At 37.4% G+C, this 144,179-nt stretch overlaps 2 protein-coding genes and 1 long non-coding RNA gene across 10 annotated transcripts in view; 1 reads left to right on the forward strand and 2 right to left on the reverse strand.

The window, feature by feature from the left end:
* The first annotated feature begins 30,504 nt into the window (after positions 1 to 30,504).
* Positions 30,505 to 71,749, forward strand: LOC111569309 (BTB/POZ domain-containing protein 10-like). Of its 6 annotated transcripts, none has more exons than XM_055009043.1 (11): positions 34,745 to 34,988; positions 44,730 to 45,016; positions 46,742 to 47,063; positions 49,004 to 49,106; positions 55,629 to 55,749; positions 61,468 to 61,665; positions 63,441 to 63,551; positions 64,350 to 66,740; positions 67,643 to 67,743; positions 69,497 to 71,468; positions 71,532 to 71,749. In XM_055009043.1, the coding sequence occupies exons 1-8, from the start codon at positions 34,849 to 34,851 to the stop codon at positions 64,793 to 64,795; spliced, it is 1,728 nt and encodes a 575-aa protein (XP_054865018.1). In that variant the 5' UTR covers positions 34,745 to 34,848; the 3' UTR covers positions 64,796 to 66,740; positions 67,643 to 67,743; positions 69,497 to 71,468; positions 71,532 to 71,749. The 6 variants fall into 6 exon arrangements, with proteins under 6 accessions (XP_023127117.1, XP_054865018.1, XP_054865019.1 ...); XM_055009044.1 differs by having other exon boundaries at positions 71,573 to 71,749; XM_055009042.1 differs by having other exon boundaries at positions 69,497 to 69,597; positions 71,345 to 71,749.
* Positions 71,750 to 79,002: 7,253 nt separating this feature from the next.
* On the reverse strand, positions 79,003 to 91,530 carry LOC129348563 (uncharacterized). 2 transcript variants are annotated; one of them, XR_008601157.1, is made up of 3 exons: positions 91,296 to 91,530; positions 85,099 to 85,247; positions 79,003 to 79,141 (listed from the first exon to the last, which is right to left on the reverse strand). It is a non-coding gene; the product is annotated as an uncharacterized LOC129348563 (long non-coding RNA). The 2 variants fall into 2 exon arrangements; XR_008601156.1 differs by lacking the exon at positions 91,296 to 91,530 and adding an exon at positions 86,393 to 86,669.
* A 2,359-nt stretch (positions 91,531 to 93,889) lies between these two features.
* bmal1a (basic helix-loop-helix ARNT like 1a) overlaps positions 93,890 to 144,179 on the reverse strand; it is a 52,236-nt gene continuing 1,946 nt past the window's right edge. The window contains exons 2-20 of one of the 2 annotated variants that reach the window (XM_055009200.1): positions 126,786 to 126,934; positions 123,290 to 123,353; positions 118,329 to 118,455; positions 118,035 to 118,055; positions 117,848 to 117,880; positions 116,058 to 116,087; positions 114,290 to 114,447; positions 111,243 to 111,322; positions 110,972 to 111,064; positions 109,781 to 109,898; positions 107,903 to 108,052; positions 104,763 to 105,009; positions 103,157 to 103,263; positions 102,790 to 102,940; positions 102,169 to 102,248; positions 101,951 to 102,059; positions 100,457 to 100,550; positions 100,172 to 100,265; positions 93,890 to 98,091 (exon numbers count right to left, since the gene is read on the reverse strand). In XM_055009200.1, coding sequence (XP_054865175.1) covers positions 97,934 to 98,091; positions 100,172 to 100,265; positions 100,457 to 100,550; positions 101,951 to 102,059; positions 102,169 to 102,248; positions 102,790 to 102,940; positions 103,157 to 103,263; positions 104,763 to 105,009; positions 107,903 to 108,052; positions 109,781 to 109,898; positions 110,972 to 111,064; positions 111,243 to 111,322; positions 114,290 to 114,447; positions 116,058 to 116,087; positions 117,848 to 117,880; positions 118,035 to 118,055; positions 118,329 to 118,455; positions 123,290 to 123,335 — 1,896 coding nt within the window. In that variant the 5' untranslated portion in view covers positions 123,336 to 123,353; positions 126,786 to 126,934 and the 3' untranslated portion in view covers positions 93,890 to 97,933. The remainder of the gene's footprint in view (positions 98,092 to 100,171; positions 100,266 to 100,456; positions 100,551 to 101,950; positions 102,060 to 102,168; positions 102,249 to 102,789; positions 102,941 to 103,156; positions 103,264 to 104,762; positions 105,010 to 107,902; positions 108,053 to 109,780; positions 109,899 to 110,971; positions 111,065 to 111,242; positions 111,323 to 114,289; positions 114,448 to 116,057; positions 116,088 to 117,847; positions 117,881 to 118,034; positions 118,056 to 118,328; positions 118,456 to 123,289; positions 123,354 to 126,785; positions 126,935 to 144,179) is intronic. The other variant, XM_055009201.1, reaches the window with a different exon arrangement.

The following is a 144,179-nucleotide window of genomic DNA, read 5'->3' on the forward strand; positions in this document are numbered from 1 at the left end:
GTAGATGTTTCAGAGAGCTATTGGGACAACCTGATAATAAGGAATTACAGTAGTCAAGCCTAGAAGTAACAAATGCATGGACTGGTTTTTCTGCATCACTCTGAGACAGGATGTTCCTGATTTTCACAATATTTCTCAGGTGGAAAAAGGAAGTCCTACAGATTTGTTTTATGTGCGAGTTAAAGGACATGTCCTGGTCAAAGATAACACCGAGGTTCCTCACAGTAGTACTGGAGGCCAATGTAATGCCATCCAGAGTAACTATATGCTTTGAAAGCAATTCTCTAAGATGTTTGGGGCCAAATACAATGACTTCAGTCTTGTCTGAATTTAGTAGTAAGAAATTATAGGTCATCCAGGTCTTTATGTCCTTAAGACAATCTTGCAGTCTAGCTAGCTGATTAGTTTCATTTGGCTTCATAGATAAATACAATTGAGTGTCGTCAGCATAACAATGGAAATTAATACAGTGCTTCCTAATAATGTTGCCTAAGGGAAGCATGTATAATGTGAACAGTATTAGTCCTAAGACAGAACCCTGAGGAACTCCATGATTAACCCTAGTATGCTCAGAAGAGGTCATTGTTGACATGCACAAACTGGAACCTGTCTGATAAGTAGGATTTAAACCAGTCCAGTGCTGTCCCTTTAATGCCAATAGAATGTTCTAGTCGCTGTAATAAAAGTTTGTGGTCGATTGTATCGAATGCTGCACTAAGGTCCAATAAAATAAGTGTAGAGACCAGTCCATTATCTGACGCTATGAGAAAGGTCATTTAGTAACTTTCACCAGAGCTGTTTCTGTGCTATGATGCACTCTGAAGCCTGACTGAAACTCTTCAAACAGGCTATTCCTTTGTAAATGTTCATATAATTGATTTGCAACTGTTCTTTCCAGAATTTTAGAGAGAAATGGGAGGTTGGAAATTGGTCTATAGTTGGCTAAAACATCTGGATCTAGAGTGGGCTTTTAAGTAAAGGTTTGATTACAGCAACCCTTAAAAGCCTGTGGTACATAACCTGTTACTAGAGAGAGATTAATCAGATCTAACATTGAGGAATTAATTAAAGGTAAAGCCTCCTTGAACAGTCTAGTTGGGATAGGATCTAAAAGACATGTTGATGGTTTGGATGTAGAAACTATTGAAATGAGTTCAGAGAGATGTATGGGGGTGAAAAATTCTAAATATCCATCTGGTCTTACAGCCAATTCTAAAGTATCTGTACTCGATGATACATCTGTGACATTTGCAGGAAGGGCCAGATTAATTTTTTCTCTAATCGTAATAATTTTATTTGTAAAGAAGCTCATGAAGTTGTTACTGCTCAAAGCTAAAGGAATACAAGTTTCAACAGAGCTCTGACTCTTTGTCAGCCTGGCTACAGTGCTGAAGAGAAACCTGGGGTTGTTCTTGTTTTCCTCTATTAAAGATGAATTAATATGTTGTCCCCTGGCATTACCAAGGAGCTTTATTATAAATTACTAGGACTATTATACCAAGGCTACCATAAACTTCTTCTAAATTAGTGGGAGTACCACTTCCCTTTCCAGCATTCGGGACGCCTGCTTTAAAGGTCTGCAGCTGGGAATTCCTACCAAGGAGGCAGGGTCCTCTCTCAGCAATAGAACTTTCTTTTTTACAGGTTGCAACACCTACTCAAGTTTGTACGCAGTGAGGGCTTGGCCAGCATTATTAACAATATAATCCACTTCTGTGGGGGTAAAATTATAATATTTCCCTTCCATTATATCAGTAAGTGGTGCTGGACTAAATAGAGAGGGTATTATTTCCTTAAATTTAGTCACCGAATTGTCAGACAGACATCTACTGTAATGATATTTATTCTTAACTCCTATACAATCTATTGTTGTAAATTGAAATGTTATCATAAAATGGTCAGAAAGAAGAGGGTTCCGGGGAAATACTGTTAACTGTTTGATTTCTATGCCATAAGTCAGAACGAGGTCAAGGGTATGATTAAAACTATGAGTTGGTTTATTTACATGTTGAGAAAACCCAATTGAGTCTAATATTGAATTAAAAGCAGTCGTAAGGCTGTCACTGTCCACGTCAACATGAATGTTGAAGTCACCCACAATAATGACTTTATCTGAGCTGAGCACTAAATCAGATAAAAAGTCTGAGAATTGAGATAAAAACTCAGAGTAAGGAGCAGGAGGACGATATACAACAACAAATGTATGAGATGTTGGAAATGATCCAAGAACTTGAAGCTGCACATCCTTCAGTCAACGGTGAACCAGAAAGTTCCATCCTCATTAGAAAATTTTACATTTTCAAGGGCTGATAATTCTTCAATAATGATATTTTGAACAATTTTGAGTAGTTTTGGACAATTTAAAGTCACCTTTGTCATGATTTTGAACATTTCTGAGTAATTTTTGGACTAATTTTGAGTCATTTTAGACATTTTCTGTTGCCACAGCACCACCTTTGATTAAACATTTCCCGCCTTTTTCCATTTTAAAGGGCAAAAATGTTGTCATTATTGTCATTTTGGACATATTTGAATTACTGTAGACCATCTTTATCTCATTTTGAACAAATTTTCAGCGATTCTGAAAAAGTTTCAAATAATTTCAAGCAAGATTGAAGTCATCTCTGGAGAAATGTGGACCAAAGACTGTATTTTAGTAGAACTATGGAGCCATCCATAGATATACACTTACAGGAACTTTATGGAGACACTAGACCAGCCTGGGTTGGAGATTTAGCAGTTTTTTTTTGTTTTTTTTTTTTTAACCATTTTCAAGGATCAGTATTTATTTATTATTGTCAATTTTGACAATTTTGAGTCATTCTGGTCAAAGTTTGAGGAATTTTGAAAAATTCTGGACAATTGTGTCACTTTTTGACTAATTTAGGAGAATTTTGGTCTTTTGCTGATTATTGTGAGTCATTTTGAACAATGACTAAATATTTTGGAATCACTGGAACCAAATTTGGAGTGTTTTAGGGCAATTTTGAGTCATTTTATACAACAGTAAGTTTTAAGTTAAAAATTGGACGAATTTTTTTTTAGTCATTTTAGGCAAATATGAGACGTTTTAGGACCTAGAACTGGAACCTTGTCTGGTCAAACTTTAACCCATCAGATTCTACTGATGGTAGAGCCTCAACAGTTGGAGAAATTGTATTTTAAGTAGGAAATCCTGTGTGACTGAACTATTTTCTATGACTCTTTTAAGTAATACTGATGGAGCGATGTGAAAGCAGCATTTTACTGCCAGAGCCGGTTTTAGAACATTAGAAGCGCTGACAGGTGAAGTGAATAACGCTGATTATCTCTACAGGTTCCTGTCAGCAGGTGAAATCCATCATCCAGCAGGAAACAAATCCACTTTCAGGTTTTCTTTCTCTTGTTTTTGATTTTTGCTGAGATGTTGGATCATTTTATTGAAATGCGGAAATTCAGATGGAAGAATCTCTGCCGATAAGGTTGGAAATCTCTGGTATCTGTTTCTGTTGTATTTTAAAGGTTTTTATGTTACTGAGTGGAGGAAAATCTGCTTCTTACTAAAGTTGTCAGGTGAATGTAGGGGAGTAGAAATCTTTACTTGTATTTAGACCTGAAAAATGTTCTATTTTCAACCCTCAAAAACACTGAGAAGCCATTTTAAAGGTTCAGACTCTCCAGAAATAAAACTCCAACGGCCATGAAATGTGGTGAGAACAGACAGAATAATTAAATCAGATCAGAATGATTGAATGGATCCAGCAGAGGACAAAAGTTTAATTATTGGACCTTTAAAACCAGATTTCAACATTGTCCAAAATGACGATTGTGAATAATTATTGGTCCTTGAAAATGGAAAATAAGTCAAAATTAAACAATTGTGGTCTAGTGTCTCCATAGAGTTCCTGTCAGTGTTTATCTATGGATGGATCCATGTTTCTACAAAAATCCAGTCTTTGATCCACATTTCTCCAACTGTTGAGGCTCTATTCATCAGTAGAATCTGATGTGTTAAAGTTGGACCAGACAGGGTTCCAGTTCCAGATCCTAAAATGTCTCATAATTGCCTAAAGTGACTAAAAAAATTCCAAAATTTGACCAATTTTAACTTAAAACTTAAAGTTGCCCAAAATGTCTCATAATTGTCCTCAATGACATGAAACATTCCTTGAATTGATTAAAATGAGTCCACAAATGGCACAAAATTGTCCCAAACAACCCCAAATTCTTCAAAATTACTCCAAATGTGTTCAAAATAACGATAAAAAAGAGTCTTGGCCACTAAATACAGAAAAAAGAACAAAACTTTCAATCCAGGCTGGTATAGTGTCTCCATAAAGTTCCTGTAGAGTCTAATTGACATTTCAAAAACAAGGTTCTTGTTCCAGGTCCCAGAACATCTTGTAATTGTCCTAAATGTCTCCAGAAATGACAAGAAAATTAGTCCAAAAATCATCCAAACACACATAATTGCTTAAAATTCCTGATAATTTCCCCAAAATTACTCAAATTTTGTCTGAAATTACTCAAAATTGGTGTTCATGGAAGTCTAGATGTTCATGGAAGTCTAGATGTTCATAGAGGTCTAGATGTTCATGGAAGTCTAGATGTTCATGGAAGTCTAGATTTTCATGGAAGTCTAGATGTTCATAGAGGTCTAGATGTTCATGGAAGTCTAGATCTTCATGGAGGTCTAGATGTTCATGGAAGTCTAGATCTTCATGGAGGTCTAGATGTTCATAGAGGTCTAGATGTTGGTGTTAGATGCTTCGTGTTGTCTTCATGTGGACATTTAACAGTGTCTGAAGTTCCATTGACCTTTAAATAAAGCTGGATGAGTGGTTCTGGTGGTGTCACCTGGTTTAGGTCCAGTTTGCGTCCTGGTGGTTCGCTGTCTTCGCTGGACGACGTCGTATCGATGGATCTAAACTGCAGTCTGGAGGCTGTCTGACTTCGACCTGAACACTTCTTCTTCAGTCCTACGTCTTTCTGTTGTGATGAACCGGGCAGAAGAACATCTCGGTCACCTTCTCCAGGTGTTTTCTGCTCTTCTTCTTCTTCTTTGATCTCAACCACCGACAAACAGCTGTCCAGGTGTTTCCTCTTGGGGAGGCTCAGGTCCAGAGGCTTCAGGTCAGTTGCTGGAACGTTCTGGCAGAATCTGAGGTAAGAAGAGAGTTCGGTGGTGAAGAAGTTTTCCGTCTGAGTCGAGGTGTTTGTTGTGGATGGAAGCTTTGAAGAGCAGAAGTTCTCCTTTGATTGCTCCACCACTAGAACCGGATCGTCCAGGAACGGGTTCACCGCCTTCAGCTTCACTGGTTTCTTCTCAGTAAGGTTTGATTTTAGTTCATTTACCTCCGTCTTTAGTTTCCAGATGTCCTGCTGAAGATCTCGAGAACTTGACGAGATGTGTTGCTGTTTCAGATCTGCAGGAGACAAAGTTTCTCTGCTGCAGGTTTCCTCAGGCGACGTTCTGAAGGTCTTCTGGGTGATGAACAGATCCTGACTGTTGATGTCGTCGCTGTTGCTCTGAGACTCGTCCTGAAGACTCTCTCTGGTGTCTCTGGGCGTCGAGGAGACGAGTTTGGGGCATGAGGCTCGGATGTATTTTGGTGATAAATCAAACAGAACTTTCTTCTTTCTTTTGGTTTTCTTCTCAGAGTTTTGATCTGACGCTTCAGGTTTCTCATCGACCTCCAAACGGAATTTCTTCTTCTTCTTCTTCTTTTTCTCTTTCTTATTTTCTTTCCCATCCTCCAGAGAATCTTTGGATTTTTTCTTTTTCTTCTGGACGCTCGCATTGTTTTTTATTGTTCTGTTTTTTTGTTTTTTCTCCCTTTTGGGGTCTTTTTTTCTTTTTCTTTTCTCCTCTGAAATCCACGACTCCAAAAAGAAGTCCAAGTCCTCGAAGTCACTCATGAGTCTGAAAAAGAGAAGAAAGTTCATTATTAGTCCAATATTTTACTATTAAAAAAAACATTTCTCCATCCACTAACTACAGCTGCAATAATTCATCGATTAGTTATCGATTAAATTAATCAGCAACTATTTAGACGAGCAGTTAATTGGTTTCAGTATTTTTATTGTTGCAAAGAAAGTGTCACCAACCTGGATATTAATGCACAAATGTACTAAAATCCAATATATCAACATATAAAAGTATCAAAAACATGGATGATATTGTAGAAAGATGTTAGAAACCTGGATAATAATCAGCAAATGCATTAAAAGCCTAAATATTGATGTGTAAAAGTGTCCAAAAAATTTGTGTTATGACACAAAAGTGTCAAAAACCTGGTTATTAATGCACAAATGTACTAAAATCCGACATATCAATGTATACAAGTATCAAAAACATGGATGTTGTTGTAGAAAAGTGTTACAAACCTGGACAATAACACACAAAAGTGCCCAAAAAAAATCAAAAACCTGGATATAAACATCCACGAGTATCAAAACCATGCATTTTAAAGTAGAACAGTGTCATAAACCTGGATATTAATGCACAAGAGTGTGAAAAACCTCAATACCAAAATCTGACATTAATGTATAAAAGCATCAAAAACATGGATATTATTGCAGATAATTGTCAAAAACCTTGATAATAACGTACAAAAGTGTCCAAAAAGTGTCATAAACCTGGATATTAATGCAGAAGAATGTTACCAAACTGGATATAAACACCCACAAGTATCAAAAAAAAGGATATTAAAGTAGGAAAGTATCACAAACTTGGATATTAAGGAACAAAAGTGTGGACAAACTCAATAATAATGCACAAATGTAGTTAAACCCTAAATATTGATAGATAAAAGTGCCCAAACAATGAATATTATTACATTATTAAAGTGTAAGTAACATGGATATTAATACACAAATGAAAACTAATCCGACATATTTATGTATGAAAGTGTCAAAAACATGAATATTAAAGTAGAATGGTGTCACAAGCTTGGATATTAATCCACAAATGTATTGAAATCCTAAATATTGATGGATAAAAATATCAAAAACATGGATACTGATGTACAAAAGTGTCAGAAACATGGAAATTAAGACTATCAGCAGCTTCGTACAACTTTCCTGTATTTCCATGTAATCTGGTTCTTCCTGCTCAGAACGAGATTCATCTGCTAGCAGTAAAGACATTAAGTCTGATTTAACAGAAATCTGCTTTTTTCTGTTATTTTCTCACCATCCGATGAGCAAAACCGTCAATTCAATGAAATCTCAGTTAGAAAGCTGGTCATAAAGACACTTTTAAAGACTCTAAACTCATTTTAACACATAAACAGCTCCATGCTTCATCAGGATTTAAGACATTTAATGCTCTTCAAGTTTAATTCACTGAGTTCTTTATGGATTTTAGCTTTAATGTTAAAGATTAATAACCAAACAGAGACTTGTTAGGTTGAAGACATTACTTCTGACTTCAAATCTTTAACAAACCACAGCAGGAAACACAGTTTTACAAACTGATATTTTCAGGATGTTAAATTGAACAGGAAGCAGAGTAACTACCGTATGACTGAATAACGAGAATTTAAACTTATTTATGCTGTTCAAAGGTGGATTTTTACACGTTTTTCATCGTTTTTAACAGTTTTTCCGTCATTTTTCATCGTTTTTAACAGTTTTTTTCCACAGTTTTTTCAGTATAAAAACCGACCTGAAGGTTCGTTTCTGAGCTTTTCGCTGATTTTCTCTCCGGTTAAACTTTTCCTCAGACGGTTCGTTTCTCTGATATTAAGTCTGGAAGTTAAATTCAGTTTAAATATTCACTATTTCTGGACATTTGTTCATATTTTTACCTCAGAACCGAACAACCGAACTTCAAACAGACCGCTGCCGCCGCCCGGACCCACGGTGCGTTCAGGGACCGAAGAGTAAAGTAGGAAATCTGACACTATCTGAACTCACGGAAAATCAGAAAGATAAATATATATAATAAACAATTAAAAATAATAAAAAATATTTTTAATCATTTATAATTAATTAATTTATCTAATTATTATATTCATATTTGCGTCATTATAATATTTCATGATATAAATATAATAAAAATTAAAAAAATTATAAATAATAATTATTTATTTATGATCAATTAATATATATTAATTGATATAAAGATAAATGTATGTGATAAATTACTGTTATTATTATGATTATGATGATAATATAATAATAATAATAATAATAATAATAATAATAATAATAATAATAATAATAATAATAATAATAATAATAATAATAATAATAAATAAAGAGAAGCAAACAGTTTAGACAGAATAAGCTTTTCACAACAGATGCTAAGAAGTTTTACAGAGAACTTGGGAAAAGCCAAGTCCAAGTGAAAGAACCACCAACACTCGATAAGATGGAAGAGTTCTGGAGCAAAATCTGGGGAGATGAAAAGCACCACAATGAAACAGCTGAATGGATAAAAAAAGAGGAGGAAAGATGGAAAGACCAACAACAGCAAGAGTGGGGAGAGGTCGAGGAATCAGATGTAGCTTTGGCATTGAAAAAGGCAAGCAACTGGAAGTCACCTGGAGTGGATAGAGTACCAAACTTTTGGATTAAACATCTTGGGGTCATGCATGAAGATATTGCCAGAGAATATACAGAGATCATCAAAACGCCAGAGAAAAATCCTCAGTGGTTGACACAAGGCCTTACATACCTGATTCCGAAGAACAATGACACCAAGAATCCCAAGAATTACAGACCAATCACTTGTCTTCCAACAACGTATAAGATCCTTACCAGTATTATAACAGAAAGAATTTACACATTCCTTGAGGAAAACAACATGCTACCACCAGAACAAAAAGGATGTAAAAGAGGCAGTTATGGATGCAAAGATCAACTACTCATTAACAAAATGGTACTGGAAGACAGCAAGAAGAAGAAAAAGAACCTCAGCACAGCGTGGGTTGATTACAGGAAAGCGTTTGACAGTGTGCCTCACTCATGGATCCTCAAGGCTATGGAAATATACAGAATATCACCAATTGTGATCAGATTCATGCAGACAAGTGTGGGATTCTGGCAGACTACTATGAAGCTCACATACGAAGAAGGCTCAATCGACACCAGGCCAATTAATGTTAGAAGTGGTATCTTCCAAGGAGATTCGCTATCCCCACTACTGTTTTGCTTGTGTTTAGCACCACTCAGTACCACGCTGAACAGTACTGGGCATGGATACGAAATTCAGGGAAAGAAAATCACCTACCTCTTCTACATGGATGACCTCAAGACATTTGCCAAAAATGATAGCCAGCAAGAAGCTTTGCTACAAACTGTGAAAACATTTAGTGATGACATCCGGATGCAGTTTGAACTGGACAAATGTGCCAAGGCTACCTTCAAAGCAGGAAAATTGACCGCAACATCTGATTTACAGCTTGACAAAAATACCATCATAAAGGAACTCGACCAAGAAAATGCATACAAGTATCTTGGTGTCAATGAGGGAGATGAAATCCAGCATGCAAAGATGAAAGAGAAGATTAGAAAAGAGTACTACCGAAGAGTTAGACTCGTCATCAAGAGTGAACTAAATGCAGCAAACAAGATCAAAGCCATCAACACTTTAGCTGTTCCAGTAGTAACATACAGTTTCAACATCATTAACTGGAAGCTCACAGAAGTAAAGAGATTAGATACAAAGACAAGAAAGCTGCTTACAATGGAACGAATGCACCATCCGAAAGCTGATGTTGAGAGATTGTACCTACAAAGAAAGATTGGCGGAAGAGGACTTACTCAGCTTGAAATGTCATACAAAGTAACAACTATTGGACTGAATTCTTATCTGGAGAAAATTGAGGATGCATTATTAAAGCTGGTTTACCAACATGAAAGAAGTAAGAAACTCTACTCCATCACAAAAGAAGCTAGAAAGTTTGTGCAGGAGCTTGCACTACCAGAGGTTATAAAGAAAGATTGTGAATCAGTCACTAAGTTTGCGAAGAGAACCAAGCAAGAAGGAAAGAACCAGGCCTTGAAGAAGATGACAGAGAAATGGGAAGAAAAACCGATGCATGGTCAATACCCAAACAGAGTCAAGAAGCCAGATGTAGAACAAGACCAAACCCATCAATGGCTCAGAAGCTCGGGACTTAAGGCTGAAACAGAAGGAATGCTGATATCTGCACAAGACCAAAGTTTGGCTACAAGATCGTACCACCACAGAATCATTAAAGATGGAACAGATCCCAAATGTAGAATATGCAATGAGTATGAGGAAACCATTGACCATATTGTGTCAGGCTGCCCATTGCTAGCGAAGAAGGAATACATCCAAAGGCATGACAAGGCAGCAAGCTACATACACTGGAAGATTTGTAAGCACTACCACCTACAAGCAGCAGACAAATGGTATGAGCATGAACCACAAACAGTTACTGAAAACAACAATGTCACAGTGCTTTGGGACATGCCGGTACACACAGACAGGGAGATAACGGCCAACAGACCTGATATTATTGTTAAGAACAAAGATCAGAAGACATGCCTGATGATTGACATGACAGTCCCATCTGAAAGGAATATTAGCATCAAAGAAGTTGAGAAATTGTCAAAGTACAAAGATCTAGAAATTGAAGTTACAAGGATGTGGGGAATGAAGGGGACAACAATACCAGTCGTAATTGGAGCATTGGGCCTTATCAAGAAAGGACTGGAGAAGCGACTCCTGAAAATACCAGGAAAACCAACTACTGCAGAACTCCAGAAGATTGTTCTACTTGGAAGTGCCCATATAATTAGAAAAACGCTGTCCATTTCTTGAGCCCTGAAATCTCCCTAGGGTCATGGTTTGACTCCGGAATTTCAGTGAGAAACTACAAAGCTAAAAGAAGCAGATAACGATAATAATAATAATAATAATAATAATAATAATAATAATAATAATAATAATAATAATAATAATAATAATAATAATAATAATAATTAATTAATATGATTATATTTATAATATGATTATAATAAACTATTAAAATAATAACAGTAATAATAACTACTATTATTATTGTTATTATCATAGTTTTTGTTTATGATTAATTAATACAATTATATTGATATTTATAATAATAATAATACTTTATCATCCTTTACCTTGATATTTAAGAAATTTAGATAAATTTACATTGTAATATTTACATATAAATAAAAAATAAGTTAATTTAATTTTTAAAAATTATTTAAAAAGTATTAGCAAATTTATATAATCACTAATATTGTAGATTCTTAATCTTAATATTTAAATTTCTTTGTTCTTTATTTCTTTATTTTAATTTATGTCTGTTTATGTATGTAAATATCTGGTAAATGTACCTAAATGATTTTATGGGATCTTAATAATTAAATTAATCAGACATAGCATAAATAAGGGTGCGGTCATAACCTTAATATTTAAGTCAGATTTTTCTTTTATATTATAGAGTGTTTATATTTAAACTTGCTTGGTAAGTTAATCTTATTTCTCTACTGAACAGAACTTTTAATTGTTCTTTTTATTTGTCACCGTTGAGTTCATTCATAGTAACTTACAGATTTTAATTTGAATAATTCTTCTATTTTTGCATTTTAACGTTTGTCTCTAACTTTAATCAGCTTAATTTCTATGAAAACAAAACTTTAAATCTGTGTTGTTGTGTCTTTTTTTTTAATCTGAGGCCAATTTAAAGAGATTGAAGTCATTAATTTGTCCTGTCATTATAAAGTAAATCTACATTTTTAACCTCATGTTCAGATGAAGTCTGGTTTCCCTCACTGGATGCAGCTCAGAGGCTCAGTAATTCCTCCACTAGGTGTCGCTGTCGCTGCTAAAATTTCAGCTTCACTGTGATCATAAGGAGACAGAAATATAGATTTTATTTATTTGTATACATATATATGTATATATATATATATATGTGTGTGTGTGTATGTATTTTGTTATCAGTGACCCGTTTGCACCTGAATTCACCAAAATAAAGTAAAATTTCTGCCATTTTATGTTTATTCTAATAGTAAAATGAAAACACAGGAAAATGAGAAGAATAAAAACATTTTAAAAAACTAATTTATAGCCTTGTTCAAACGTAATAAGATCACATGAGAAGGAAATCTAGTCCATTTTGACACCAGAAATATTGATCTGTTTAATAAATTTGAATCAATATTAAATGTCAACATTTTTAGAATAATTTTTCCAAACAAACTTGATGTTTTTAGATTTATTATAAAGACTCGTTTTTATTCTGTCGTCACATTAATTTGACAAGAGTCCATCTGATTATTGATCTCCAGTAACTTTATCAATGATCAGAGTTCTACCTTCAGACTGGGAGTATTTCCAGGCTTCCATAGATGTGGGTCCAGACTTGTCACTTTTTAATGGACTTTGTTCATCACTTCTGAGTTCAAAAAAGCTTTTTAATAAGCTTAGATATTTAATAAAATACATGATGTATAATTTTAAATAAAAGAGTGTAGCGTAGCGTAGCGTAGCATAGCATAGTATAGTATAGTATAGTATAGTACTATATAATATAATATAGTGTAGTATAGTGCAATGTAGTACAATAAAGCATAGTATAACATAGTATAGTGTAGTATAGCAAAGTGTAATGTAGCATAGTACAGTGTTGTATAGTATACTATAGTATAGTATAAAATAGTGTAGTATAGTGTAGTGTAGTATAGTATAGCATAATGTAGTGTAGTATAGCATAGCGTAGTGTAGTGTATTATGATAAAATATTGTATATTATAGCATAGCATAGCATAGTATAACAGTATAGTATAGTGTAGTATAGTATAGTATAGTATAGTATAGTATAGTATAGTATAGTATAGTATAGTATAGTATAGTATAGTATAGTATAGTATAGTATAGTATAGTATAGTATAGTATAGTATAGTAGTTTATGTAGCTTGGAAAAAAAGTCTAGTAATTTATAAAAAAGCTCTTCGTAATGCCAGGACAACATATTATTCATCTTTAATAGAGGAAAACAAGAACAACCCCAGGTTTCTCTTCAGCACTGTAGCCAGGCTGACAAAGAGTCAGAGCTCTGTTGAAACTTGTATTCCTTTAGCTTTGAGCAGTAACAACTTCATGAGCTTCTTTACAAATAAAATTATTACGATTAGAGAAAAAATTAATCTGGCCCTTCCTGCAAATGTCACAGATGTATCATCGAGTACAGATACTTTAGAATTGGCTGTAAGACCAGATGGATATTTAGAATTTTTCACCCCCATACATCTCTCTGAACTCATTTCAATAGTTTCTACATCCAAACCATCAACATGTCTTTTAGATCCTATCCCAACTAGACTGTTCAAGGAGGCTTTACCTTTAATTAATTCCTCAATGTTAGATCTGATTAATCTCTCTCTAGTAACAGGTTATGTACCACAGGCTTTTAAGGTTGCTGTAATCAAACCTTTACTTAAAAAGCCCACTCTAGATCCAGATGTTTTAGCCAACTATAGACCAATTTCCAACCTCCCATTTCTCTCTAAAATTCTGGAAAGAACAGTTGCAAATCAATTATATGAACATTTACAAAGGAATAGCCTGTTTGAAGAGTTTCAGTCAGGCTTCAGAGTGCATCATAGCACAGAAACAGCTCTGGTGAAAGTTACTAATGACCTTCTCATAGCGTCAGATAATGGACTGGTCTCTATACTTATTTTATTGGACCTTAGTGCAGCATTCGATACAATCGACCACAAACTTTTATTACAGCGACTAGAACATTCTATTGGCATTAAAGGGACAGCACTGGACTGGTTTAAATCCTACTTATCAGACAGGTTCCAGTTTGTGCATGTCAACAATGACTCTTCTGAGCATACTAGGGTTAATCATGGAGTTCCTCAGGGTTCTGTCTTAGGACCAATACTGTTCACATTATACATGCTTCCCTTAGGCAACATTATTAGGAAGCACTGTATTAATTTCCATTGTTATGCTGACGACACTCAATTGTATTTATCTATGAAGCCAAATGAAACTAATCAGCTAGCTAGACTGCAAGATTGTCTTAAGGACATAAAGACCTGGATGACCTATAATTTCTTACTACTAAATTCAGACAAGACTGAAGTCATTGTATTTGGCCCCAAACATCTTAGAGAATTGCTTTCAAAGCATATAGTTACTCTGGATGGCATTACATTGGCCTCCAGTACTACTGTGAGGAACCTCGGTGTTATCTTTGACCAGGACATGTCCTTTAACTCGCACATAAAACAAATCTGTAGGACTTCCTTTTTCCACCTGAGAAATATTGTGAAAATCAGGAACATCCTGTCTCAGAGTGATGCAGAAAAACCAGTCCATGCATTTGTTACTTCTAGGCTTGACTACTGTAATTCCTTATTATCAGGTTGTCCCAATAGCTCTCTGAAACATCTACAGCTGATCCAAAACGCTGCAGCCAGAGTACTGACGGGAGTTAGCAAGAGAGATCATATTTCTCCTATATTGGTTTCTCTTCATTGGCTCCCTGTTAAATCTAGAATAGAATTCAAAATCCTTCTTCTGACATATAAAGCTCTTAACAACCAATCTCCATCATATCTTAAAGACCTGATAGTACCATATTACCCTAGCAGAACTCTTCGCTCTCAGACTGCAGGCTTACTTGTTGTTCCTAGAATCTCTAAAAGTAGAATGGGAGGCAGAGCCTTCAGTTATCAGGCACCTCTCCTGTGGAACCAGCTCCCAGTTTGGGTTCGGGAGGCGGACACCCTCTCTATTTTTAAGACCAGGCTTAAAACCTTCCTTTTCGACAAAGCTTATAGTTAGGGCTGACTGGGTGACCCTGACGGGGTGAGCTGGTGTTTTCATTTGCACAACTGACTTCCCCTCTTGACGTCCCTTTAGTTTGCCCCTAGTTATGCTGCTATAGGCCTAGGCTGCTGGGGAACCTCTCTGGATGCACTGAGCCCTTCTCTAACTACCTATGTATTTACTATATATACCATTATTGCATTACATTCACTCTGTTTCTTTCTGTGTCCTTTCTCCGAGTGTCCCTGGTCCCAGAGCTGGATGCTGGATGCTTCAGATGTGTGGCTGTGTTTTATGGTCCTTGTGTCCCACCCCCCCACCTCTCTATCTCTACCCCTCTATCTGTATCCCTCTATCTCTACCTCTACCCCTCTATCTCTACCTCTCTACTTCTTCTGTCCCTCTCAACCCGCCCGGCCAGCAGGCAGATTGTCCCCCCACATTAGAGCCGGGTTCTGCTCGAGGTTTTTTTCCCTGTTAAAAGGGTGTTTTCCTTGCCACTGTCGCCTTTTGGCTTGCTCTGGGGGTTCAGGCATATGGGTTCTGTAAAGCGTCTCGAGACAATTTGACTGTAATTGGCGCTATATAAATAAAATTGAATTGAAAAAAATTGAATTATAGTATAGTATAGTATAGTATAGTATAGTATAGTATAGTATAGTATAGTATAGTATAGTATAGTATAGTATAGTATAGTATAGTATAGTATAGTATAGTATAGTATAGTATAGTATGAAACAGTACAGTATAGTGTAGTATAGTGTAGTATAGTACAGTACAGCATAGTATAGTATAGTGTAGTACAGTATAGTGTAGTATAGCATACAATGTGGTAGAATTACTTACTGTTAAAATTAGTTATTTGAATACTTCATCTACTGCTGCTGTTCCCACAGAAATTAATTTTTTTCTGCATAACTTTGTTCTTTTACAAACATAAAGTGTTAAAAAGACAGATCTGGGTCTAAACTAATATTTTTTCATCCGTGTAAATACAACATTCTACTACATTCTACCCTTTTAGGAATCTGTTTCTAGAAGCAACATGTTGGTCTGTTCAGCCTCATGATTCAGTTTTTATTGTGTTCTGATGTTTCCTGCAGGATTAAAGGTCTTTTTCCAGCTCAGACGTACTGAAGGGAAGCAATCGATCAGTCAGTCTGAAAGTATAATATACAATGAATGGATATTAGTCTGAATATTACAGTCTGAATGTATTATACACGATAAATGGATATTACAGTCTGAGTCCACAAATATCACTGAGGTGTTGAATTATCAGACAGTTTCCATCCTCAGGTCTTCTTTATTCATTCCAGATGTTATATTCCTCCTGTCTGCTGACATTTATCTGTGAAATCTTATTGAAAACCCAAAAAATAAATAGTTCTGTAAAGTTTTCAGGCGTGTGAATCCATTTAAATGTTCAGTGCATCCAAAAATAAAAGCGATGAAATGTGTTGTGGACAGAGTTTGATCAGATCAGAATGATGAAGAACATCTCAGGGTTCTACTGAATGAATGTGTTCGATCTGCTTTAATAATCACCCAACAGGAGCATCAGTTCTGTTCTCTCTGTTTAAAAACTGTTCCTTTAAACTGACTGATAATTGGGTTTTAACGCCAGACTTAACATTTCTTTATTGGGATAATAACGATGTTGCTAATCTTCCAGTAGCTCTGAGATCATTTTCCAGGTCTGAGGAAATTAATAGAAATAGTTCAAAGATATGTTGATGTATTCTGACAGAAGAAAATAATCAATTCTGTTTTTGTTTGTTTTTTGCTAACAAGCTAACTCTGTTAAATTAATAATGTTATGCTATATTAGCTTGTTGTAGCACTAGATTTTATGTTAAACTAATAGTTTTATGTTATATTAGCTTACTGCATCACTGACTACCTAGCTAACTAGCTGATTTTGGGTTAAACTAATAACATTATGCTATATTAGCTTTCTGTAACACTAGCTACATCACTAACTAGTTGATGTTAAACTAGTAGTTTATGTTACATTAGCTTACTGCATCACTAACTAACTGACTTTAAGTTAAACTAATAATGTTATGCTATTTTAGCTGCTGTAGCACTAGCTAGCTAGCTGACTTTAGGACAAACTAATAATGTTATGCTATGCTAGCTGCTGTAGCACTAGCTAGCTAGATGACTTTAGGTTAAACTAATAATGATATGCTATACTAGCTGCAGTAGCACTAGCTACCTAGCTGACTTTAAGTAAAACTAGTAATGTTGTGCTATTTTAGCTTGCTGTAGCATTAGCAACATAGCTAACAAGCTCTAGCTAACTAGCAGACTTTAAGTTAAACTAACAATGTTATGCTATGCTAGCTTTCTGTAGCACTAGCTATCTAGCAGACTTTAGGTAAACTAATCCCATTATGCTGTCTTAGCTTGCTGTAGTACTAGCTACATGGCTAACTAGCTGATTTTATGTTAAATAGTTTTATGTTACATTAGCTTGCTGCATCACTAACTACCTAGCTAACCGGCTGGCTTTAAGCTAAACTAATAACAATATGCTATGTTAGCTTGCTGTGGCACTAGCTACATACCTAACTAGCTGACTTTATGTTAAAGTAACATTACGCTACTTTCGACTGCTGTTGCTATTGCTTCATAGCTAACTATTTGATGTCATGTTACACTAATAACATGGCATATTAGCTTGTTGTAGCACCAGCTGTTTTTATATTACATGATAGTTTTATGTTTTATTAGCTTACTGTATCTCTAACCACTGTGCTAACTAGCAGACTTTAGTTTAAACTAATAACATTATGCTATATTAGCTTGCTGAGGCACTAGCTACATAGCAAACTAGCTGACTTTATGTTAAAGTAACATTATGCTACTTTCGATTGCTGTTGTTCTTGCTTCATAGCTAATTAGCTGATGTCATGTTACACTAATAACATTATGGCATATTAGCTTGTTGTAGCACTAGCTGGTTAATTTTGTGCTATATTAGCTGCTGTAGCATTAGCTAGCTAGCTGACTCAGTGGTAAACTAACAATATAATGCTATATTAGCTTTCTGTAGCGCTAACTTGTCACTGATGTTAAACTAATAACATAATGCTCTATTAGACTTACATACCATTAGCCACCTAGCTAACCAGTTGACTCTAAGTTCAGCCAGTATGTTACATTAGCTTGCTGTAGCACTAGCTAGTTAGCTTGACTTCCTTACTAGTGTCAGCTAATCATCCATGCTAATTCAGGATTCAGTAAGATCACTTATATTAATGTTAAGTTCTAACTTCTGTCCCAGCAAGGGTAAATAAATTGGCAATAAACTTGTTTTTTAATATAAAAGTAATTACTGCATGTGTAAGCTAACATTTATGTTGCTAATTAAAGTCAGAACAACATCAGATTTTAGGAATAAAGTCAATATTGTACTAAATAAAACCATTGTCTGATTTAAAGGATGTCTGAGGTCAGATTACTTCAATGTTTAAGGGTTTTAAATTTAGTTTTATAAAAACAAAGCTGCACTCTGTCATGATTTAATCAGCCTGTGAACACTCACTTAAACCTTAGTATTTAAATATATTTATATATAAATGCATGAAAGAAATGATCAGTTTGACCGCTTGTGATGAGTTTTCTCTGTTAAAGCTCCATTACAGGAACCCTGTCGGTTTTAATGTTCTGGGAAAGTCGGGTCAGCGAAGGTCGGTCGGTGTCATAGAATGTATACAGTCTATGGTCGTGTTAACGGTCAACCTGCTGCTGAAGTCGTAAATCTGAAGCCCACAATGAACCAGGAGCAGCTTCAGAGGCGTTTCCACGGCGATCTGAATCCAGAAAGGTAAAAATACAACTTAAACTTTCAGATACTCTTTGATTCTTCAGCATTTCTGACGTAAAGCTGCATTAAATATTCAATTAAACTCTGTTAAACCTCAGATGAACTCTACTGATTATTAGATTCCAGCTGAAACTGCAGAGATGAAGGGAAGTGAAATAAGGAGCAACACAGGAAGCAGATAAAGGATGTTTTTCTTTAAATCTTGGGGGGAAAAAAAACACACTTTTAGATGCATCAAGTGAACAAACTCCACCAATATGCTTCTGATATCTGGATAAATTCACATTAAATCACGGGAGTCAAACTTGTTTTAGTCCAGGTTCCACATCCGGTCCAGTCTGATCGCCAGTGGACCGGACCTGTAAAACCACAGCAGAAGAACCTATGAATAACCACAACTCCTAATGGTTCCTTTGTTTTAGTGCAAAAAAAAAAGACAATTATCTTTTGACAAAATATCATGAACAACCTGAACCATAGAGGATTTACTGGAAGATCACAACCACAAAAGTCAGACAAAAAAAGGCAAAAAACTAGACAGAATATTACAAAAATGAGACAAACGACAAGAAATAAAACAAAATGATCCAAAAAAATTGACAAAAAAGTTACAAAAGGACCAAAAAATGGACACAAATGAGACAAAAAATGACAAAAGCGAGAAACAAAATGACCAAAAAACAGACAAACACAAGCGAGAAAACACTGCACAAAACAACAAATAAAGCAAAACACAAAATAACAAAAATAAGACACAAAACACAAGCGAGACAAAAAGGAAACACAAAACAACAAAAATGAGAAACAAAACGACAAAAACAAGACAAAATTTTACAAAAATAAGATAAAAAATGAGACAAACAGCATGAGACAAGACAAAAAAAGACACAAAAAATTAGACAAAACGTTACAAAATGATTTTAAAAAATGACAAACGACAAGTCAGACAAAAATAGACAGAAAACAACAAAAACAAGACAAAATGTTACAAAAATGAGACACAAAATGACAAAAGAACAATCTGGTATTTTACTTTCTGATCCAAACAACTTGTCATGGTCTAGAAATGATTTTAAATTTACAGTTTTATTAATTTACAATCTGCAGTTAATGTCTTCTCTGGAATTTTTACACTTTGAGGGCCGGATTAGACCCTCTGGAGGACCACTTCTGGCCCGCGGGCCTCATGTTGGACACTCCTGGTAATACACAAAGCAGTAAAAACCAACTAAAACATGTTCAGTTTTTACGTGTTGATGGTTGAAAGTTAAATAAAGCTCTCACATATTTACCGGAGTTTAGATCTGTTTCACTTTCAGGATCACTTTTCTACTCAATGATCACTAAAATACGACTTCCTGTCCGAGTATTTATGGTTTTAAGGGTTCATTCTACCCAAATATTACAGCTACTCAAATACTTAAAGTTTTAAGGTGTATTTCAACAAAAATAAAGTATTTTCTAAAGAACAAGTTTGAAAGTTTATATTCACTACCGTCTGTGTTTTATAAAACTAGCTCCTGTTTGGGGAGAATAAAACTGTCGCTTTGTTATCTTAACAAAAAAATAATAGTAAAGTAAAAATCTTTAGTTTCTCCATAAGGACCTCAAGCTGCAGTGTGTCCAGCAGCCAGCAGGGGGCGACGCTCTGGTTCTATAGAGTCTCAGAAAACGAGTCGACTTCTTTCTTTCTGTGTTACGTCACTGAACATTTTTCTGATTCGTTTTTGGTCTCATTCTCTAGTTTAAAGCCTCCGTCGGCTCAGTGAGGCATTTATTTAGTGAACTTTGGTCCCTTTGACAGGAAAATAGACGATAAAGTGTCAGAGCTTCTTCTAGAAACACACTGTGGTGAGAATTCATCCAGTCTTCTGTTCTGACTCAGCGTCCAGATATCTGGATAAATACACCCTAAATAAACAAAATCCCCTAAAAACACTGAAAAAGCACCAGAAAGATATATTAAATTTTTAAAAGTGGCTAACAGTAACCTCGAAAAGCTGTAAAAAATGTTAAAATAACGACAAATATCTGTAAAATGATCATGTCTATTAGATGTAAATACAGGAAAACTGTATTTGAAGGTATGATATGAAGGAACAAATGACTATTTAGTAAAAAACAACTCGATTTGGACATTATTTGTGTTTTTATTACAGTCAGTGTGTAAAATAATCAATTTTTTAATTATCTGTAATTTACCAAAACAAAAGAAAATAATTTCCCATTTTTCAGTCCTTAATGTAGATAATTTTACTGTCAGATATCAGCAAACATCTGTCAAATAATGATATTTTTTGCATTTAAATACCCAGAAAACAATGTAACTTTACAGTCAAATGTCGTATATGACCAAATGACCTTATCTGTAAAATTAATTAATAAAAAAACTTAAAACAGATATTTGATGTAGACATTATTTACTGCTTTTTAACAGTAAATTTGTAAAATATGTTATTTGACAATTCCTAGTAAAATGTGATTTATAAAGAATAAAAATCTTTAGTTTCTCTATAAGGACTTAAAGCTGCAGTGTGTCCAGCAGCCAGCAGGGGGCGACTCTGGTTCTATGGAATCAATGAGAAAACGAGTCGACTTCTTTCTTTCTGTGTTACGTCACTGAACATTTTTCTGATCAGTTTTTGGTCTCATTCTGTAGTTTAAAGCCTCCGTTGGCTCAGTGAGGCGTTTATTTAGTGAACTTTGGTCCCTTTGACAGGAAAATAGAACTTCTTCTAGAAACACACTGTGATGAGAATTCAGTCGATGGCCAAAGCTGAGGCTATTGTTCATATTTTCATGGATGATTGAGTTTTTCATCACACACCTTCTCCTGCATGGACTCGTGTGTTTTTTCTGTTCCGACTCGTCCTTGTTTTCTCCGGACTCGATGTTCTCGATCTTCTCTGAACATGTCGTCAGCTTCTAGAAAGGTCTAACCAGAAATAGAAGCTTCTTCTTTCCTTGTCTACAAACGTTCCTGATGTCCTGATTTCTGGACGTCGACACCAAATGCTGGTTTCTGTGTTTGCATGAATGAGTTCAGATGATTCCTTGGTGGTTTATTTCTAATTCTGTGTATTTATTTGCCGTCGTGCCTCCTTTAACCCAACATCTGTGTATTTCTTTGCCTCCTTTAACCTCCTCTAGCGTCTCCTCGCCCTCCTGCGACCTCGTCATGCCGGCAGCGTGAGCGAACAGGAGGTCGGAGGTCCGTCTGTAATAGAAGCAGGTCAGAGTCTCTGCAGGTCCGACGATCGCCGTAAATCATCCGGAGCTGGAATGGAAGCAGCTGATCGGTGGATGTGAACCGAAAAGACCAGAGGAGCTGCAAAAAATTAAAAACCTGCAGCAGAAAGAGGGAAGATGTGTAAAAAGAAGCTCAGAAACCAAAAACAGCAACCAGAAAAACTGTAAAGATGTTAAATAGAATAAAACAGAAGCATTTTATGGGGGACACTGTAATAATAACAATAATAATAATAAGAAGAATAATAATAATTTGATGTGGATGTTATTTACAGTTGTCCTTTTTTGTTGTAAATTAATAATAAATTTTAATTCATGTAATTTATTGTAATTTAACAAAACGGGGAAAATCTGTAAAATAAGTCAAAAATATTTTTTATTATTATTTATGTGTTTATATAAGTTTTCTTATAAAAATACAGCAAATATTTATAAAAACAAATATATACTACATGCAGATTTTTGCAGTGAACCTAATTTACGGTTTGGGCAAATGGTTTTGCTATTGACGTGTAAATTTTTTTGTAATTTAACAAAACAGAGATTTTTAAAAAATATTTTAACCTTTACCAAACCTTAATATGCCGATTTTTTTCTTTCAAATAATGACAAATATTTATAAAATAAGTCTATTATACAGTGGATTTAAATACAGTAAATTGTATACTTTAAAAGAATGAATAACTTCAGAAAAATGGAGATTTTTATGGTGGACATAATTTACGGTTTGGGTAAAAGTTTTTGCTATTAACAAGTAAATTAATAATACATTTTACTTTATTTAATATATTGTAATTTAACAAAATGGCAAAAATACACAAAATAAAAGCTATATATATATATATATATATATATATATATATATATATATATATATATATATAAATAACTATTGTTTATGTGTTTACATCATTTTCCTTTTAAATAAAAGAAAATATCTTTGATTTGTTTTGCCAATTTAAATACAGTAAAAAAATAAAATAATAATAATTTTCTGTGATTTTACTGATTATTATCAGGAGTTTAACAAAACGAGGGAAATTTCTAAAATAAAAAACTTTTCTTTATATATATAAATTACCTTTTCCAAAAGTTGAAATTCACAGTTTTTATTTCAAATAATGACAAACATTTATTTTTAAAAAATTACATAAAAAAACTGATTTTTATTGTGGATATAATTTACGGTTTGGGCTTTTTTTGCTATTAACATGTAAATTCAGTTTTCTAGGATTTTACTAAACAATATCTGTAATTTTAAAATATTTTATTGTTATTTATGCGTTATTTTTTTATTTACAGTTATTTTAAATTTTACATATTAGTGTCAGTATTTAAAGTTATACCTTTTTTCTGAATTTTTTTTTAAATTTACTAAAACATAGAAAATCTGTGAAATAACAATCAAATGTTCAAATACAGATTTTTTTTTGTCTAATAATTGCAAATATGTGTAAAACTGTAATTTTATTTATTTTTTATTGTCTAAGAACCAAACCCTGTCTTTACCCAGACTGAATGAATTACTGATTTATTTACAGTTTTAACCTGTTTGTTGTTATTTTTTTAATGAATAATTGCTATTTGAGCTGCCAGCTGCTGGTTCTGTGACACGAGCAGCTAAAACCTTCTGCTCTGCTGGATTTACGAGCGTTTCCCGTCTTTCCCTCTGGAGGTCTGAGCTGTTTGACATAACATCGTTCTCCTGTGATGCCGTCATGACTTTTATTTATTGTGGCTGAACGGCAGGAGGAGGAACCGCCGTCAATAAAACTGTCACATAAAGAGACACGAGCTCAGATCTTCACCTCCGGACACTTTTAGATGCCTCCTGGTTACCTAACGGGAGCTGAATGTGACCAGAACGAGACCTCCTCAGCAGGAGATGTTCGCTTTGACCCACATGTCTGGAGGATTATTCATCTGCTGGAAGAAAATGAAAACCTTCATCACAGCTACGAGTTCAGGGGAGCCACAGAATGCTCAAGAAAAACTTTAGGCTGCTTCTAAAAGGAGCAAAACTTCACAGCTGTAAGAAAACTACGATATATCCAATAATACCCACGCTCAGAGCTGAGAAATGGTGCTAAAAATGTTCAAAATGACTCCAAAAATGTTCAAAATGACTTAAAAAATGCTCAAAATGACTCAAATTTTTTTCAAAATAACTCAATTTTTTTTCAAAATGACAAAAAAATGTTCAAAATGACTCAAAAAAATGTTCAGAATGACCCAAAATTGTTCAAAATGGCTCAGAAATGTTCAAAATTACTCAAAGAATGTTCACAATGTTTACAAAATGTGCAAAAATGACAAAATCCAGTTCACAACAAGCAAAAATGGTACAGAAATTTGTCCAAAATTTGTTCATAGCCGACAAAAACCTGCACAAAATTATTCAAAAATGATCCAAAATGACAAGAAGAAAGTTCAAAATGACTTCAAACTGTCTAATATCCAGTCAGTGGTCCACCAGTCGCTGGGCAGGACATCAGGGTTGGGGTTCTGTCCACCAGGCAGAAGGCAGGAACGTCTAGAAGCTCCGCCCCCTGGTGGCCTAGACCAGCTCTGGAGGAACATCACTTCACTGGAGGAACCTGATGGAGGTGGAGCGATACTGGCAAGTTATAGTTGGACTCACCTCCATGAACAGCAAGAGATCTGGAACCAGAATCCTGGAGAGGGGTTGGACTCTCTCCAGGGTGTGGAGAAACTCAGGAACCCCCGGCTGAGCACCGCTTTGTTGGAGTTCTCCCTGGAGAACCAGAGGGTCGCCTCTCTGAAGGAAAACTCTGCTGTCTGTTCTTATGCACCAACAGCAGTTCAGAGTATTCTGCCTCTGGGAATCTCTGGGAGGTTCCTGGAAGTGGGACCGCCTGGAGACTCCATAGTTCTCCTGGAGGACTTCAACACTAATGTGGGCAATGATGGAGAAACCTGGAGGAGGTGATTGGGAGGAACGGCCTGATCTGAACCCGAGTGGTGTTTTTTTATTGGACTTCTGTTCTAGTCACAGACTGGTTAAAACAAACACCATGTTGGAGCATCAGGTTCTCATAAGTGTTTCTGGTACCAGAGCATCTTAGGCCAAAGGTCGATGATGGACTTCATGGTCGTATCATCAGACCTGCAGCTGAATGTCTTGGACACTCGGGTGAAGAGAGGATAGAGCTGTCAGCTGATCACCACCTGGTGGTGAGTTGGATCTGATGGCGGGGAAGGCTGCTGGACAGACCTGGTAAACCCAAATGTGTAGTGAGGGTGAACTGGGAACATCTGGTGGAGGATCCTGTCCATGGGGTTTTCAACTCCCACCTGCAGAAGAGTTTCTCCTGCATCCCGGGGAGGTTGGGGACGTGGAGTCTGAGTGGTCCATGTTCAAAGCCTCCATTGCAGAAGCAGATGTTAGGAGCTGTGGCCTGAAGGTCACTGGTGCCCGTCACGGCGGCAACACAAGAACCTGCTGGTGGACACCAGTGGTGAGGGAAGCCGTCAGGCTGAAGAAGGAGGCTTTTAGGACCTGGCTGGCTCGGGGGTCTCCTGAAGCAGCTGACAGGTACCGGTCGGCCAAAAGGGCTGCAGCTGCAGCAGTTGTAGAAGCTAAAACTCGGGTGTGGGAGGAGTTTAGGGAGGCTATGGAGAAGGACTTTTGGTTGGCCTCGAGGAAGTTCTGACAAACCGTTGGACGCCACAGGAAGGAGAGGCAGAGCTTTGCTCAGGCTGTGTACAGTCGGGGTGGAGAACTGTTGACCTGTGCTGGGGACATTGTTGGGCGGTGGAAAGAGTACTTCGAGGAACTCCTGAGCCTGGTAAACACGTCCTCTGTGGAGGAGGCAGAGCCTGAAGACTCGGGGAATCTTCATCCATCCATCCATCCATCCATCCATCCATCCATCCATCCATCCATCCATCCATCCATCCATCCATCATCCTCATCAGGGTAATGGGGCTGGAGTCTATCCCAGCTGACTCAGGGTGAAGACAGAGAACACCTGGACAGGTAACAGTCTATCACAGAGCTACACATAGAGACAAACAATCACACCTACGGATGATTTAGAATCATCAGTTAACCTCAGCATGTTTCTGGACTGTGGGAGGAAGCTGGAGAACCTGGAGAACCTGGAGAATCTGGAGACCTCTGACCAGCTGCTGAGATGATAAATATATATATTAATGTAGATGTTTTGGTTCAGTTGGGTTTAGGTGAGATGATAAACATCCTGGAGATGTGAGCAGAGTGACGACAGCAGCGACGTTTCCTCTGACGTCAGCTCCTCTCCCAGCTCTTCTTCTGGACATCCACCATTAAAACCAGTTCAATTCTTCAGGACAGCGTCTGCGTAACCGTGGCAACGGCCCGATGGTCAACCAGAGCCGTAAATCTGTCCCCATGTTGCCACCATTGTTGAGGAGCTAAAAACAGAAAGGTCACATCAGAAGTGGACGAATAGACGTGGAAATGAGAGAAAGGAGATGAAGGGAGGCGTGAAGGAGAGAAAATGTGGAGAAAAGCTTTGATCTGAAAACAAAAAACGCTTGGAAATGTGTGAAAGTACCTTCTAGCAACTGAAATACAACATTATCCACCTCATTTATTCTATATATATTTACATATATATAAAAAAATACATTTTTCTGTCATCTTTACCTTTGTTGATGTATTTGTATTCTTTGTTAATTTTATTACAGCTGTTATTATTTGCATTATTTTCTTTTATTATCATCATTTGTCTATTTTTATATATCTGTATATTTTTAAAACATTTTTCATCATTTTTAAAATTTATTTATAATCTTGATTGCTCGGGTTCGAATTAGAAATAATTTTTTTTAAAAATTAAAATAAAATCTAATTAAATCAAATTAAATTAAAATTAAATAGGATAAAATGAAATAAAATATAATGAAATAAGATACAATGAAATGAAGTGACATAAAATGCAATAAAATTAAATTAAATAAAATTAGAAGAAATAGACCAAAATGAACTAAAATAAAATAAGATCAAATAAAATAAAATAAACTGAAATAAAATATTATAAAAATGAAATGAAATAAAATAAGATAAAAATATGAGAAATATAATATAGAAAAACACAACAGAATATGAAAGAGTGACAGAATGTTTAAATACCATCAGAAGGTTCAGATAAGTTTCAGATGTAATGAATGACAATTAAAATGTGAAGTAATAAAATGAGAATAATAATAATATTATAATAATAAATAGTAATAAAGTGATGAATAAACACAGGATCCTCTTCATGTTGCTGGAGAGCAATATGTGCCTCCAGAGACGTTCGTCCTCAGTGACAGCGTGGCGTCCTTCTGTCCTTCTGTCCTTCTGTCCTTCTGTCCTTCTGTCCTTCTGTCCTTCTGTCCGGCCCATCAGTGGACGGAGCTTCTGGCTATAAAAGGAGGCTGGAGGGTCCTCACACATCAGAGCTGACCAGCAGCAGGACCAGCAGAACCAGGAGAACTAGAACCAGGAGAACCAGCAGGACCAGAACCAGCAGAACCAGAACTAGAAGAACCAGCAGAACTAGAACCAGAACCAGCAGAACCAGAACTAGAAGAACCAGCAGAACCAGAACCAGAACCAGGACCAGAACCAGCAGAACCAGAACTAGAAGAACCAGCAGAACCAGAACCAGAACCAGGACCAGGACCAGAGCGGCTTTCATGAAGCTACACTTTGATCAGTCGAAAGAGAAAACTTCCGCCCAGGTGAGTCGACATTCAGGTGGAAACCCGGTTAGAGTCAAAACAACTCCAATGAAATTAAGTTCAACCAACAAAATATATTAAGTTACAGGAATTAATTTTTCCTCAGCAGATAAAATTACTTTATTTATTTTTAACTTTTCCTCTTCAGATAAAATTCTTTTATTCATTTATGACATGACGCAAGTTTTTAAAGTTGTTCTGACTAATATTTCTGCGTTAAAAGTATTTTAGAAGTCTTAACTGTGGGCACAAGTTTTTAAGTTGAAATGAATTTAAAAAATGAAGTTGCTTCAGTGAGATTTTCCTGTGTGGTAATTGTCTTTTTTTATGCTTTAAAAACTTAATGATTGAAGAACAAACTTTTGTCAGATTAACTTTAAAAAAGTTTCATCTGTAGTTTTATCTGAGTTTAAATTAGACATAATATTTAGTTGACTTGTTTCTACTCTCAGATGCTTTGGATGAAAGCATTTCATAAATTAAACCGTAGAACTGGAACAGATGTAATTACATTTTAATCAGTAGCTTTCTGACTTTCTTACGTTCATGTTTTAAGAATTTACAAACAGCTGCGGCTCATAATTTTAATAGAAAAAGATTTTTTTGTTGTCTAATTCAAGCAATTTTTGAGTCTTTTTTAAAGCCTAAAAACTTGTGTTTGTGATTAATGTGCTAATGAGGCAAATAAATTAAATGAATACAAGTAAAACTAGTTGAAACAACTTCATTTCTATCAGTAACCAGTTTAACAACTTGTATTTATTCTAGAAAAACACTTGGAACAGTGCAAAAATACTTTCTGGCAACTTAAATATACAACATTATCCACCTGATTTATTCTTTTTTATGTATATATATATATATATATATATATATATATATATATATATATATATATATATATATATATATATATATATATATATATATATATATATATATATATATATATATACTTTTTTAAATTGTATTTTTCTACTTATTTATTTGTATTCTTTGTTCATTTTATTCCAGCTCTTAATGTTTTTTTGTTTTATTATGATCATTTATCTATTTTTACAAATTTACACATTTTTTAAAAAACATTTTTCATCATTTTTATTTTTAGTTATTTATTTGTCGTCTTTATGGCTAGTGTTAGAAATAAAATGAAATAAAATACAATGAAATAAAATGAAATAAAAATTAAATAAGATAAGATGAGATGAAATAAAATAAGATAAAATAAAATGATTTGAAATAAAATTAAATAAGATACAATGAAATACAATGTAATAAAATGAAATAAAATAAAATAAGAAAATCATTAAATATTTAATTAAACTCAGTGAGGTTTGTTGGTTCAACATAATTTCATCAGAAGTTGTCTGAACTCTTTCTAATCATTCAATTGTAGATGATGTTTGTAAAATGTTAAATGGAAGAAAATTGGACTCTTAAGATGTTTATTTTCATTTTTCCAGGTCAGCATGCGACCCGTGGACTATAAAATCCTGCTAGTGTCGCTGTGCGTCCTGAACCTCTCTGTTCCCGCTGGAGGCCGACCTCTGAGGTGAAGCTTCAGCTCCTTCTTCAGCTCCAGCAGCAGATCTGTAGGTCAGGAGGTCAGAGGGCTAACGCTGCTGTTGTTTATCTGCCCACAGGAAGAGAACCGTGAGCGAAGTCCAGCTGATGCACGACCTGGGAGAACACCAGCAGGTCCAGGAGCGCCGGGAGTGGCTCCAGATGAGCCTCCGAGGGATCCACACGGCGGCGGCGCTTCAGGACGGCAGCGGCGAGGCGGCGGGTCGGAGGAGGAGGAGGCTCCGTCCTGAAGATCTGCCCGAGCTGAGTGACCTGACGTCAGAGGAGATCCAACAAGCCGTGAACTTCCTGGAGAAGCTCCTGAAGGTCAAGCAGTCGTGATCCAGCTCCACAGCAGCAACATTTCCAAGAGCAGAGTTTATTTTGTACTGAATTTTAGGCAACTTTCTATTTTTCTACCTGTAGATTTCTGTTTCATCTTTTATTAGTGTATTTTTATTTTATTTTATTTTATTTTATTTATGAAGTTGATATTTATGAAAAATATGAGGCAGAGCTTCCCTCCACTGCACTTTTTTTAACAGGTGGTGTCAGAAACCACTTCCTGAGCTACTTACCTCCAACCTGAAGGAGATGAAAAATGGACCAACTATTTTTTTTGTTGTTGTTGTTGTTCTATTTTTATTTGACAAAGCCCTTATAATGGGCTACAATTTAAAACTAGTTTAGATGTATTTGCCTAATTTATTGTTGATATTATGGGTATTTTAACTGGATTTTTTATTGTAAAATGCCTGAATGAACGTCTAAATTTAATAATATTGTCTGCACAACGTAGAGATAAATTATAGAATATATATATATATATATATATATATATATATATATATATATATATATATATATATATATATATATATATATATATATATAACCTCTTAAGATCAATAAACCAATAAACAAACCAATAAACAAAACAATTGGATAAAATCTAATGTGTGACTGTTATGTTTGTTGAATTTTTTATATTATATGTATATTGTATTTATGTTGGCATAATTATTATTGTTGTTATTGTTCAAATTTTTTTTGCATTATTATTATTTTTGTTGTTGCCATTATTATGAACAATAAGCTCTTTTTGAAAAAATAAATGAGATCCTGGGAGGGAAAGTAGAACTATAGCCTATAAAATATGGGCTAAATGTGCAAATATGCCTAAAATGAATGAAATAAAGTAATATTCTTTTGACAATGATGTTTTTATGGGTTATTGTGCATTTAGAGGCATCCAGCAGCTCTTTAAACGCGTGTTGTTGAGTGGAACACGTGGTTTTCCACTCACAAACACGTTTAAAGTGCTGCTGGACTAATATCTCGTGTTCTCTCGCGATATTTCCCCGCGAGAACTCCCCGTACCAAAACATTAGCTTCCTCACGCGGCTAGTTCGGCTAAAAAACGTGGATTTTCTACAGAAACTCTTCGTCTGTCGCTCGTCCGCTTCCCGGGATGACGGCACAGCGGACAGATTCACCGCCACAAGTCGGAATGTAACGCGAGGAGGTAAAGAAAAGTTGTTTTAAAGTGTTGTTTGTGGCGCTAGCCGGCGAGCTAACGATAGCATCACTGAGAACTGCCGTTGAGGCGTTAGCTTAGCGGTTAGCGGCTAATTTAACGGGCTGAACCAAAAAGTCTAAAATCCTCTTAGCTTCTTTGAAGTCTTAGTAAAACATCCAACGACTTGTGGCTTCTTAAATACGTGCTGCGTTCACGTACGATCCCAGTTCAGTACAAACTCCAGTTTGGTTAAACAGGAAACTGACAGCTGCAGAATTATTGGGATTTGATGTGAGTCGAAGCTGAATCAGAGAGTTTTACTGTTTAACTGACAAGAAAATACTCAGAGCTGTGAGACTAACTCCAACCTAAACACCTCCACACGTTGTGGCTGTACTTTGTTTAGCATACAGTGAATATTCTGAACTTGTAACTGTTCAATCTTATTTTTTTGTACATAAACTAGAACATATGCTACATAGGTGTTTTTATATTTACATAAAATCTGTGCAGTATAAATACTTCTGTCAACATTTCCACTCCTTAAAGAATCTGTGCAGCACCCCTGACATGTGCAGTGTTATTCCTGTCATTACTACTCATGTATATCTCGGTTTATTTAGGTTGTTTTGCACTAATTTTCTAAATGTTTGCTCCATCTCTGCTGCTGAAGCTGTAAATGTCCCGCTGTGGGATTCATGAAGGACCGTCTTATCATTAATTCACCTTCTGTTTATTTTTCTTGGTATTTAGTTCAGAGTTTACATTCGATTTTGTCTTTTAGACTCTATTCCATGGCATCCACTTAGACTCTTTGGATTTTGTACTTTCTAATCTTTTTTTTAACTATTATTTCTATTTAATCACTAATCTCTCTGTAGTGTGTTTATTTCACTAACCTTTATTTATTGAACAGTTTCCTCTGGGATGAATAAAGTTGATCTGATCTTAAGAAGAAGGTTTTAAAAAGTGTTAAATTTATTCTCTTTGCTCCATTTTTCCAGTTCTGTGGCTCAGTTTAAGTAAAAACTTCTAATGAGGAGCTCAGGCTAAGATGAACCAGATTTAGATTTAGATTTTAGTTTAACAGGAAATGTTTCGTAGTCGTGGAAAAAACACGGAGAGGCTTCAGTTTGTATTTTTATTTATTTTTAGCCTGTGATTGGGCTCAGTGATCTGCAGTAATAAGATGTTATTAAAATTGTAGGAAATTAGAAATCAGTAATAATAGAAAATAAATAGAAAAAAGAAATAATTTCATAAAAGTGTATATATATTGTATGTATATAATTCATATTTTTTAAAATCAGATTTATTTCTCGTTTTTTACAGTGAACATCAGTTGAACTGACTGAGGAATATTTTATTTATTATTTTGCATTACAGAACTCAATTTTCTCTGAACTCAAAAAGATTCATGCAAACTGTTGTTTGGTCTTTTTGTTTTTTGAGCTCAACATTATTATTATTTTTTAGCATAAATTTAACTTTAATTTGCACGGAGAGAGATTTATCTTGTTCTAAATCTGATTTTTATTTTATTTTATAAATCCACTAATTTATAGTCAGAAATAACTGATTTTATGCATGTGTGTTTATATTTTTGAAATAGGTCATAATTAAAAACACTTTTAATTGTAGGTTGAAAAAATTAATAAAAGCATAATTTAATTAAAAGTTTTCTTAACTGAAAAGTTTTTTTTAAAGCCCAATTTTTATTTTTGTGGGTGACTTTACACAGCATTAATGTTATCTAATTGTATTCTAAATATTTTTATTATTTTGGAAAAATTTATACACACACACACACACACACACACACACACACACACACACACACACACACACACACACACACACACACACATTTTAATCAAAGGTATTTCTAATTACTATATATATTAGTAATTATATTAGTAATTATATTACTAATATATATATACACACACACACACACACACACACATATATATAAAAACAAGTTGTAATTAAAAATACCTTTGATTGAAAATCATTGAAAACTGTTTTGTTGATTATTTTTTAGCATAAATTTAACTTTAATTTGCAGAGTGAGTTTTAGATTGTCATGTTCTAAATAGTGACTTAGGAATTTTTTTATTTTAATTTTTTGTAGTGTAGTTCAGTCATTTTATGCATGAGTGTAAATATATTTGAACTAAGTTGTAATATAAAAATACCTTTAATAGAAACCAAACATTATTTTTCTGGGTGACTTTGTACAACTTTCATTTTATCTAATTTTAATCTAAATATTTTTGTCCTTTAGAAAAAATCTACCACCCTAATTTTTGTATATTGTGTTGATTTATTTTTTCTTCTTCTTTTGCATTTGTTGAGGCTAAATTGACTTTAATTTTATGTAATTTTATTCTCAATATATATTTATTTTTAAATCTCCTACAGTAATTTTTGCATATTGTGTTGATTTATTTTTTCTCGTTTGTCTCTTTTATTTGCTTTTGCACATTTGCACCACTTTAATTTGTCAGAGTCCTCTCTAACCTTGTTCTAAACCTTATTTTAATCATATTTTATTATTTTTATTGTGTTTAGTCCTCTCTAGCGTCGTTCTAAATCTTATCTTAATCCTATTTTATTCTTTTCTGGCTGTATATTCGGTAGAGAGGTAGTTTTCCAGTGCAAGAGGATCTTCTTACCTCGGCTCTTCCTCTCTCCAGCTGCATTCATTGATAATAAACCTCAGAGGCCTCCTTTCCAAGTTGTCCCTGAACGCACCACCGTTCTCGTTCAGTGATTTAGTGTCTTTTTATTGTTAACTTTGCCTCTTTTAGCGGTGATTTTGTGTCTTTTGTGTGTTTTTGTGTTGATTTTGTGTCTTTCTTTCGGTGATTTTGTGTTTTTGTGTTGATTTTGTGTCTTTCTTTGGTGATTTTGCGTCTTTTAGTGGTGATTTTGTGTCTTTTAGTGTCGATTTTGTGTCTTTCTTTGGTGATTTTGTGTCTTTTGTGTGTTTTTGTGTTGATTTTGTGTCTTTCTTTCGGTGATTTTGTGTGTTTTTGTGTTGATTTTGTGTCTTTGGTGATTTTGCGTCTTTTAGTGGTGATTTTGTGTCTTTTAGTGTCGATTTTGTGTCTTTTAGTGTCGATTTTGTGTCTTTCTTTGGTGATACTGTGTTTGTTTTTGTGTTGATTTTGTGTCTTTCTGTGGTGATTTTACGGCTTTTAGTGGTGATTTTATGTCTTTTGTGGTAATTTTAGGTCTTTTTGTAGTGATTTTAGGTCTTTTTTGGTGTGTTTTTTGTCTCGTTGTGGTGATTTTGTGTCTTTTAGTGGTGATTTTATGTCTTTTGTGTCTTTTTGTGGCGATTTTGTATCTTTCAGTGTCAATTTTGTGTCTTTTTGTGGTGATTTTGTGTGATTTTGTGTTGATTTAGTGTCTGTTGATTTTGTGTCTTTTTGTGATGATTTTGCATCTTTTAGTGGTGATTTTGTGTCTTTTTGTGGTGATTTTGTGTCTTTTGTGTGTGTTTGTGTTGATTTTGTGTCTTTCTTATGTGATTTTTTTGTCTTTTTGTGGTGATTTTGCGTCTTTTAGTGGTGATTTTATGTCTTTTGTGGTAATTATAGGTCTTTTTGTAGTGATTTTATGTCTTTTTGGTGATTTTTTTTGTGGTGATTTTGTCTCTTTTTGTAGTGATTTTCTGTCTTTTGTGGTAATTTCATGTCTTTTTGTGGTGATTTTGTGTCTTTCTTTGGTGATTTTGTGTCTTTTTGTGGTGATTTTGCGTCTTTTAGTGGTGATTTTATGTCTTTTGTGGTAATTATAGGTCTTTTTGTAGTGATTTTATGTCTTTGGTGTTTTTTTTCTTTTTGTTGTGATTTTGTCTCTTTTTGTAGTGATTTTCTGTCTGTTGTGGTAAATTCATGTCTTTTTGTAGTGATTTTGTGTCTTTTGTGTCTTTTTGTGTTGATTTAATGTCTTTCTTTGGTGATTTTGTGTGTTTTTGTGTTGATTTTGTTTGTTGATTCATTGATAATAAACCTCAGAGACCTACTTTCCGAGCCGTTCCTGAACGCAGCACCGCTATTCGGTGCAGCACGCGGCCGGTCGCAGTTTACGGTCCGTCCGGTGCGCGCGGAGCCCGTTTACCGGAGGTTTACCGGCGGTTTACCGGCAGGATGCAGCTCCGGAGGGATGCCGGGAGATGCTGAAGCAGCGCCGGGCTTCTGCTCCGCCGTCCTCCCGAACCTCCTCCCGAACCTCCTCCCGAACCTCCGGGACCTCCACAGCCTCCCCTGCTGCTTTGTCTTCCCGTGGCCCGCAGACAGCGACGGGTAGGTGACCGGAGAGGCTCCCGGTGCTCCGGTAGAGATGATAGAAAGATGGACACCGAGCAGAGTCTGGAAATCTACCGGAGTCTGAGGAAATGTGATGAAGAATGAGAAGAAAAACCTTCATAGTTTAATTATTTCTGAAAGAAAAGCATATTATTATTATTATTATTATTAAAGGACTAATCCTGTGCTTTATTTGAGCTACTGTGGGGAAATTCCTTCATATTTTTATTATTTCTGCTGGAAAACCACAATATTACTATTATTAAAGGGTTGATCTGGTGTTTAATGTGTAATAATAGAGGCTCTGAGGGAATATTTCCTTCATACTCTTATTATTGCTGAAAGAAAAGCATATTATTATTATTATTAAAGGACTAATCTGGTGTTTAGTGTGTAATTATAGAGGCTCTGAAGGAATATTTCCTTCATATTTTTATTATTTCTGCAGAGAAAATGTGAAATTCAAGTTATAAAAGGACTAATCCTGTGTTTTATTTGAGCTACTGTGGGAAAATTCCATCATATTTTTAGTATTTCTGCAGAAAATCAGGAAATATTATTGTAATAAAGGGCTAATCAGGTGTTTTATTATTTTTATGGTCATTTTTGTTTTTTGTGTAATGATTTTTCATATTTTTGTGATTTAGCTTCTTTTTATGATGATTTTGCATCTTGTAGTTATTTAGTGTCTTTTTATTGTTAATTTACCTGTTTTTGTAGTAATTTACCTCATTATAATTTTTCATCTTTTAGTGGTGATTTATTGTGTTTTTTTGGTCATTTACCTCATTTTATTATATTTTTCATCTTTTAGTGGTGATTTATTGTGTTTTTGTGGTAATATTTGTGACTCTGTGACACTTAAGTCCAAAATCTAACACAAATATCCCCAAATATGATGAATAATGTGGTGAAATTCCTTCATATTTTTATTATTTCTGCGGAGAACAGAGGATCTTATTAAAGGGTTAATTCAGTGTTTTATTATTTCTACATAGGGTTACTTTTTATTTTCTGAGTGATGATTTTGCATATTTTTGATGAGTTAGCTTCTTTTTATGATGATTATGTATCTTTTAGTGGTGATTGATTATGTTTTTGTGGTAATTTTCCTCATGTTGTTATAATTTTTCATCTTTTAGTGGTGATTTGGTGTGGTTTTTTTTACTAATATGCCATATTTTAGGATGATTTTGCGTCATTTTCTGGCGATATTTGAGACTGTGACTGAGTGAATATTTTCATCTCATTTTTTAATTATTTCTGCAGAAAAAATATGAAATTCAGATTATTAAAGGGCTAGTTTTGTATTTTATGCGATACAGACCTGATCAAAATCTTAAGACCAGTTGAAAAATAGCTAGAATTTACCTTTTGCACATTTGGATCTTAATGAGGTTTTAAGTAGAGCTACAATATGCAAAAGCAAGAAGGGGGAGTGAGACAAAAAGCACTTTGAAAAAGTAATTTATTGAAAACAACAAGTAAACTGAAATAGGCTGTTTATCAGCTGATCAAAAGTTTAAGACCACAGGCTATAAAAGCCCAAATCTGCTCACAATTCTCATCTTCTGTCAGGCATTCACACGGTCATGCCCTCCTGATGGCTAAAGCTAAGAAGCTTTCTCTTCTTGAACGTGGTCGGATCGTAGAGCTGCATAAGCAAGGCCTCTCACAGCGTGTCGTTGCTGCTGAGGTTGGACGCAGTAAGACAGTCATTCTAAATTTTTTGAAAGATCCTGAGCATTAAGGCTGCACAGTGGTGTAGTGGTTAGCACTTTCGCCTTGCAGCTAGAAGATCCCTGGTTCGCGTCCCGGCTTTCCCGGGATCTTTCTGCATGTTTCCATGTTCTCCCTGTGCATGCGTGGGTTTTCTCCGGGTACTCCGGCTTCCTCCCACAGTCCAAAAATATGCTGAGGTTAATTGATCATTCTAAATTGAACGTAGGTGTGAATGTGTGAGTGATTGTTTGTCTCTGTATGTAGCCCTGTGACAGACTGGTGACCTGTCTAGGGTGTCCCCTGCCTTCACCTGAGTCAGCTGGGATAGACTCCAGCCCCCCATGACCCTAGTGAGGATTAAGCGGTGTATAGATAATGGATGGATGGATCCTGAGCATTATGGAACAAAAAAGTCAAGTGGTAGACCCAAAAAAATTACACCTGCGCTGAGCCGGAGGATCCGATTGGCTGTCCGTCAAGACACAGGGCGGTCCTCGACCCAAATTAAGGCCCTTACTGGTGCCGACTGCAGCGCAATAACCATCAGACGGCATCTGCAGGAGAAGGGTTTCAAAAACAAAAAAGGAATTCAAAGACCTCGTCTCCTACAACGCCACAAAACTGCCCTTTAGACTTTGCCAGGGAGCATCAAACATGGGACATTGAAAGGTGGAAAAAACTTTTATTCTCTGATGAGAAAAAATATAACCTTGACGGTCCAGATGGCTTCCAACGTTACTGGCATGACAAGGAGATCCCACCTGAGATGTTTTCATGATCTGTGTGCTTTTTCATTCAGTGGAACACTGGAGCTTCAGGTGGTGCAGGTCGTCAAACGGCGGCTGGTTACATGCAGATGTTGCATGCATTACCTCATTAAGATCCGAATGTGCAAAAGGTAAATTCTAGCTATTTTTCAGCTGGTCTTAAGATTTTGATCAGGTCTGTATATCTGGGACCCTGTGATGCTTAAAATCCTAAATCTAACACAAATATCCCCAAATATGTTGACTAATGTGGTGAAATTCCTTCATATTTTGATTATTTCTGCAGAGAAATCAGGATATTATTATTAAAGCATTAATTTGGTGTTTTATTATTTCTACCTAGGTTTACTTTTCACTTTCTGAGTGATGATTTTGCATATTTTGGCAAATTTGCCTCTTTTTATGATGGTTTTACATCCTTCAGAGGCGTTTGTGTATTTTTGTGGCATCGTTGCCTCTTTTTGTGGTCATTTGCTTCGTTTTGTGATGATTTTCATCTTTTAGTGGGGATTTAGTGTGTTTTTGGTGATTTTGCGTCATTTTGGAGTGATTTATTGTCTTTTTATTGTTAACTTTGCCTCTTTTTGTACTATTCTGCCTAATTTTTTTTTACAATTTTGCATCTTTCAGTGGTGGAATTTGAGACTCTGTGACTCTGAGTGAATATTTCCATCATATTTTTATTATTTCTGCAAAGAAAACTTTTTAATGATGATTTAGCATCTTTTAGTGGTGATTTTGTGCACTTTTTTCCCAGAACTTTGCCTCTTTTTGGTGATTTTTTCCTCCATATGTGAGCATCTTTTTTCAGTGAATTTGCATCTTTTTATGTTGATTTTGTATCTTTTAGCGGTGGTTTATTGTATTTTTGTGGTGACATTGCCTCTTTTAGTGCTAATTTTCCTCTTTTTGTTACAATGTTGCATCTTCTCAGTGATTTTATGTGTTTTTGTTGTAACTTTGCTTCTTTTTGTGATGACTTTGCATCCTTCAGAGGTGGTTTTGTGTATTTTTGTGGCAACATTGCGTGTTTTTGTGATAATTTGCCCCGTTTTGTAATGATTTTTTGTGTTTTTGCAGTGATATTTGAGACTCTGTGACTCTGAGTGAGAATTTCCATCATATTTTTATTATCTCTGCAGAGACAGCGTGACGTTCCTGTGCATTTTTGGTGATTTTGCTTCTTTTTGTGTTGAATTTTCACCTTATAGTGATGACTTTGTATATTTTTGCAGTAACCTTGCCTCTTTGTCATGATTTTGTGATCTTATGCTGTTTTATGGTGATTTTGTGTCTTTTTGTGGTCATTTTGTGTCTTTTTGTGGTGGTTTTGTATATTTTTGTAGTAACCTTGCCACTTTGTTATGATTTTATGGTGATCTTGTGTCTTTTTGTGGTGATTTTGCATCTTTTAGTGGTGATTGGGTGCGATTTTGTGGTGATTTTGTGTATTTTTCTGGTGATCTTTGGGACTGTGTGACTGTTATTTCTCACACAGAGAGCTCGGTATTGTCATTTTAAAGGACTAATCCTGTGTTTTTGTGGTGATATTGTGTGTTTTTGTGATGATTTAGTGTCTTTGTGAGGTGATTTTGTGTCTTTTTGTGATGATCTTGTGTGTTTTTGTGGAGATTTTGTGTATGTTTGCAGTAACCTTGATTCTTCGTCATGATTTTCTTGTGATTTAGTGTCTTTGTGAGGTGATTTAGCATCTTTTTCTTGTGATTTCATGTGATTTTCTGGTGTTTTTGTGGTGATCTTTGGGACTGCTGTTATTTCCACACAGGGAGCTGCGTCTTCTCATATTAAAGGGCTAATCCTGTGTTTCCAGCACTGTATTTGTGGTTCTGGTTGCTGTATTTCTGCTGCTCTGAGTCTTTCCAGTGTCAGCAGCAGCTAAATAATAGATGGACGCTCTCACCTCGTGCTTTTAATAGACTGCCGGCGCCTCGCTGCTGCTTCACACAACTTCTTCTGCAGAAAACAGAAGCAGCTGAGAGACGTCAGAATGTGAAACCTGTGTGTGTTTTTAGATGAGGCTGAATTTCTGCCTCCTCGGGTTCCTGCCGGCCCGTTGCTTTTAATTTCCTGATCCGTCTCCGCCCAGCGCTGACGTGGTGTTTGTGCTTCGTCAGGCCGGTTTTGATAATCAGCGTCTAGGAGAACGACTCTTTGTCTGCTTTGTTCTGAGCTTCACCTGAATGAGCAGCAGCAGGGTGTGTGTGTGTGTGTGTGTGTGTGTGTGTGTGTGTGTGTGTGTGTGTGTGTGTGTGTGTGTGTGTGTGTGTGTGTGTGTGTGTGTGTGTGTGTGTGTGTGTGTGTGTGTGTGTGTGTGTGTGTGTGTGTGTGTGTGTGTGTGTGTGTGTGTGTGTGTGTGTGTGTGTGTGTGTGTGTGTGTGCGCGAGCACGGTGACCCTCATGTTCAAGGACAGAGTCTGCAGCTGGAAACGCCGGCTTTCTCTCTCGCAGGTCCAGATTAAACATGAAAATGACAATAAAAAGATGTCAAAGAAATAAAATTACAACAAAATATTTTCATGGAGGTTTTGGGACGATTTAGCCGATGCTTGTGGTTTTAATGCATGTTTTTATTGTAATATAATGTGCAAAATTACCAGTAAAAGATGCAAAATCATCACAAAAACACACAAAAGACACAAAATCATCACAAAAAGACACAAAATCATCACAAAAACACAGAAAATCATCTTTAAAAAAACACAAATTGATGCTAAACCATCATAAGCAGAAGCAGAATCCGTGAAAAGATGCAAAAATCTGCACAACAAAAGGCATGGTTCACACTAAAAGATGCAAAATGACTGTGATTTTGCATCTTTTAGTGTTGACTTTGTCTCTTTTTGTGGTAACTTGACCTCTTTTGTGATGATTTTGTGTGTTTTTGTGGTGTTTTGTCTATGTTGTGGTAACTTTCCCTCTTTAATGATGGTTTTGCGTCTTTTTGTGGGGCTTTTCTATCTTTTTGTGATAATTTGTGTATTTTCCTGATTATTTTTGCAGCTGTGTGTTGTTTTGGTTTATTTGTGATGATTTTGTGTTTCCATGGTAATTTTCTTCTTTTTAGGTTAATTTTTGTCTTTCAGTGGTAGTTTTGTGTGTTTTTGAAGAACCTTTTGTTCTTTGTGTGATGACTTTGCGTGTCTGTAGACGATCCTGGTGGTATTTCATCGTCTGACTGGCTTCATTCTTGAGTCGTGGACGTTATTGATCAGATCTTCAGCTCCGGTGTCGCTGCTGCTGAAAGGGATTAATAATAATAAAGATCTGTTTCTCTGCTAGAGTTTGTGTGAGACGTCCTGCTTCGTTACAGTGTATTATTAAAATGTGATAAGTTGTGTTTAGCTGATTTTTTTCATGAATATTTTGTCTCTTTGAGGCAAATTTGTGTCTTTATGTGGTGATTTTGAACTTTTTTTGGGTGTTTTACATCCTTTTAATGCTCATTTCGCACCTTTCTGTGGTAATTTAGCCCGTATTTGTGGTTATTTTGCCTCTTTTTATGGTGATTTTGCATCTTATTGTGGTGATTTAAGCTATTTTTGCTGCTGTTTTGGATCTTTTAATGGTGGTTTAGAATTTGTTTTGGTGATTTTGCATCTTTTCATGGTGACTGAATCTCTTTATGGTGATTTTGTGTCTTTTTATGATTATTTCCCATCTTTAAATAGTGATTTCCTGTCTTTTAATAGTGATTTAGTCTCTTTTTGTAGTAACTTTGCCTCTTTTTACAATGATTATGTGTCTTTTAATGATGATTTCCTGTCATTTTATAGTGATTTTGTGTCTGAAAAGCTGCAGAGCTTTCAGTCTAAATCTGGCATTTCTGTTTTCTTTCTGTTTCTGGTAAATGGAAGCCAGAACTGTTGTCGTGGTTGTGCAGCGTTAATGCATCAGATTGTGTGTTTAATACTAGAACAGGGCTGAGGGTTCAGGCTGCAGCGGTTTGTTGTCCATCAGTCAGGAAATGGAGAATGGTCTGACGGTTCCAGCCTCTAATGGACGCTGCTCCTCGTTTCAGAGACTCTTCTTCTTCTTCTGCACGCTAACAAGCCTCCGTCCTCCGTCCCTGATGCCTTCCTGAGCTCCCAGGACGCTTCCAGCGTTTCCCTCCGTTACATAATTCAGTCTGAGAGCTTTTAGATTATCCACTCGTCTGCTTTTTTGTTTTTTGTTGCCTTGGTGAAGTTTGGACTTAAGATAAGTCCTTTATTTCTCCCCACGCCAAGGAAAATTCACATTGTTACAGCAGCTTATGTAGCAATAAACATAGTAATAGTAATAAAATAGTAGTAATAATATTTACAATATGACACACTGTAAGACCATGCAATATAAAGTGGCTTGAAAAAATAAGTTTAAAAAGTGCAAAGATGTAGCAGTGCAATAATGTCAGTGCATATTTTATGGTTTGGGATGATGTGATATGAGTCCAGTTTATGTTAACATCAGCCAGTGATGCTGATGTTGTTCAGTCTTACAGCAGATGGAATGAAGGACCTGCGATAGCGTTCCTTCTTGCAGGGTGGATGTCTCAGTCTGCTGCTGAAGGAGCTGCTTAAAGACCCCACAGTGTCATGCAGTGGGTGAGAGGGATTGTCCATGATGGATGTGAGCTTTGACAACATCCTCCTCTCACCCACCTCCTCTATGGAGTCCAGGGAACAGTCCAGGACAGAACCAGCCCTCCTGACCAGTCTGTTTAGTCTCTTTCTGTCCCTTTCAGTGCTCCCTGCTCCCCAGCAGACCACTGCATAGAAGATAGCAGACGCTACCACAGAGTCATAAAATGTCCTGAGCAGAGTCCTGCACACTCCAAAGGACCTCAGTCTCCTCAGCAGGTGGAGACGACTTTGGTCCTTCTTGTACAGAACCTCTGTATTGTGTGTCCAGTCCAGTTTATTGTTGAGGTGAACACCCAGGTATTTGTATGTGTCCACCATATCAACGTCCAAACCCTGGATGTTCACCGGTGCAGTCTGAGGTGTCCTCCTCCTGCGGAAGTCCACGATCATCTCCTTCGTCTTACTGGCGTTGAGCTGCAGATGGTTTCGCTCACACCAGTCCACAAAGTCAGAGATGACCATCCTGTACTTCCTCTTGTCCCCCTCAGATACCTGACAATGGCTGTATCATCGGAGAACTTCTGGAGGTGACAGCTCCCAGAGTTGTAGTGGAAATCCGATGTGTACAGGGTGAAGAGAAAGGAGGACAGACTGTCCTCTGTGGACCTCCATGCTGCTGACTACCACATCAGACACACAGTCCTGAAGCCTCACGTACTGTGGTCTGTTGGTGAGGTAGTCTATGGTCCAAGCAGCCAGGTGACAGTCTACTCCTGCTCCTTCAAGCTTCACCCTGAGCAGAGAAGGCTGGATGGTGTTGAAAGCACTGGAGAAGTCAAAGAACATGACCCTCACAGTGCTGCTGGGTTTCTCCAGGTGAGTCAGTGATCTGTGCAGCAGGTAGACCACTGCATCATCCACTCCAATGTTCGGTTGGTAGGCGAACTGCAGTGGATCCAGATACTGGCTCACCTGGGGACGGAGGTTCTTGAGGACGATCCTCTCCATGGTCTTCATCAGGTGAGAAGTGAGGGCCACAGGTCTGAAGTGGTTAGGCTCCCTGGGGTTCCTGGTCTTAGAGACAGGAACCAGGCAGGAAGTCTTCCATAACAGAGGAACCCTCTCCAGACTCAGGCTCAGGTTAAAGATGTGCAGCAGCACCTGACAGAGCTGGTCTGTACAGTCTCTAAGGAGTCTGGAGCTGATTCCATCAGGACCTGCAGCTTTCCTGGTCTTGATCTTTTTAAGATCACTTCTCACCTGATCAGCTGTTATGGAGAGGCAGGGGGAGGGGTGATGGTGATGGTGGGGGGTGAGACGAGGAGGGGTGATGGGGCTGTATGTGGAGTCCGGAGGTGGTAGAAGACGGGGATGGGAGGAGGGGTGGTGTTGGTGGTAGAGAGCTGAGGTGTGAAGAAGGAGCTGGCTGGTCGGTGCTTTGATGAGAGGAGGGAGGACTGGGAGCAGAGTCGAATCTGTTAAAGAACAGATTCAGCTCATTGATCCACTCCTGGTCTCCTGGTCTAGCTCCTCTCATGGCCTCTGCTGGAACCAGAGGATGGTTCTGACAGACTTCTGACACAACTTTCCTGCTTTTTTACAAATGATTGGTTCACAAAGATCAGAGCTTCACGTTTAATCAGGAGTTTAATGGAGCTGATTTCAGCTTCTACACTGTGAATATTTTCTGGTTTCTTTCCTCTGTAACAATGGAAGTTGTCGCTAGCTGCAGCTTTATTATTAAATGCTTTTTTTTAATAAAGTTTTTTTTGGTCATTGTATTGACCAAACAATAAAACTCTCTGAACAGAAGGAGCCAATGTATGTTTTTATTTTTTTATGTTGACCAAAACTTTAAAAAAAAAAATTCATTGTAAAATGTTTATTTGCTTTAACAAAAAAAAAATAAGCAAACAAAAAAACCCCTTTTGCTCAACATAAAAAAAAACCAAAAAAGAATATTTGCAGTTTAAAAAAAAACAACTTTTGGTTTAAAAAATACTGAAATATGCAAATACTACTGTTATTATTATTATTATTATTATTATTATTATTATTATTACTTTTTCGTGTTTACCAAAAATAAAAAATAAAAAATGGAAATTTTCATGGTTAAATTATAATTTTTAAACCTTTGATAAACATAAAAAATGATATAAAAACTCCTACAAATATTAATTTTACAATGAAACACGGCAAAGAAAAACAGGAATTCTTCTGAGCTTTTTGTTTTTAACTATTTTTGCTTTTGTTTGTTTACAAGAATAATTTTCAGATTAACTTGCAGGATGAATCCTTTTTAATTGCTCAGATAAAAGAAGCTGCAGGCTAATCATTCTGTTGATTCAATTAATTCCAGTTAGGTTTTCAATATATATATATATTTTTTTTTTACAACAGCAACAATCTGATTTCTAGTCAGCGTTGGTGAGTTGCTGTTCTGATTATTAGCAGAACTTCCAGATGTAAACAGATGTTGTCTTCTGGTTGTGTTGATTTATTTTGAAAACCTTTCACCACGTTTAACTCTGTTTCCCTCGATGGTCTTCCTGAATTTCCTTCTTTAGTTTCTTACCTCATATTTAAAGCAGTCTGTCTTTGAGGTGTTGTAGAAACTCAGTTGATTGGTATTATTATTTATTCTGTCCCCGATCTGTCTCCGTCAGAGAGCCGTCTGGTGTTCCAGAGTTGGACTGCAGCCACCAGCAGCAGGTCCAGACCATGAGTTTGTACGGTTCCGGTTCTGGTTCCGGTTCTGGTACCGGTTCTGGTTCTGGTGCCGGTTCTGGTACTGGTGCCGTGGGCGGGACCAGAGAACGAGGAGGAGGAGCTGAATATTACCGGGAACAACGGCGGTGCTCCAGCGATCGATCACGTGACTCCTCCCACGAGCGATCGGAGAGTCAGCTGACGCCATGCATCAGGAACGTGACGTCTCCGACCCGACAGCACGGTGAGGAAATATGAACGCCAACATCTAGATGAACACCAACATCTAGACCTCTATGCACACCTACAGCCATGACCAAAAGTTTTGAGATTTACACTAGTATTGGTTTTTACAAAGTTTGCTGCTTTAGTGTGTTTTTAGATCTTTTTGTCAGATGTTACTATAATATACTGAAGTATTATTACAAGCATTTCATAAGGGTCAAAGGCTTTTATTGACAATTACAGTAAGTTTATGCAAAGAGTCAATATTTGCAATGTTGACCCTTCTTTTTCAAGACCTCTGCAATTCGCCCTGGCATGCTGTCAATTAACTTCTGGGCCACATCCTGTCTGATGGTAGCCAATTCTTGCATAATCAATACTTGGAGTTTGTCAGAATTTGTGGGTTTTTGTTTGTCCACCCGCCTCTTGAGGACTGACCACAAGTTCTCAATGGGATTAAGGTCTGGGGAGTTCCCTGGCCATGGACCCAAAATTTCGATGTTTTGTTCCCCGAGCCACGTAGTTATCACTTTGGCCTTATGGCAAGGCACTCCATCATGTTGGAGAAGGCATTGTTCATCACCAAACTGTTCTTGGATGGTTGGGAGAAGTTGCTCTCGGAGGATGTTTTGGTACCATTCTTTATTCATGGCTGTGTTCTTAGGCAAAATTGTGAGTGAGCCCAGTCCCTTGACTGAAAAGCAACCCCACACATGGATGGTCTCAGGATGCTTTACTGTTGGCATGACACGGGACTGATGGTAGCGCTCACCTTTTCTTCACCGGACAAACTTTTTTCCAGAAGCCCCAAACAATCGGAAAGGGGATTCATCAGAGAAAATGACTTTACCCCAGTCCTCAGCAGTCCAATCCCTGTACTGTTTGCAGAATGTCAGTCTGTCCCTGATGTTATTCCTGGAGAGAAGTGGCTTCTTTGCTGCCCTTCTTGACACCAGGCCATCCTCCAAAAGTCTTCGCCTCACTGTGCATGCAGATGCACTCACACCTACCTGCTGCCATTCCTGAGCAAGCTCTGCACTGGTGGTGCCCCGATCCCACAGCTGAATCAACTTTAGGAGACCGTCCTGGCGTTTGCTGGACTTTCTTGGGCGCCCTGAAGCCTTCTTCACAACAACTGAACCTCTCTCCTTGAAGTTTTTGATGATCCGATAAATGGTTGGTTTAGGTGCAGTCTTAGTACCAGCAATATCCTTGCCTGTAAAGCCCTTTTTGTACAAAGCAGTGATGGCTGCATGTGTTTCCATGCAGGTAACCCTGGTTAACAGAGGAAGAACAATGATTTCAAGCACCACCCTCTTTTAAAGCTTCCAGTCTGTTATTCTAACTCAGTCAGCATGACAAAGTGATCTCCACCTTATCTTCATCAGCACCCTCACCTGTGTTAACGAGAGAATCACTGACATGATGTCAGCTGGTCCTTCTGTGGCAGGACTGAAATGCATTGGAAATGTTTTTGGGGGGATTAAGTTCATTTTCATGGCAAAGAGGGACTTTGCAATTAATTGCAATTCATCTGATCACTCTTCATAACATTCTGGAGTACATGCAAATTGCCATCATAAAAAAATGAGGCAGTAGACTTTATGAAAATTAATATTTGTGTGATTCTCAAAACCTTTGGCCACGGCTGTAGACCTCTATGAACACCAACATCTAGACCTCTATGAACACCAGGTTCCTTTTCCTGTGATTATTTTATGTTTATTTGTCTGTGTTCGTACAGATCGTGAGCGTGGGGATGGAGGTTCCTCCTCCAGGTCCTCCAGTCCTCGTCCTCCCAGAGGTTCTCTTCCTTACGCCCCAGTAGGAGGAGCTCTGATCGGAGGACACATCCCTCGGTCTCGGGGTCTGGCCGGAGCCGACCACCACCCCAAAGTTCTGGGTCCAGGATCCTGTGATCTGATCTACGTCTACGACCTGAGCAGTAAAGAAGGCCACCGAGGAGGCCTCAGGCTCGGGGAACGAGTGACGCTTATTGTGGATAACACCAGATTTGTGGTGGATCCGGCTATTTTCACCGCTCAACCCAACACCATGCTGGGCAGGTAACCACCAGAGTTCTACCTTCAGACTGGGAATATCTCCAGAGTTCCAGGTCCTTGAAGTCCATAGAGGAGAACGTCCCCTGGAGAAAGTTCGAGAGTAGACCTACCGACAACTGGACAGTTGGTAGGTCTACTCTAAAACTTTCTTCAGTTGTTGGTAGGTCTACTCTAGAACTTTCTCCAGTTGTTGGTAGGTCTACTCTAGAACTTTCTCCAGTTGTTGGTAGGTCTACTCTAGAACTTGCTCCAGTTGTTGGTAGGTCTACTCTAGAAGTTTCTCCAGTTGTCGGTAGGTCTACTCTAGAACTTTCTTCAGTTGTCGGTAGGTCTACTCTAGTACTTTCTCCACTTGTTGGTAGGTCTACTCTAGAAGTTTCTCCAGTTGTTGGTAGGTCTACTCTAGAACTTTCTTCAGTTGTCGGTAGGTCTACTCTAGTACTTTCTCCACTTGTTGGTAGGTCTACTCTAGAACTTTCTCCAGTTGTCGGTAGGTCTACTCTAGAACTTTCTCCAGGAGACGTTCTCCTTTCCTGCTTCCAGTCTTTAAGTTTAGTCTCACTTAGAACATTCCAGGTCCTTGAAGTCCATAGAGGTGGGTCCAGATTTATCACTTTTTAATGGACTTTTTCAGAACTTCATCAGTCCAGCAGATAGAACCATGACTTTTAGGAGGCAAAACATCTGAGTTCTGGTACAAACTGACCCCAGATCAATTTTACATCCATCCAGGTGTCTCTGTCTGAAGATAATCCAGATTTAATGACTTCCGGACAAATTTCGAGTCATTTTGGACAAAATTTCAGGTCCTTTAGAACATTTTGGGAATAATTTGGGGAAATATTGAGTCATTTTGGGAGGTTTTTGACAGTTTTTTCACGGAATTTTAATTATTTTGGGACAATTTAGTGTAATTTTGGACATCTTTTGTCATTTTTTAAAAATTTTGACATATTTTTGACAAATATTAAAATATTTGGGACGATTTTTGTGTAATTTTAGCCAAGTTTCATGTAATTTGTCCAGTTTTAATAAAACAAACAAACAAAAAAAAAAAAAAAAGGTCAACATTCTGGTAAAACCGACCCAAGATCAGTTTTACATCCATCCAGGTGTTTCAGTCTAAACACTGAATCTGGTTTGTGTTCAGAACCATTTTTTCTATAGTTTTTTCAACGGTTGACTCAGAAACTAGATCATTTTCAAGCAATTTCGGACAATTTTCCTTTCATTTTCAACAAATTTCCTGTAATTTTGGATCATTTTGGAGTAATTTTGCTCAAATTTTGAGTCATTTTCTGTCATTTTGAAGCATCGTGGACTAATTTTGTGTCGTTCTGCAAATCTTCAGTCAGTTTGGATCATTTTTGAGCCATTTTGGGTGAATTCTGACTCATTTTGGACAATTTTCTGGTCATTTTCAACAAATTTTATGTCAACTTGGATCTTTTCTTATCATTTTGGATCATTTTTGTGTCTTTGGGATCATTTTCAAGTCATTTAGGACAAATTTCATGTCATTCTGGACTCATTTTCTGTAATTATGGATCATTTTAATGTCGTTCTGGTTCTCACCTGGATGGATGTAAAACTGAAACCGTATTCTTGATGCTGGTTGAGAAACTCAGTTACTGAGGGGTTTTTTTCTCCCTGTTTTCCTTGAACCTCATGTATTCCAGTATCTTTGTTCCCTTCAGGCTTTAGTAAAGCTGGATGTTTCTGTTGACCTTTCACTCCAACCATCTGCCAGATTTACTGCATGTGAGCTGAACGGACGAAAACTAAAGTGTTCCCGTTCCATGAACACGCTTCAACATGCATTTAACGTGTTTCAGAACAAGCTGTGCCGTTGGGATTACAGTTTCCGTCAAGATTTTGCTGTTGTACCATTGAAGCTTCACAAACAACCGATGGCTGCAGGTTTTTGCTCTTTTCTTCACCAGGATGTTTGGTTCTGGACGGGAAAACAACTTCACTCGACCCAACGAGAAAGGAGAGTTCGAGGTCGTCGACGGCATCAGTTCAACCGTCTTCAGAGCAATTCTGGTGAGAAACTTTACCTTCCAACCCTGGAGTCAGTCCACAAAAACCAACCAAATCTGAACAGAGATCCTCACAGAACTTCCTCAGAACATCTGGTTCTTCATCTGCAGTAACGTTATCAATGATCAGAGTTCTACCTTCAGACTGGGAATATTTCCAGAGTTCCAGGTCCTTGAAGTCCATAGAGGAGAACATCCCCAGGAGAAAGTTCAAGACAACTGGAGAGTTGAGTTGTCTCACTTAGTTAATGGACTTTTTCCATCATTTCTGAACCTCAGAACTTCAGTTGTAGTTTTCTTTGCTAATCAAACTTGATATATATCCAAGATTACATATATAAGTGCTCAGAAATGGTTGAAATTGACCTAAAATAGTCCCTAAAGGAGTCAGAATTTGTCAAAATTACACAGAAATTGTCAAATATTAACCAAAATTGCCTAAAATGACACATATTGTTCTGAGTGAAAAATTCTCCAGAGTGACATAAAATTGTCCAAAATGACTTGAGAATTCTACTGAACAAAAAACAAATTTCATCTTTAGTGTGACTCCTTTGGTTGAAACCCTGTTTTCTGTTCTTTAGGCATTGCTCAAGATGTCTTAAAAAATTTTACAAAGTTACATAAAAGTCTGAGTTCCTCCAAATTTGTCCAAAATGACAAAAGAAAGACAGAAAAAATATAGACAAAAGGTGTCCAAAATTATACTAAATTGTCCCAAATGTGTTAAAATTTGTCCAGAATTGCTCAGATTTCTATTATCTTCAGACTGAGACACCTGGATGGATGTAAAACTAATCTGGTGTCAGTTTTTAGCAGAACTCAGATGCTTTTCCTCCTAAATGTCATGGTTCTGTCTGCTGGACTGATGAAGTTCTGAGGCTCAGAAATGATGGAAAATATTCAAAAGCATTGGACAAAATTACAAAACTCTTCCAAATTACTCAAATTTTTCCAAAATGACACCAAGGTTGCACAATATTATTCAACAGTTGATAGTTGGTGTTCATAGTTGAAAATCAGTTCAAAAATGGTCAAAATTACACAAAAGTTGTCCAATATTACATAAAAATGATCCAAAATTTACACAGAAATTTTCTGGAAATACTCTAATTGTTGAATATGACTCAAAAAATGAAATTTATGAAAAAAAGGTTCCAAATGACACAAAAGCTGTCCAAAAATCGCACAAAATTATCCAGTTACTCAAATCTGTCCAAACTTATTCAAAAATTGTCTAAAATGACCCAAAATCACTTATAAATGGCTCAAAATGACAAGAAAATGTTAATAATGAAACAAGTCATCCAAATTTACACATAAAATATAAAAAAAAGACTCAAAACGAGGCAAAAATCAATCTAAAGGTGTCCAAAATGACAAATGTCCATGTAAAACTTCAAATTTGCTTAAATGTGTTTTTCATCCATGAAAATCATCCAAAATTACACAAAAAAATGTCCAAACCTTCTCAAAATTTATCCACAATGAATCACAAATTGTTCAAAATGTCGTGAAAATTCCCCCAAATTACTCTAAAACCTGTTCGAAATAACAGAATTTTTGGAAAATTACTCAAATTTTCCCCAAATTACACCAAAGTTGCACAATATTACACAACAATAGTTGAAAATTACTTCAAAAATGGTCAAAATTACATAAAAATTGTCCAATATTACATAAAAATGATCCAAAATTACTCAAAATAGTTTTCAAAAACTGTCCAGAATGACTGAAAAACTGTATTTTTTATGCTGTATTCATCACATGAAGGTAAACTGTGATCATTCATGATGTTCCTGGAGATGATGAGATGGTTCTGAGGAGGTCAGATGAGGACTGATGGATGTTTCTTGGACTTGTTTTCCTCTCCTTCTGGTTTCCGTCTCTTTCTACTTGCTCCTCTGTTCTTCTTCCTCCTCTCCTCCATCTTCTCCGTCACTCTCAGCCTCCATGTTTTATTCAGCTTCTAATTCTTCCACTAGTGCCACAGAGAAGACGTCCGTCTCCTCCTCTGGCCTTTCCTTCTTCCAGTCCAGTGGTTCTTCTGGCTTTAGCTCCAATATAAAACTACATTTAGCCTCCAGTAGAAGCAGCAGAACCTTCAGGTCATCCACATGCAGGGGAAAGTTTTAAGTCTCCAGCTGTTTTTACATCATGTTTGGTTGATTTCTTTGAGCTGTTTGAACTTTTTAGCTTTGTCCTTTTCTCTTCTGAGAGTTTAATAATGAAGCATCATGAAGCTGCAGATGGAGCTGACGCTGGAACCACAACATCAGCTGTTTTTATTTTAGGAAACACTCTGCAGTCAGATAACGGCGATCATTTATCCGTTAAAGCCTCCTGAAGGCCTGAACTGAAGCTGTGGTTCTGTTGTTCATGGAGATAATGAGCTGTAGTTGACAGAAACCACTTTTCTACCATCCGTTCTCATGAAGACAACAGAAGCTCCGGTTCTTTTTAATGTGTTTAATCAGAACGAACACACAACCTGTAAGAAATACCGTCTTTGTTAAGGTTTTTAAAAATGAAAATGGATTTTATTGGTTGAAAAACAGACATTTATACCCAAACTGCAGCTCGTTTTAAAGAACAAAACTCCACTGATTGAATTCAGCTTCAAGTAAAATTTAAAATAACCTAAATATAAGTGGTTTAGTGTCATCACAGCTGGACAAACATGGAAAAACAACGACATCTAGATCAGTTTAAAAGTATTAACGAAATATATTATGTAAAAATATATTAACTGAAAAGGCAGAAGAAGAAGGTCCTGATGTCAGTAAATGTAGATCAGCTGTAGTTCCTGGTTGTTCCAGTAGGTGGAGCCTCTTTATCGCAGCTACGCAAACTTCCAATACAGCAACATTTCATACAGTTTTCTTACGTGAGCTTCGGTTGTAGGCGGTAAAATGACCAAAATATGGACGTTAATGAGGGTTTCCTGCTCTAGTGGGGCATAAATACAGCAGTGAAACAGTTTTTATCTGTCAAAAAACAGCAGATTTATTGGTAATGTGCAAATCTTTATCTAAATAATAAAAATATCCTTTAATAACTTATTTTGACGTTTCTGTGTTGGGATTTATTGTTGTTATTAGTTAATTTTGGAGAGTTTCTGTGAGTTCTGAAATATCTGAGAGCTTTTTCTCTCTGTTAAGATGAACTTTAGCAGAGAAACTGAGGAGAAGCTGAGGTAGAAATCCTGAAGTTTCCAGCCTGATTGTCGGCATTGTGACTGATTTAAAGCATTTTAAAATGAAGCAAAAGAATCCTTCATGGATTTAAACTTCTCAGAGCCGTGAATGAGATCAATACATGTGATCAAAGCGATTAGTCCTTCAGTCTTTGTGTTGTAGAGCTTCTACTGGAAGTTAAAGTCTGTGAGGTTAAAATAAAGGCAGCTGCAGTTAAATCTGCTTATTAAACTCATCTTCTATCCCTCTGAAATCACTCAAACTGATTTATTGCTCCGTTATCGTCTCTAATTCATGAAAATATGACTTCATTATAAACCGAAGTAGTTTTACTGTTTATGACGTCCTATGCGGAACATCTTCTCTTCATAAACTGATGAGAAAATAAATGACTCAGAAGCAGCAGTAGAACATAAAATATGTCTTTAAAGTCCATCAGTGAAGCTTCTTTCAGCTCTCTAGGAGCCAATTATCACTCCGAGCTCTTCTATTAATGTCTGCCTTCATCAATAAAACACCAAAGCTCATTAAAGCAAACGTCTGAAGGACTGAACCTGAGCTGCAAATGTTCTTAGAAAACTTCCAGGATCCTTTTAGCTGCTGCTCTGGAGCTCTCAGTGTCATGAAATACCACCCAGAGGATCCTGGAAACCTCCTGGAGTTAACGTGAAAGGAGATGTTTGACCAGAAATGTCTCCAAAATAACATTTAGAGTTATTTATTAAAAGCAGTTTCATGGTCGCCTCACAAACTGCCTCGTGACGTCCAAGTCTGAGCAGTTTTTACTCTGAAGGGGTTAAAAAAATGTTTCAAAATGGATAATTCACCACCAAAATAAAACTAGCAGAGCTGCCTGATTGCAAGATCTAAATCTTTGAAATTGAAAGATGTAAGTTGCTCCTCAGAGGTTGTTGTTTCTCCTACAACATCCAGATCCTAAAAAGGAAGGACAAAGCACTAATGAACTTATTTTTAAACTGAGCCGCATAATTATATTTGCAAAGATGGTACCTAGTATGTCACGTACATTAGCAACACAGTCATAGTCGACACCAGCTTATTATTAGAGAGTTAGCACTGACTGGAGGGCATTAAGCTCCTCAGAAGTCTTTGTCATGGTGCCCATTGCTGCTATACTCATCCAGGTCCTGGTGATCATAGGAGCTTCAGGCTGGACTTCTCTGGAAGACGATTCTAGAAACGTCTTCCAGAGAAGTCCGGCTGGTTTCTCCTGAAGCGCCTACAGCTCAAGGATGGTGTAGGAAGAATGCTCTCCATCAGCTCTGGTTGGAGGTCATTAAGCTCCTCCTTAGTCTTTGTCATGGTGCCCGTTGCTGTTAAACGCCAGTATTAAACAGGAAGAGGCTCCACCTGGTGGAACAACCAGGAACTACAGCTGGTCTATGATACTTCTACTGACATGTACAACCTTCTTCTTCTGCTTTATCAGTTATTATATTTTAAATCGACTACATAATTGTTTGTAATTAGTTGATCAATCATTAACATTCGTAGTTCTGACGTTTGGCTCTGATCAGCTGGTTGACTTTTTTTAATCTCTAGACAGGAAATACATGCGCTAACATGAAAAAGTAATTCCAACTGGTTTGATTCTACTTCTTTAATATTTTGTTTTAACTTGGCTGCGTTCCAAATCGCTATTTCATCAGAAGCGCCTTAAATGTTGACTTTAATACATCTCCTGATGTGCACCAGCTTCTTCTTCTGTCTAAACGGTTAATTTATCTTTAATCAATGACATTTTTAATGGAAATCAGCTGAATAATGATTAACATCTGTACAGGGAGGATGATGAATATTCCTGACAGCCCTCCTGGTTGGTGTTGATGTATTATAAATTTAAAATCATTTCTAGACCAAAATGAGTTGTTTTGATCATAAAGTAAAATACTAGATTGTTCATTGTTCTTTTGTCGTTTCATGTCTCATTTTTGTAATATTTTGTCTCATTTTTGTTGTTTTTTGTCATTTTGTTGTCTGACTTTTGTCGTTTGGTTTCTCGTTTTTGTTGTTCGTCCATTTTTTTGTCGTTTTGTGTCTCATTTTTATCTTGCTTGTGTTGTTAAATCCATCCATTATCTATACAGTGCTTAATCCTCACTAGGGTCATGGGGGGGCTGGAGTCTATCCCAGCTGACTCAGGTGAAGGCAGGGGACACCCTAGACAGGTCACCAGTCTGTCACAGGGCTACATACAGAGACAAACAATCACTCTCACATTCACACCTACGGGCAATTTAGAATGATCAATTAACCTCAGCATGTTTTTGGACTGTGGGAGGAAGCCGGAGTACCCGGAGAAAACCCACGCATGCACAGGGAGAACATGCAAACTCCATGCAGAAAGATCCCGGGAAAGCCGGGATGCGAACCAGGGATCTTCTCGCTGCAAGGTGAAAGTGCTAACCACTACGCCACTGTGCAGCCCGTGTTGTTAAATCTATTTTTTTATTGTTTTGTTTCTCACTTTTGTGATTTTTTTTGTCTCGCTTGTGTCATTTGTGTAATTTTTTGTCTTGTTTTTGTCGCTTTGTAACTTTTTTGTCAAATTTTTTATTTCTTTTTTTGTTTTGTGTCATTTGTCTCATTTTTTGTTGTTTTGTTTCTCACTTTTGTCACTGTCTCATTTTTATAATATTTCATCGTTTTTGGGGGGGTTTTTTGCCTTTTTTGTCTTCTTTTGTGGTGTTGATCCTCCAGTAAATCCTCTATGGTTCAGTTCCAGATGACTAAATGTTGTGTTCCTTTGTGGACACTCTGTGATTTGTAGGTTTTAATGTGGAAATGATAAGCTTGAATTTATTTTCTTGATAAATTTTAGGTTGTTCATGATGTTTAATAAAAAGATAATTCTTTAAATGTGAACATTTTTGCACTAAAACAAAGGAACCATTAGGAGTTGTGGGTATTTGTAGGTTATTCTGCTGTGGTTTTACTGGAGATCAGACTGGACTGGATGTGGAACCTGGACTAGAATCATCTCTGCTGTAGTGGGTGGTATCTGCACTCTCTGTAGGTATCAAGAGTTGTTTTTTTTTCAGAGCTTTTGTTCAGAAAGTCGCGGGGAAGCAGCGCCTCGTCTGAGGGAAAGTAGATCAGGGAGGGAAGATGACGTCGTTCTGCTTTCATCACCGCCCTCCTTTACTTCCTCTCTCCAATCCGTGACGTCGCTTCGTTTTGTTTTTCATCATCCCTCCTCTTCCTCCTCCTCCTCATCTCCCTCTGAGAGCGAAGCAGTGTTAATAATGGCGTCTTGTTTTTCCTCCCCTGCCTGATCTCTCTGCTGCTGCTGCTGCTGAAAATGGCAGGATTACTACAAGTCGGGGATAATCCGCTGCCCTGACGGCGTTTCCATTCCTGAGCTGAGGGAGGCATGTGACTACCTCTGCATCTCCTTCAACTACAGCACCGTCAAGTGCAGAGACCTGAGTGAGTATCTGACACTAAGTCCGACCGCCGCCTCAACTCATGTAGCCGCTGTGTTTGCCAGACTTTGGTGAGTGTCTGCTTGTTGTTGTTGTTGTTGTTGTTGTTCCTACATGCGCAGCTGCTAACTTTAAATCAGATTATCGTCGTTTAGATCCCCTCTGCATCACTGTATAATAAACACACAGCATTTAGGATGTGTTGCTGACGGAGCCTCAGGTAGCTCAGTGTTTGAATCACCTGCTGCCACGGAGCTACATGTGTGATATTTGTGTTGTTATTGTGCACTTGTTTGTGTATCAGAGTGTGTGGGAGGAGCTGCTGCTGCTGCTCGATGCTGAGATCTAAGTAGGTCATGATTAGCTGTGAGAATTAAAGCCTGTTATGCAGCCGATGGTTTTTATTCACCAGCCGTTCAATTTAAATCACATCAGAACCATGTTTTATTTAAGAGTTTGCCTTCGTCGGCGCATCAGAACGCCCCAGCAGTCCCTGTTTAGCAGCAATATTTAGGTCATACAGCAGAGCCAGAAGTTTGCATCAGTAAACATGCTGCTGAAAAACACCGTTACTGTGGAGCTAAAAGGCTCATTTTACTGTTTACAGCCCATAAACCTCCGTAGAAAGAGAAGAAACGGGTCCAGCTGCAGCCAGCTTCTGTTTATTTGTCCTCAAAACCGCCAATAGTTTATCCATCGCTTGGTTTGGTCGATTTAACGTTTCACAGCCGTGTTTACATGAACTAATTTACTGTCATTGCTCAGCAATGATTCTGTTGGACGGCAGCTTTAAAAGTACAGCAGAGAATGTGCAAATTTAAAATACAAATGTTTAGTAGAAAAAGACATTATACAATAGGTCCTCAACTTAAATCAGTTCCGTTCCTACAGATCTACCTAAGTCCATTTTCGCCGTACGTCTGAACTCAGGTGAAAATGTAACCAAAGCCGTTCCATGCATCACAATATCGATCAGTTCTTCATAAAGTCCTGAACACCAACAACTTCCATGCATGTATGAATCATTTTACTAGAAGATAACAGAATATTGTAACAGACTGATGTTGCTGTTGATGTTTCAGTGTTTATTGTTCAGTTCCAGATTTACCTAATGTCAGTGAACGAACGTGCCATGTTTAGTTAGCTCACCTCCGTTTTGTTTCTTGTTTTTGTCGTTTTTGTCATTTTGTGTCTCATTTTTGTCATTTTGTGTCTCATTTTTAGCGTTTTCTGTTTTGTTTTTATCATTTTGTGTCTGGTTTTTGTTGTTTTGTGTCCTGTTTTTGTTGTTTTGTGTCTTGTTTTTGTCATTTTGTGTCTCATTTTTATCATTTTGCGTCTCGTTTTTGTCATTTTGCATCTCATTTTTATCATTTTGTGTCTGTTTTTTATCGCATTCTGTCTTGTTTTTGTCATTTTGTTTCTCGTTTTTATTGTTTTGTGTCTCGTTTTTGTCATTTTGCATCTCATTTTTATCATTTTGTCTGGTTTTTATCATTTTCTTTCTTGTTTTTGTCATTTTGTGTCTCGTTTTTGTTGTTTTGTTTCTTGTTTTTGTTGTTTTGTGCGTCATTTTGTACGATGGGCAGTGCATGCTAAAGCGGAGAGCATTATGGGCGTTTAGCAGCAACGGGCACCATGACAAAGACTAATGAGGAGGTTCATGAGCTGAAATGTTCCACCTTTAAATTGTAGAGAAATCTGGCTGGTTTCTCCTGAAGCTCCTACGATCACCAGGACCTGAATGAGTTTGTTGAGGTTTCAATGTTTATTGTTCAGTTCCAGATTTACCTAATGTCAGTGAACGTGCCATGTTTAGTTAGCTCACCTCTGATTGGCTGAGAGTCAGCAGTAGAGAGAGCTGGGAACGGTGGCTAATTCTGGAGCTAAGTTATGGGGTTTTTCTAGTTATTCTGGCGTTGGCTACGGTCCACAGTAGCCTGTGTGAAGGTTCAATAAACCAGCAGAGAACCAGATAAAGTCTCACTCATTCATCACAGAGGGTCGCTACAATATGTTGACCTGGTTTTACAACTTGACCCATGTTGGTCGGTGTTTCTTCCTGTTCCCAGCGTTTTATTCTGTCTAATTTCACTTCCATGGAGACGGCTTTCCTTTTCTTCCAAGCATCAGAAGAGTCTGACTTACACTGGGAGCCATAATGAAGGGCAAAAGTTAGTGAATGCAGCACAGAACGTCTTGTTTTTGTCATTTTGTCTGGTTTTGTTTCTCTTTTTTGTCCTTTTGTGTCTGGTTTTTGTCATTTTGCGTTGTTTTTGTCGTTTTGTGTCGTTTTTGTCTTTCTGTCTTGTTTTTGTCATTCTACGTCTCATTTTTGTCATTTTGTTTTTGTGATTTTATGTCTTGTTTTTGTCATTTTATGTCTAATTTCTGTTGTTTTGTGTGTTGTATTTTCATTTTGCGTCTTGTTTTTGTCGTTTTGCGTCGCTTTTGTAATTTTGTGTCTCGTTTTAGTGGTTTGATGTCTTGTTTTGTCTGCCATCAGAAGAGTCTGACTTACGCTGAGAGCCGTAATGAAGGGCAAAAAGTCAGTGAATGTAGCACAATCCAAGGTGGCGTCCAACCAGAAAAGGGAAACAAAGCCGTCTGATAGCGCTGTGTGACGACGTATTCATCCGCTCTGATCGTCAACTAGTTCCACGTAACAACGAAACGCTGTAGGTCGATGTCGTCGTAAACTGAGGACCTCCTGTATAAGATAAGATGAAATAAACTTTGTTCATCTTCTCGGTGGAGACTTAAATGTTACAGCAGCTGGATGAGGCATGAAAGAAGCAGAAAAATAATAAAAGTACTAACAGGCTGAAAATAAAGATAGAATAAAGGTAGAATAAAGACGAGGCTTCATGAATTTACATGTCAATATGTACAGAAAAGACACGGTGGATTACAAGTAGATGTATATCTATGATAACAACAGCAAAGTTTAGTTTTTGTTTGGTTTATTAATAACTATAAAAACAGCAACTGATGTTGAACGTTGCTGAAAATATATGAAAAAGTTCAGCTTGAAGTAGCGCAAAACTTACAGTACATACAAGTCAAGATGCTGTTGTATTTAAAGATGTAAAAACTGTAGAGCAGATTTAAAATGTCATAAAAACTAATTGAAATAAAGAAAATATAAATTACTTGTTTTCATTAGCTGCTCATAAATGTCGTCAGAAGTTGGCGCTGTAGGCCTCGTTAGCTGTAATAAACGGAGTAGAAGAAGATCTGTCCGCTGCTAAAGATACTGAAGAAGATAAACAAGCGTCTGTTCTTCTGTTCTGTACAGTACTCCAGAAAAAGCTCCAGTACTTCCCGGTACGTAGTATGGCAAATATAGCGCTCTAAAAATACCAGGATGTCCGACTGCATCCCGTTATATTTAGCAGGTCCTGAGCCAGCAGGACTTTTCTGGACATTCTGACCCACAATCCTCTGCAGCAGGAAATACATCAATGTTTTCATGTAAACAAGCTTTAGCTAATTTCAGACGGCGAAGGTCAGAGTTTAAGGCACAATATTATGTCGAAGTAGTTGTATAATACTGCAAGAAACAGGACAGCAGTAGTATTAGAAGTAAAAAGGAAACAGTAAGTGATTGGAAACACAGATCAGTTGTTGGTCAGCTGATAAATGTTAAAGAAGAAACAAAACAAACGTTTATCTACATGGAAAAAATTAGGAAAGTGTCCAGGAATTGTTTTTAATCAGGAAAGTTGTAAAGACAACTAAATAAACAGCTGATCAGAACTAAATGTTTGCTACTTTAATATTAGGGATGATAATAGTTAATTGATTAATTGCTGTTAATCATTTAACTGATGAAGAAAAAGAAGGTCGTGCATGTCAGTAAATGTAGATCAGCTGTAGTTCCTGGTTGTTCCACCAGGTGGAGCCTCTGACTGTTTTATGCTGTAGACACCAGAGGAGGCATCACTCAGTCCTAGCTAAACTCCCACAATACTCTCTGCTTCAACATGTACTACAGTTCATGCTTCAACATGAACTACAGTTCATGTTAAAGCAGAGAGCATTGTGGGAGGTTAGCAGCAATGGGGCACCATGACAAAGACTTCTGTGGAGGTTAATGACCTCCAAACAGAACTGTGCGTCATAAATGAACCAAAGCCTGTTGCGATGGTTTCCCTGTTGCCCAGTGGTTCACGTAAACAAGACGCTAATATCATACATTGATGCTTTTTAGAAGAACCCCAAAAGTTAAGGTGAATTTTTCAGTTTCGACTATGTTTTTAATAGTTTCATACTTAGAAATGCTAATTAAAATAGGCCACAAAAACACCAGAACTCTGCTCGAGGTCTAACCAACGGGAGAAATTATTTCTAATTAAGTATCTTCTGAAAGTTGCATTGTCCGTTTTAAACGTCAGCTAGCTTCATTAGCACTTTGCTTCAGGTGTTCCCTTGTTAACAGCATCTGCTCATGAGTGTAACGGCCTGAACTCGTTATAAGAAATATTTGGCTGCTAAACAAATAAATCACAGATCAGTCAAATAAATCCTTCTGAGGTCGGATCATTAGCGAGTTTAGCTTCATGTGATTATCATTAAAACAGCTAAAAAACTTAATACCCAGAACAAAAACAGGCATTTTGGAGTGATGTTAGTCTAGTCTTGTAGAATAGCGTTTACTAGAGGAAAACTAAGTTCAATTTATTTTTGGTTTATTGCAAATATCCCAGCTGTAGGATTAATAAAAGCTTATCTTACATAATGATAAAATCGGCTCGCTCACGAAGTTTAGGTCTCTTCCTGTATTTGAACAGATCCAGACAGTTTCAGTTTAAATTTAAATTAACTTTATTGTTCCTTTGCAGTCATTCTGGGACCATATTTTAGGTCTTTTTGTAATACTTAAAGAACCGTGCTTAAATTTTGCAGTACTTGTACTTTACTAGAGTATTTCCGCTTTCTGCTACATCTCAGAGGAGCAATTTGTGTGACATGCAGTATTACTTTATTATTTCAGTATTGTTGACAGTGTTACTTATTTCTTCTTCTATTGTAGTTTTATTTCAGCTTACTTATTTCTAGTCATTTATTCTTCTCCTGTTGCCTCACTTTTTCTGTTAAGCATTTAATTTGACCCCAGAATTTCTCTCAGGATTATAAAAGCAGACCTCATCTCATCTTGTACCTGATCTCATCTAGTACCTCATCTCCTCTTGTATTTCATCTAGTACCTGATCTTATCTCATCTAGTACCTGATCGTATCTAGTACGCGATCTTATCTAGTACCTGATCTCATCTCATCTTGTACCTGAGCTCATCTAGTACCTTATCTCATTTAATCTAGTACCTGATCTCATCTAGTACCTGGTCTCATCTAGTACCTTATCTCATCTAGTACCTCACCTCATCTAGTACCTGATCTCATCTCATCTAGTACCTCACCTCATCTAGTACCTGATCTCATCTCATCTAGTACCTGATGTCATCTCATCTACTACCTTATTTCATCTTATACCTAATTTTATCTTATCTTGTATCCAATCTTATCTTGTGTCTCATCTTTTACTTGATCTCAGTTGTATCTCATGTAATACCTGATCTTATCTTGTATCTTATCTCTTGTATCTGATTTCATCTAGTACCTGATCTCATCTCATCTGGTACCTGATCTCATCTCATCTAGTACCGGATCTAATCTAGTACCTCATCTCCTCTTATATCTTCTCTCTTCTGTTTTGTCAGGCGCCCTGATGCACGAGCTGTCCAACGACGGCGCCCGGCATCAGTTCGAGTGCTACCTGGAGGAGATGGTTCTGCCGCTGATGGTGGCGAGCGCTCAGAGCGGCGAGCGGGAATGTCATGTGGTGGTTCTGACCGACGACGACGTGGTGGACTGGGACGAAGAGTATCCTCCTCAGATGGGCGAGGAGTATTCTCAGAGTAAGACACTGGGTTTGGTGACAACGTGCTAGGGGTAGCATATGCTAACATTGGGTTAGCTCCAGTTCAATCTTTATCTTTATTGGTCATTGCACATTTTCATATACAACGAAATTTCATTTGAGCTGCCCTGCCAATGACAGCTCTGGCTGCTGCGCAGTGCTGCGCGCACCTTTCTTGAAGAAAAAAAGAAAAAGGACATGTTGGGATCTGGGTAGGGATAGCAGAGGGTAAAAGAAAAAAAGGCTCGTACCAAATGGAACCTCCAATGTTGGGAAATTCAATTTGAGAAGGAACCTAAAAAAAAAACAAACCCGCAAACAGGCAAAGCATGACATTAGACAAGGATAGTTGGGATAAGGATGTGGGGTGATGGAGGGAGGAGCACTGCACAGTTAGCTGGTTCCTGTGCAGGTGCACGGATTCCTGGCTCCTGTGTATAGTGAGGAAAGCTTGTGGAGGCAGGGGGGATGGTGGATATGGGAATGTATGTGTGAATGTTTAGCTCAGTCCTCAGTTCATGAGTCCGATGTTTGTGTACGCGTGTAGCCCATCTACTTCCGTCTCAGACCTCCGGTGTCTCAGTTCGCGAGGGTGGGAGCGCGATAACACAGCAAGGTTGCTATGGAGATGTCCTCGGTTGGCCCGGTCCAAAAGTCAACAGGTGTCCTTGGGGGGGTGGGGGGGTGGGGGGTGTAGGAGAGCTATCTCTTGGCCATGAAACTTCCAGAGGAGTTTGTTATTGTTCCAGGGGCGCCAGAATGTAATCAGTTTCCTTCTTGTTTGGTCGGGAGAGAGGAACAATTTCACCTTCCCCCTACTGCTCTCAACAATTTTAGACCTCAGCTGTAGCGATTCTCACTCTGATGGCTTCCAATCTGCGACTCAAATCAACAGTCACACCAAGCAAATTGTTCATCTTACGATTGAGTTCGTCATACCGAGCATCGGCAGCCGTGATCCGTTCGTTTGCATAGACCAGCAGTGTTTGGATGTCGTTTCTGTCTGCGGTCTTCCTGATTTTCCAGAAGCTCAGGCCAGTGAACAAGCCAATTATCAGCAGGCCTGTCATCATAAATCCGAATATATAAACATCTTCCACATCCTCCACGGATAGGGGTGCCAGGCACATGATCCCCTTCCACTTCCCCCAGGCGTCGATCACGTAACCAGAGGCGAAACTCCCATCCAGGCAGGTAGGCTCCCCTAGGCCTGTGCTCTTTGTGGCGACAATCTTGTCAGTTGTGTTGAGAGACCAGTTAATCAATTCCATGATCGGTGTTTCGAAGGTCCAGTGCCAAGCGATCGCTTCACTGAAACCAGGTTAATGTTAAAAGCAGCTGCTGTTTACTTCACATAATCCTGAACGCGGTTAAACCGTAAAGAATAATTCTGATTACAGCTGCAACTAATGATTGTTTTCACTGTTGATTAATTTCTGGATGAATCGTTTAGTTGTTTGATCTCCAAAATGTCAGAAAATGGTGAAAATATGGATTTCCTAAACCCCAAAGTCTGGTTTTGTCCAAAGATCTTCAGATTAAAGTCACAGAGGAGGAAAGAAAGAAGAAATTATTCACATTTAAGAAGCTGAAATCACAGAATAATCTAAAAACAATTAGTAAATAGAAAATAGTCCCCAACAAAAAGCACGATTTCTCCTGTTTCAGTAAAAAAAATTTGTGGGTTTCATCTTTAAAGATGTGTTGACCTCAGATCAGCTGTTTGAAGAACATGTGATGTATCCTCGTGTTGACTTTTCTTCTCCTCTTCAGTCATCTACAGCACCAAACTTTATCGCTTCTTCAAATACATTGAGAACAGAGACGTGGCCAAATCAGTGCTGAAGGACCGAGGCCTGAAGAAGATCCGTCTGGGGATAGAAGGTACTAAAACACACTTTGATTTCTAGTCTTCATCAAAAAAAATGAAGGATTTAGAGTTGATATGTTATCTTAGACTGATTTAAATTAGAATTTCAAACTGACAGGTGGTTGAAAAACAATTAAGAAACATTTTACGACTTTATCCTACAAAAAACGACAACAAATCAGTAAATAAAAGTTTTAGTGACATTTTGGACGACATACTAAACTATGACGTTTTTGTCACATTTTGGACGACATCCTAAACTATGAAGTTTTTCAGTTTCAGTCGCTGTTTTTTGAAATATATGAAGAAACTCAAGATAGTGGCACTGACCCACCACCGCGACTTACCAGTGTATCAATATAAATGCTAACAGCTAGGCATGTCCTCAACCTGATCCTAAGATCAGAATATGGGCCACTCACAGGAGTGTTTATTTATTTGTATGGGCATAAACGGATGTCTGATTCTGTGTTTACGTCCGTTGCCATGTTGACACATCAAAAAGCAACAATAACCACCATTAGATTTTCCTCTGGGATGTAGGAAAGCTGTCTGAGATTAATCCAGCTTCATTTAGCATGTTAGCTCTGGTTGGAGGTCATTAACTCCTCATTAGTCTTTGTCATGGTGCCCATTGCTGCTAAATTCCCACAGTGCTCTCTGCTTTAACATAAACTGTAGTCTGAGTGATGCCTCCTCTGGTTACTACAGTACCAAACAGGAAGAGGCTCCACCTGGTGGAACAACCACTTACTACATCTACTGTACCTAAAGTGTGTATTTTCTGACTTCTTTTATGTACTTCCTGTCAGGATACCCGACCTATAAGGAGAAGGTGAAGCGGCGTCCCGGCGGTCGTCCTGAGGTCATCTACAACTACGTCCAGCGTCCGTTCATCCGGATGTCCTGGGAGAAGGAGGAGGGGAAGAGTCGCCACGTTGACTTCCAGTGTGTCAAGTCCAAGTCCACGACCAACCTGGCGGCGGCCGCCGCCGACATCCCCCAGGACCAGCTGGTGGTGATGCAGCCGCCGGGGCCTCAGGTGGATGAGCTGGACACTCTGCCGCCAACACCGGGTGGTGTCGACCTCCACCAGCCACCGCTCGGACCGGACAACAACCAGGGACCGCCGGCGGTCTACGAGGCCCAGACCCAGCAGGACAACAGAGAACACAGCATTGCCCACGGCAACCAGCAGCAGCAGCACACTCAGGCCACGTACCACTACGACCCCGACACCCCGTCACCCTCTGCATGAAGCCCCGCCCACAGACTGTTAGCAGCCATCATCTGAGGAGGATCAGTTCCTGTTCCAGACCAATGTTTCTTTAACACCTGACCCTTACCCCCAGAACCTCCTCAGAACCTCCTCAGAACATCTGCTTCTTTATCTCCAGTAACTTAATGATCAGGGATCTACCTTCAGACGGAATATTTCCAGAGTTCCAGGTCCTTGAAGTCCATAGAGGAGGGTCCAGATTTATCACTTTAGATGGACTTTTCCCATCATTTCTGAGCCTCAGAACTGGACCCACCTCTATGGACTTCAAGGACCTGGAATGTTCTAAGTGAGACTAAACTTAAAGACTGGAAGCAGGAAAGGAGAACGTCCCCTGGAGAAAGTTCTAGAGTAGACCTACAAACAATGGTTGTCGGTAGGTCTACTCTTGAACTTTCTCCAGGGGACGTTCAAGAGTATACCTACCTCTTGAATGGTTCTAAAGTATACCTACCGACAACTGTACAGTAGAACTGGAACTTTTGTAAAGAGGTAGGTGTGCTCTTGAACGTCTCCTGGAGAAAGTTCTAGAGTAGACCTACCGACAACTGTTAGGTCTAGAACTTTCTCCAGTTGTCGGTAGGTCTACTCTAGAACTTTCTCCAGGGGACGTTCTCCTCTATGGACTTCAAGGACCTGGAACTCTGGAAATATTCTCAGTCTGAAGATAGAACTCTGATCATTAATAAATTTTCTGCAGATGAAGAACCAGAAGTTAAAGGTTCAGTTTGTTAGAAGTTCACTCTGACGGCAGCAACAGAATTGTCACTGAGGAGAAAGAATTTAAACTGGAGAAGCACATGAAGATGGATCACCTCTTGTTGCTCTCAGTGAGAACTTCTACATCTTCTGAATCATCTTCTCCATCTCCTTCCTCCACCACTTTGCCTTGTCGTTGTTCATTGGCTGCAGCTGGTTTCTCAGTGTCTGGATGATCAGAAGAACATCGTTGGTCCAGTTTGTTGTTTTCTGGAGTCGCTGGAAGTTTGTTTTTCACACCATAGTTTTTAAATCCTCCTCGTCTTGTTGGTTTCTTCTTGTTTTTACAGTTTTTTGTCCTGACTGAGGACAGAATCCACAATGAACACAATGTTTTTAAATAAAGAATTCACAACAACTTCAGACTCTCTTATTTCAATCTGTCAGAAAGTCTTCAGATTTCCATCAATAATAATACTAATAATAACAAAGTGTTTATATTTCTGTTGGTCTTTACCATAAAAAAAAGCTGCTCAGGAACGTTTACATGATTAATAGTTTTTTTTTTTTTTTTTACTTTAAAACTGGAATTAATTCGGTAAATTTGTATAAAATCTCAAGTTTTAGGCTCTAAACCTTAATATTGGAAACAGTTCAGTAAATATTTTCATTTCTATTATGTTGTGGTTAACTTTAATAATTAAATTAAAGTTGAAGGATATGAAGTATATTACGGTCTGGTCCGTGTATATTTTGGCAATTGGATTTTCCGTTCTGAAACGGGTATTGAAAAAAAACGAGTGGTTATTTGGTTTTCGTTTTAAAATACAAAAATTAAAATTGAAATACAAGGCGTTTTTCCTTTTCATGATCAAAAAGGGATGTACGAAATTTTAAAAATGCTTTGATTTTCATTTTATATTTAGAATAACAAAAAAATAAAATTAGTAAGAGACAGAAACGACAAAAGGTCAGTTTTTTCATTTTCTGAGACCGGAAGTGGTCATCAGCAAGCGTGGAGCCAAACGACAAGAAGATTCTCAGAGGGCGGAGCCAGAGAGCAGTGATTGGTCAGACTGACTGAGAGCCAGAGAGCAGTGATTGGTCAGACCGTAGATAATATAGAAGACAGCTCGCTAGCGGATCTAGTCTGCTATATATCTATGGTTAGCACGTCTGGTAGCATCTCTGACTGCTGTTGATCTTGTTTTTGGAGTAAAACACGGTAAGAAGATAAATACTTCTAACCAGTAGCGTTGTTTTGTTGTACGTTAAGTCAGCAACTTGTGTAGAGTTGTGTTTTGTCATGTTTGAGCAGTTGGTCTGGACGCGTTAGCGAGCTAAGTGGCTAAGTTAGCTAGCGGGCTAATTAACACAGGTGGCTAACTTACCGCTGAACACCTGTGTTAGTTGCTGCTGCAGCTGTCCTCATTATTAGAGTGAACTTCTCAACCTGTATTTCTCTGCTGTTTATTTGAGCTTTTAAAAAAGTTATTTTACTTTAAGGTTAACTGAAACCCGTTCAGCTGCACTGAAGTTTAACATTCAGCTGGTTTGAATTAAACCGCGCTTAACTTAACATTGCGCAACATTACCTCTCTGAATCTCCATAATTTCATTAAATTCCTTCTCTCTTCCACTGCTCAAGTTCAATCCAGTATATAAAGTGACATTAATAGTGAATAAACTAACAACCAACCATTGTATTTATTTATTATTGTATGTATTTGTAGTAAAACATGAGTTGAAACATCCTACTTTTGGATCTAGAACTGCACAAGCCGTTCATTTTCAGTCACCTGACGAGTTAAACTCCCCTTTTTATGTGAGGTTGAAGCAGAAAGTCTGAGTTAACAAAGAAAGTTGTTTATAATTTGTGATACCTGTTATCTCTGACTGAGGCTTTAGTTTTTGTTGAGCCGATTTACACGTAGAAACTTTGTTCAGGAAGATTTCTCAGTAGTTCAGAGGACAGGCTGCTTTTTACACAACCTTGTAAGAGAATGTCTGTCAATGCTTTCAGCAGAATTTAGAAACACAACACTTCCTAAACAGATATTTTGAGGCTGTGAGGTTGAACGTTTGAGAGTATATCAGTGTGTTTGTTTGTGGTCTTTCTGTTTCTAGGTGGAAGCTGAATTAGTGAGGATGACTCCTGCTCCTGTCATCTCTAAGCTCCTCACACATCTTTACCTGCACATGAGGAAAATCACTCCTGTAGAATGCAGGTATGTTTGTCATTATTATAAAAAGATGTTGCCTGGTGACCTGTCAGAAACCCATCATACAGAGTCAGCCAAAATAATGTTTACACACATCAGGAAAAGAAAATCTTGCATCAATATTTCAATACCAAATTTATTCAGACATCATGAGATTAATAAAAGTTATCTCTGGCCTCTACAATTACAAGAGGTGCTCAAAGTGGTGGCCACTGGCTTCCAGACATTTCTGTTGTGTTGTAGACGTCACTTGTTGATGCTCCATTCATGAGGTAGCGCCATCTGTTGGGAAAACATCGTACAACAGGACACAGAGTTATCGTGATTTGATCAACCTTAGAAAGAGGAATCTATATGTATAGAAGTACTTATACAAATGAAATATTTACAAAAGTTTTTCTTTTCCTGATGTGTGTAAACATTGTTTTGGCTGATTCTGACTCTGTGAACTTAATGAGAACAAAACTGTCATTTAATTGTTGCTCTGAAAGCTTCTTTAGTGAAAACCAGCTGGTGTTCTGCTTTGAAACAAACTGCTGTTGAGGTCTGTGTTTTTAGGTTTAACCCCACAGTTTCTGAATGAACTGATAGTTGTTTTTTTCCTGATCAATGTGGACGTTATAATTGATGGTAACATTTACTGATCATATAATCAGCATGACAATATAACAGTAGAACATTCTGACCACCTGACTAATACTGTGTTGGTCCCTTTATGCTGCTAAAACTCCTCTGACCCAGTGGTTCATCAGAACCTCTGGGGATCCTGTGGATCCTGTGGGTTGCAGGGTGGGTCCTACCTAGACCAGGCTGATCCTGGACCATCCCACAGATGCTCCATCAGATCTGGATGTGGGGAGTGTGGAACCCAGGTGAACAGCTTAGCTCTGTCGTGTTCCTCAGACCACTCCTGAGCAGTTTTAATCTGTCCTGCTGAGGGTGGCAGCTGGCATCAAGGACTGCTGTTGCCATGGAGACTAGGGGGTTGTTTGTCCTGCAGTGTTTAGGTGGTGGTACATGTCAGACATCCACATGAACGTCAAGGTTTCCCAGCAGAACGTTGCATTAGAACAAGATGATGGATGATGTTCTCTTCAGCTGTCAGTGGTCAGAATGTTGTGGCTGATCAGTGGATCTGTCTGCCTTTACTCTGACATCCAGAGTTATACAAAAGTGTAGAATGTGTGCAGTGCAGAAGAGATTTACTTTATTGTATGCAGTTTTAGTGGTTCCATCAGAGAAAATCATATCCATATACAGATTTTTATTAATTCCAGGGCTGGTTCAGTAAAGATTATAATAATAACTACATCACATAATTCTTTGTTGCAGTTGGAATTTTGCAGACTGAGAGATGGTTGAGAAGGTTTGCAGTTCTTGTTTTAGCAAAACATGTTATAATAGAAGATCTTTATTGTCATTGTACATGAAATTATCTGCAAACCAGCAAAGTGCATCAGTCTGAGGTATCTAAAAATAAATAAGTAAAGAAAAATGCTTCTAAAGCCCATAATAAACAGAATATTTTGAGGGAATATTCTAAAAAGGAAAGAAAAGCTCCATTCTCACTCCTCTCAGGATAAACTGTCATTAAAATTGACTTTAAATTTAGCTTCAGCACAAGATAAAAACATTTACTTTCATTACTGATGTTGTCAAGTTTTAATAAAGTTCATGCTACTTTTATTAAATGATGAAAGTGAATAAATTGTATTTCTGTGATCTGTGTTTGATTTCTGTCTTTTCTCCTGTCATCCAGATGTTCAGAGGGAGATGATGCCACATCTGGTCCAGCAGATGGAAGGTCTTGAAGTTCTCTGACTGGCCTCGACTGAAGATGGTCGTCTCACTGGATTTAAGGTTCAGATGCTCAGTAACAAACTCCACCAATGAGCCAACAGGGAAGCTTTAGGTTTATTAAATGTTGCTATGAAGGTTTCGCTGTTTTTCTTTGTGAATGCAATGAGCTCCAACTGAAACTTGAATTAGAACTTAGAAGTAAATCCTTCCATCTGAAAGGATTTAGTTGCATTAATAACCTCATAACATTCTAATTCTTATTCCAGTCTTGGTTGGAAATAGAATCTCTGTATTGATTCAGGTAAAAACTGAACTTCACAGCATGTTGGAGCAAAACAACCAGATGAAAACTGTGATGGTGTTGGATTGTCAGACCGTAATGTTGCAGCTCAAAGCAGCTTTTCTAGCTCAGTTCATTCTGACATTCAGCTATGAATCAACACAGCAGATGGTGATCCATGCTGTGGAAATCTCACATCTCCTGATTTAATGGGGCTGCTTTGCACTTTTTACGCTGTTTATTCACCAACACTTTATTTAATAAAAGTCCCATCTAGTTTTTATGAGGAATGTGATGTTTTAATTTCTCTTTAATTTCTCTGAATAACTGCAGTCTAATGCAACAGCTGGAATTGTAACATCTGTCCTGATATTGAGCATGAAGTATTGATCAGAATACTTATGGTTAGCAGTCATCCCTGAAGTTTTACATTCAAATCTTTACTTGTGTTGTGAACTTTGGTAAGAAGCAGAAACTTTAGCGTTGCCATGGATACATGAGTGTTAAATTCTGTCCATGTTTCCATTTTGGGAAATTCAGTCCAGCAGATGAGTTTGTTTTTACTGCCAGCTACCATTCAGTCTGAGATATTAAGAATAAATAAATAAATAAATGTGCATAATGTGGAAATGAACAGATTTTATTTTTATTTATTCCTACAGCATGTAAAGTTCCAGAATGTGGAGGAATTTAGTCTCACAATCACAGACAATAAATATTATCTGAAAGTCGGGTTATTATTGTTTATCAGCACAATACAAAAAGATTCATGTTAGAAATATTCCAGTTAAGACTCTAGAATATCATGATTTATGTAAATTTACCTCAATAATATGAATGTTCAGGTTAAGATTGTGCAGTGATATTTATTATGTAAGTTTAGCTGATTAAAGTTTATGACGCTGCACTACAATATTTATTATTTAAATTTACATCATTATTATAATATTTAGGCTCAGACCCTACAGTACTGAGATTAAGAAATCAAATATTCTATAAAATCTAAATACACTGAACTCATTTGGATATATTTAAGTGAGACTCTACAATATTATTTATGACACAAATCTATCTAAATCAAAATTTTAATCATTTTTACTCCAAACATTTACTGGACTGATTTAAATATTAAAATCACTCCTTTCTAATCCTCTGCTGTATGTTCAAACCTGAGGCCTTAAATAGAAACACACAAGTATCTGATTGAAGGAACTTCTGCAGAGTCCTGGTTCCACAACATGATGATAGAATTATAGACAAACTTTAACAAAAGCTGCCTGAGAGTTTACAGCTTTTTATGTTAGATTTCTTCAGTAATTTAATGAGAGTTATCAGCAAAAATCAGGTGTTCATTTGATGAACTTCATTTCCTAAAACATCCAGAATTGGAGCTCATATCTTTGGCAGCTGTAAAGTTTCTGCTCCTTCAAAGTTCACAACACAATGAATGAATTCCTAAAACACTCTCAATGCTGGAGAGCGTTTGATGCTGAAGCAGTGACCAGTTTTTCTGTTTCTTCTCTGGAGATGCACAATGAGGGACATCTGCAGAGACTGAGAAAGAGTCTCACCACATCCTGACATGAGGAAAAAGACTTTATTGAAGACTACAATGAGAAAAACTATCAGACAGCAGACGGCTGCATTCAAGGTGAGATCTGAACATTTGATCTGGAACAGGAATTCAATAACGGCAGCATGAGCTTCATTTCAGTCTGTAGCTGCTGAATTCATGGATGAATCATCTGGCACTAGAGAGGAAGACCATCAAACATCCACGTCAGCTGATGGAGGTCCAAGAGTCTCACCCAACAAACAACCTACAGAGTGAAGACCTCCAATCTGATTGGACGGCCTCCTATTCAGCCACATGTGTGAACAAATGCCTCTAAGCTGATTTGTTTTCTAAAATAAATCTAGTTTGAGTCCTAATCTCTGCCTGAGTGTTTGCTTCTTTACACTGCTGTTAACAGTTTAGGCTGTTAGATTGTTCCAGATAAGACAAGTACAAGATTCTTCAGAGCTGTTCTACCACGAGCCTGACAGGAAGAACTCCAACAGCTACTGAATGTTCCTGTGGTTCCCTCAAGGCTACAGGAGGAGCCCTACGAGGACGAGCTGGTCCACCTGATGGTGGCCAGTCGCTGCGGTTCAAAGCCAACACCGACTACGTGGACTTCTACTGGACCACACGGAGGCCTTCAAACCGGACCAACAAGTTCAGCGACTCCCCGACTCGTGGGTCTGAGGACACTGCCGAGCCTCGGTCCAGCCGGCCTCCTGTCTGTGGGTGTTTGAGTGCTGAGAGGTTTGTGGATGCATGTGAACGTTCTGTGTTGAAACAGCAGCTTTGGACTCAGTAACGCCGGGAAAAACCAAGAGCTCCTTTATTTGTGACTTCCACTAAAAAAACTGAAGAAAATAAGTTTGCCAGGGTTCTGACTGATAACAGATTATTAAATAATGAAAGTAATCCTTTAAATATTCCTTTAAACAATCCTTTTAGGTCTACATTTCCTTTACACTGACTTCTTGTTATATGTACAAGTATTTTGGGTGGAATATACCATTAAGCCCAATGTTCAAGGGTTCTTCTGGGAATATACCATTAAACCAACCTTTTAGGTAAATGTTCCAGGATGTTGGGTAGAATATACCATCAGATCAACCTTTTAGGTCTACATTGGAAGATTTTAGAGTAGAATATTACTCCAAACCATCCTTTAGGTCTACATTTAAGGTGGAATATTCCTTTACACCAAGATTTTTTGGTCTACATTGAAGGATTTTAGGTGGAATATTCCTTTGAATGAACTTTTTAAGTTTATGTTCAAGGATGTTGGGTGGAATATACCATCAGACCAACCTCCAAGGTCTACAGTAGTGGATTTTAGGTGGAATATACCATTAAACTCACCTTTTAGGTTTACATTGGAGGATTTTAGGTGGAATATTCCTTTTAACCAGCCCCTCAGGTCTCTTTGAGGATTTTGGATGGAATACTCAGTTAAAGCAACATTTTAGGTGCATGTCCAAGGATTTTTGGTGGAATGTTCCTTTAAGGTGGATGTTTGAGGACCTTGTAGGTGGAATACTTCCTGAAACCAACCTTTTAGGTCAACATTCAAAGATTTAAGGTGGAATATTCCTTTAAACCAACCTGAATTTCATGTTTTCATCATTATCAAGTGAGAAACCTCAATCCAGACTCCTCATAATGACATTTGAGATTTATGCTGCTGTTATTTGTTTAGTCCAGACTAAATGACAGAAATCCACAACTGTAATTTTATTTCAGGACTCGGTTATTAAATGTCAAAACAATCCATGTGACTCTAAAAACTCAACAGCTTTATAAACTCTAAGATTAAACTCTCCACAAGGATCCAAAATAAGTTGGACTTCTACATGAGAGCTTTAATTATTCTTCATCTACTTCCTGAAAAGTTTGGTCAATAAAAAAGACAAAAACTAATATTTTCAGCTGAACTAAAGACAGACTTTGTGATTTTTCTGCTCACATGTTGTGTTGTTGTAAACTTCCTCTTTCAAATAAATAGCCTCCTAACCCCCTGGAAACCAGCGTTTGTCCTGTTTTTGTGTTGCTCCTCGGTGACCCTAGACAGCCGGGTCCTAATGTTTTTTGAGCAACACACCATACTATGACGTTTTTACAATGATGGTTCTACTATGAAACCAGTTTGACATGTTCAGGTGTTCTTTGTGTGAAAACTCAGACATTTCAGGGATCAGAAGGTGGTTTTCAACTTTCTTTGTTAACTTTCTGCTTCAACTTTAAACTAAATTTACTTCACTAAGCCAGCCCTCTGGACTTCCAGTAAGCTGTGTTCCTATTGGCTGTCCAGGTGGCTGCTTGGTGTTATCAGGAACACCTGAGCAGCTCAGTGTCTTCCTGCTTTATTTAGCTGCAGACAAACATTTCCTCTGTTTCTCTTCACCAGTGAACCGGGTTTGGTTCCATTGCTTTAGTTTGTTCTTTAGGCGTTGGCTTGCAGCTTCCAGCAGTAAAATCATCTTTAATGTGTTTCTTGGTGTGTTTTAGGGCTTTGTACTGGATAGTTGTCTTGGTAAATGTGGTTCTTCAGCCACAGTTAGCACATGGTGCTAATGTGTGCAGTGATTAGTGGATTTGATGCAGCTGAGTTGTGTCTTTATCTTGGCTGTAGTGAGTCTTTAGAGGTTTTTGGTCAGACACATTCTGTATTCTTGTTTATGAACCAACGTTGGTTGTCCAGAAGGTAAGAGTTCCTGTCCTGATTCTCTGTTCTCAGAGGTTCTCTGGTAGGCTGCAGGAGACTTTAGTGTTTGGGTTGTGCTCGTTTGGTTTTTGTATGGTTTCATTTGGACGACTATCTTGAGGCCCCTCCATGTGGTTTAGTGAGGTTTTCTGGAACAGTTCTACAAAGCAACCTGCAGCAGAAGAGACTTTGAGAGTTTTTAGGAAGTTCTGGAGACCAGACTTTAGAGCAGCAGAAACATTTGTCAGCAGTTTGAGCAGGAGAAGGTGAGCTTCAGAGTAGAAATGAGACAGAAACCTTCTTGACCCGTGTGGTGAGGTCCTGTACCAAGAGTTTGAGCAGGTTGTGAAGAGTCTGTAGTTCTTTGGTCTGAAAGCACAAGAAGAGTCGACTCATTAAAGGAGAAAACAGGAGATCTTGTTGGTTCTTCTGTCACTCTGCAGTTTCCATAGACTGAATATCAAGTTTACATTTTATATGATTTCCCATGTGAGCCCAAGAAGACTTCAATAAACTCCCTCCATCCCCTGGACACAACATATTTTATTACCATGTTAAATATTTATTTTAAAATATGTTTTTGAGTTTTAATCATAGTTTTAGCAGTTTTTCTCTTTGCTTGTTTAGTTTTGTCGTCTGTGTGAAAGGTGCTAAACAAATAAAGTTGAATTGATAAACTGAATAATTGACTAACTCATGATTGTGACAACAGAAGTATTTTCATTGTGATTTAAGGATTTGTTTCATTTTTAAGGTTGGGGTTAAAATCTTGACCGAAAAAAAAATTAAAGAAATAAACTACATTTTAAAAAAGCAATTAAATAAAAGGAAAAAACATTTAATACAATAAAACTTTTCAAAAGAAAATTAAACATTAAATACAATCAAATTATATTAAACAGACAAAATATTTAATTAGATAATTAAACAGAAGATACAAAACATGTAATTATGAAATTAAGCAATATTTTTCAAACAAATATTAAACATTAAAGATGAAATATTTTAGATAATTAAACATTTTAAAAATACAATTAAAAAGAATATTAAACATTTAAAAAAAATATAAAACATTTAATTAGATTATTGAACCTTTAAAAAGCCAAAAGATTTAATTAAACAGTTAAATGTTTAATTAGAAAATTAAATCTTAAAGACAATAAAACTTTAAATAGGAATTAAACAGAAAATACAATGAAGCATTTAAAAAGAAAATTAAACATTAAAAGGTGTTAAAACATTTAAAAAGAAAAACCTTTAAGATTTAATCAAAAAATTAAACATTGGGAAAGAAAAGGAATTTTTTTCAAACAAGCCGATAAAACATTTGAAAAAAAAAAACAATTAAACATTAAAAAGACAAAACATTTCTAAATCAAATCAGACATTAGAAAAGAATAAAAGGAGAGAAAAGAGCAAAACTAAACATTTAAGAAGAATCAAACTAAAGACAAAACATTTGAAAAGACACCAGTTAGACTTTAGAAGATCAAATTAAACAGAAGAGACAATAAAACGATCAAAAAGAGCAAAAACAGATAAAGGACTTTAAGCATTTTCTAGTCTGAAATGAAAACATCAAGTTGTTCTTCAAACATTTCCTTTTTCTATGTTCTTGGTTTGATTGTGGACAGATTTACTAAGAACTCATTTCAGAAAACTGCTTTCAAGATAAAGTCTACTAGTAGTTGAAGGCATTGATCAAACTAATGTTACCTTCTGATCTCCACAAACTTTACTGTTCAGTGAAGAGAATCAAAGTTTGTTGAGGATTTCTAAAAAACCCACAGGTGAAGGTCTGAGAAGAACTCAGATGGATGTTCTAAATGTGAAATCAAGACTCATGGTCACAAGTTTTAAGGCTTCTGTTAACCAGAAAGTTCAAACTAATAGAGAAGTACTGAGAAACTTTTAGGATTTCAGTCCTCAGACTGTCTGAAGGTTCAAACTATCAGAGAAGTACTGTGGGACCTAGAAAATTTCAGCCCTCAGACTGTGTGAAGGTTCAGTCTAACAGAGAACTACTCAGGAACTTAGAAGATATCAGTCCTTGGACTGTCTGAAAGTTCAATCTAACAGAGAACTACTGTGGGACTTAGAAAATTTCAGCCCTCAGACTGTGTGAAAGCTCAGGTCCTGAGGACTCGGGAGGTGTGGAGGCTTTGGAAAGTCTTGGAACTGAGGGTTCCACCCTCCAGCACAAAGGCTGAAGTCCAACCTCCTGAGAAAAACGGTCGAGTCGAGACTCGAGTTAAAAAAAAACTCGAAAACGACAAAAAATAGATGATAAATGCGCAAAAAAAAGAAAATTTAGTATCTGAGCAAATAGCTCAGGGGGATAAGAAGAAGACTACCAAGTGGAAGGTCGCAGGTTCAAGACCCGCCACTGGCAGTTTTGTTTCTTTGTCTTTGTCAGGATTTTGAGAAAATTTAAGAAGTGTCTGGTCTTGAACCAGCGACCTGCAGCTCCATAGGCAAATCCTTAACTCACTGAGCTACAGATCAGATACAAAGAAATAAATTCGTCGTCCCTTTGACATCGTAGTTCCTGAAGTGACCGCATGGGTGGAGCTAAGGCGGAGTCTGGGTGGAGTCAGGGCGGAGAGTAGGCGGGGAGGTGGGTGGCGGCCTCCCCCCTCTACTCCCCCACCTCCCCCACGACCCACCACACCTTCCCCCGCCCCACGAGTTCTTCGAGTCTCCACCAGTTCTTCGAGTCTCCACAGGTTTTCCCCAGTTTCTGGAGTTTCCACCAGGTCGGAGGCAGAACAAGTTGTCATGAAGAGGTGTTGAAGTCGGCCAGGATGGACTGACTTTTTACAGTGACTAGAAGGAAGACGACTAGAAGAGCAGGTCTTTAACCACCATCCATAAAATCCATGGAGTCGCTCCAGAGAAATGAAGGAAGGTCAACTTTTATCAACCTCCATCCAGATATTCAACTTGATATCTTTACTTGGAGATTTTTAGCACCACAAACCTTTAGCATCACACTTTATTATCATTTATTAGGACTTTAATGGAATCCACCAGCAGATTTAGTTTTTGTTGACAAATTTTATTCTTGTCATCGTGGGACTGCAGTATTTAAAACTGTTCCTTCTATTTGACCTCATGTTTATTAGTTTTAGTGGAGAAAGTTATTTTAATTGTCCATTAGTCTCTTAAAAAACAAATAATAAATTGGATTAGTCAAGAGCTTTAAATTTCTTACTTTGTCATATTTTAAATATGACAAAAAAATATAAAAATAAAGCGTCTTGAGACAATTTGACCTGTAATTGGCGTTATATAAATAAAATTGAATTAAAATTGTGTGTATCTTGTAATGTTGGAGTAATTCAGCCATATATGTTGGAAAACACATTTTCTTTGTCCATTAATCTGTTGATTGTTTTCTCCACTAATTCATTTCTTGTTTTGGTTTATAAAATGTCAAACCCAAATATATTCAGTTTACTGTCATAAACACCAAACAGATTCATGATTCATGATGCAGGAATCAGGCAGTTTGTCACTTTTTGATCTTAGTTTAGTCAGAAAGATAGTTGATAATGTGTGAATTGTTGCAGCTTGTGAGCCGTAAAAGGTTTTAATCTTTGGGGTCGAGTGTCAGAAAACATTTAGAAACCAACATCAACAAAACACTCAACAAAGATTTGAACATCATTAAAGGGAAATCCAACTTTTGCATGACAATGTCTAATTAAAGGACATTTATTTCCAACGTAAATGTGTTATATTCATCCTCTGGAGCTTTCTCTTCACATCGTCTTCCACCTGGACTGGTTTGGTCGGGAGCATGTGCAACAAACATTTGAAAAACTGCACTTTAACATCAATGAATGACACTGAAGTTTAATCTCTACATAAATGAGACTGAGTCTGGATGTGCTGCTCTGTCATTAACTCCTAAGTTTAGGGAAAGTTCAAACAAAAGAGGACAGTTCAGATCAGACTTGAGAATGAGCTTATTTTGAACAAACATCTCAGACTTTCTGAGCTTCAGCACCTCTAGCAAGATATTTTAACAACAAGCAACTCAAGAGATCCAGAAGTTGGAGAGAGTTAGCTTTAGCTGAGCCAAAGAACATGTGGGACGCTAACCTAGCAAACATTTCAGACTTTTCTCTGTGAATTCTGAGAAATAATTTCCTATTTAATGACAGAGCTACACATCTTAACTCAGTCTCATTAAAACAGACTCTAATTCAGTGTCATCCATCCATATTAAAGTGCAGTTACCCAAAATGTTTGTTGCATGAGCTCCAACAAAACCTGTCCAGGTAGAAGGCCACTTTGACAAACAGGAAGTGGAAGATTCCAAGCAGATTTATAGAAGGGGGAACCGGACTGTACTAAGTGTTGTCCAGTATAGAGGGGTGTTTTGTGGGTTTTTAAGGCTGATAATGATTATTAGTGAGACATTTGGAGTAGATATTCATTTGCAGTAAATGAAAGTATTTAAAATCTTGGAGTTAAACTTAGAAGAACACAAACTCTAACAGAAAACTTTGTTGATACGTTTTTGTTTTGTTTACAGATGTTAAGCTAAAGGAGTTTTATTGGTGACGTCTAACCAATCAAATCACTCCAGAAGACAGAGCGACCACAGGTAGATAAAGGTTCAGAGCCAAAGTAAATGTATTTATTACCAGTAAAAAATCAAATACCAATAATCAGTAAATCAATCAGCCCACAATTACTACAATTCTACAGTGTATGTCTCTTTCCTTTGACTTGTTATTTGTACAATCTACGATGTATATTTTCTACTATACTACTACGTTTGTTTCCTCCTCCTCTGTTGTTTTCTGGATTGTACTCAGCTGCATGTCTTCGTCCACCAGGCCTCCGTTGACTCGTCCCACCTGCCGTCTCTGGAAGCTGAAGCTGGATTGGAACAGACCAAAGTACAGTCCAATCACGATGCCAGCTGCCTCTCAAAAGGCTCCTTCATCTGGCAGGTGGCAGCACTTCTTCTGAGGGGAAGCTGAGCTGGTCCAGCAGAACTTTGGAGATGTGTTCCAGTGGTTGGTGGATGTGTGGGGAGATAGAGAGGGACCTTTGAATTATTCAGAAAGGAAAACAGGGAACCCATTGGTAGTTTTAGTTTAGGCTGCTACTGAGGTGTGTTTTTGGGTTTTAAGAGGTGAACAGGAAGAGTTTTTTTCCTATTGATTACCTTTTACTTTGTTCCTGGTTGGAATGCCCATCAATGTCAACATGAAGTTCACTTTTAGTTCTGTTTATTTATTTTTATTTTACTAACACCCATTTGCTTTTAACCCCTCACATGTTGTGTTGTTCTAAACTTCCTCTTTCAAATAAATACTCGTCTAACCCTCTGGAAACCAGCGTTTGGACTGTTTTTGTGTTGCTCCTCACCTCCTTCAGACAGCCGGGACAAAACAACGTTTTGTGGACTGAAGGCTTTTCTATGACGATTTTAGAGCTACATGCTAAACTATGACGTTTTTAGAGCGACATGCTAAACTATGACGTTTTTAGAGTGACATGCTATAGTATGATGGCACGTTTTTGCAACATGTTGGAAAAATCCCATTTTTTTTCGACATAGTATGTCGAAAAAAAGTTTAAAAAAAGTATACTATGGCGTTTTTTTGCGCCAAAATTCATGATGATTTTTTTTCAAAGTAAACCTTACCATAGAGTTTTTCATGGCCTCCTTTACATTATTTCATCATTTGGCACGTTTTTACAACATGTTGAAAAATCGCTTTTTTTTTTGACATAGTATACTATGGTGTTTTTTTTGCGCCAAAATTCATGGTGATTTTTTTTTCAAAGAAAACCTTTCTGGAGTGTTTTTAATGGCCTCCTTTACATTATTTCATCATATGGCACATTTTTACAACATGCTGAAAAATCCAATTTTTTTTTTGACATAGTATACCAGCGAACCCCAATTGGCGGCCCGCGGGCCACATCCGGCCCGCAGTATACAAATGTCTGGCCCGTACCAACCCAAACGCACTAACACACCTGTCCTAATGTGGAAAATAAATGCGCTGCGCTTTTTCATTTTGATCTCATCCCACACTGTACCCCTGACCTCCAACCTCACCCTGTTGAACGCGCGTGAACGTAAGATCTCCTGCACGCTCTTTTCAGTCCTGCAGTGAATCCGTCTATCTTGAACGCTAATAGTGGTGGTACCAGGCACATCTGTCCAAACCCAAGAGCATGGCTAACACGAAGAAGCGTAAAGTGGACTTTGAAAACCGTCAGTTTAAATCTGACTGGACTGATCGTTTTTGTTTTATTGTACCAGATCATGCTAAGTCTAAGCCGACATGCTTGATTTGCACGCAAACTGTGGCTGTCTGCAAAACAGATAATCTGAAGTGGCACTTCAACACTATGCATGCTGCCAGTTTCAATGCCAACTATCCTCCAGAATCCGATCAGCGCAAGCAAAAGATAGCAAATATGATAACATCATACAAGCACACCGTATCGACGATCTCTAAATCAACATCGGCACAAGAGAGCGCCACAGCTGCATCATTGCAGGTATCCTGGAACCTGGCTAAAGCTAAGAAGCCATTTGCTGATGGTGAGTTAATGAAATCCTGTGCAGTTGCTATGGTTAGCGAAGTTTTACGTCATGATGAAAAACAAAAGAAGACTGTTGTAGAACTACTAAAGCAGGTGCCATTGTCGGCTAATACGGCTACACGAAGAGTGGAAGTTTTAGCCGCGGACTGTTTTTCCCACCTACTCACCGATTTGAAGAAAGCTGAAGCTATTTCACTAGCCACAGACTCGTCCTGTGACCGCACTGATATGGAACAGCTTTCTGTTTTTGCAAGATTTTTTGATGGAGAGACGATTCGGGAAGAGTTGCTGTGTCTTCTTCCTCTGACTGGGCGCACAACAGGGGAAATCATCTTTACCGAACTGACTCAATTCTTTGTGAAGAATGGCTTGTATGTTGGCAAAATCGTCTCCATTGTCACCGACGGGGCTCCGTCGATGGTGGGACAACACAAGGGCTTGGTAAGCAGGCTTTCCGCCGTTAATCCGGCACTCCTGGCATTTCACTGTATCATTCACAAATCAGTGCTATGCGCTAAACTGTGTGGGAAGATGAAAGAGACGATGGATACTGTTACAAGACTGGTTAATTTGGTTCGTGAAAGTTCCAGTTTGCAACATGGCCTTTTCAGAGCGATGCTGGATGAAATGTCAGCGGAACACAAGGATGTCTTGCTGCATAACGATGTCCGCTGGCTGAGCAAAGGCCGTGTGATGAACTGGCGTCCTTCTTATCTACCCTGCAAAGCCAAAAAGCCCAGGAATTTAAAATGTTTTTAATCGACAATAACATGATGGGATATGTTTTTTTCCTGTGTGACATCATGTCTCATCTAAATTGCCTTAATCTGCAACTACAAGGCAAGAACCACACGTTGCGGACATGTACGAGGCAGTTGAAGCTTTCCGTTCAAAGGTAAAACTTCTGGAGAAAGACATTCAGGGGAGAAAGTTGCACTTTCCACGTCTGAGGGAGCACTGTGAGAAGAACAACATGGGTGAGGATCAAGTGATGCAGGATTTTGTGAGTAGCCTGGCAAAAAACTTTTATGAACGTTTTGAATGCATCCCCAAACTCTCAAGTGACATCCTCCTCTTCCTGAGACAACCATTCTCTGTCTCAGCTGATGGTCAGTGGACTGCAGAGGCCAAAAAGTTGTGGCCTTCCATTGACGAGGCAGTTCTTCAGATGGAGGTCTTGGAGATGGGAACATCTGATGTGCTCAAAGCACAACACAGGGATGTTGGGGTGAATGACTGTTGGATCAACATGGTTCCCCAAGCTCGATTCAGAAACACCCGAGCTATTGCAATGCTCCTACTCACAATGTTCCCCTCCACATACATATGTGAGTCATCATTCTCCTCAATGAACTCAATCAAAAACCAGGACAGAAACAGACTGTCCAATGCTCATCTTGACCAGTGCCTCAGGATTGTCACAACAGAGTACAGGCCTGATATCAGAAGCATTGCCTCCTCCCAGTGCTGTCACTTCTCTCACTGATTGGTCAGTGAGCATTTATTGTTGTCCATAATGCAACAATAACACTTATGATTACATTTTGCTTTAAATATTTTCATGGAATTTTTGCCCCCCCAAAAAAGCTAATATTATTTGGTATTTATATGCTGATATGATCTGATAATGTACACATTAGTTACATACAAATGTAACTAATGTGTTATTGTTGCATTTAGCCACATTTTAAAAGTACCAGAAACATCTTAAAATCTGTGTTTGTGTGTAAATAATGAAATAGTTGCCTTTGTTGTTCTGTTTGCTGGTTCTGGTGTCATCTAATCTAACTTGGTACTTCATGAGATGAATATGTTGTAGTAATGTGATGTGTCTGTGGAAAGCTGTTTGGACGTTTTGCAGATGTACACTGTTAAACAATATAATTACAGTACAATAGCATTCAATGATATGTCAGACCTTGAAAATCTGTTGAAAATCTGACAGTAACCTCTGCCTCAGGATGCTCTGCTGTCATGTTAGTGCCGTTGTTTAAGCTTTGTATGAGCATGGACCGTATACATGTAAATGCATTTGGTTTGAGATCTTTAAAGTTAACATATTTCAGTGTGTTGGTGGGAATGTGAGTCTGATAAATGGGCATTTAGGTAAATAAATGGTTGGTTTTGGACTTAATTTGTTTACAGTACAATTTCTTTTTTTTTGCGAGCCTCTAGGTTTGAGAGGTAGACGTCTAAATTATTACTACTGCTGCTACTACTACTACAAATAATAGCAATAACGTCAACTTGCACAAAAAACAAAGTGTATGTTTTGGCCCTTGTCTTGGCACATTTGAAATTATTTGGCCCCTGGGGAAAACTAATTGGGGAACCCTGGTCTAGGGTATCAAATGCTTTTTGTAGGCCTACAAAGACGCTAACCAAGTAATGTTTTTTGTCCATAGCATTAGTAATTTCCTCAGCCAGTTCCATAATTGCTGTAGAAGTTGAGAGATTAGAGCGAAATCCATATTGGCTGTTTCTTAAAATTTTATATTTGTCAATAAATTTATTCAATCTGATCGCAAACAATTTTAGAGAACTGTGGAAGTAGTGATATGGGTCTGTAGTTCAAGAAATCATTCTTATTCCCTTTTTTGAAAAGTGGAGTAACTTTGGCTATTTTCATACGATCTGGAAATATTCCTGAAGTGAAAGAAAATGAAAAATATATGTGAAAGGCTCAATAACAACATCTATAATTTGCTTTATCAATGTCATATTCATATCTGTATAATCATTTGATTTTTTATTTGCAAATTTATGAATGATGGTCAAAATTTCACTCACTTGCACGCTCTCAAGAAAAATACTATTTACATTATCTTGTATAATTCCGCCATCAAAGTTTACATATGGGATATTTTGTGATAAACTCGGACCAATATTCACAAAGTAATTATTAAATTCATTTACAATTTCTTCTTTTCCATAAATATCTACATTGTTCTTTGTAAAATAGTTTGGTATATTTGATTTGACCTTGCCGTTTTGCAAGACTGTGTTTATTACACCCCATGTGTTTTTGTGCTATTTTTATTTTTATCTAATAGCTTGGTGTAGTAATCCTTTCTTTGTCTTCTTATGATTGATACAAGTTTATTTTTATATTTTTTGTACCTCACCTCTGCATTTTTGTTCTCAATTTGAGAAACAATCTATAAAGATATTTTTTTTCCTCCAAGCATTTTTCAACCCATTTGTCATCCATGGGTTGTTAAGAGTATTTTTTTCTCCACGAGGATGAATTTTGGTTATTTTGCAGTTTTTATCATATAGATCAATAAAAGTTGTCATAAAAGTATTGTAGGCATTATTTAGATCACTTGTATATACTTGATCCCAGTTTTGTCTTTTCAAATCTTCTCTGAAGGCCTCTAGAGCCTGACTAGATTTATCCCTTATAATAACTGGAGTTTCCTCTTGCACAGTATTAAAACATAATTTTTCATAAATTATAAATACAGAGAGATGATCACTCACATCTGTCATAAAGATCCCACTAATTATTTTGCCATGTATATTTGTATATATATTGTCAATGACAGTAGCACTATGAGTAGTGATCCTAGTTGGTTTGGTTATCATGGCACATAGACCTGCAATTTCCATATACTTCTTAAAGTCATTTGTTGCTACACTGTTTCCCAGATCGATGTTGAAATCACCACACAAAATTAATTGTTTGTTGACATCCCCAAACATTTCAATGATCCTATCTGTAAACAAGTCAACACCAGGCCCAGGCCGTCTGTATACACAACTAATCAATATGTTTTTACCTACGTCATTAATAATCTCTACAGTAAGCGCATGCAATCAAGTAAGTCACAGTTACAGTTTTCTGCTCAACAACTTTATATTTTAGATTTATATCAACGTATAGGGCGACACCCCCTCCTTTTTTACTAGTTCGGTTTATGTAAAACATGTTGTAGCCTTCGATATGTACTTTGTTAACATGAATTTTCGTTAGCCAGGTTTCTGATATAGCAATTACTTTAAAAGTTTGCTTGAGATCACAAAGGAGCTCTTTAATTATTCCTAATTTGCATTTTAGACTCTGACTATTAAAGTGTATGATGGATAGTGCCTTTTTGGATACCATGTCTGTTCTTCTGTTAAACTGTTGTACTGTGAAATAATTACATTCGGCAGGCGTTAGTATTTTAGGCAACATCCCATCATTTTGCTCTTTTTGAACCACATAATAATCCATGGGGGGTTTATTTGCTTACATGCTATACTATGAACTACAGGCCATACTATGTTATTCTTGAAAAGTCTACTATACTTTGACATTTTCTGAACTACATCCTATACTATGGCGTTATACACAGAGTGCTTTGGTTACATGTTGATTTATAATCTAGATTTTTTTCTGTTTTGTTTTTTGACAGGATTACCACAGACCTGACCCTGAACACCGTTGACACCCACCTGAGGGAGACGCTGTCTAAGATCTCAAGGCTGCTTGGTCGTGGTTTTTCTGGTCCTGCTCCAGAACGCCTTCATCAACTACGTCTTCTTTTGAAGAGGCCCTCAGATGCTGCAATCTCTGACCTTCAGGAGGAACTGCTACTTTCACTCTGTAACGAGACGGTGGTTATTTTAAAGACCCAGCTCCTGGTAGCTTTGAGTGAAAGTTTAACATCCATCAAAACAGAACTACAGACAGTTAAATCTGAGCTGTGGGTCAGTATTTCAAACATCAAGTCAGACCCAGCTGCCCTAAAGCACGCTGTGGGTGAAACGGAAACTTCACTCTCCACATCACTGATGACATCGTCACACTCCAAAGCAGAGCACCTGTCTGCTGAACTTTTAAAAGTGGACTATAAATGTGAAGAATGTGAGCAGCAGCAGCCTGTGAGCAGCAGAACAGATGTGATCAGAAAGAAGTCATTTTCTTCTTTCTTTTCTTTCTGGTTGACTTGATGCTGTCAGATGCAGATGTTGGAGCTGATTCTGATCTTTCAGGATAAAAAGCTGCTTTTCCTTCACAGACTTTTCAGGAAATTATTCTCTCAGGTTTTCTCTGCTATTTATATTTTTATTATCTGTGATTATTTCATTATTGTAAAATAAAGTTTGAGGCATAAAGACTCATTTAGTTATTTTATTCCTGAAATCTTTGACGTCGCAGAACTAAACTTCCATTTTCCTTCTTGTACTTCTGATACTAGAACTAAACGTGTCTTCAACACTGATCATCTGGTTTTAATCAATCAGCAGCAACATCACAACAACAAATGAGACAATTTTCAACAAATTCATGAAACTGATGTCATTTAAAACTCTCAGAGTCTGTTTTAGTGTCAAATTAAAGCTAATTACTGACAACTAGAACATTAACTTTACTGTTTTGATCACATTTAAGTTTCCTGAACATTACATTAACGTCAACCAGCCACAGTTTTATGAACTTAATGAACCACATTACAGGAACACAACACACTTCAGCTGCTGACAGGAAAAAACACAAACATCGTTAGCTTAATGCTACATTAGCTTAATGCTACGTTAGCTTTAATCAGGCTACAACTGAGCAGCTAGCTCGGTTAGCATGGCTAACATTAAAGCTAATATTTACTATGGTAACTCTCTTCTCTGGTCAACACAGAAATAAACTCCACCAACATCTTGACTGCATGGTACACATTACATCTGACACTAAAGCTGCATATAAAGTGCATTAAAAGCGGCACCGATATGAAAATAAACATTAACTTACTGAACTATCAGAGTCCTTTCAGTGTCTGCTGGTAGAATCAGCCGAAGGTAGAAAACTGGTTAAAACAAGCCAACGGGCAGGAAAACTGTCTGTGGAAAATGTTCTGCTGCTGCACCGATAAATAAACCAACAGTTACTATATCAGAATTAATCCAAACGAGGAGAGCAGAGTCTCTGCTGCTTCCTCCATAGGACCTGTCAATCATTCCAGACCAGACTGTCAATCAAGTAGTCCCGCCCCCTGGCTTCTCAAAACTTTAACGCTCTATAAAAAAAATCAATATTGATTTATTTTAAGATCAGCCACCTGATCTCTCATTTTGACCATGAAAACTAATGAAAAAAAATTATATCCAGTCTATGCACCGTACTCTGTTTGGCTCCACACTTGCTGATGACCACTTCCGGTCTCAGAAAATGAAAAAAACAGACCTTTTTTCGTTTCTGTCTCTTACTGATTTTATTTTTTGGTTATTCTAAATATAAAATGACAATCAAAGCATTTTTTTAAAATTTCGTACATCCCTTTTTGATCATGAAAATGAAGAATGCCTTGTATTTCAATTTTAATTTTTGTATTTTAAAAAGAAAATCAAATAACCACTTTTTTGTTTTTCAATACCCGTTTCAGAACGGAAAATCCAATTGCCAAAATATACACGGACCCAGTCAAAGCCCTGATAATTAAATTATTCTGGTAAATGTACGCAATAAAAAACACTGACGCATCTTAATGTTAATATTCAAAGTTGTTTTTTTAACTTTAAAATCAGTTCTTCCACAAACTGTGATTTAGTTTAGAATTTTAGTCAGAAAAACATGAGTTTATGAAAATGCAGCAGACATATCAGCCGTTACTTTTATCTTTATTATTTACACTTTTATCCAGATTATAGAGCTAAATATAAATATAGTATAAGTATCATTTGTGATTTACAAATATTTAGGAGTTTCTGCAGATCTTTCACGAAAAAGCTTTGAGCTTTGGAGTTTTTTTTTTTTTTTTTACAGATTTATATTTATTATTATATTTTATTACTTATATTTTGTTTATATAGATTTTATTGTATTAATTTCTAGATTGCTTTATTTATATCTATACAATTTTAATATTAGCTTTTCCTTATATCTTTAGATGTTATATTTTATTATTTATATTTAAATCATATATATTATTTTATTAATAATTTTAGTTTATATATTATATTCTATTCTATTTTATTTATATTTCATAATTTATATTTAATTTATATATTTTGTTTTACTATATTTATTTCATTATATTTTGTTATATTTATTTTATGATTTATATTTTATTATAGATATTACTTTATTATAGTTCTCATATATATAAATTAAATATAAATAAAATATATATTATTTTAGTAATAATGTTAGTTCATATATTTTATATTTTTATTATTTTTCTAGTTTTATATTTTATAATTTATATGTTGTTTATATGTATTATATTTATTATATGATTTATTTTATTATAGATATTACTTTATTATATTTATTTTATTATAGATATTACTTTATTATATTTATTTTATAAGTAATATTCTATTGTTCTTTTTATTATTTAGAATGTATTTATATACTATTTTATTATATTAATCTTATATGTTACATTTAATTATTATATATTATGATTCTCCCCCCTCACTCCTTTTATTATAATTTTGTTATATTTTATATTATTTTATTGTATTTATTTTATATATTCTAGTGTATTTATATATATATTTGAATATATTTTAAAATTTCTCTTTCATTTATATAAATTATTTTATTACTATATTTATTTTATATATTTTACTATTATTTTTATTTACAGACACCTATGCCACTAAAAGTCCAGCTTTTTATTTATTTTTTTTTAAAAATTTAGGATCATGAAATAAAAGCTTAAATTTTAGCAAAAACTAAAATCTGCAGAATTTTTATATGAATAAATAGTTTTGAGTCACGGTTCTGACTCAGCTTCAGTGTCGGTTAAACTCTGACTTATTTGGTTTCTATGACGACCAGAGATTGAACATGAAGAAAGAAAATCTCAGTGCTAAACTGCTTTGTCTCAGATTTTGATCCATAAAAACGGCTGCCGATTTAAAAGGTGATGAAATCTTTGTAAACCACCTCATAATCTTAATAACTGAGACGTTATATTTACGTTTAATCAATTCAGACCGTTAAAGGTTCAGAATTAATTCCTCTTCCTGCCACCAGGAGGCGCTGAATGCTCACACCAGCTTTAATTTAATTCTCTGAACCCACGCATTCATTATTTCAGGAATTATTGTTATTTACAGCAGGCAGACAGAAATTAATCTGTTTCTAGAATTAATTAGCGAAAGTCTCGTCGTCTGAACTGCTTTTCTGTCGACATGAATGAGAACCTTTTTGGTCTAAAAAAGTTTAAAAACACCACAGAGGAAGCATTCAGTGGGATCCAGTTCAGAATATTTACATGTGGACAAAATAGTTGGTCCCCCTCGGTTAATGAAAGAAAAACTCACAATGGTCACAGAAATAACTTGAATCTGACAAAAGTAATAATAAATAAAAATTCTAGGAAAATTAACCAATGAAAATGAGACATTATTTTTGAACCGTGGGTCAACAGAATTATTTTAAAAAAATAAACTCATGAAACATGCCTGGACAAAAATGATGGTACTCCTAGAAAAGACTGAAAATAATGTGACCATAGAGACATGTTCAATCAAGGTGTGTCCTCTAATTAGCATCACAGGTGTCTACAAACTTGTAATCAGTCAGTCGGCCTATTTATAGGGTTACAGTAGTCACTGTGCTGTTTGGTGACATGGTGTGTACCACACTAAACATGGACCAGAGGAAGCCAAGGAGAGAGTTGTTCAGGAGATTAGAAAGAAAATTATAGACAAGCATGTTAAAGGTAAAGGCTAGAAGACCATCTCCAAGCAGCTTGATGTTCCTGTGACTACAGTTGTACATATTATTCAGAAATTTAAGATCCATGGGACTGTAGCCAACCTCCCTGGATGTGGCTGCAGGAGGAAAACTGATGACAAATGGAAGAGACAGATAATAGGAATGGAAACAAAAGAGCCCAGAACAACCTCTAAAGACATTAAAGGTGAACTCCCAGGTCAAGGTACATCAGTGTCAGATCACACCATCCATCATTGTTTGAGACAAAGTGGACTTCATGGGAGACGACCAAGGAGGACACCATTGTTGAAAACAAATCATAAAAAAGCCAGACTGGAATTTACCAAACTGCATGTTGACAAGCCACAAAGTTTCTGGGAGAATGTCCTATGGACAGATGAGACAAAACTGGAACTTTCAGGCACATCAGCTCGATGTTCACAGACGCAAAAATGAAGCGTATGAAGAAAAGAACACTGTCCCTACTGTGGAACATGGAGGAGGTTCTGTTATGTTCTGGGACTGCTTTGCTGCATCTGGTACAGGGTGTCTGGAATCTGTGCAGGTACAATGAAATCTCATGACTATCAAGGTATTCTAGACAGAAATGTGCTGCCCAGTGTCAGAAAGCTTGGTCTCAGTCGCAGGTCATGGGTCTTGCAACAGGATAATGATCCAAAACACACAACTAAAAACAGCCAAGAATGGCTAAGAGGAAAACATTGGACTATTCTGAAGTGGCCTCTATGAGCCCTGATCTAAATCCTATTGAACATCTGTGGAAGGAGCTGAAACATGGTGTCTGGAGAAGGAACCTTCAAACCTGAGACAACTGGAGCAGTCTGCTGATGAGGAGTGGACCAGAATACCTGCTGAGAGGTGCAGAAGTCTCACTGACAGTTACACAAATGGTTGGATTGCAGTGATTGCCTCAAAAGGTTGTGCAACAAAATATTAAATTAAGGGTACCATCATTTTTGTCCAGGCCTGTTTCATGAGTTTATTTTTTAAAATAATTCTGTTGAACCACAGTTGAAAAGCAATGTCTGATTTTCATTGGTTAATTTTCATAGAATTTAGAATTTTTATTTATTATTACTTTTGTCAGATTCAAATTATTTCTGTGACCATTGTGGGTTTTTCTTTCATTAACTGAGGGGTACCAACTATTTTGTCCACGTTTGTAGTTATAAATCATCAAAGATTGACTATTTAAAGTCCTAATAACCTGAGTGGCGGTTTAGATATGAATTAATAAATACTAATGATTAAAGGACATTTTTATGTCTCTGATTTGAACATTTCCTCTCCACAGCTGCAGGTTTTGTTCCTTCACAGTATTTTTAAAAATGCTATTAATCAAACTTTAACCCTCCTGTTGTCCTCATTTACGGGAACCAAAAAATATTGTTCCCTTGTCTGAAAAAAATCCCAAAATTCAGCAACAAAATTCCCCAAATTTCAGAAAATTTGCAAAACCTTCAGAAGGAAAATTCCAATAATTCCTTGATGTTTCCCTTAAAAGTTTTATTTTAAAAAAATTCCCCAAATTTGGCAAGAAAATTCTTGTAAATATTTTCAAAAATGAGTAAAAATCTTCCAAAAGAATTCTAAAAAAATATCTAAAGTGATTCCATATATATCAGTAAAACTTCTAATATTTTCTTTAAGAACATTCACATAAAAATCAACCAAAATTCAGTGAAATTCGCTGGATTTTGGTTGATTTTTTTGTGAATGTTCTTAAACATTTTTAACATTTCTTTTTTTCCACCAAAAAATGTTCAAAGATTTCCCAAAAATGTTGAAAATGTGGACATCAGAAGTTTCACTGTGAAAATATATTTTTTCCACATTTTCAAACTTTAAAACGGGTCAATTTTGACCCACAGGACGATATGAGGGTTAAAGACAAACTGATGGATTTTATTCTAGTTTTTGCTCTTAAATATCAAAATGTTTCTCCAGAGGCTCCAGAACAAACCTGATCGAGTTCTTCGGTGCTTTGAGACTTTTCTGGTCACAACTCCTGAAGGCAGCTCAGATCTCTTCTCCACGGACACCAGAGAGCTTCAAAGAGACCCTCTAGAACCTTTCCTCTCCATCTGCTTAGATCGCTCCCTCCGATGGTCTGAAGACACCCTGAAGTATTCCTCCCAGAAGACCTTCTCCATCAGGTAGAGCGTGAAACAAGACAGACTGGACTCTTCCTGAACCCTGGAAAGACGAAGTTTGTGCACCTGAACCCAACATCTGAGGAGACATTCAGCACTAGACGGGTCTGAAATGGAAAAGGTTGATGATCTCCTGGATCCTGGAGGCTCCACCAACACATGATGTAGAAACAAACACGGGTAAAGCTTGAGGACCAAAACGGCACCAGAATGAGAGGATCTAAGGCATCAGTAGAATCCATCTGGCTATATGGATCCGACTCCTGGTTACCAATGAAGACTCTCTCAGAAAGAACTGACGGGACCGAGTTAGACCAGAATGTTAGGGACGGGACTAAACATCTCCTGGAAATCACACCTCACCAACAAGTTGCTCTACGGTCCACATCCATGCTGGTTAACCATCATTAGACGACGTAGATCAGCCCTGGATGGACATGTAGCTGGTTGTTGCTATGGAAACCTGATCCTATCAGAAGGGCTGGAAGGTTCTCGAAGATGATGCTGGTCTAGAAGGAAAAGAACTCCTGGCTCCAATGTTCGACAGAGGGCGCTCAAGGAAGAACTTTCATGTCACCAATCAATTTCTCAGGTCACAGAAATCTAACTTTGAATGAACTCTCACAGTTTGTATATTCTAATAATCGACTTCCAGCAGCTACGAGTTCTTTCTGAGCTCTATGTTTACATGTACACTGTAAAACAACAAAAAAGGTGAAAGTCTGGCACTAAGGATACCAGAAAAATACCAAAAATCAATAAAACGATCAAAACACGTCACGTGATACATATATATATATATATATACATATATATATATATATATATACATATATATATATATATATACATATATATATATATATACATATACATATATATATACATATACATATACATATATATATACATATACATATACATATATATATACATATACATATATATATACATATACATATATATATACATATACATATATATATATATATATACATATATATATATATACATATATATATATATATATATATATATATATATATATATATATATATATATGTATATATATATATGTATATATATATATATATAAACATGAGCTCTGGTTGGAGGTCATTAATCACCTCACAGGTCTTTGTCTTGGTGCCCATTTAGAGATAAACTATCCAAAACAACAAACTGCATTATTTAATCTCATTGAGGCGCCATCTGGTGGAACAACCAGGAACTACAGCTGATCTACGTTATCTGACATACTTCTTTTTCAGTTTTATTTGTTAATTTATTTTTAATCTGTTAAGATATTTATGGTAGTTAATAGCTAATCATTAAAGTCCCTATTTGTTAATAATCACAATATCCTAATTTAATGATTTAATATTTGTTCTGCTTGGAAGTTTTGAGGTTGCTCTTATTACGATTTTTTAACGTGTTAACGCCTTTTGTTTATCAGTATTTATTTTAAATTACAGCAAAAACTGTAAATTTACAATCATTATAAAAGAATAACCTACCATTTAAAAAATACATTTAAATTTATGCAGGAAACATGTAAATTAATGTTTTTTTTTAAATTGTGATTTCTCTGGTTATTATTTGTAATTTAACAAAACGAGAAAAATATGTAAAATAATTATCCTTAATAATCAAAAAATGCATAATTTTTTGTCAAATACTTAAAATATGTTTATTATTATTATTATATTTTTGGGGTGATTTAAGTTCAGTAACAAGTAAAATTTCACAGTTAAACCCTGTAATAAAACAAATTACTATTTGTAAAAACACATTGATTTGATTTGGACGTTAACAGTCTTGGCCTGATTTTTTAGATTATTTTTTTTCCAGCCAACATATAAATTAAAAGTTTGTTCTGTTATTTTATGTTAAGTTTTTAACTGTTAATATACATAACTGAATATATATCTAAAAAATAATATTTTTGCTTATGTCAATAAAGTAAAACTGAATTTTTACAGTTTAAATAAACAAATTTGTTTATAAACAATACAAAGTTTTAAAGTCGACATTATTTCCAGTTTTGGTCTTTTTGTTTAAAGATGTTAACCAATTTGTATGAGGACCTTTTTTTTCTGTGATTTTACTGGTTATTATTTTTAATTTTATAAAACTAGTAAACTCTGTAAATTAACAGTAAATTATTCTTTAAACTGGTGATAAAGTTTTTTTTTAACAGTGTACAGGCTGTGCTGCTGTTTCTACTGACCTGAGTTCTGTAGAAGTTCGTGGACGTGCGTCAACATTTCCACGTCACTAATCTTCCTTGACGACGTGATGAAATACCAGCGGGCCTCTCTGATTGGCTGAGAGAAGCAGCAGGAGCTCTGATTGGCTGAGGGAACAGACCAGGTGTAGAGGATAAACACGGATGGATCCACGATGACAGAAACAAATAATTTTATTTTAAAAATATTCCACTGCTGATACATACAATACACTCATCATACTCATATATATTTGCATAAAGTACTCTTAACATGATAATATTTCAAGATTTGATACATTATCGTTGGGTGGAGGGAAATATCAACAAGGGCGACACTTTATTGTAGTGTGTAGCGTTAAAAACATTGAACAGAAAACCACGAGAACAGATAGAGGGGGCGGAGCCAGCTGCTGCCTGATTGGAGGAGGAGGATGGAGGGGGCGGAGCCTGATGGAAGGAAAACGTGATTAAATGGCAGCACATCTGAAACAAATCATACTAGTAATCAGAGATGCAGATTTTAGACGTTTGTAACCAACAGCGTTACCAATAATCAATAAAATGATCACTATATATATATATATATACATATATATATATATATATATATATATATATATATATATATATGTATATATTATATATATATATATACACACACATATATATATATATATATATATATATATATATATATATGAACATGAGCTCTGGTTGGAGGTCATTAATCACCTCGCATGTCTTTGTCTTGGTGCCTGTTTAGAGATAAAGTCTAAAACAACAAATTACATTATTTAGCGCCACCTGGTGGAACAACCAGGAACTACAGCTGATCTACATTATCTGACATCACCACCTTCTTCTTCACTGGTTAATATGTTTTTAATTGGCTAAAATATTAATGGAAATTCTTTGATTAGTGGTTAATCATTAACATCCCTATTTGTTATTAATTATCATAATGTCTTAATTTAACCATTAAATATTTGTCTTGCGTGGAATTTTGCAGTTTCTCTTTATTTTTTAAATACATTTTGAATTTGATGCCTTTTGATAGTATTTATTTTTAGTTTTCATTGAAAAAAAAGGGTTGACTCAATGATATTAGCAGAAAACAGGTTGAATGGATGAATTGAACATTAATATTTTAATATTTTATCCATAGGCTTGTCTATTAAAGCCTCTTAAGGTATAATTTTATTTGTAAAATCCTCCAAACTGATCCAATGTTGGAGGAGAACTTTGTGTTCATGACAGAAAGTTTAGACAATCTGGATTTAGAAAGTTGAATTTCAACAAACTGTCCTTCTGTTTTTATATTTCAGACCAACTTTTCTCTGCGTCTCTAAACTGAAGCTATGACTATTTAGAGCTGTTCAGCTGAAATGCATTTTCATTGTACTTTGGGACATTTCTGTGTTTCTTTCTTGAAAATGTCCATCAGAAACAAAGAAAACATGACTTACGTTCTGTTTTTTAAACTATTTTTTTAGAATACTAACATTTGCTTCCACGTTAGTTTATCTGAGGTTCCTGCCATCGACGATTCTTTCTTTTATTTATTTGGGACTCTACATGTAGAATATATCTATAAAAATCTGATCCATGACTTCAAACTAACTCTTCCAGGAGATGAACTCATTTAATCATCAGCCATATTTGGACCATCTGTTTATTTTGTAGTTTTTTCTGACACTAAGACTTGATTTGGGTGAAACTGTTTAAATCCTGAGCTCTGGTTGGGTGTTTCCTGATAAAAGACGACAGAGAATCATCTTGAGATGCCATCAAAAGCCAGAACGCATGAACCCACTGATGTGCTGCTGGAGTCTTTGGGTTTGTTGATCACTTTGGTCCAAATCAGAATTTAAAACTGACTTTTCCTGAACTTTTTGTTTTTTTATTATTCTATTGGATTTTCTTTCCCTTCAGGACTCCTGATGTCGCCTCCTCCAATCAAATTCCATCAACCTTTGAGCTGCAGAGCGGTGAGATGAAGATACTCATCACCATCATCATCATCATGGAGGAAGTCGGACACGAAGAGTCCATCCAGATTCTCTGTGAGCTCCGTCATAAATCTGTTTCCTGTTTCTACACTGGTCTATGTTTTAACGCTCTGCGCTAACGGTAGTTTGCATCGACAGCTACGTGTCTTTAAGTGCTAAACAGACCAAACCCCAGAAGAGCAGTGTTCCTAAAAACCCCACATCTCTGCAGACCAACTTGACTCTTTTTCTTCCAGCTCCGTCCGAACCGGTTTGGAGGAAGGGGCTGTTTTCTAGATTCTGGGGGCTAAAATTCACAAAAAAGGCAAAGAAATCCTCAGAGCTGCATCAGAGCGCTGATCAGCGAGTCCCATTGAGTCTGAAGTGCTTCGGTGTGGAGGGAGGATGGAGGTTTAAACCCTGTGACCCAGAACAAAGGTTTCCGTTAGTGAGCCGAAGCTAAGCATCGATCCGGAGAGGCGTCCTCAGAACGACCGCTGGCAGTGAAGCAGCACTTGGACAGTCGTGGTTTGGAGCCGGACTGATGGGTTCAGAAGGTAAAGCTGCACTGAGCTGCTGCTTCCATCAACTTTGTTTTCTCCACTTCGACAGGTCGTTAAACGCCACACTAGTCTCTGTCATGGTGGCCCACAGCTAGCTAAACATGGGTTGCCTGAACACAGCAAACGAACTGCATTGTTGAACACCAAGAAATCTTCACAGGTCCAATCAGAGGGCTGGACTACGAAGAAAGTTTAACAGAACCAGACTTTTTCCTGTTAGCCGCCTCAACAAAACCTAAAACCAGAGATAACGGGTATCATAGCTTTCTTTAAAAAAACGTTTGTCTACTTGTCTTGTATTCGAAGGTCATTAACCACTACACAAGTCTTTGTCATGGTGGGCCACAGCTAGCTAAATGTGGGTTGCTTCAATGCAGGAATGATCTGCATTTTTAAAAATCTTATTGAACAGTAAGCGGCGTCACTTGGTGGATCAACCAGGTACTACAGCTTCTCACTGTTCTGGATCAAAGCAGGAAGTCTTTACAGGTCCAATCAGAGGGCTGGACTACGAAGAAAGTTTAACAGAACCAGACATTTTTCTGTTAGCCGCCTCAACAAAACCTAAAATCTGATATGAGTATCATGGCTTTCTTTCAAAAAAAAAGGCTTTTTTGCATTAGATTCTGATCACACTCCAGAAAAAGTCAGTTGTTATGCACTAAACAGACCAATCATGTTGAATCAGAGGTGAGTTTACACCTACTCATCTTTTATTTATCTTAGTCCTGGTTGGAGGTATTTAACCACCACACTAGTCTTTGTCATGGTGGCCCACAGCTAGCTAAACTTGCAATCTGAACGCAGTGGTTTGTTCCATTGTTTTGGATGTTTGAATGCCTCGACTGAGCAGCAGGAGATCACAGAAGTTCCGTCAAATCGATCAGTTCGGCTTAAAATTGAACTCCGGGGAAACAGCAGCTCGGAGAAAAAGTTGAGGAAACAGCAGCTGAGCGGCTTCTTCTGAAACACAACCTGGTGGTGGAATTTCTGGGAATAATAAACGTCCTTCTGGGCAAATCTCCGAAGATTTACTGTGGCAGGTCCCTTGTTGGAGGTCGACCGGATTAAAGCAGCCGAGTTCAGACGGAGGGTCGTGTTTGGACAGAATCTTTAAATGCAGCTAAAAGATGTGGAGAGTCGCAGCAGGATGCAGGAATCCAATGCTCTCTGTCTGACTCGTCGTCCTCCGACCGTCTCTGGAGTCTGCCGCTGTCGATTTGGAAGCAACGGGATCCAGAGCCGCCGCGGGACACAGTAAAGTCTATGAAGGAGAGTCGATGTGCTAGCGTTAACGTGGACGTGCTAGCGGGAGCGTCGATGTCTTAGCGAAGCTCTTCTGCAGCTGGTGTTTGCTGGACTGTGGTTGAATTGTGGTCTCTCGCCGTGGCAATGCTGGGAAACTGATCTGCAGGCAGCCGACAGTAAAAACGATCATCTTAACAAAGACCTCGCCTGTGAAGCTCCACCTATAGGGAATGACAGACCAGGAAGTAGGGGTGGAGCCTGAACAGTCCGACCAGAGCGTGTCGTCTGACAGAAATCATTTCGTGCCGGTTTAAATCCTGACTAGTCTTTATTAAAATGGTGGTTTTTGCAGGAAGCTGCCAGGATTTGACCCGACTGAAGTCTCCGTCGGCGGCTCCGGTTCTTCCCGTCCAGCTTCCTCACAAAGGCCAGGGCAGGTCGCTGAAGTCGACAGGGCCGCCCAGGCCGGCGTCGGCCTCCAGCAGCGACATGATGACCGCCATGGCTGCCTCGTCGTTGCTGGGGCTGCTGGAGCCAGGTTCATCCATGATGTCTATGCTCAGGTGGGAGTTATCACCTGGACAGAGGAGGAGGAAGAACATGAAAACAATCAGTCAGAACCCAATCAGACCTCCTCAGAATCAGCTGATTCTTTTTATACTCTAACTTCAGTGTATTTAAAGTTTTACCTGCATAAATAAAAACTTCCATTGTTTTAATTTCCTTCTTTCATCATTTCTGAGCCTCAGAACTTCATCAGTCAGCAGATAGAAACCAACTGTCATCTCTGTAGAGTTTTTTGGCTCCTTCTGCAGTAGACTTTTGTGTCTTTGTGGTAGTTTTCCTCTGTGGTTGGTTTGTCTCGATATAGACTCTTTCTGTAGTTTATTTCATTTCTTTGTCATTAACCATCACACAAGTCTTTGTCATGGTGGGCCGTTGTTAGCTAAACTTGGGTCGCTTCAACGCAGCAAACAAGCTGCATTTTTAAAATCTTACTGAACAGTAAGAGGCATCACCTGGTGGTTCAACCAGGTACTACAGCATCTCATGGTTCTAGATCAAAGCAGGTATTCACAGGTCCAACCAGAGGGCTGGACTACTAAAGTTCAACAGACTCTTCTTTCAACAAAACCTAAACCCTCTTTGTGGTTGATCCACGGTTGTTTTGCTGCTGAAACTCTGATATCATAAAGAGTTCAAAATGACATTAAAGTTGCCCAAAATTACTCAAAGCCTGTCGGAAGTGACGCAAAAATGCCATAAATGACAGAGAAATCGAAATGTTCGGAAAGTTTTTATGAAAAAATATGAAAACTTTTTCAGTATCACTTCAAATTTGTCCACATTTTTAGTCTTCAAACTGTGATACCTGGGTTCTGGTAAAAACTGAAACCAGATCAGTTCTACATCCATCCAGGTGAGAACCAGAATGACCTAAAATTTTGTACTAAATGACTCGAAAATTATCCCAAAGACACAAAAATGATTCAAAATGAGGAGAAAACATCCAAGTTGACATAAAACTTGGTGAAAATGACCAGAAAATTGTCCAAAATGAGTCAGAATTCACCCAAAATGACTCAAAAATGATCCAAACTGACTGAAGATTTGCAGAACGACATAAAATGAGTCCACGATGCTTCAAAAATGATAGAAAATGACTCAAAATTTGCAGAAAATTACTCAAAAATGATTCAAAATTACAGGAAATTTGTTGAAAATTAAATGAAAATTGTCTGAAATTGAAAATGATCCAATTTCTGAGTCAACAGTGGAATAAAATTATTTTAAGAATGGTTCTGAACAGAAATCAGATTCAGTGTTTAGACTGAGACACCTGGATGAATGTAAAACTGATCTGGGGTCAGTTTGTACCAGAACTCAGATGTGTTTCTCCTCCTAAATGTCATGGTTCTATCTGCTGGACTGATGAAGTTCTGAAAAAGTCCATTAAAAAGTGATAAATCTGGACCCACCTCTATGGACTTCAAGGACCTGGAATGTTCTATGTGAGACTAAACTTAAAGACTGGAAGCAGGAAAGGAGAACGTCTCCTGGAGAAAGTTCTAGAGTAGACCTACCGACAACTGGAGAAAGTTCTAGAGTAGACCTACCGACAACTGGAGAAAGTTCTAGAGTAGACTTACCGACAACTGGAGAAAGTTCTAGAGTAGACCTACCAACAACTGGAGAAAGTTCTAGAGTAGACCTACCGACAAGTGGAGAAAGTTCTAGAGTAGACCTACCAACAACTGTAGAAAGCTCTAGAGTAGCCCTACCGACGACTAGGGCTGGCCCAAATAGCAGTTTCTGGGCTCCGGATACCACCATCGGGACCAAATATTCGGATATTCGGGTCCAGCCCTACCGACAACTGGAGAAAGTTCTACAGCAGACCTACCGACAACGGTCCAGTTTTCAGTCTACTCTAGAACTTTCTCCAGTTGTCGGTAGGTCTACTCTAGAACTTTCTCCAGGGGACATTCTCCTCTATGGACTTCAAGGACCTGGAACTCTGGAAATATTCCCAGTCTGAAGGGAGAACTCTGATCATTGATGAAGTTACTGCAGATGAAGAACCAAATGTTCTGAGCAGGGTCTGTGATTGAACTTGGATCAGATTTATTTGGTTTTACTTGGATTGTGTGACTCACTCATGATGGACTGGTTGGAATAAGGATATCCGACAGAATCAGGTCCAGGAATTATTCCTGTACTCGGCAGGTCAGGTGTTCCTCCGTTCTGGATCTGTGGAGGCGACAGACAAACATTTATCAGTTTACTGTGAACTCAGACGCCGAAGAAGCTCGTTGGAAAGACGAACCTCGTCAGCTCCTGAAGGCTCCACCACTAACTGGAAAGTAAGTTAGTTAGGAGCTGACAAGGTTCCTGAAGTTCCTGAGAGCTCCACAACTAACTCTGAAGTACTGTTTAGTTACCTTCTTGCCTCCAGGTGAACAGGTATCAGGTGGGGGGGTGCTGGTTATATTCAGAGGGCTGGAGCCACAGCTGGAGGGGGAGGAGCCTCGAATCCTGGTGGACACAAACAACATGGCTGCCGATTCCAAAAAAACACATTTTACGGATTTAACCTCCATCTAACTGAGCAGAACAGCTCCAAGAAGTCACCATTAGCAGATAAAAACCCTGAACATCAAAACTTGCTGGTTCAAATGGTTTAAAAGACAAAACAACAACATTTATCAGATGAAGAAGCTACAAAAACAGAAAAAAAAATTGGATGTTCAACTTTCCGACGGTCTTTGAATGTATGTGTAAAAAGTGGATCAATTGGAAAATTAAGCAAATTAAAACCTAAAATCTTAAAATCTAATCAAGATGGCATTATTCTAGATTTAGAAATTCATTCAAAGTAAACAGTTTGCACCAGATTCTATAAAAACTAGTGACGCAAAATGATAAACATGAAATACAAAATGACTCTAAAGAGACAAAACAAGTCAAAAAATGCAAAAATGTGAGAATAAAATAACGTGGCATAGTTTAAAAAAAAAAACAGAAAACAGAGGAGAAAGTTGTTGGAGATACATTCAGCATGGTGAAACATCTACAGATGATGAGCAGAGTGGAGAGGAAAAGTTTATAGACTCTAAAAATGCAGATAACTAAAAAACAAGACAGAAAATGACACAAAACAGCAAAAAATAAGACAAAAACGAGACAGAAAATGACTATAAAGAGACAAAAATAGTCGAAAAAAATCAAAAATGCCAGAATAAAGTAATGCGGCATGGCTCAAAAACTGAACAGAGGAGCAAGTTGTTGGAAGATAAAAAGTCTGGAGAGGTTGGAAACATGGAAACATCTAAAAACAAGACAGAAAATGACACAAAACAGCAGAAAAGGACAAAATTGAAATACAAAATGTTAAAAATTAGATGCAAAACATCAAAAATGAGTTACAAAATGACTATAAAGAGATGGAAAAAAGAATAAAACAAATGTGGTATGGCTCAAAAACAGGGAACAGAGGAGCAGGTTGTTGGAGATCCATTCAGCATGGTGAAACAACAGAAAAGGACAAAAATGAAACAAAACACTAAAAACGAGACTCAAAACGAGCACAAAGAGACGAGAGAACGATAAAACCATGAAAATCATGGAATCAGTTAAATGTGTAGCATGTGGAGTCCTGACGTGTGGGAGGATCGGATTGATTTTTGGTAAAATAACTCACATATCGACTACAACACAAACTGAACATATTCCTGAGTGGAGAAGGAAACCGTGTTGCCATGACGATGAGAAGATGGAGACAATACGAGTTATTCTGGTGTGAAGCTGTTTGACTCAGAACATGTTCTGATGTTTTAAATAACTAAAAATGATTCAACACTGACAGCATGAAGCTTCTTTCAAAGGTCACTCCAGAGATGTTCTCCTCCATCAGAGGACGGACGCTGATGACTCACCTCTGGATCTCCATCACCTCCTCGGCGATCATTCGTCCGATCTTCCCGGCTCCAGCTCTCGTGCCGCCGGGGATGCCAGGTACCGTCTGCAGCGCCCGCCGACCGCCTCCTACCAACCAGGAACCAGGAGATCAAGCATTTATTCACCGTGAGGAGAAACCAGCTGACAGCACGGAGGAAGTGAAGGTCTGGTTTTAGATAAATCATCCATACTTTACCTTCTGAGGTCAGGACGCTGTCCATGCTCTGAGGAGACGCAGCAGACTGAGGATAGTCTGATCCTTCCATCATAGGACACCTGGACACAAAAACACGACTAAGAGTCCAAATAAAACCAACGACATCTGATTAAAGTTCCCTTCAGAACATCTGGTTCTTCATCTCCAGGAACTTCATCAATGATCAGAGTTCTACCTTCATTCTGGGAATGTTTCCAGAGTTCCAGGTCCTTGAAATCCATAGAGGAGAACGTCTCTGGAGAAAGTTCGAGAGTAGGTCTACTCTAGAACTTTCTCCAGTTGTCGGTAGGTCTATTCTAGAACTTTCTCCAGTTGTCGGTAGGTCTACTCTAGAACTTTCTCCAGCTGTCGGTAGGTCTACTCTAGAACTTTCTCCAGTTGTCGGTAGGTCTACTCTAGAACTTTCTCCAGCTGTCGGTAGGTCTACTCTAGAACTTTCTCCAGCTGTCGGTAGGTCTACTCTGCAACTTTCTCCAGGGGACGTTCTCCTCTATGGACTTCAAGGACCTGGAACTCTGGAAATATTCCCAGGATGAAGGTAGAACTCTAAATATTGATAAAGTTCTGGTGAAATATTCCAATCTAAACTCTGATACTTACGAAACCACGGTGTTGGTGGAGACGATGTACTCCACCTCCTTGGTCCATGGGTTCATGAAGCTGAACCATCGGCTCCTCAACGTGATGAAGGAACCGTCTTTAATCTTGAACTTGTAACAGTTGGTGTTGATCTTCTCTCTCATCTGCAGCACTGAAGGAAGGAAACAGAGAGTAAACAGAATCCATCCATCCATCCATCCATTATCATCCATCCATCCATCCATCCATCCATCTATCATCCATCAATCATTATCATCCATCCATCCATCTATTATCATCATCCATCCATTATCATCCATCCATCCATCCATCCATCTATTATCATCATCCATCCATTATCATCATCCATCCATCCATCCCTCCCGACCTTGTCGGTGACATTCTGCCAGGTGTCCGATGTCGTCCTGGTGAAAATACTCGTAGAAGGAGGTTCCCAGCAGCTCCTGGGGCAGGTAGGCCAGGATAGCTGTGGCTCTGAGGACAGAAGTCAGGAAATATTGAATAAACTCTACAACTAGTCACTAAGGAGGAAATAAAAAAACTTTATCCGTAGAGGAAGTAAATGTTCCACAGAGTGAATCTACCTGCAGCTTTACTCGTCTAAGTAAATGTTAAAATAAAGAACTGGTTTTAGCAACATGTGAATTTATTCTAACCTCGTAACGAAATGACCAGAAGAGACTGGGAGTTTAAATGTATGAGAACTGTTTAAATGTATTAAAAAATGTTCCAAATGACACCAACGTATTCCAAAATTACACAAAAATTATTTAAAAATACTTGATAATTGTAGAAACTGTTCTAAGAAAAGTTCAAAATAAGACAAAAGATGTCCAAAAATCACATAAAACCATCCAGTTACTCAAATCTGTCCAAAATTACTCAAAAATTGTCTAAAATGAACCAAAACCACTTTTCAATGGCTCAAAATTACTAAAAAAAAAAATGTTAAAAATTAAACAAAACATGTCCAGAATTACACATATTATATCCAAAATGGCCTATGTCCATGTAAAACTACTCAAAAAATTAGCTGAAGTGTATTTTTCATCCATGAAAGTTGCCCAAAATTACATGAAAAATGTCCAAACGTTCTCAAAATTGGTCCAGAATGACTCAAAAATGGTCCAAAATGTTGTAAAAATTATCCCCCATTACTCTGAGAGCTATTGAAAATGTTTCAGTAAATACTACAGTTAAATTGTTTAAACAAATATTATACTTGTGGCCACTTAATCCATCATATCATCCTGTACCTTTCTAAATTTTTGCTCATTCTGGGTAAAATATAAAATAAATGACCCAAAATCACTCAAAATTACTAAAAAATGTAAAAAATTACACAAAAGTTGTCGAAAATTACGCATAACATATTCAAAATTACCCATAATTAATCCAAAATGAATCAAAAATGGTTAAAAATGCATCAAAATGTGTCCAAAATGACAAACGTTGGTATAAAACTACTCAAATTAGCATAAATGTGTTTTTCATTCATGAAAATTGTCCAAAATTACACAAAAAAAGGTCCAAACTTTCTTAAAATCTGTCCAGAATGATTTAAAAATGGTCCAAAATTATGTAAAAATTACCCAAAATTACTATGAAAGCTGCTGAAAACAACACAAACAAATGTATGGATGTAAAACTGATCTGATGCCAGTTTTTACCAGGACTCAGATGTGTTTTTATTAAGAACTGCTCAAATTCCATAAAAGTTCTCCAAACTTATTCAAAATTGACATCCAAAATGACTCAAAATTAGTCTACAATCAATCAAAAATAGTCAAAAATGGATCAAAAATGGTCCAAAATTACTGAAGATTTGCTTAAAAGTGTTTTTCATCCATGAAAATTGTCCAAAATTACATGAAAAATGACAAAACTTTCTCAAAATCTGTCCAGAATGACTCAAAAATGGACCAAAATGTCATGAAAATCACCAGTAAACAGATAAATAGTGTGCTTCTCACCGCTGGTCGACGAAGACGAACTTCCCGTCGATGGCGTGGCGGGACACGTACTCGGTGGGCTTCACCCGGATGTCGGCCAGGCTGGGCTGGGGGACGATGTGGGGGTGCAGCCGGCCGATGGCCACCAGGCAGCTCAGGTTGCAGCCCTCGTTGTCGGGCTCGTTGTCCTCATCCAGACCCATCTTAGTGGGCGGCCAGCTCTTCAGGTAGCCGGTGCTGTGGATGGTGCAGAAGCTCTTACGGTCCGCTGCAACAGAGACGAAGACGAAGGTTAGAAATAGACGGCGACCATGTTGGCAGGACGCCGGCGCCACACTGAGGGACGACGGGGGGATTTTACAGACCGATGAGCTGAAAGGGATTTAAAACGGTCAGAAAACAGGATTCAGGATGGTGTTTTTATTCTATCGTTTGTAATGATTTGGTTCTCTTTCCTTCTAAACTGCCTTCTGTTGATGAACGACGACAATAAAGATCGATTTTATCTTCCATTATATTTTATTTGCAAACTGGACTTGAAAAACACCAAATATTAGCAGATTCACGAGTTTCAGAGTAAGTCTATCAAAAACCAACCACTATTTCCTACGAAAACTTCCTCAGAACCATCATCAAGAGATAGGTATACTCTTTAATATCCTCTGTAACTGGACAGTTGTCAGTAGGTCTACTTTAGAACTTTTTCCAGTTGTCGGTAGGTCTGCAATCAACCTTTAGTTTCTCTAAAGTTTTAATTAAACCTTGAGTTTCTCTAAAGTTTAAATTAAACCTTTAGTTTCTCTAAAGTTTAAATTAAACCTTTAGTTTCTCTTCAAGTTTAAATTAAACCTTTAGTTTTTCTAAAGTTTAAATTAAACCTTTAGTTTCTCTAAAGTTTAAATTAAACCTTTAGTTCTCTTAAAGTTTAAATTAAGCCTTTACTTTCTCTTAAAGCTACTATTTGAGCTTTTCCATGTCTAAACGTGTGATTTCAGAATAAACCATGAAGATAAACTACCACTAAACAGCCATTCTCTAAAGAAGAGGAAGTTACCTGCGTAACCGACATAAATATTTATTCAGGATTATGTGGTTGCCGTGGCAACGGCCAGGGCTGCTGTTTCTCTTCCTGTTTATCGTTCACCATAACGTCCTATTTAATCCTGTCAGGCTGCAGCGATACAGCTCAGTATCTGTTATTTATGAGTCGGTTCGCTCAACAAATCCATGATTGTTCAGGAAAACTGATCATTTAGTGTTTTTACATCATTCTGGGAGGTAAATAATAAAATATCTGCTCTGAATTCACAGACTACTTGTGGTAAAACATGTAAAGCTTTTCTGCTATAAAACCAGGTTTTAGCAGTGATTAATGCTGGATAAATTCAAGATGTTGTTCCTGATGGTGCAGTTAGAATAAAAAGCTGTTAAATAAAGTTAATAAATCGAGAAAAATTAGTAAAGAATCTGAGCAATATCAGAATATTTCTACATATAAAGAACCCAAACAATATAGATAAAATCACTGCAAAAAATCTGGATTTCTACTAAAAATCTATGCAATGCTGTTTCAGAAAATATATATTATATTGATAAAAATTGTATTTTATAAATATAGATTATATTGATAAAAATAGAATTTTGTAAAACATAGATTATATTTATAAAATCAGTTAAATATCAATATTTTATACATTATATTGAACAAATCCTGTTAAATATTTAGTATTTTATAAAATATAGATTTATTTATAAAAATCTGCAATATTGGCATTTTATAAAATATAGATTTACAAAAATCTGTTAAATATCCATGTTTATAAAATGTAGATTATATTTATAAAAATTTGTTAAATATCAATATTTTATCAAATATTCATTTGTGCAATATTTTATAAAAATCAATTAAATATCTAAAAATATAGATTACATTGACAATAATCAATTCAATATCACTATCTTATAAAATACAGATTATATTGATAAAAATCAATTAAATTCAGTCATTTATAAAATATAGATTTATAAAAATCAGTTAAATACAAGTATTTTATAAAGCAGAGCTGTAAGCAGCACTGATGTATGGAATAATCTGTACTTGTGTTCATTTTTTCTTAATTTTTTTTATATTCTACTGAACCCTCTGCTGCTCTAGGGTTTATATATTTTATATTCTACTGGATCTTCTGCTGCTATAAGTTTGCTGCTGTGAGATAAATAAATCTCATTTAATTTTAAATCCATGCAGCCTGAAGAAGCCCACTTCCTGGGTTGTGTAACGGCACTGCTCTCGTGCTAACTGAGGTGTGATTCCTGGTTCTAATGAGGATGTCGGCTCTAAAAATAAGAAAAGGGAACGGCAGGAGGTTTTTAGTTTCACAACAACTGAAAGAGTGAAAAACTGTGAGACTGTTGAATGAAGAGCAGAATCCTGGATGGCTGCTCAGAACATCAAAACTCTTCTGTTTATATGATTTCTGAACAAACGGCGAGTCCACTTCATCTCAATTTGAACACATTTGGGTCATTTTGGATCATTTTTATGTCAGTTTTTGAGTCATTGATGATCCATCTGATGCTATTGGAGCCAAATTCAATCATTGTTTGGATTCTGAATTATTTGTGATTTGAGTCTTGTCCAAAATCACTTGAAGCTCGTCGGAAATTACTTAAAATCTGTCCAGAATTACTCCAAAACCCCTCAAGATTTGTTTGAAATAAGGTCAAGATGGTCCAAACTGACTCAACAACTGTCCAAGTTAACAATAATTAATAATTATTGGTTGTTCAAAATAAAAACAAGTTTAAAACCTCCAATCCAGGCTGGTTTAGGGTCTCCATACAGCTCCTGTAAGTGTTTATCTATGGATGGATCCATATTTCTACTAAAATCCAGTCTTTGGTCCACATTTCTCCAACTGTTGAGGCTCTAACATCAGTAGAATCTGATGGGTTAAAGTCTGACCAGAGAAGGTTCCAGTTTTTAAATATTTTGACTTGAATCTGTTTAAAATGACTCATAAATGTGGCTTTTTGCTGTGAAATAAATTTTAATAATCTACTTCCAGCAGACAAACAGAACACATCTGGGAAACGAGCTGTAATAAATAATCCGTCTTGGTATTGTGAAGGATTTCTGATTGGGGAGAGCAGCCGTTTACCTTTTTTCTTGGAGCAGGTGGAGGGAAAGTCTTTGTCCTCCACTTTGACTGAGGGTCGGTTGCATTTCATTCTGCAGAAAAACGACCGTCGGGCTCCAGAACAGAGTCGAGAAGGTCCAGGGGTGATGTCTGTCTTCACCGGAAGACCAGCTGTAGAGAAAACACACAAGAAATACAGAAATACAATTCAGAACTTAGATTTAATGACCAGAGTTCTACTTTCATGATGGGAATATTTCCAGAGTTCCAGATCCTTCAAGTCCATAGAGGAGAACGTCCCCTGGAGAAAGTTCTAGAGTAGACCTACCGACAACTGGACAGTTGTCGGTAGGTCTACTCTAGAACTTTCTCCACTTGTCGGTAGGTCTACTCTAGAACTTTAAAAATGGTATAAAAAAAAAGTACAAAACATTCAATCCAGGTTGGTCTAGAGCAGGGGTATTCAACTAAAATTCAAAGAGGTCCAGTCAGACAAAATGCATTAAAGCCAAGGTCCGTAATGTCATAAAGTCTAACTTCAATTAGTGCGACACATGATGATGTAACCTAATAGTTTTATTAGCATGGGCATGTAATCAATAACTGACCATCAAATCAAATAAATTCAGTACGGTTCAAAAACATTTTGACAACATTTATTAACAAATAACTTTTGATATAACTATACATCTTAAAATTAAGTGCAGAACTTGAAAAAATAATGACTAAACAACCCGAACCAGCTTATATACATCTTTAACAATACCCAAATCTCAAGAAATGTAAACAATTGAACACTTTTATATTTTTTTTCCTGTCTTGTTACTCCCCTTATATCCCTGCTGCTTAATGGGAGAACTGAGCTGCAGTTTGTCCTGCCAGGATTTTTTGAATTGTGTATTTTGAATTGTGGTCTGAATGGTGTCAGGGTCGTTCTCAAACACATCTGGAGCTCATTGGTCAGTCTGGAACGATATTCAGTTCTGATTATGTTCATAGTTGAGAAAGGTGCCTCCAGCTGTATGTTGAGCCAAACATGGTCAGCATGTGCAGGACTATTTCCCTCTCGGTGTCACTTTATTAATTTTCCTTTTTGTCTGTCTCTCACCTCTCAACTGTTTTCTGAATGCAGAGCTGTGATGTTTAGCAGCTGCAATACAGAGACTTCATTGGCTGAGTAGCGTCATGTGGGATGGCTGAACTCGTACGTAATTGGTCTGTGTGTTTCCTGAGCTGATAACTAATGCCGTAAACACTGGGAAAGCTGTGCCGGTAAAACAGAAGCGACCGGTCAAATTTAAAATCCCGCTACAATTTACTGATTACAGGTCCGGTCCGTATAAGACGGCGTCTGGGTCCGGATCCGGACTGTGGTCCACCAGTTACTGACCCCTGGTCTAGTGTCTCCATAAAGTTCCTGTAAGTGTTTATCTATGGATGGATCCATATTTCTACTAAAATACAGTCTTTGGTCCAAATTTCACCAGAGATGACTTGAATCTGGTCTGAAATTATTCGAAATTTGTCCAAAACAAGATAAAAATGGTCCATTATGACTTGAAACTGGTCTGAAATGACTCCAAAGTGTCAAGACTTTAAACTCGTAATGAAAGACTCACAATTGGTTTAAGATAAAGATGGTCCAAAATGACTTGAAATTAGTCCAAAATTAAATTTAAAAGTGTCTACTTACTCAAAATTGTCAAAAATGACAATAATCACGAATAAATAACAATTTTAGAACTACAGCGTGAAAGATAAAAACTCAGTGGAGATGTGAGTTTCATCTATCGGACCTTGAGACAGTTTTTAAAGAGTTGGGAGGGAAAATGGAACCTCAGAGTGGAAAGCAGATGCTTAAATGTAGAAAACAGATGATGTGTGCTGGTGTTTTCTTACTTTTAGCATCGATGAGTCTCTCTCGAGGAGCGGTATCGGAGGACGACAGCTGTTCCTTGACCTTGGCGATGTCCTTGGGATGAAGGTAGTCGAACAGACTCTGGCCGATCAGGTCATTCTAAAAGGAAACGACCAACAGAATTAGCTAAACCAACCTCAAGCTTGTTGAAACGTCTAATTCAACAGCATTTCCTCTTGACAGCATGACCTCTTCGAGTATTGATCCATGATCTCTGGTATATGATAAGTATGTCCAAAGCCATAGTCTGAGAAATATCCCCATATCATGATGCTTCCACCACCGTGCTTCACGGTGGCATCTTCCTGTGAACCAATGAACTGATATTTAGTTGAAGGACCACAGTTTCTGAGAGCTGCTTCACGTCTGTGTTGCATGAAGTCAATCAACTTCTGGTACCTGTGAACAGGTAATCCAGCCCTGGACGATTGGACTACACGCATTTCCTGGTGTTGCCTCAGAAACGGCGTTTTTAATGTCACCCAACAAGTTCCCTATTGGATTAAGGTCCAGGGATTGGGCTGGTCACTCTGTAAGGTTAATCCTGTTGGTCTGGAACCAGGATGCTAGTCGCTTACTGGTGTGTTTGGGGTCGTTGTCTTGTTGAAACGCCCATTGAAACGCGCATTTCCTCTTCGGCATAAGAAAACATGACCTCTTCAAGTATTGATCCATGACCCCTGGTATGCAATAAATAGACCTAACACCACAGTATAAGAAGCATCATGGTGTATCTTCCTGTGAATTCCTGAACTGATATCTAGTTGTAGAACCACTGTTCCTGAGAGCTGCTTCACACCTGTGTTTCTATTAAACCATTAAAATAACTTCTCAGATGTTTTCTGGGGGTGAAACCAGAAAATTCACCAGTATGACAGCATGAAATTCTCAAAATTCAACTTAAATATTTTTCCAAAACTTAATTTTGGGTCCCAAATAACAAATACATAAACTCTGAGCAACATATTTCCAGGATTCTGTGTGAACTGAGCTTCAGCTTCAGAGGGAACCAATCAGGAATCCTTCTGGTTTTGGTTCTGATGACTAAAGAACTGCTGCTTTCTGCTGCATACATGACCTAGTTTGGTGATTTAAAACTGTGAAAATTCCTTTTGAGGTCCTCGAATGCTCAGCAGCTTTAACAATAAATCACAGCGGTATTTTTTGCGTACCTGACTGTAGTTCAGAATCTTGTACACCGACTCAGAAACAAACAGGATTTTTCCACGATCGCATCCGACCACGAAGAGGAAACCGTCAGCAGCCTGTAGTAGAGTAAAAACACTGGAATAAATACATTTTCCTCATATATTTACTGAAAATAACGGGTAAAATGTGTATCTACAGTAACAGAGTGTGATAATAAACACAAAACTCCAACCTGGAAACTGAATCCTGAATAAAAACATGATATTTGTGGAAATGTGTGACTTCTGGACTCACTCTTAGTATCAAGTGCTTGAGTTCGTCATCTGACAGGAAGGAAGGTTTGTAGTTTGCTTCTGTGTACGGATTGGCTGCACCTGGAACAGGTAAAAACACACCTGTAGCTGCTCAAACTGCACCTGTACAGGTAACAGCTCAACCCTTCACAGACTGGATGTTCTACTGTGGATCAGCTGCAGCGCCACACTCAGAACCACCATCAGCAGTAAATGAGTCACTGATGAACCTCTCCTTTCATAACCACATTTCCTCCTCCGGTTCCTTTATATTTAGAACCGCTTGACACTATTCTCTCTCCAACACAGAAGTAAAAACAAATAGAAATAATGCTGCATTAGAAAACATTCATAATTATGGACTTCCATTAATGAGGAATCTGCCCAAAATATCTTCATTAACCAGGAAAACCTCATAGAACAGAACCTGCTGTTTTTATTTATCCCAGATATTTTTAAATGGAGTCCCAACAAAAAAAATGCAAAAAATTTAAAATTTATTTTAATTAAACAAATTCATTGATTTGAAAATACAGAAACAAAGTCATTAAACGCCTTGACCTTTAATTAGTTTTTATTAAATAAATGTCAATAAATATTCAGCTTCTTTAAACTGGCTCCCAGTATGTTTCAGCCTCTATAAAATGGTTCCCAGTATGCTTCAGCCTTTAAACTGGTTCCCAGTATGTTTCAGCCTCTATAAACTGGTTCCCAGTATGTTTCAGCCTCTATAAACTGGTTCCCAGTATGTTTCAGCCTCTATAAACTGGTTCCCAGTATGTTTCAGCCTCTATAAACTGGTTCCCAGTATGTTTCAGCCTCTATAAAATGGTTCCCAGTATGTTTCAGCCTTTAAACTGGTTCCCAGTATGTTTCAGCCTCTATAAACTGGTTCCCAGTATGTTTCAGCCTCTATAAACTGGTTCCCAGTATGTTTCAGCCTCTATAAACTGGTTCCCAGTATGTTTCAGCCTCTATAAACTGGTTCCCAGTATGTTTCAGCCTCTATAAAATGGTTCCCAGTATGTTTCAGCCTTTAAACTGGTTCCCAGTATGTTTCAGCCTCTATAAACTGGTTCCCAGTATGTTTCAGCCTCTATAAACTGGTTCCCAGTATGTTTCAGTCTTTAAACTGGTTCCCAGTATGTTTTAGTCTTTAACTGGTTCCCAGTATGTTTCAGTCTTTAACTGGCTCCAGTATGTTTCGGTCTTTAACTGGTTCCCAGTATGTTGCAGTCTTTAAACTGGTTCCCAGTATGTTTCAGTCTTTAACTGGTTCCCAGTATGTTTCAGTCTTTAACTGGCTCCCAGCATGTTTCAGTCTTTAACTGGTTCCCAGTATGTTTCAGTCTTTAACTGGCTCCCAGTATGTTTCAGTCTTTAACTGGCTCCCAGTATGTTTCAGTCTTTAACTGGTTCCCAGTATGTTGCAGTCTTTAAACTGGCTCCCAGTATGTTTCAGTCTTTAAACTGGCTGCCAGTATGTTTCAGTCTTTAACTGGTTCCCAGTATGTTTCAGTCTTTAACTGGCTCCAGTATGTTTCGGTCTTTAACTGGTTCCCAGTATGTTGCAGTCTTTAAACTTGCTCCCAGTATGTTTCAGTCTTTAACTGGCTCCCAGTATGTTTCAGTCTTTAACTGGCTCCAGTATGTTTCAGTCTTTAACTGGTTCCCAGTATGTTTCAGTCTTTAACTGGTTCCCATTATGTTTCAGTCTTTAACTGGCTCCAGTATGTTTCGGTCTTTAACTGGCTCCCAGTATGTTTCAGTCTTTAACTGGTTCCCAGTATGTTTCAGTCTTTAACTGGCTCCAGTATGTTTCGGTCTTTAACTGGCTCCCAGTATGTTTTAGTCTTTAACTGGTTCCCAGTATGTTTCAGTCTTTAACTGGTTCCCAGTATGTTTCAGTCTTTAACTGGCTCCAGTATGTTTCAGTCTTTAACTGGTTCCCAGTATGTTTCAGTCTTTAACTGGCTCCAGTATGTTTTAGTCTTTAAACTGGCTCCCAGTATGTTGCAGTCTTTAAACTGGCTCCCAGTATGTTTCAGTCTTTAAACTGGCTGCCAGTATGTTTCAGTCTTTAACTGGTTCCCAGTATGTTTCAGTCTTTAACTGGCTCCCAGTATGTTTCAGTCTTTAACTGGCTCCCAGTATGTTTCAGTCTTTAAACTGGCTCCCAGTATGTTTCAGTCTTTAACTGGCTCCCAGTATGTTTCAGTCTTTAACTGGCTCCCAGTATGTTTCAGTCTTTAACTGGCTCCAGTATGTTTCAGTCTTTAAACTGGTTCCCAGTATGTTTCAGTCTTTAACTGGTTCCCAGTATGTTTCAGTCTTTAAACTGGTTCCCAGTATGTTTCAGTCTTTAACTGGCTCCAGTATGTTTCAGTCTTTAAACTGGCTCCCAGTATGTTTCAGTCTTTAACTGGCTCCAGTATGTTTCAGTCTTTAAACTGGTTCCCAGTATGTTTCAGTCTTTAAACTGGCTCCCAGTATGTTTCAGTCTTTAACTGGCTCCAGTATGTTTCAGTCTTTAACTGGCTCCCAGTATGTTTCAGTCTTTAACTGGCTCCCAGTATGTTTCAGTCTTTAACTGGCTCCCAGTATGTTTCAGTCTTTAACTGGCTCCAGTATGTTTCAGTCTTTAAACTGGTTCCCAGTATGTTTCAGTCTTTAACTGGTTCCCAGTATGTTTCAGTCTTTAAACTGGTTCCCAGTATGTTTCAGTCTTTAACTGGCTCCAGTACGTTTCAGTCTTTAAACTGGCTCCCAGTATGTTTCAGTCTTTAAACTGGCTCCCAGTATGTTTCAGTTTTTAACTGGCTCCAGTACGTTTCAGTCTTTAAACTGGTTCCCAGTATGTTTTATTAGAGTTTTTCTGTGCTGGATTTTAAACCATTAAACTTTATTCTATATGTTCTCATCAGAACATGTTTGTTTTCAGGATAATTACTTGAGGCTACAGATTCATGAACCCGTCCTGTCTCTACAGATGGTACGTTCCCTTCGGTTCCGTTTAGTTCCCTCCAGTTCCCCTCCGTCTGTTCCTACCTCTGAGCGTCTTCATGTGCTGCACCGCCATCCGGAGGACGGTCAGTTTGTCCAGTTTCCTGGACATGGCGTTACAGGTGGGAACCAGAGACGCCAGCTCGTCGATGAAACTGTTCATCTTGTCTCTGCGACGCTTCTCGATCTGGCTGTGAGCCTCTCTGTGGACGGAGACACATCAACAGTTCGTCTAAGTCATGATTATCACGCTGCTGGCACCATCAAAAATATTTATTAAAACAGGGAATCTGGCATCCGGGGGTCACAAACAATTAACAGTAAAAATGTGACCATAAGGCACGTTTCTGTTAAATGTTTTATTTTTGTTAAACTACTCCTTATTTCTGGTAAAACTACTGACATTTCTTTACCCGTCAAGATGTAAATTACTACTTTTTCTCTATAATTTTGACTGTTGATTATATTGATTACTGTAATTTCATAAAACTGGGAAAGACATAAAACAGTTAAAAAAATATAAATTTTTTGAGAACCTTAAAATACACAATGTTTAAAAAATACAAATATCTTTAAAATAATGTTTGTTTTTTATCTAAAAGATTAATTTAATAGTCAAACACTGAAAAAGAACTAAATATCATTAGTAAAAATACAGATTGTCGATGTGATTGTTATTTACAGTTTTTTTTCCATCAACATATAATGATTTTATTGCATATCGGTAATTTGATAGAAAAAGTCCTATAAAATACCAAATTTTGAAAAAAAAATTATTGTACATATTTTTCTTTCAAATAAAAGCAAATATCTGTAAAAAAAAAAAAAAAACTGCTGATTTAAATACAGTACAGATAAATTTTTTTTATTGTTAAAAATTGTACAAAAAAAAAATACCATTTGTAGAAATGAAAAATTTTTGATGTGGACATTATTTACAGTTTGACAGTTTTTATTTATGTAAATTAATACAGATTATCTGTGATTTAACAGAGATTTTTTTCGAATTAACAGTATCTGCAAAACAATATTTCAGTTATTTAAATACAGTAAAATTATGTATTTTTTATTGTTAAATGTTGTAAAAGAACATATTACTATTTTAAAAATACAGATATTTGACGTGGATGTTTTGGCTTGTTTTCTTTTTCAAAAATTTAAACAATTTTACTGTGATTTCAAAACAAATTATCCATAATTTCACAGGAAAGTTCTGTGAAATTACAGTAAACAAATATTTCCCTTTTTTCAGTCCTTAATATGCATAAATTTTCTTTCAAATAACAGTAAATATCTGGAAAATAATAGTTTTTGCTGATTTAAATACAGTAAAAATTGTGATTTTTTTTCTGATTAAGCGTTGTATGTATGTAGAATGAATGAATGTAGAAGTTTTGCTTTTTTTGCAAATTATTTCCTATTTGTGATTTTAAAAGACATAATCTCTAATTTAACAAAACAGAGAAACCCCACAAACACCAGTGAACCGTTGAAATAAACTCCAGGTAAAAACTTTCATTTCTGGCAGCCCGTTGCCTCTCCTATAAGACCAGATCCTAAAACTCTTGCAGTCATCATCAGATCTGATCTAGCAGCTCATAAAACATCGTTCTCTGCAGATAAAAACCCCATTTTTGGTCCTTCAGGACGGGGAGAACTCATCCGAGGGTCGATGCAGCTCGACTGGAAGCTTCCCTTCACTTCTACACACCTCAAAGTTTCTTCTATGAACGAACACAGAGCTGCCTCTGTGTCCGATGGGTGGCATTTAATTCATGCCGGGGATTACAAGGTAAAGAGACGCTGCAGGTACCTGGCATTCTTAATCCGGCCCTGCTGGTCGCTGCAAAGCAAACAGAGAAACGTTAGAGAGAGGAAACAAACGTATCAGAGGTTTAAAAGTCAGCAGAGCGGTTTGGGAATCAGGCCACGGCTTCTGGAACAGCCCTCGTTCAGTTTACGCAACGCTGGTGAAGCTCCAGGCTTTTATCTGACTTCACAATCTGAAGGTGACGTTAAACCTCCTCACAACAACGAGGAGAATCCCCACCCAACCCTCTGGCTCCAAGGCCAGAAACAGAGTCTGGTGGGAAACTGAACGACTCATGGCTCAATAAACGAGATGAAAAGCTCTGACAAATTGTCTGCTTAAAAAAAACTAACAGAGGAGGTGAACTGGAGGTTAGTTCTGGTTGAATATTTATACAAAAGATTGTGTTCAGACGAGTCAATCACAGGCAAATTAATCTCACCAGCAGGTTTAAAACACATATTTCAGTTTAATCTATTTAATATCACCAAAAACACACCATTTATCAGAGTCACAAACCCAAAAAACAAATTAAATCAGAGAATTTTAGACTTTCAGGTGGTTCTGCAGTTCAATCAGGAAAAAAATATATTTTGTATAATAATAAAAAAAATGTAGTTTTTTCATCAAAATCACATTATTCTGCATGTCTCATTTAAAAACATAAAAATATGAAAAATATTTAATGAAAATGTTTCATTACAAAATTAATTACCACCTGAACAAATAAATAAAATATTACAAATATTTAATAAAAATGTCTAATTGTTCAATTATTGTCCAATTAAAAAAAACATAATACAAATGTCTCATTAAAAATAATTGCCTCATTTAAAAAATACAATATATGTAATAAAAATGTCATTACAAAAATATTTTCCATTTAGAAAAAATAAATACAATATTAAAAATATTTAATAACAATGTCTAAAAAATTATTGTTTCGTAAAAAAAATTATAAAAATCAAAAAAATATTTAATAACGTCTCATTAAAAATAAATGTCTCATTAAAAGATAACAAATATATATATATATATATATATATATATATATATATATATATATAAAAACAAAAATATTAAATAAAAACGTCTTATTGTCTCAAAAAATATAAAACATATTTACTAAAAATATCTCATTAAAAAAATAATTGGCAAAAATAAATCAGATTTTATAGCTATTAGCAATTTTACTTTTGAAAATTATTTTGGGAATTTAAAACTATTTTCTAAACACTTTTATATGTATTATTAACATTTTCCAACATTTTATTAACATTTTTGACACATTATTGTTACTGTCCAATATTTTTTTTCCATCATTCAGATATTTTCTGAATATTTTTAATATTTTGATTTTTTCTGACAGAGTACATTTTGTTTTCTATTTCTTCCCATATTTACTAAATATTCCCCCACAATGTAAATTTTTTTGACATTAATATTTTCTAAACATTTTTGTACACGATTGTCCTTTTCCCCCCATCATTCAGATATTTTATTACTACTTAGATTTTTTAAATTTTAATAATATTTTATAAATTTTCTAAATATTTTTGGATGTTAGGACACTGAATCTGCTGGTTAAAAGTCTAAATATTATTATATTAGAGAAAACTTCCATTCACCTCCACTGAAACCTGCAGGTTGAATTTCTAATAAATCAGAAGACTGAAGCTTTCTGCTTTCCTACAGAACGGTACACGTGAGTTTTCTGATCATAATAAACTGGACCTTAAAGTTAAATGGAAATAAAACAGTGAATAAGAACATCAAATCGGCAGATGACTTACTTTCCCAGCTTGTCTTTATCTGGGTCCATGTCACTACAGAGAAAAACACAGAAGATGTCAGACATTTAAACAAAAAGGTTCACTGGGTTCAGCAGCTTTGATTTTCAGTCTCTTTAATATTCTATGGAGTTAAATCCAGACTGACTGATTAAACTTTCTACAAACATGGAGTGGAGTTTGAACTTACTCAAATGAGAAGCCATCAATTCTGCAAAGAAACACAAATAATGAATCAGTTTTCAGTCAGCAAGGCAGAGATGAATGTGATTATTTTGATTATTTAGAGACAGAACTATTAAAGACGGTTTAAAGTTTCAGGTCAGTGAGGCCAAAAATGCTGCAGGTTTCTGTTAAGCTTCTGATGTCTCTGTAAACTTCACTGTTTATTTTTTTTTCTTTCTCTGTACATCTCATGAGTGAAATATCTTCATGATATTTCAGGTGGACAGTCTGCAGCTTTGTGCTTCTAAAACCTTCTTACTGGTAGTCGGTGGTGCTGCCCTTCCGCTTGCGGGTGTAGTCCATGCCAGGCGTGCTGATGGAGCCGGGGGACATGAAGTCGGTCATCGTAGACGAGATGTCCATCCTTTGGTCTGCCATCAGGTCATCTGGACGGCAAAGACAGAAGCTTCGTTAGTCAGCTGTAGTCGCATTCTCTGAATGAGACTTTGAGTCGGGGAGAATTCCAGTAAGGTGATCAGTAGAAATCAACTGGTAGGTTCTTGAAGACGTTCCACCTTCATCCAAGGTTCTTCTTCGGTTCTAACTGACTGATGAGGAGTTACAGACAACGACCTGTCCAGGTGGTTGTTGGTGGACCTCCTAGTTTCACAATAATTCACACCTGGACAGGTTGTTGGTGTTTATAGTCACATCGGGTCACATGTCTGAAGGAACATTAACAACCAGACCTCACCTGTCTCCAGGTTTGAATGCTGTGAAACCAGAAGGTCCACCCACAATGACACCAATCATGGCTGTGAAACCAGAAGGTCCACCAACAATGACACCAATCATGGCTGTGAAACCAGAAGGTCCACCAACAATGACACCAATCATGGCTGTGAAACCAGAAGGTCCACCAACAATGACACCAATCATGGCTGTGAAACCAGAAGGTCCACCAACAATGACACCAATCATGGCTGTGAAACCAGAAGGTCCACCAACAATGACACCAATCATGAGCTGTGAAACCAGAAGGTCCACCAACAATGACACCAATCATGGCTGTGAAACCAGAAGGTCCACCAACAATGACACCAATCATGGCTGTGAAACCAGAAGGTCCACCAACAATGACACCAATCACGGCTGTGAAACCAGAAGGTCCACCAACAATGACACCAATCATGGCTGTGAAACCAGAAGGTCCACCAACAATGACACCAATCATGAGCTGTGAAACCAGAAGGTCCACCAACAATGACACCAATCATGGCTGTGGAACCAGGAGGTCTATCAATAAATTTTGTTGCATAAACTGCAGCTCTACCACCATGATTGCTGTCGTTGCTGGTGGACTTTCTGGTTTCACAACATCTACACCTGTACACAGGTGAGTCCTGGTTGTTAATGGACCTTCAGACTTGTGACCTGGAGGGACTATGAAAGCTGTAACTTGCCATTAGTCTGTTAGGATTGAAGAACCTTGGATGAAGGTCCAGATGGTTTCTCCTGAAGCTCCTACGATCACCATAACCTGATGACTGAGAACCTCCAGACAAACTTCAATAAGGTGGTTTGTATATTTTGCACCGACGCCTGAAGATCAAACTCCCAGTAGCTCCGTCTCCATCCGTTAGCTCTCTGTGCTCACATGTTCTAGATTTAATAAACTCACTAAACATCTTTTTATCTTCATCAGCTGGTCTGACACAGACTTGGGTTCTGATAGTTCCACCACTGACTTAAATAATAACGTCATGTTTTATTGGTTATTATCATGTTGGAGTTTCCAGTTTAACTCCACAGACTCTTTGATATGTAAACATGTGCTTCCATGTGGTACGGTTTAGAACACGTGTGTTTAATTCTGGGCTCCAACATGGTGGTCAGCAGCTGATCAGTTAAATGTAAATACAGAGGAGGCTGGTGGATGTGGAGAGGTTATTTTAAAAAATTAGATAAACAGTCACAACATCATAAATAATAAGGGTGTAGACATCCTAATGCTGAAGTGGATTTTTCAGAATTAAAGCCTTCATCATCTTTTATGGGTTTATTTTTGGGAGAAATCCAGGCTTTCTTCTTCCTGAGGGGATAAATCTGCTGCATCTGACTTAAAATTCACACCTCATTCAGGATTTCTGCTAATTTTCAGCCATGTTCTTGGTTTCTGCAGATATTTAATCCATCGGTCTCCATGGTTTTTAACTGAATCAGACGTAGAAAAATATTCAGATATATTCAGATATAACCTGAATAAAGCAGACTGAGTGTAACGGAGGGCTGAAGGATGCAAATAAAGCTCTGACTAAAAGCATCTGCAGGATTAGTCACGTCTGAACCGACGACACGATAAAAGAGTCTCTGAGGAACTATCTGGAGGTAGCTCTAGAGGAACATCTTTATCATCCAGACTCATATGGAGTCTGGAGAAAAAGTAGAAATAGTTAATAAATAGAAGGACACATTCACATTTCATTTAATACATTTAATTTTTTAAAAAAAAGGTTAAAAAAGTGTTTTTGACTGATTGGAATGATTTGATTTATTATTCTTATTACTCTTATTTACATATTTGAGTCTATTCAGTGCATAATTTATTATTTTATTTTTATCATTTCATTTCCAGAAACCTCAAAGCAAAAACAAAAAATCAAACATTAAAATTCACCACCAGGTTTAAATAGTATATTTTCTAAAATTGTATTTGTTTTAATAATGATTAAAATTACACCATTTATCAGCATAAAAACTAATAAAATCATCCAGTTTTCTCCTTTCTGTCAGTTCTTGAATGTTTATTCTGATGTGCAGCTAAACCAGGAAATAAAAAATATTTAAATAAACTGATAAATCTAATTTATTACTATTCTTAGAATTTATTTTATTAACTGATTTCTGAATTTATTCAGTTATTTACATATTTTAGTCCATTTTTTTTTTTTATGAATTTTGACTTCTATTTGGTCCTATAAATCTATTTATATTTTAACAATACATCATTTTACTAATTTATTTATTTATTCTAATTTTTATCTCATTTGATGTTTCCTCTTTTTTCCATATTTATTTATTTTATTTATTTATTCATGTATTTTAGTCAATTTTTTAAAAATGATTTTTTATTCAGTTTTTATGAATTTTGACTTCTATTTTGCCCTTCATCCATCGACATTTTAATAAGAGTTCATATTTTACATTTTTTTGTATTTATATTTTTTTTAATATTTGTCCAGAAGCAGAAAGTGAATGATACTGTTTTTTAAATTAATTCATATTTGTGTTCAATGAATAGTTTATTACTTAATTTTTTAGAATTTTCTTATTCTATTCTTATATTATATTTTAATAAGACATTTAATATTTTACATTTTTAAATGCTTTTATATCTTTTATATTTCAGGAGTAGAACATCATTTACTCTGCTGTTTTTAAAATTCGTTCATGTTTATTACTTCATTTTTTATTATTTTCTTATTGTGTTTCTATGAATTCTGACTTCTACTTAGCCCTCCTCTGATCTATTTATATTTTATTAATATACATTTCATTTAATTTAATGCATTAGCCTTATTTCACATTCTCTGTCCCTGTTTTACTGAGTTCTTCATTTATAGATGTTTGTGTTGTTTTATTGCATTTTTTTCCTTCTATCTGTGAAGCACTTTGTGTTGCTTCTCTTTTATATAAAGTTTAATTTGTGTTGCTTCTCATTTGTATAAATAAAGTTTAATTTGTGTTGCTTCTAATTTGTATAAATAAAGTTTAATTTGTGTTCCTTCTAATCTGTATAAATAAAGTTTAATTTGTGTTCCTTCTAATCTGTATAAATAAAGCTTAATTAGTGTTGCTTCTCATTATATAAATAAAGTTTAGTTAGTGTCGCGTCTCATTTATATAAATAAAGTTTGACTGACTGCAGGGCTGTGTGTTGAATGGTTTTGGCCAGTTCAGGTGATTTTTGCAGCCATGATGTGGACGCTGCAGCACAGAAGCTACAGAAAATAAAAACTTGGACTCTTCTCGACCAATCAGACCAGTTCAGCTTCAGATAAAACGTGAAATATGTTCACCATCTCTCAAAGTCCAGAGACGTTTCTGGGACACAGGACCAACCTGGATTGGAAATTTTGACACGTTTCTCCATTTTCAAAGGCCAACAATGACTTGTTTCTGTTATTTGGACCATTTTTAGGCATTTTAGACAATTTTAAAGTCATTTTGGTCAAACTGCGGGTCATTGTAGACACAGTAAGTCTTCTTGCACAAATTCTAAAACCTTCTAGACACATTTTGAGTTGTTTCGGACAAGTTTTAAGAGACTTTAGTCAAGTTTGAGTGTGTCTAGACAAATGGAAGTCAGTTTGAACACATTCTGAGTCATTCAAGTCCGTTTTTAAAGAACAGTTTGGACAACTTTTAGTCATTTTGGACAACTCAAAATCTAAAAAAATGGAACCTTGTCTGGTCAAACTTTAACCCATCAGATTTTACCGATGTTAGAGCCTCAACAGTTGGAGAAATGTGGACCAAAGACTGGATTTTAGTAGAAATATGGATCCATCCATAGATATACACTTAGAGAAACTTTATGAAGACACTAGACCAGCTTGGATTGGAGGTTTTAGACTTTTTTCCATTTTAAAGGACAAATAATTCTTCATTATTGTTAATTTGCACTATTTTAAGTCATTTCTGGACAAGTTTTAGAGATTTTAGAGTTACTGGGGGTCATTTTCAGTCATTTTGGACAATTTTAAGTCAATTTTAGATATGTTTAGGTCATTTTTAAATCATTTTTGAGTCATTTTGAACAAAATTCCAGTCATTTTGGACAAAATTTCAGTCATTTTGGACAAATTTTATGTAATTTTTGAACAATTTTGGGTCATTTTGGACACATTTTTGATATTTTGGGTCCTTTTTTTCAGAATTTTAAGTCACTTTAGACATATTTCAAATCATTTCAGAAAATTATGAGACATTTTGGGCAATTATGAGTCATTTTAAGGAGACTCGGGTCAAAATATGTAAATACTGGAACCTTGTCTGGTCATATTTGCCACACATCAGATTCTACTGACATCAGTGCCTCTAAAGATGGTGAAATGTGGACCAAAGACTGTATTTTATTTCAGCTATTACAGTCTCTTTTTTTATTTCATGGCTTGTACAGTTATAGATCCACAAGTGAGATGTTTGTCATCTTACATTGTACTTTTTGAGAAAGTACAATTTAAGCCCAGAGGAGTGTTTTGGCAGAACTTTACTCACCACAGATGTTCATCACAGCCTCAGTGTTAAAATCATTTCCTTCCATCCACTCTCGAGCCCTCAACTGTGAAAAAACCCCAAAACAAAACGAGAGTGATTCTGACGCTGTGTGAAAAAATCCAAAACACTGAGAGAAAACACAGCTACAGTTGCCGGGACACAAACGGCAAAACATCCCTCCATCTAGGTCAGCGTGGCGGCAGAAAAACAGGAAGCTCCTATTGTCTCGCATGTATAGAAATAAAGCGTATGTCACAGCTGGTGTTCCTCAGACACGTAGGCTGAATCATATCACTTACATGATGACACACATAGGAGGCTGGGGCCATTTATTCATTTACACCCACAGGAGGAGTTAAATTTACCTGCGGACCAACTTTTATGCACTTCCAGAGTCAATGCAAACTATCAGGTTTACTCCTAGAAGTAAATTAAGTAGAACCAGCTCGACTGAAGCTAAAAATATCTAAATAAAGATGAAACTGACCAACAGACAAACCAGTTTGTAAAGTTTTGCTGTATTAGCTGTGATGTGGCAGCAAATCAGGACCAAGAATGAAAACGTTTCACACTGTTAGCACTGAGAGGAAACTTATCAACAACTTATCGACAGCAGAATTTACCGATGTTCGTTAAACGCCTCACAGTGCAGGCTGCTGTAGATGCCGCTAGACGCTCTCAGGTTGAGCAAAAGTTACTTGAAAAAGAGTGAAAAATGGTGTTATAATGTCAGATATGTCTGAAAGGAAAGGGAGCGATGTGTGGGGTTTTTTTTTTTGGAGTAGAGCATATTTTTAAGTGTAAACATCGCAGTCGATCTTTTTTATATAACAGCAGGAGGCTAAAACCATGATTGTGGTTAATCTTTGTTTCATTTTGCAGCCCTATTACTGCATTAATCGATCTATTTGAATGTATTTCCTCCACCAGACGACTCCTTGGTTTTGTTTTTAAAATAATCCGCTACAGCTAACTAGCATCTATCTTCATCTGCTAATGAACACTATAACTCTGTAGAAGCTAACTAGCATCTATCTTCATCTGCTAATGAACACTATACTCTGTAGAAGCTAACTAGCATCTATCGTCATCTGCTAATGAACAATATAACTCTGTAGAAGCTAACTAGCATCTATCTTCATCTGCTAATGAACACTATACTCTGTAGAAGCTAACTAGCATCTATCTTCATCTGCTAATGAACACTATAACTCTGTAGAAGCTAACTAGCATCTATCTTCATCTGCTAATGAACACTATACTCTGTAGAAGCTAACTAGCATCTATCTTCATCTGCTAATGAACACTATAACTCTGTAGAAGCTAACTAGCATCTATCGTCATCTGCTAATGAACACTATAACTCTGTAGAAGCTAACTAGCATCTATCTTCATCTGCTAATGAACACTATACTCTGTAGAAGCTAACTAGCATCTATCGTCATTTGCTAATGAACACTAACTCTGTAGAAGCTAACTAGCATCTATCTGCATCTGCTAATGGACACTATACTCTGTAGAAGCTAACTAGCATCTATCGTCATTTGCTAATGAACACCTGTAACTCTGTAGAAGCTAACTAGCATCCATCGTCATCTGCTAATGAACACTATAACTCTGTAGAAGCTAACTAGCATCTATCTGCATCTGCTAATGAACACTATACTCTGTAGAAGCTAACTAGCATCTATCTTCATCTGCTAATGAACACTATAACTCTGTAGAAGCTAACTAGCATCTATCGTCATCTGCTAATGAACACTATAACTCTGTAGAAGCTAACTAGCATCTATCTTCATCTGCTAATGAACACTATACTCTGTAGAAGCTAACTAGCATCTATCGTCATTTGCTAATGAACACTAACTCTGTAAAAGCTAACTAGCATCTATCTTCATCTGCTAATGGACACTATACTCTGTAGAAGCTAACTAGCATCTATCGTCATCTGCTAATGAAAACCTGTAACTTTGTAGAAGCTAACTAGCATCCATCGTCATCTGCTAATGAACACTATAACTCTGTAGAAGCTAACTAGCATCTATCTGCATCTGCTAATGAACACAAGACTCTGTAGAAGCTAACTAGCATCTATCATCATCTGCTAATGAACACTATAACTCTGTAGAAGCTAATTAGCATCTATCGTCATCTGCTAATGAACACTATAACTCTGTAGAAGCTAACTAGCATCTATCTTCATTTGCTTATGAACACCATACTCTGTAGAAGCTAACTAGCATCTATCGTCATCTGCTAATGAACACTATACTCTGAAGAAGCTAACTAGCATCTATCTTCAATTGCTAATGAACACTGTAACTGTAGAAGCTAACTAGCATCTATCGTCATCTGCTAATGAACACTACTCTGTAGGAGCTAACTAGCATCTATCTTCATCTGCTAATGAACACTGTAACTCTGTAGAAGCTAACTAGCATCTATCTTCATCTGCTAATGAACACTGTAACTCTGTAGAAGCTAACTAGCATCTATCGTCATATGCTAATGAACACTATACTCTGTAGAAGCTAACTAGGCTAACTAGCACTCAGAGAAGCTTCTAGTCTCCCCTCAGACCAAACTTAGATTGAGAAGAATGAAATCAGGAGCTCTAATGTCAGATTTACCTTAAATCAAGTCATTTTTATCTGAGTTATTATCTCTGTAATATTTTAAACATCGATTTTGAACATACATGATCGATGTTTTGATGAAGGGCTGAGAAAATATAGAAAACGCTGCAAAAATGGCGTCTTTATAAATTGTTTGTCGCTTTAATAAAGACACTTTAATCTCTAACTTGTATTCAAACAGCTGGTCTAGGAGGAATAAAGTAAAACAAAACAAGTTATTGAGGACAACAAATGTCCAACTTCTTCCTAATTTTTTTGACATATATTATCATCCCACTACTTCCTGGATTTCTAGCAAATATTCGCCTCTTTAGAGTCTTGTGGAGGAGTCAGCATTAAGCTCTGCACTTTGTCATGTCTGTAAGTTGGAACAGCAGCAAGAATTACAAACAAACTTTGATGATGAGAAGATGGAGATCCGGTGGGTATTTCTGCATTTTTAAATGTAACATTTGACAATTTATAGTGTATTTTTCACTTTAATACTGTTTTAATCGTAGTATATTTATACTTTATGGTCTATTTTTCACTGTGGTACTGTTTTATCGTAGTATATTTACACTTTATGGTGTATTTTCCACATTGGTACCTTTTTAATTGTAGTATATTTACATTTTATGGTGTATTTTGTACTATATTTTTCAATAAAGCTTTTCTGTTCTGTATTACTTTATGAACCCTGCCCGTCCTACTGCAATGGGACAAACCCGTCCCAGAAAGATCATTCCATGTTTGCAGTCTTTTATTTCCATGTAACGTACTGAAGTGGATGTAAGTGTTTCCTGTTATCGTATTCGACTCTGCAGCTCATCATTCAGGATGATCCAAACGTTCACCTCTGAAAGCCGGGCTGTTCTTACCTAGATAGGAAACTGGATCAGGCCTCAGGACGGGCCCGGTGTGGTTCGGATCAGTCTGGTCCGGTCTGGGTCTGGTTTGGTTCAGCCTGACCTACTTTCATCCGGTTTGATAAGATCTGATCCTTCAGCAGATGGTGCGATCCGTCTACCTGCAGAGAGACGAGATGAAAACAGATCGTTCACAAATCTACAAATGGAATCAGAATTAAACGAAGACAAACGAACACGGAGCTGATAAATAAACCACTTGATATAGTTCTATTTTCAGAAATCACATGAATACGTGCAGCTGTTATGCTAATTTAGCATTCATTTAGGCTAATTAGACTAGCATGTAGAGGGAGATCAGTGCAGTGGTGGAATCAGTTCATCATTTCAGTCCATCAAGAGTATCTTTGGTTCACCGCGGCCCTTTAAAATACACCATCTAAAGACTATAAAGTGGTCGTATGTTGTTAGATGGTGAGCTAGGTGGTAAGCTAACAAGATAATGAAGCTAACTATCCAGCTAACAATAGGGGAAAGTCTTCTGTTCATTCTAATCTGTGTTTCTGTGAAGCTCGGCTCCACCCTGTCCGGATAAACTCTTTTAAACTCTGAAATTCATTAAAAAACAGGTTCATCAAGGCCTCTAAAGTTCCGTTCAAAACTGATTTAGCGTTTGTTTACATTTTCTTGAATTGGAAAAAGTGCCTGAATGTTGGAGAACTAACCAAGTTCTAACCAAAAAAATAAATTGGTTGAATAAAAGAACAATTTATTTGATTGACGACAGCAAAACTACAAACTCTCAATTTCCAGTTTGGATTTGAAGAAATGCAATCAGTAACTGGCAAAGAAAACTGTTTAGGATGCAGCATGTCTGATCCAGGGCTTAAAGTGTTTATCAGTGGTTTTAGAAATTCTCTGAGATCTCATGTGGTGAAGCTCCATCACATGTTTTAAATCTGTTACACAGTGAATCTGGAACGGAAGAAGCAAATTATATCACAAATCAAACGGTAATCAAAGATAATTTGCCCAAATTGTTCAGCCCTACTTCTGGTTGCTAGCTAGTTAGCTAAAGTAGGACAGACAAAAACATTGTTTAGTGCATTTCTGATACATAGGTTTAGGTTTCTGAAAGACGACAAAAAAAAAAAAACTCCCTCTTTGATACCCAAAGACACACAACTACCTGGACCCGAAGAGGAGTCCAGCGCTCGACATGCTATGATTGGATGATTGCTGTTCAGGAGCAGGTTTAAGCAAACAGCCAATCAGACGGACGGACGACTCCGTAGCAGCTATATGACGAGTTATAGTTTCCAAAATGATTTATTGTGAAAATTAGTCAGTCTCTTGTGGAGTGTCGTCTATCTGCAAAGGAAAGTCAGGCAGAAGGATCTCTTCAAATCTAGTTGTAGTGTGTGTGAAAAAACGTTGTGTTACACCAGTTAGTGATAGGGACGCAAATTTTATAGAAATTTTATTAGTCAATAATTGGCAGCATCAACAATCATGCGACTTTTATGAAGCAGACTTTGGATTGTGATGAGAACTTGAATTCTGGTCGGAGGTCATGAACCTCCTCATTAGTCTTTGTCATGGTGCCCGCTGCTCCTAAACTCCCACAATGCTCTCTGCTTTAACCTCCTCTGGTCTCTACAGGATTAAACAGGTAGACCCTCCACCTGCTGGAACAACCAGGAACTACAGCTGATTGGCATCTACTGACATCAGGACCTTCTTCTTCTTCTGCCTTACCGGTTAACATATCTTTAATCAAATTATTTGACTAATGATTACCATTAGCACACCGAGTATGTTAGTTTTACTCCATAAGAGCCATTTAATTTGACTAAATTAGCTTCATATTTGGAGCAGTTTGATCAAACTACATGTTGCTCCTTTTAAATGAGCTGAACTGTATAAATATTAGGGGACCATGACCAAAATTGTACCAATCATTAATTATTTCTAATCAATACGGAGATGACATTTGTTCACTGAGTATTTTGTGTTTATTTCACATTTAAATAAAGACAGTAATGCATCTACTTCATGCTGCTGACATGCATGACCTTCTTCTTTAGCCAGTAAAAAACTAATAATCATTAACAACTCTAGTTTACAACCAAAACCTTTACTAAAAATTTCAGGTAGGGGATTCTTAGGAACATCAAACTGAACATCCCTGATTAAAAAACTGTGACTGACGGCTGTTACAGTTTAGATAAAACACTTTGGTGGCCCGTCTCAGTGTTTAATGCGCAGTGACAGCAAAAATTCAAAGAGTAGTAGGTCAGGACAAGCTTCATGAGCTCTTTTACTGGGACAAAGCTTCAGGCTAGGAGGGGAAAACCACTATGTCATGACTGAATGCTGAAAGGAACTGGTGCTGGAGAGGAAAGTGGGTCAGCCAGTCTCTACGGTCTCAAACCAGCCAGCCTCAATTTCCATCCACCACCTACTTCTACTTGGCCAGTGAGTCAGCAAGCCATTCAGCAACGTTCCCTGTTTTACACTTAACACCCACTCAGACGGTCGGGAAGCAGCCAGAAAGCCTGATCTGGAAGCAGGGAAACATCCAGGCAGCCGGGCAGCGGCCAAATCCTCCAAACACATCGGAAAAGGTGGAAAAAGACGGGGAAAAAACAACATTTACTAGTACTACCAAAGAAAAAGACTGATAAGGGGAGATTAAATAGATGTTTTGTAAAGACGGCATCTCTTAAAAAGAGGTTATTTAATGATGAACCACAGACTGGGATAAAATTACTGATTTTAAAAGCTAGATTTACTGAAAATTTGTTAATTTCTGCACAAAGGAAGAACGACTATCTAGTTTCAGCAGGAAGGAAACACACTTTGTCATTTGTCTTGCTGATAGAAGTCATATAATGCATTAAAAGTCCTATTTTACAAACACTGAAGCTGTATTTTGGTGCCACGGGTTAGATTGAAAATCTCAACTGAAAGATGAATTGTAAAGCTGTCATTTAAAATAGAAAAGGTACAACCAATCAAAATTAGCCTTCTTTGCTTTTTTCTTCCTGAAGGTTTTCCAAATTTTCAGAAATTTGGGGAATTTTTTTGCCGAATTTTTGCATTTTTTTCAGACAAGGAAACAATATTTTTTGGTGCCTGGAACTGAAAACGGGAGGGTTAAGAAATTTACGGGAGGTGATGACGTGACCACGAAACGCTGTAGGACGAAGACGTCGTAAACCAAGGACCTGCTGTATTTACTCTTCAGTCAGCAACAGACCACAGGCCGTCAGAGTGGGCTCAGTAATCTCATCCACCTTAATCACCAACACCGGCGCCCCCCAGGGGTGTGTGCTCAGCCCCTTCTTCTACACCCTCTATACAAATGACTGCACCAGCACCTCACCCATCACCACATATTTCAAATACTCTGATGACACTGCCATTCTCACACTGCTCACAGATAATAACTCCATCACTGCCTACCAACAATCTGTCACCCACTTCACCAGGTGGTGCTACGTGGAACTACCTGGAACTGAATGTGGCCAAAACCAAGGAGCTACTCATCCACACCCACTCAAGCACCCCGGACCTGGCTCCTACTACCATCCATGGCGAAACCGTAGAACGTGTTCATCATTTTAAATACCTCGGACTCACACTTGACAATAAACTTAGCTTTGAACACCACGTTTCTGACATCCATAAACGCTCCCAACAAAGACTCCACATCCTCCGTAAGCTCTGTGCCCTCTCTGTCACCCCACACCTCCTGTTACTATTGTACACCAGCATCATACAACCCATCCTCTTATACTGCTCTCCCTGCTACTTCAACATGCTCTCCATCTCCAACAGAAATAGACTCACTAAGATTACACATATAGCATACAAAATTATTAATCTGCCCACCATGGACCTCTCCCATCTCAACAATAGAGCTGTGACACGCATGACTCGGACAGTCAGCAGGGACCCGGACCATCCCCTCCACAGCCACTTCTCCCTACCGCCCTCTGGCTGGAGATACAGGACTCTTAAGGCTGGAATATACTTTCCGCACAAACGAGCCACACGGAAATCAGCTGCATGGAAATCCGAGAGAATGTGTGTGCATTTATACTCCGTGCGGCGTCTGCTTCCAAACTGCAGGGGGCAGTGTAGCTCAAACACACGTCTACCTGGTCTACTCTGGTACTAAACTAGAGAAGAAGAAGTTTGCCATGGTTTACACCACTTACAACATGGCATTTTACCGAATAAAAGCATTTCAGCAGTTAGTTTCAATTTCACACCATGAATAGTTCATAACCCGGTAACCACGGTGATCTCTGTGTGATGAATCGTATAAGTGCTCGTATTTCTAGACTTCAGCTACGAGTAGGTCCTGGCCCTCCGCCATGTTTTTCCGTGCGGCTCCGTCCACGTTGGTTAGAAAAATGTGGAGGTGCGCGGAGCGGAAATTTTCCGCATGGAAAGGCCGCTGGAGGGGGCGTGGGTGCGAAAATGACATAATTTTTCCATACGGAGCCGCACGGACCTCGCGGACGTGGTAAGCATAAAACAAGCTTTAGGTGGAAAGGGGTGCAGCAAAAGCTTTACTCCGCCATTGCTGCTCTTAATCACCTGTGTGTGTGTCTCCCATCCATCTCTCACCAGCATGTGTGTTCTCCTGTGTCTAACTGTTCATGATATGTGTATTTTCTTTTATGTACCTGACAGTGCCTGTGACAATGAATATCCCCTTGGGGACAATAAAGGTCTATCTATCTATCAGTCACAGTAATAATTAGTTTAAAGATGTTAAATTAAACGTAACAGTCGAGTTTAATCAACTTTCTTAAAAGCTGCACTAAGTGTGTAATGAAAAGATGAAACTTAATTGATAATAATAAACCCAGTTCAATTGTTTGCTCAGTGTTTTGGTTTCACAGTCTATAATTTAACCTTCAACTCAGCATTTTCACTGTTTTCAGTAAAAAAGAAAGGATGAAGTGACGCACACAACCTGCCGAACACCAAACACGTTCATCAGCTGGTAAAAAAAACACTAAACTGGTTCCAGCGTGAAACAAACCCGAGTGCCATGAGGAAGTCTGAACACATACCGGAGCTACTGATTCACGCTGGAGCTGAACTGAGCGTTTTCTCAGCTCAATCTGCAGAACATTTCAGCTGCACTAACGCCTCGGTTCACTCAGGACTTCATGGAGGTTTCAGCACCAAGCATGACCAGAGACAAGCGACTGGGTGCAGCTCTGCACACCAGAAATCAACAATAAAACACCGAAACAGCTGACTAAAAGTCCAATTAACCTGCATTTAAGAACCTGATTAATCTGGGTTGTTACTGGAATGATGCAATGATGTGGATCTGTTGTTTCTGTTCTCGGTAAATGTGTGTCAAATGCTGTGAGTATTCAGGGATTAGACGCAAGTGCTTCGGTTAGGGAGTGTTTGCTTTGAGTCACAACGGCCTCGTAAACCATGACGTGACTAGAAAAGTTTAATTTATATGTAAAATACACATAATGACGAAGCGGCCATTACTTAAAAATAAAAACAGCACAACAGATGAAAATGTGCTTAAAATGCTAACTCTCTTCTCAAATGTACACGATGACGAAGCGGTCTTTGTTTGTAGCTCAGCCTGTTAAGGTGCTCTGTTCAGAGTCAGATATTGAAGGAAATACAGAACAAAACATGATGGAAATCATTTAAAATCCAAACTTTCCGAGGTAAATTTGATTCAAGCTTCAATCTGAAGTGTCTATCAGTGTTCAGGTCACTGTGGGATCCTTTAAAATGGAAAACGGGTCTAAATTTAGCCGACTTTGCCCCGATCACCTGCATCACAGGTGTTCTCCGTCATTTGGTGTGATAAAACCTGAACCTGGGCGGAGCTGTGCTGGAATTATTCCAGTCTAAGGAGGTCATCAGAGGGAGGTCAGCGTGTTGCTGCAACATGAGGGTGGAACACCTGTGGTGCTTGAACAGGTGAGACAGCTTAGAAAGGACGAAGAAAAGCAGTTTTCAAAAAGCACAAGCGACAGAATTTACCGGTTTTAACCAGGAACGGAACCAATCACAAAACTCAGTTTCTGTTCATTTTTCAGGTCAGCTGCTTTCAAACCGAACTCACAACTTCATTGCATCACGTTGCTGCAACTCTGCATCCAGATTTAGGGAATTAATTCTTCGTGAATGTGTTTTTATTATGCAAAAAAACCCAACTACCAGACTGGATTTCATTAAACCTGTTGGAGAGGTGGAGGATTACATTTAGTTGTGGATCTAAATGTCTGACGACCGTCCTTCATGCCCGCATTACTGCACCGAGGAACGCAGCGGAGTCATGTGACGAGCGGGGTGGGTGGATCAGTGGATTGGTGGGTGGATCAGTGGATTGGTGGGTGGGTCTGTCTGTCTGTCTGTCTGTTAGTAACATGACTTAAAAACGGACTACCGAGTCTGTATGAAATGTGTATGCGCTGGACCAACATGGCAGCTCAGTCAAACTTTCTCTTTAACAGTTTTTCTCAGTTGATAAGACACTAAATTCCATTCACTGCACTCAGCCACCGACTGCACACATTTCTCAAAAATAGGACTGATGTCTAAATTTTGGACACTATTCATGGTTTACACACAGTTTTCAAAACTCTTGCACTCTTTTTCCAAAAGACTGATCACATTTTTTTGCTCATTTGAACACACTTTTTCACTCGTAGCACACATTTTTCAAAAAGTGAACACTAGGAAGCAGAATTGGGACACTGTTCCAACACTGCTGTCACAATTAAGACACAACAGGTCAAAACTGAAAACACTTTTACCAATGAACTGCACACTATAAAACCTGCTGGGAAGCAGAATTAGCTGTTCACAATGTAATCTGTTGTTAAGGTCCAGTGTATGTTTTCTCTTTTTCCCTACATTTTTTCAAGTTTAAAAAGATCCCCTATATCACAATGCAAGCTCAGAGGTCTTTTACACACACACACACACACACACACACACACACACACACACACACACACACACACACACACACACACACACACACACACACACACACACACACACACACACACACACACACACACACACACACACACACACACACACACACACACACATTAGGATTTTTTAGCTGAGAAGTTAGGCAAAGTATATATGTTCATTTGGACAGAATTCATTCAAAATGAGACTTAAACTCTCAGGACTCTAAGGATGGTGCATAAAGTAAATAGTTTCAGGTTTACTGTGGTTTACATGTATGTAAATGTTGTTTGTCACTTCAGTGACATGTCTATACTGGAACAATACAAGCAGTCAGAAATGTTCTGAGAATACTGTAAAAAATCTAATGCATAATTCTGATTCACAAGTGCTGGTAAAATTACAGAAAGTGAACATGACTGACTTTTTCTCTGTTTGGTGTGCGTTTGTTCCAGAGAGTTTTTCAGTTGGATTCTGATGATACACATGAATACATCTGGAACAATGTTAGTTTTCATAGAGGACTATTGATTCAGGAATAGTTCAATATGAACCCTCAAGTTATTGTGGTTTTTCTGCCACCATATTCTCCTTTTCTGAATCCTATAGAAGAATTCTTCTCTACATGGAGGTGGAAGGTCTATGAGCAGCAGCCATACTTTGGGAAAATCTCTATCAATCAGTGGTCTTGGCATGTGGTGATGTTTCTGTTGATGCATGTCAGGGATGGATCAGACACACTAGATCTTTCTGTCCAGAGAAAACATAGCTAGTGATGTTGATGAGGTCCTGAGGTCTGACCAGGCTGAAAGAATTGATGCAGACGTGGTGTAAATATCTGCAGACTGTACTGTGTACAATACAGTGCTGTATGTATTGTCTAACATTATTTTTATTTTATAATGTACAGTCAGGCACTGCAATGACCCCGTCTGATTCATTTGTAGGATACATTTGTGTTGAAGTTGTCATTTTTGAGGGCTGTATCATTTTTTTACACTTCATGTGAAAACATAGTGAGAGAAGAGTGTTTTGTATTTAGCAGTGCAGTGTCCTAGTTTTGGTTAGTGTGTCTTAATTTTGAAACCAAAGTTCAGATTTTGACAATAAAGTGGGATTTTGACACAAGTGTGCAGTACTTTGTGAACTGTGTTCAAATAATAGTGTGCAGTGTGTTGGGAAATGTGTGCTATTTTTCAGGAACAGTGTCTTATCAATTGAGAAAAACTGTATTACAAAAACAGCTCAACGAAAAGTGTTTCTTAAGACATTTGAGGTGAGAAATAATCTGCTGAATCTGTCCTGGTTTTAGTTCAACGACGGTCAGTTGAGACGTTTCACCAAAGTTTCGTGAAGCGTTGGACCTCCGCATGCTGCATCGAATTTGCATAAAGTAGAAGTCGAGTTTAATTTATGCAAATGAGCTGCGGGGAGACGCATCGGATCGCAGTTTGAAATGCAATGGAACAGAACCAGCATGCAACGTGGTTTCACATAGACAATGAATGCTTGTGTGAAACTGACGGGTCCTGTGGACACTGGGGGGAACTTTCTGATTCTTAGACGCAGATTCGGATATGGACGAATCTGAATCGATTCAAAAACATCCAAATTTGATTATTTGTATCTGTCAAAGTAATACACAAGGTTCTAAATAATGCGGAACTAAGAAGGTCGGTACGTGTCATCTCCAGGACACTTTGGGATGAGCACCAGGAGCAGACACGCACACAAAAACCACCTCGCCATGAGATCCTAACAGCTCCTTCTGGTTAAAAAGCAAATGTGTGGAAACATTTAGGCTTCTACAACGTGGACGGTGGAAACAAACTGGAACAGAGCCCCGTTATACGTTAATCTATGCGCTGCTGCAGATGTTGGAGCTCAGATACTCCATCCCATCCCATCCTATTCCACCGACACGAGCATCCCAACACTCTACAATATACACAAATTAAAGATGCATCAATAATCAATTCATAACTGCATCGTAGCCCCTGAATCGTAATCGTTATCGAATGAGGAGCCCAAAGATCCCCAGCCCTGGTGGACATGAATCTTAATTTAATTCTGCTTGTAATATTTGCTCCAGGAGCGTTTTATCATTCTTTCAGCTCACAGTTTTAACCTTTGATTCAGGAATTTGTTGTGGATCTGCATTGCTTCTAATTACTGTAAAAAGCAAAAAAAACAACCGATTATTCATTAAAACGATTTCAGTACACTGGACAGCAGTTCATGTACTGATATTACTGCCTTTAACCTCAAACATGTACCACAAGAGAAACTTAGTGAGAAAACCAACTCAGCTACAGACTCCAGCTCATCTGGAGTTCTGTTCAGAGGTCATTAACCTCTTCAGGAGTCTTTGTCATGGTGCCCATTGCTAGTTAAACTTTGCTTGCAAACAGGAACTGCCTGGAGTCTGACTTACTCAAGTTAAAGACGGCAAATGAATTGCAATCTACAGCTACAACCAGGTACTGCAGCTGATCTACATTTTCTGACCTTGTTCTTGTTCTGCCTTATTGTTTAATCCATACATAAAGCTCAACTACAGTCTGTTACAGTGGTAGATTCAGACAGCTGAAAACAAATGGCATGTACTGAGGTGCAGAGAATGTGAGTTTCTGAAATGTAAATTAATATTTATTCCATCTATTGGGCGTCACCTGTCGCATTGCTACAACACACGGCATGTTTAGGCTAAATAATTAATCTAATTACAATTTAAAGCAAAATAATCCAGGTGACACATCCAAATCACTGGATCTGCCTTTATACCATTGTAAATAAAGCTTTGTGGTGCTACATGGATGCCTTATTATCATTTGTATGCTAGTTTCAGAGGATAAGAAACTTAAAGAAGCTCCTCCTATCGCATTATCTGTTGAAATATTTTATTATTTGTTCTGACAGAGTAATGCAAAAGGTTTTCCTCATAAATTTCATAAGAGTCACGTCTCTTTGTTACTGCCGATAATTGTGTCCTTAATAACCCATTATCAGATTTTACACACCAGGCCGACATCCTGCAGCTTTAACGTGGCTCTGCTCCTGGATTGTGGTTACTTATTACCATCATCTCCACTCATACGTCCTGCAGGGCGTCTGACGCTGCATTCCAGATCAAACTCTGGAAATAATGCTTCACCATGACATGGATTTAAAGTTCAGGCTGCTGCAGACGACAGAGGGGAATGAGGTCGGGGCAAATAAAACAAGGGAGTCTGTAATTCCACCGGCGATCGTTTTGGTTTGGGTAATCAAAAAGGAGACAGAGGGACAGCTGCATTTTACACGTATAACATATGTATGCAATCAGAGGCTTACCCTGCATTGAGTCACAGCGGCGCCCCCTAAGGAGGGGTTAAATGCCCCCAAAATGGCTTTAAATGCCCCCAAAGAGGCTTTGAATGACAGGAAAGATGCTTTAAATGCTACCAAAGAGGCTTTAAATGCTCTGAAAAAGGCTTTAAATGCTCTGAAAAAGGCTTTAAATGCCCCCAAAAGAGGCTTTAAACGTTCCAAACGAGGTTTCAATTGCCCCAAAAGAGGTTTGAAATGTCCCAAAAGAGGGTTTTAATGCCCCCAAGAGACATTAAATGCCCCAAAAGAGGCTTTAAATGTCCCAAAAGAGGCTTTAAATGCCCCAAAAGAGGCTTCAAATGCCCCAAAAGAGGCTTCAAATGCCCCAAAAGAGGCCGTAAATGCCCCAAAAGAGCCCGTAAATGCCCCAAAAGAGGTTTTAAATATCCCAAAAGAGGCCTTAAATGTTCCATAAGAGGGCACTGGAGATCAAACTGGGCTGAAAGCAGTCCCTGAACTAAAATGAGTTTGACACCCCTGGATTAAACGTATAGTAGTTCTGACTTTACTGTTATTTTTGACCATATATATATATATATATATATATATATATATATATATATATATATATATATATATATATATATATATATATATACACATATATACATATATACATATATATATAAAGTCAATTATTATTGAGTAAATAATATACTCTTGATTCCAATCATTTCGATGCTGCTAAAATACCTTCAGGAGGCACTGGGAACATTTTTGAAGCAATGCAAAGAAAAAATAAAAGGTCCCTGAGCTCAGCAATACAACCAGCAAACAGCAAAGTCACAATACTGGGAATAAATACTGGAGTGTCCAGAATTTAAAGAGGAAAAATAACACATAATCATCAATGGAAGCAGGCGGACACAGAGGGAAGCAAGGAGAATCTAATAAAAAATAAATCCTATCCATAATAAGGTCACCAGAAGAGGACAATATTTAGCACATTATCATAACTAATATGTGAAAAGCAGAGTAAAGACGACACCTTCAGCACCAAAACCCTCCATATCAGTTCAAGTGTCCAAACACAGAGAAATCCACCGCTCTCCTAATATTCACTGTTAATTCCTCAGATTTGGTCCTGATTATCTCCAGTCACGTGGTTTGTCCTCTTTAGATCGGCCAACCTGCTGATCCACAACAAACTCCTCGTTATCAGAAACGCCTCGTGGCAGCAGATCCGTCCTGATAAGCTCCGGCTACCTGGCGAGGAGCAAAAACACAGCCGACTCAGGTCTGAAGTTCACAGCAGAAGGTAGAAAACGTCTGATACGGTGGAGGAACGGAATAAAACAGAGGACTAAAAACTACTGGTTCTGAATCACAGGTACAGTTTAAATGAGAATAAAAGCTACACAGCGAGTCCGAACCTGCATTTATTTAGTATTATTCTGATTTTAATTATCACAAAATGTGCAAAACTGATCTTCTCCTGAGCTGCAAACAACTGAATACTTGACCTGTTTTAATGCCAGAGGCTGTTAATGGAAATATGCTGTTATTACTATACTAAATGTCCCTAAAGAGGCTTTAAATGCCCCAAAAGAGGTTTTAAATGTCCCAAAAGAGGCTTTAAACGTTCCAATAGAGGCTTTAAACGTTCCAGTAGAGGCTTTAAATATCCCAAAAGAGGCTTTAAATGCCCCAAAAGAGGGTTTTAAATGCCCCAAAAGAGGTTTTAAATGTCCCAAAAGAGGCTTTAAATGTTCCAATAGAGGCTTTAAACGTTCCAGTAGAGGCTTTAAATATCCCAAAAGAGGCTTTAAATGCCCCAAAAGAGACATTATATGCCCCAAAAGAGGGTTTTAAATGCCCCAAAAGAGGTTTTAAATGTCCCAAAAGAGGCTTTAAATGTTCCAATAGAGGCTTCAAATGTCCCAAAAGAGGCTTCAAATGTCCCAAAAGAGGCTTCAAATGCTCCAAAAGAGGCTTCAAATGTCCCAAAAGAGGCTTCAAATGCTCCAAAAGAGGTCTTAAGTACCATATTAGAGGCTTTAAACACCCCAAAAGAGGTTTTAAATGCCCTAAAAGAGGCTTTAAACGTTCCAATAGAGGCTTCAAATGTCCCAAAAGAGGTTTTAAATGCCCTAAAAGAGGTTTTAAACGCTCCAATAGAGGCTTCAAATGTCCCAAAAGAGGCTTCAAACGCCCGAAAAGAGGCTTCAAACGTCCCAAAAGAGGCTTCAAATGCCCCTAAAGAGGCTTCAAATGCCCCCAAAGAGGCTTCAAATGCCCCTAAAGAGGTCTTAAATACCATATTAGAGGCTTTAAACACCCCAAAAGAGGCTAAAAATATCCCAAAAGAGGTTTTAAATGCCCCACAAGAGGTTTAAAATGCCCCAAACGAGGGTTTAAGTACCTCATTAGAGGCTTTTAATGCCCCAAAAGAGGCTTCAAATGCCCCAAAAGAAGTTTAAAATGCCCCCAAAGAGGTTTAAAATGCCTCAAAAGAGGTTTAAAATGCCCCAAAAGAGGGTTTAAATACCCCATTAGAGGCTTTCAATGCCCCAAAAGAGGCTTTTAGAGGCCTTAAATACCACTAAAGAGTAGAAAAATTACACAATAAATATTAAATTGAAGTCTAAAATGCAACATTGGTGAGAAAAATGGCAGTTTTTCCACACCACACCTCCAACAGATGAATAAAGAAGCTCCTCTGATGAAGAGGCTCAGAATGACTCAGCAGATTAAATAACGGTTAAAGCTCTGATGTAGATTCACTACCTGTCAGCAGTTCGTTAAAAGGTTAACGACTGACAGGACCAACAGGAGTCCAAACACCTGAACATCTAACAATCTAGTATAGGGGTGTCTGACTAGGTGTTTGTCTTTGTCTCGCTTGTGTTTGTCTATTTTTTGGTAGTTTTTTGTCTCATTTGTCGTCTGTTTTGTTTTTTCATGTCGTTTGTCTCATTTTGTTTCTAGTTTCTGTTGTTTTGTGTATTATATTTGTAATATTTTCTCATGTTTTTGTTGTTTTTGTTTCCCTTGTCTCACTTTTTTTGTTTCATTTGTGTCGTTGTGTTTATTCAATGTTTTGAGTGTCGTTTTTGACGTTTTGTGTTTTTGTTGTCTCGTTTGTGTTGTCTATTTTTTTGTTCTGTCTTTTGCTGTCATTTTTTAAATCTTGTTTTGTTTCGCGTCATTTGTCTCATTTTTGTAGTACTTGTTTTTGTCCTTTTTGTCTGACTTTTGTTGTTTGTCTCGTGTTTTTGTTGTTTCGTGTTTCCTTTTTGTCTCACTTGTGTATTTTGTCTTATTTTTGGTCGTTTGGGGTTTTTTGTCTATTTTTTTCACTTTATAATTATTTTTTAATCAAATTTTTTGGCTCATTTCATTTCGTGTCGTTTGTCTCATTTTGTAATATTTTGTTTGTTTTTTGTCTTTTTTGTTTGACTTTCGTCATTTGTCTCATGTTTTTGCCGTCTTGTTTCTCGTTTGACTCGTTTTGTGTCTCATTTTTTGTCATTTTCTCATATTTGTAATATGTTTTCTTGTTTTTGTTGTTTTTTGTCTTTTTTGTCTTCTTTTGTGGTGTTGATCCTCCAGTAAAATCTCTCTGGTTCAGTTCCAGATGACTAAATGTTGTGTTCCTTTGGAGACACTTTGTGATCTGGAAGTTGTAATGTGGAAATGATAAACTTGAATTTATTTTCTTGATAAATTTCAGGTTGTTCATGATGTTTAAGTCAAAAGATAATTCTTTAAATGTGAACATTTTTGCACTAAAACAAAGGAACCATCAGGAGTTGTGGTTATTTCTAGGTTATTCTGCTGTGGTTTTACTGGAGATCAGACTGGACTGGATGTGGAACCTGGACTAAGATCAGTTGGACATCTCTGATCTAGTTGATATAAAACGCAACAACAACCTCTCAAAATCTACACAAAACTAAATCAACAAGTCCTTAAATAAATCCATAAACACTCTTTCCTGTTTGAAAAGACGTTCCATAAAAATCTGCAGATGAATCAAACTGCTGTTGACTGTTAAATTAATCAGCATTTTGGATCGTTTCAGCATCGTGAAGATGAACCCATAAATTCACGAGTCTCATTATCCGTGATTAATCTACACGAGGTGTTTGAGAGAAAATAATCTTCTCTGACTTTTTCCTTTCTTTTTAACTTTATTTTAAAGACAGAGTTTGTTCAGGCTCCACTACAGATTTTGCTGAAACAGAAACCATTTGTGTGGAAATCTTTCAACAACAGTTTCTTCACCATAACAGACCATCCATCCATCCATCCATCCATCCATCCATCATCTATACACCTCTTAATCCTCACTAGGGTCATGGGGGGGCTGGAGTCTATCCCAGCTGACTCAGGTGAAGGCAGGGGACACCCTAGACAGGTCACCAGTCTGTCACAGGGCTACATATATAGACAAACAATCACTCTCACATTCACACCTACGGGCAATTTAGAATGATCAATTAACCTCAGCATATTTTTGGACTGTGGGAGGAAGCCGGAGTACCCGGAGAAAACCCACGCATGCACAGGGAGAACATGCAAACTCCATGCAGAAAGATCCCGGGAAAGCCGGGACGCGAACCAGGGATCTTCTAGCTGCAAGGTGAAAGTGCTAACCACTACACCACTGTGCAGCCCCATAACAGACCAACTAGTGAAATATTTAAGCTCCAGACGATGAATCCACAGCAGAGAACTCTCCTCAAAGTCTAGAAAAAGTAATTTTTTAAACTTATTTTGGTCCATTTGTTTTGTTTTGTAACTTTTTATCTCTTTTTGTTTCGTCGTTTGTCTCATTTTTCTCCTTTTGTCTTATTTTTGTAATATTTTGTCTTGTTTTTGTTTTTTTGTCTGATTTTTGTCATTTGTCTCCTGTTATTGTCGCTTGTGTTTCCTTTTTGCCCCATTTCTGTTTTTTGTCTACGTTTTGGTTGTTTTGTTTCTTTTGTTGTCTCATTTTTGTCCATTTTTTTCACTTTGTAACTTTATAAAATTTTCTGTCTGTTTCACTTCATATTGTTTGTCTCATTTTTGTTTCTCGTTTTTGTCATTCGGGTCCGAGCACCGAATGGTGCGAAGACCCTATTGAAATGCAAGGAATTATTTATTATTATTATTATTGTTATTGTTATTGTTATTATTATTATTATTATTATTATTCTTTCTTTGCCCGCCGGTTCAATCGCACTTTTGGCGGCCTTATCATACCCCAAAACGCGTGAAACTTGGCATGCTCATCAGGACTGGCGAAAAATTTGATATTTTATGGGAGTTGTGCATGTGTGTGGCAAAATGGCTCCATAGCGCCCCCTGGAAAATTGAAAATTTGGTCATTAGGCCAACTTGCACGACGTTTCATCTACAGCTACAAAATTTTGGATGCATATTCAGCACATCAGGAAACACAAAAAAGTCATTCACGGCCACGCCCTAAACCCAACAGGAAGTCGGCCATCTTGAATTAGCTTTGAAATTTTTGAAATTAATAACTGAGCGGGGGTAAGTCGGAGAGACACCAGATTTGGCCAGTATATGCAACACTGCTTCCTGATGAAAAGTTATCAAAATGCTCAGCAACAGTCAAAGGGCGTGCCCATGGCGACTCCCAAAATTATTGATCCTTCGCCATGAAACAGGAAGTGGTGTCTAACTCAACTGCACATGCTCCAATCTGCCTGAAATTTTACATGTATGATCAGTGTGCGGCCTGGACGACATTCATGTGGTTATATACATTGACAGTCATAGCGCCACCTTGTGGTATCAGGAAATGGACATTTTTTTACATTTTGATGTCCTATTCTTAGTAGGTTGATCAAATGCACTTCAAATGTGGTGACATAAGCCAGAACACATTGATGATGATCCCCAGAGAAAATGGCGACTCGTCGTCAAGGGGCGTGTCTGTGGCGCCGCGGCGAATTTCGATTTCTCGCCCTGAAAATTGAATTATTTATATCTCAGCTGGACATGGTCCAATCTGGACCAAACTTGATGTGATGGACACCAGTCTGGGTCTGAACACATCCACACTCATAAATTTAGAAATACTTCCACCTATTGGCAACAGGAAAAAATTGTCATTACATTTGCACCTACCATTGCCAGAAATTTTGTCATATCATCCTGAAAATTGGTCAGCTCAGTGTTTCCCCCTGGTCGATGCCACAGTGTGAAGATTTTGACAATTCATAAAATTCTGTTGCCACGGCAACACATCGTTGCCGTAATAAACAAAGTACTTTTTGACAGGTTAGGAACGCTCATATGCTCACCAAAATTGCAACACACATCAGGACTGCTGAAATATTTGATATTTTAGACAAATTGTCCATGACTGTTGCAAAATGGCTCCATAGCGCCACCTGGAAAATTTCAAACATTTACTACGGGCTGTATGTGTGACCTACAGTTCTGAAACTTGGTAGGCTTATGTAACTCCTCAAGACGCACAAAAATGTAACTGACAGCCATGCCAAAAACCCAACAGGAAGTCAGCCATTTTGAAATATATGTCATACTTTTTGACGATTGTGGCTCATTTCTGTACATTTTCAAAAGCTATAAACTCAAACAGGGTAACACCGAGAGAGCTGAAATTCGGTCAGGATGTACTCCAGGCATGGGTGATCAAAAGTTATCAAAATGCTCACCTTAAGTCTGAGGGCGTGGCCATGGCGGCCTCCTGAATTCTGATGCTTCGCCATGAAACATCAACTGCTGTGTAACTGCCCTAAACATGCTCCAATCTGCCTCAAACTTTACATGTATGATCAGAGTCCTGCCCTGATGACATTCACATGCTGAAATACAGCCACAGTCATAGCGCCACCTGGTGGATGGAAGGAAATGCTCTATAACTAGCCTGTACATGGTCCGATCTGCCTGAAATTTTACGTGTGATCAGAGTCCGACCCTGAACACATCCATAGGCCAATGTACACTCTCGGTCAGAGCGCCACCTGGTGGATGGACAGGAAAAGCTCTATAAGTAGCCTGAACATGCTCCAATCTGCCTGAAATTTTACACGTGTGATCAGAGTTCGGCCCTCATCACATCCATAGGCC

The sequence above is a fragment of the Amphiprion ocellaris genome, chromosome 3 (genome assembly GCF_022539595.1).
Source record: "Amphiprion ocellaris isolate individual 3 ecotype Okinawa chromosome 3, ASM2253959v1, whole genome shotgun sequence".
Taxonomy (NCBI): Eukaryota; Metazoa; Chordata; class Actinopteri; family Pomacentridae; genus Amphiprion; species Amphiprion ocellaris.

Coding starts and splice junctions, on each gene's coding strand:
- LOC111569309 (XM_035948676.2), top strand. CDS start 34,849: ATGCCGGGAGATGCTGAAGCAGCGCCGGGCTTCTGCTCCGCCGTCCTC. Junction 45,017..46,741: donor GTCTCCGACCCGACAGCACG/GTGAGGAAATAT, acceptor GTGTTCGTACAG/ATCGTGAGCGTGGGGATGGA. Junction 63,552..64,349: donor GATCCGTCTGGGGATAGAAG/GTACTAAAACAC, acceptor ACTTCCTGTCAG/GATACCCGACCTATAAGGAG.